The sequence below is a fragment of the Cibotium barometz genome, chromosome 27 (genome assembly GCF_041138505.1).
Source record: "Cibotium barometz isolate CiBa-2024 chromosome 27, ASM4113850v1, whole genome shotgun sequence".
Lineage (NCBI taxonomy): Eukaryota > Viridiplantae > Streptophyta > Polypodiopsida > Cyatheales > Cibotiaceae > Cibotium > Cibotium barometz.
Window position 1 is genome coordinate 10,036,523 of NC_141072.1, and position 136,957 is coordinate 10,173,479.

The following is a 136,957-nucleotide window of genomic DNA, read 5'->3' on the forward strand; positions in this document are numbered from 1 at the left end:
TCCGACTCTAACGGCTCGTCTTGGATTTTCCTTCTCAATTTCTTGTTTTTTTAGAGTTTCCTAAGTTTTCAATGTTTCTCCTAAGTGGTCATTAGTGGTGATTCTTTTCCTGATTCTTTACTGGAGACACTTCTTTTATATCTTGCTTCTAAGACCAAATTTGATGGTCTTTGTTTTAGGATCTTTGGTGGAAGCAAGGAGATTGGCCCAATAGGTCTTTTTATTTCTAGCTAGATTTTTTTGCTTGACTTCATCTGCCTTATTCAATCTTGTGATCTCGTCTCTTGGGTTTGGGTATTCTTGTAGTTTCTTTAGAAGGTCTTTGTCATACTTTGGTCTTGGTTGGTAATGTCCTTCGACTGCCTTCTTGGCCATTTCCAAGAGTTTATCCTTTCTATTCATTAGGATTGATCCAAGAGCTCATCCTTTCCATCCATTAGGATTGATTCATCACTACTTTTTGTCCCTCATTCTTTGTCCAAAGTGATTTGAATCGGAGGTTCCATAACATCTTCAATCTCAATGTACCCTAGATCATCCATAGGATTCCTGATTTGTCTGCGTCTCTCATCCCTATGGGCTTACCACACTCTCTAGGCTATATCCCTAAGTTCTTATATTTTGTATGTGCTCTTCTTCTAGGGTAATTGTTCTTCCACAGCTTTCTTGGCCATTTCTAGGAGCTCGTCCATCCTATTGGGATTGATTCATCATCGCTTTCCGTCCCTCATTCCTCATCCAAAGTGATTTGAATAGGAGATTTTGATCCCAATATATCATGGATCATCCCTTAGATTCTTGCGATACTCTTTGGGCTTTCTCCTTAAGTTCTTATGTTCTCTCCATGAGAATTAGCTTGTTGAGGTTTCCCACCTCCCGCTCTTCTTCTAAGGTAATTTGAGTGGAGGTATATATAACATCCTCAATTTCAAAATAACTTAGTAGGTGCCTAGGTTCTTTTTCTTTGGTTTCCTATTCCACCTTATAACTTTGGTAAGATCTTAGCTCAAGTTGTTATTTTTCTTTGGTTTCATGTTCCACCTTATAACTTTGGGAAGTTCTTGGCTCAAGTGGTTCTATTGTAAGCTCGTTTGGCACGTCTTGTGCCTTCCCTTTGTTACGGCATGTACTCTTTCTTTTCCCTTTTTTGCTTTTAGGGGTTTCTAATGTAGAAGAAGGTCTTGCAATTGCTTGCTTGGGTCCTTGTCACAATATTTCTAATGTGGAAGAAGTTGGCTACTTGATCTTCCCCAACAACTGCTTGGCTTGGGCCCTTGTCACAATCTCAATGATACTTTTATTTCATCGTCTGAAGATGATGTTGGGGACATGACATATTGACTATCTCCAACCCCGTGGTGGCAGGAGATGATGTACTCATCAAAGGATTTAGAGTTATTGGTTTAAGAGGGTAGTCTCACTGGTTAAGTGAACAATGCCACACTTTGTACCATTTGCTTCTAGGTTAGCTCTCATTGTGTAATCAGCTACTTAGGTATAAGTAAGCTAAGGAGCTTGCCTTGGTGTGTGATATCTCTTGGTCTGTAATCTCTTGATGCTATTTGCATTAAGGTGGTCTAGCATCAAATATCCATGTTGGGCCATGTGGTGTTCACCCCTTGGTGGGCTTCCAATCGCCATGTCTATTCAACATAGAATTCAGGTGCGGTAAGAGGTTCATCTATAATTCAGCTCAGTCTCACCTGGTCTCGTAGGAGTAGTTCCTAGTGGAGCTAGTTGAGGAGGTAATACTGGAGGTGAAATGTCCATGTTCTTCTAAGGACTCCTAACAATAATTGGGTTCCTAGTTGGGTAAGCTATGTCTCCACCATTGGAAGGTGGCGTTGGCAAAGCTAATGGTTATGGGGGTGCCATCAATGCTGGCACTCCAATCCTTCTCTTGTGTTGGGCATGGTAATACTCCTAACAATAATTGGGTTCCTACTTGGGTAAGCTATGTCTCCACCATTGGAAGGTTGCATTGGCAAAGTTAATGGTTATGGGGGTGCCATCAATGCTGGCACTCCAATCCTCCTCTTGTGTGTTGGACATGGTAATAGTTAGTTGATTCATGATTTTTGTATCTTCTATAATACCCACACCACTGGTTTGCTCTCGCTTTAAGGATTAGGCATTCATAAGCTATGTGGTTACTTCTATAAACAACACACCACATCAATTCTTATCTAGGATATAAATGAGAATGGCCTAACTCTCTCGGTCCACAGCTTTGAGTAATCCTCCGAGTCCTTTGATTGCATCATTTGCTATGTCTCGACACTCTTGGGGGTGCCTCAGCCTTCTTTGTATCTTGGCTTTCAATGCTGGGTTTCGTCTTAGTCCTAATTTTAACCTTCGACTATTTGTGGTTAGGATGCGAGTAACGTTATCATCAAAGTCTATGAAGCTGTGGGAATCTCCCATTCCATTAAAATTTAAAATCAGCTTGGCTATGAGAGAGGGTCTTATCCTAGGACATATTCCACTTCCTCCCCTTCAATCCCCTGGTAGGTCTGATTAATGCGAAACAACATCGATGTTTCTTCTTGTTCATGGGGTTATATGAGTTTTGAACTCGATCTCTATTAGTTCTATAACTGGCTCAAGAGCCATTATAGCCATGTGCGTGGGTTCCATTTTGGGAGGTACCTACATATAGGATGGTCCCACATATCGATATGTTGACACCCCAAACGATGCTTCCCTTAGTTATTCAGGGAGTAAAAAAGCCTAAATGAATCATCAAGATCCATATATCGGTGCTCCATGAGCTATTGGTACACTTGAGGCTCTATAGTCTTTGCTGTCAACTCTCGTGGTTCCCCATTATCATTGAATTAGCACTACTAGCTCAATTGCGGGTTTACCAACCTAGTTCTTTCGAAAGGCTCTTGCCTAACGGTCCTCATCCCCATGGCAGTTGAACATTTCCCCATATTGGTTCTAATGTGGAGGGAAGCCTCACCCCAACTTCAGGTATGCAGTTTGTTTCCCTTGCATAGTAAAAAGAAAACTCTTTGCTTACACGCTGCACTTCCTGGTCTCAAGGTGATTTCCTTAAAAGAGATACTCACTTCACTAGGCCACGAAGTCCTATGTTCTAGGTTTGTATTCAATTGGAAAACTCCCCCTTGCCTAGACCTTTCCATCCTTCTCACTTCCTCAGCCACTCTTAGGATGTATATGTTACTGTCCTCATCCGCGTACACTCGGCGGATGAGAACACTTGCTAACTAGAGGAACTTGTGGTTTCCCTCTACATCCCTTTGTACATTGGTGATGTTAAAAATGTTGCCATGGGCATCCTCCCATTGGCCTATATCGCCTTAATTTACTCTAACTCTCCTCAAAAAGAATCTATCACATTTGGAGGTTGAGACACAATTGGCTATGTGCGAGCTCTTGAACTCTCAAGACTCTATGATGTCCTTGTGCCCCTGTTGGCACACCAAATGGCCGAATACTAGAGGAGCCTTGCATAGGGATGTACATATCTCACTCTGGGTCATAGAACTCGTGTCCATCGACGTGAAGCGACTACAGCTTTTAGGTTATGCAAGATCTCTGAATCATGCCCTGGTATAGCGACGAGAAGTGATCATCGCTCTAAGGGCACCCCAATTATGGTCAATTTAGATGGGAACTTTTGCAGTTTCATGATATCCATAGCGCTGCATCACATAGGTATCACTTATCATTTGAATGCGAGCTTGTTCCTCAACATTCTCACTCATGGCACGTCTCTCTCTATAGTAGGACAAGCTACTTGAGATCTTTCAACCCTTCATGACAATTTATCGATGATTTCTTGATGCTCACCTAGCTCCATCCTCACTTTCAAAAGCTCTACAAAGTCCATCGTACTGATCGAGTCTCTTCTATTTGTGAAGGACTTGCTAGTTTGCTTCTTCCAAACTAGTGTCCAGCACAATGAGGGAGGTCAATTCTAAACATGGTCCAATACTACTCCCTAATGTTGGTGCTTACGTGAGATAAATTGAAAGCTTAGGCTAGAATAAGACTGGGCATAATGAGTTGACTTGATTGCAAATGCATAAGCACTTAATTCAGCATAATCTCTTGCAAGAATTCTTTTTATGATGATTTTTGGGTTTTTTAATGGTCGTTTTATAACGTTTTTGTGCTTTTCAAGATTTTTTATAAGAAAACAATGTTTTTTAATGGAATTTTTAATGGAATTTTTAATGCTCTTCATATAATGTTTTTATATTTTTCAATATTTTTTATAAGAAAACAATAAACTTACAGAAGCAAAGAAAAAACATACAAGAAAGTTTGTCTTTTCTTGTTTTTTTTTTCACTCTTTGGAATCTAGTCTAATCGACAACCGGGATGACAGATGGGCGGCTTGGATGTACAATCTAAACAGGCCGCGATCTAAACAAGCTATAATATGGACGTCCAGTGATCGGAATATCTTGACGATCCAAGGATTGGATCGACGATCTTAATATGGCTATGATCTAGATTGTCAACGATTTGGAGATAGGATCGACGATCGAGAAATATCCACGATCTAAGTTGAGAAAGCGTGATCCGAAATCGGTAACAATATGAAAGGTAGGTGATCCAAGCTCTAAGCGATCTGGTTCTAGGATGATCTAAGAATAAGATTGGTGACGATTGGGATTGAGGGTCGATGATCCGGATTTGGGATCGCATAATGATGGTAGCCAACACCGATTTCTATGTACGTGGTGGTACTACAGGGGACTTTACTAAACCTTATACCCTCTTACAAGAGAATATTTGATTAGTACCTCGATAGCCCCCATTCTTTATGCTTAGGTGTGTGGTTAAGAAGATCATTTACATATATAGTCCCTCATTAACCACTCTTAGACTTGGTCATCAGCAATCTAGATCTGGATGCAAATTTGATGATCATGATCCCAGACGATCCAAATCGTGGTCAACTATCCAAAAATTCAAAAGAAGAAAAAACATAGTTTCTTATAGATTTTTGATTTTTCATGGTTTTTCTTAATGTTTTGTTGGATTTTTTGACATGATAAGGTTGCTTAGTCACACTCTAATGTCACGATTTTTTCAACTCAATTTAACAAAAAATAACAACTACAAAGAATAATACCTTGATTAAGCTAATCTTGGTAAAAAATGCAAAAATGCTAATGTACACTCAAGGTTAATGCTCATAGTCATGATGAAGTCAACCAAGTGGAGAGTTATATTCTTTGTTCCATGGGAGTGGTGGAACGAAGAGCAAGCTCTCCCAGGTGTGATTGAGGCAGGTTATCTCTCTTATATTCTTTGTTCCATGGGAGTGGTGGAATGAAGAGCAAGCTCTCCCAGGTGTGATTGAGGTAGGTTATCTCTCCACTTGGTTGACTTCATTCCACCACTCCCATGGAACAAAAAATAGAATTCTTTGTTCCATCATTCATCCACACCAATCCACATCATCCATACATCCATCCACATCAATCCACATTATCCACACATCCATCCACATCTTCCATACAAGCAAGTCCTTAGCTTAAGGATTAACATCCATGTGTGGGCATAGGTGCTCAGTCTTATAAGTTGAAATGCCCTCCTTGTGTACTTTGCATAGCAGTTGCAGCCTCTTCTCCCACCCACTCTCCCTTGACAAGACATTGGGAATCCCCAAGATGACAGATTTGCTCCAGGTGTGATTGAGGTAGGTTATCTCTCCACTTGGTTGACTTCATCATGACTATGAGCATTAACCTTGATTAATTAAAACATTAGTGTACATTAGCATTTTTGCATTTTTTACCAAGATTAGCTTAATCAAGGTATTATTCTTTGTAGTTGTTATTTTTTGTTAAATTGAGTTGAAAAAATCGTGACATTAGAGTGTGACTAAGCAACCTTATCATGTCAAAAAATCCAACAAAACATTAAGAAAAACCATGAAAAATCAAAAATCTGTAAGAAACTATGTTTTTTCTTCTTTTGAATTTTTGTTGACCACCACGATCTGAATCGTCTGGGATCATGATCATTAAATTTGCGTCTAGATCTAGATTGCTGATGACCAAGTCTGAAAGTGGTTAAGGTTAGAAGTAAAGCCTACTCTAATCATACAAATCCACTCCTAATCACACCAATAGCACACATAATCAAATCCTACTCTAGAACACATTTCCTCAACACTCTACCAAGGAGAATAATAGAAGATTTTTACGTTAAAAAATAGCTCTACTTCCTTACCTCATCGAAGACTAGTTTGATCCTTGGCAATGACGCCAGTTATTCAAGTGAAGAACCTTCTTGCTCCCTAGCAAGGAACCATAGTTCTATGTGTCAACCCCTCTCCCTTCCTCTATTCTCTAATCAACCCCTCTTGTCTGAGCCCTTCCTCTACTCTCTAATCAACCAATTAATCCTTCCAAAAGGTAATGGCTAAGCTAGAAAGCTTGAACCACCTTCTTCTCCACATGCATCCTTAATCACACTCTCACTCAAGTAAGCAAGCATGCACACTCACTCAAACACACTCCATCCACACACACAAGCATGCATCCTACAATCAAGCAAGCAAGAAGGAAAGCTTTGCACTTAACAAAACTGAAGCAAAAAGATATTAAACTTTTTGAAGTTTGAGTGGCACATGAAGAAGGCAAATGGATCGTTAATCATGATAAAAATGCCCTAATTCAAAATTTTCCCATAATCTGAAACCTATGTTTCTCACATGGCACCTATTGTCAATGCAATCCCCTTCTAGTATTAAAAAACCCGAAATCTTGTAGTAATGTAAATGTTGCATATCCTAGTGACACACTAGCACTCTAGTTTTTTAATTTTTGTTTTATGTGTCTTTTATATGGACAATAGATTTGGCACAAGGCAAATGAGCACTTTCTTAGGATTGGAGTTCCCAAGCAATAGAAGAAATTGAATGTCACAAAACTATGGAAATCACAGGTGCTCACCTACCACAAGGAAAATAGAAAGGTAATGACCTTGCTAAAGTTTGATTAGCTAAGAAGGCAATTTTTCACGTGTTTTTTGAGCAAGAAAATATAAAAGTAAACCATTACATTGCCTCTTCATAAACCCACCATTTATAGGTACCTATGTAGGCCTATAAACCTTCATGGCTTGCCACGTGGATTTTAACGGTGTAGTTACCATGTGGCCGAGGATTGGCGGGACAACATTCTTTAACTTATAATTGATACTAAAAGTAATAAATATATATTTACCCTATTTATTTATTAGGATGGAGACATGGCCATTTCCAAAGGATTTTTTCTTTTCGTTTCAAACGAGTTGCTCGTGTTACGCAGATCTACTGGCCGTTAACCAGCTAGTTGGAAACCCTGCTTTGTAAAAAAGAAGGCATAAACCTTTGCATTTTAGCTTGCTAAGATGAAAACCATAATCTCCACGATGGTGGGTCGGAAACCCTAATCTGCACAACGATGGAACAAATCTCGTTCAGAAACCCTTCCCTGCGCAAGTGATGGAACGAGGATCCTCTATAAATCCCCTGCCTGCTCAGTAGGAAATTTTACTTATACACAGCATCATGGGATCTTCAGCGCACCTTGTTCCTCAGGTCGGGCCAGATGGCCTTGCCATGGATCCTCCTGTAATCGCTTATACCGAGAAGGTACATTTTTCTTGCCGTGGTTTATTATATTGTCATCATTGATTGGATTTCTTCATCTTAGCTATGGTATTTGCCTGCAATTTCATGAAAAAATTCACTGTTTTGACTTGCATTTCCAGCATTTCAGTTCTTTCTTGATCTTTTAGTTTTCCTGATTTTCCAGGTCCTTGAAGAGAAGGAACTGGAGCTTAAGAAGTGAGTGATATTCTCTCTCTGTTTGCCGTCTTTGTCTTCCTTTCCTGGTTATGATCAACCTTTCCATGCTGAAACATGAAGAATTTGACAAGTTTTTACAATACTTTGAACATCTTAGCATGCCTTGCCACTGCCCTTACGTCTTTTAAGGTAACGCCATGTGGCATATTGCCTCGTTCATTGCCTGGGTGAAGTGCCTACTTGTCCGTCTTTTATGGTTTGGCATTGCCCATGATTATTAATTATGCCTCATCATGTGGCATGCTAATATGGGCAACATTTGCCATCATTAGAAATATGCAACTGTTCCATGGCAAGAGTTGATCCATTGGCATGATGCTATAGTACGATCCATACAAAGCTACAGCAATGGCGCTAAGACTTTGCTCTGCCTTGTACAGTTTGAGCGCTTTGTCTATTCTTGTTTGCTGCAAGGAATTTGGAATAGCCAAGCCCTGGATGTTCCCGTTTTGAATGGGGCAGGCCAGTAGGTTCACCTATTTCATTTAGTCCTCCTCGTCAAGAATATGTTTCTTGGAAGGCTGTGCAATTGGATAAATTGTTGATGAAATTTTCTTGAACTAGTTTCCCGGCTGCTGAATGGAGAAGGGGTCTAGCTTGAATTTTCTGTGTAGAAGGCATTTGTGATGGATGGTTCAAATGTGTAGACTGCCTAGGTGTGCTTGATGGGATGATGGATTGTATTGACGTGTGGTCGGGTGGGAGAAGCGTTTTTGAAGAATGTGTCAGAAGCATCAGCTTCGAGTGCAAGCAACAACAATGGGGGCAACAACAGTGAACACGAACTGCAAGCTACATCATTTTCTAGGTTGTGGAGAGGGTTTGGTTGTTGAGTATTAACTGCTTCACTGAGCGCCTCGTATGTTTATTGAAGCAGAATATGCTCTTATTTGGGATGTTTTGCCAATAAGCAAGAGACTATGCTTTGATCATCATTCTTTCAATTCTCAAAACGGTGGGTGGCATTTTTAGGGAGTTAGAGAGCTTGTGGATTTGGTCCGTAGAGAACAAGAGTTTTTGGAATAACTTTGAAAATGTAAAAATGAGTCAGATAGGTTTTTGAGGAATAGAAGGTAGGCCAAAGAATGTGGGGTTCAGGGAGTAGTTTTAATTTTCAAGTCAATAGGCATATCCTATCATATTAAGGTGCAAAAAAAAAGTTATGGGCAGCTTCGTTTCAATCACAAATAGTGTTGCATCATGATTATTTTGTGATGTTCATTTGCTTGATTAGGTTTGGTAGAAAAGGCACTTAAGCAGATTGAGAGACCTTCAAAGAGCCGGTTCCAATTGTCTGTCTGTCTGTCACGTAGACTGAAAATTGCTTCATGTCTCATCTTATAGGCTTCAAGAGCAGGTTGCAATGTTGTTGATGGCAAGCTATTGAACAACATGCTTTGCCGACCCCTTTAATGTAAGTAGTAGGTGCGCCAAAACACCAAGGACTTTTGGCGCGGAATTCAAATGGAGCTCCTTCTGTGTGGGTTTTATGCGTTTGCTCATCTAGGTTTGAAGCAGCTTAAGAACAGTTAGTTTTGAGGTGATGGAGAGGACTCAGGAAAGGTATTTGCTGTAATAGCTAAAGAAATAAGATAGATGGTTTAGTATGACTTTTGTCTCATTGTTGGAATAAGAAGGAGAACTCAATTTCAAATTTCAATATAACAAGTGTTACTTTGTCTCAAGTATGAGTAAGCCTCTTCTTCAATCAATGTCTTGTGCTGATACTCGTGAGCACTCATCAAAGGAGGTATACGATCATTGTTTTTTTAAAGCTCTCAGATTGTGGCTTTTTCTGTGATGGAGATGATGCTTATTGCAAAGTGGCTTTGCCCTCCTTCAAAGGATGACTCTCCTGGTTTCCAAGAAGTGGATTGCAAGGAAACAACAGTGGAAGTGATAGGATTTATCCTAAAGAAGGATAGAGGGGGAGTGTGTTACATGTGGAGCACATTGCAACCGTTTGTATCAAGCAGTTCTTCTGCGTCTTGTTAGTGTATGGTTTACATGTTCCTTTTCGGTTGTTTAATAGATATATTTCAGACATCTATTCTAAAATTCAAAATTATGATCATTGCTTTTTTAAAGCTCTCAGATTGTGGCTTTTTCTGTGATGGAGAAGATGCTTATTGCAAAGTGGCTTTGTCCTTCAAAGGAGGACTCTCCTGTTTTCCAAGAAGTGGATTGAAAGGCTTTGTTGCAGGAAACGTGGGTTGGAGGCGGTGAAACGTCGTTTTCCCGTTTTCCGGCTGGTGTGCATGTTTCCCATGTTGGAAACGTGAGGGAAACGGCGTTTTTCGAAGGTTTGCCCTTCTTTAAAAAACCAACCTTACCTTTAAAAAAAGGGCCAAAAATTGGCCACATGGCAGAGATTTAGGAAAAAAAAAACTAAGCTACGTTTTTTTCCTTTGCAGCGCACGTTCTCTACGTTTTTTTGCTTCCCAGCACACCTGCACTCCTGCACTCTCCCATGCGCACCACTTGCACGCCTACAAGTTCATGCAGGAAGAGAAGATTGGTTCAACAAACCAAACCAAACCTCTCCCGTGCTTGTGCTTTCATTGTGCCCCGAGAACTGTGCTTTTTCTCATCTTGCAGACGCCCCCTTGACATCAAAAACTCTCTCACTACTTGATGCTATTCGAAAAAGAGCCCTAAATTGCAAATGCATTGAGATTGTGCTGGTTCCAGGGTGGCTTTCCACCAAGACTCTTGAGTCTGAGCGAAAAAACCCACCTCAAACAAGAAGAGCCCTTGCATTTAGGTGACTCCAACAATGTTTTCCTCACCATCGACTTCCGCAATGCCTCTTGTGAACCCATTCAAGCCCAAACCACCAGTCACCCCTGAGCCCCTTTGGAAGTATGTCACTCCTATAGCCGCATTCAGTAAAGGGGGAAGCAAGAAATGGAAGTGTAGCTTCTGCAAGATTGAGTTTGCTGGCTCCTATCTTCGAGTGCGAGCCCATTTGCTTGGCATAACAAGGGAAGGTATTCAGGTTTGTTGCAAGGTTACTCTTGAAGACCGGGCAAATATGGTTCGGGAGGACCATGAGAGTGCTCTCAAGAAGCAAAGCCAAGAAGACATTGGTGCCACAAGTTACACAACCCTCTTTGCAAGGCATGTTCAAGGAGCAGTCCAGAGAGGAGGTAGATGAGGCGGTGGCTCGTTTCTTCTACGCGTGTGGTCTTGCTTTTGCATTGGCTCCCTCCCCGTATTTCCATGCAATGTTGTCAGCGATAGCATCTTTTGGCAAAGGATACAAGCCTCCCAACCACGAGAAGCTGCGGACCACACTTCTAGACAATGAAAGATCAAGGGTATGTTCCCGTCTCTCCATCGTTGAGTCTACTTGGCCTCATTATGGTTGGTTGCTCCATAGTCTCTGATGGATGGACAGACACAACTAAGAGGCCACTCCTTAATTTTATGGTCTCAAGTGCAAGGGGTGTTGTATTTAAGAAATCTGTTGACACTAGCGGGAGTCAGAAAACAGGACAATTTATTGTAGCGGCTTTGAAGGATATCATCAGGGAAGTAGGCGTTGAGAATGTGATGCAAATTATCACGGACAATGGAGCAAATTGCAAGCTTGCAGGACACTTGGTGGGTAAGGAGTTCCCTCATATTTTTTGGACTCCTTGTGCAACTCACTGCTTGAATTTGTTGTTGAAGGATTTGGCCACTATCACTTGGATGGAGGAGGCAATCACAAGCGGCAAGGAGGTTCAACAATTTATTGCAAATCATGATGCCACAAGAGCCATGTTTGGTAAGCTCTCCAAACTCAAGCTAATCAGGCCAGGGGATACATTTGCCTCTAACTTCATTATGCTGCGTTGACTAGTGAAGGTAAAGAGTTCACTCAAGCATCTTGTTACAGGGATGCTTGGAGGTCCATAATGAGCCAGCCAAGGTAATTGAAAACAAGATCTTGTCAGATGCATTTTGGGCTAATGTGCAGCCAAGGTAATTGAAAACAAGATCTTGTCAGATGCATTTTGGGCTAATGTGGAGAACTATGTGAAGGTTTTGTGGCTAGTTATGGCCATGCTTCGCATGGTCGACAAAGATGAGCCATCCATGGGTGTTGTGTATGAAGGCATTGATCAAATGCTGGAGAAGATCAAGGAGCTATTGAAAGAAGAGATAGAGGGGGATTCTCATTATGAGGAGATATGAGCACTTGTGCAAGAAAGGTGGGAAATGCTGCATTCACCTCTTCATTCAATAGCTTTCCTTCTCAATCCAAGATGGTTTTCAAAGAACCCGCATACTGACAAGGATGTGATGAGAGGGTGGACGAAGATATTGGATAGGGTGGGCAAAGATCTTGCTGAGAAGTCAAAATACAAGAAGCAGTTGTCCGAATGCATTGGATTGAAGGGGGACTTTGGCGACGGTGCAGAAACTATTTAGACAATGCCTCCTGCATGGTGGGAGAATCATGGCACAGATGCTCCACATTTGCAAAGATTGGCCATCAGGTGTTGTCTAGGGTGTCTAGTGCCTCAGCTTGTGAGTGCAATTGGTCTACTTATGGGTTTATTCATTCGGTTAATCGCAATCGACTAGGTCATAAGAAAGCTGAGGACGTGGTGTATATGTGCATAGCAACCTCAGGTTAATATCTAGGAAGGAGGCTTCCTATGTCTCAGGGCCATGCCAGCAGTGGGATGTATTGGAAGAGGATGCTTTAGAAGCATGTATTGAGAATCTACTTGATGATGAAATTGTGGAATCTATGTAAACGTATTATGTCATTGATATGTCACCTATGTGTTTGTCACTCATGTATTTGTCTCCCAATGTTTGATTCATGAGAAACTCGGAGAAATTCTTTCTTTTAAATGTGTTTTTAATGTTTCGTTTATGTTTTGCACTGTATATTGGCTCTGAAACTCAACCTACCCTCGGTGTTTCCATCCACATAGGTTTGCCGTTTCCTCGCGTTTCCTGTCCTATGACGTTTCTCTAACAGAAACGTTTCATGCAACCTAGTTGCAAGGAAAAAACAGTGGAAGTGATGGGATTTATCCTAAAGAAGGATAGAGGGGGAGTGTGTTACATGTTGAGCACATTGCAACTGTTTTGTATCAAGCAGTTCTCCTGCTGCTTGTTGGTGTATGCTTTACATGTTCCTTTTTGGTTGTTTAACAGATATATTCAAGACAACTATTCTAAAATTCGAAATGTAGAACGAGAACTGGCTTCACTTGCTTTTGAAATCAAGCTTACTGCTGGACCAAAGAAGGCAGGTTGGTCTCTGAAGGAAAAGCACACAGTTGTTATGTCTTCATTGGATTTACTTAATACTTGCTTCATCTGTCCAGCCCTTGAGCACCTTCGAAAGAAGATAGAGCTTTCTGCAGAAAAGATTAAGGTTGCAAAGCAGAGGGAGGAGCAGGCTAAAAAGGTTAAGGTTTGGCTGTGTCTTCTTAGATGCTAATGAAATGTAATGAACTGGTCTTACTTCTGCTCACAAAAGTTTGGATTGGGTAAGGCTGCTTGATATTGACATTACGTCAGAACTTTTGGTAAAATTCTAGTTTCTAAGTATTTATAAAGCTATTGATTTTAGGCTTGGGAGGCTGCTGCCAAAGTATTGAAGGAAGAGGAGGAAAACAAACATAGGCTATGTGAAGACCTCAACCGACTGGTAGGCATGTTGTAGCCTCTGATATTTGCTCTGATTCTTTAGGATTGGCAAAGCTTTAGCAGTGAGTTTTAGGAATCAATTTTGATTGCATGAACCATAAACACTTGGTCTGTTTTCCAAAGTGGTGTTTTGTTGCTCTTTTTAGGTACAAGAGAGCGCTGCATCTCAATATTCACGCTTGGAGGAACTCAAAAATAAGCTAGAAGCATTGAATCCTGAATTAACAGGAGGTACATTTGGATTGAATATCAATGGAAGGGAGGCATCTGCAGGTCTGCCTAAGCCTGAGGATCAGCTGCAGCAGGCATTGCCAAAGGTTGGCTTCCCATCTCTTCTTATTTATCAAATCATGTTCTTATGTAAATAGATAAATAATATCGTTTTCTCAAACCTTATGGTTTTTCCAGGGGCCACGGAAAACCTCAAAAACCTTTAAAGGAAAGGAAGGTTGCAGTGTGTTTTCTGTGATTTTGCTCTGTTTTGATCATTGAATGTGATCTTTTCAATAAGTACATGTATGAAAATGGACATGTCATGTGGCATGTGTGTGACACACCTCTACTGTAGGAGTGCCACGTGGCAGCTGACCATTGGCTGAGGCTGGCGCACAGGTACGGCAGGGGCCTGGGCAAGATGGGCAGCATTATGGGCAGCTGGGCAGGGCCTGGGTAAGGCGGGCAGCCTCCTTAAGTGTAAACGTAGCATTTTATCTATAGTTGTGGGTTTATTTTACCTAGTTGTGGGTATTATAAACAGGCTGACCAGCATATTGACGTCTATATATACATACATTGGGAAATTGGGATAATCGTTTGCTTTCTCAATGTTGGACTTCACAGAACGTTTCTCTGTAGGCGAAGTGCTTGCTTGAAGTATACAGTAGGTCATTTTGCTGCAGTTGATGTTTTCACTCAGCCAGATCATTTGTACATGAATTCTTGTTGTAACAGTTATTTCCTGTACATAAATACAGAGTAGTAGTTAAGAATTCTTGTGTGCGCTGTATGTGTGATTCAGCTGCACTCTTTTCTATCTCTGAAATCCCTAGCACATAGGCACAAGTGTTCTAAAGTTGGTATCAGAGCCTAGTGAACCTACAAATTTTTTCTTTTTTGGTACCTGTGTGCGTTGACTTTTTGGTTAGGGTAGAGCCCCTAGGTCTAGGAGTGCACAAGTCCAAGTTTGGGAAAAGTCATTATTTGGGTCCTTTCTCGTGTATTGGTGCTCCCCTATCCCACCCACCCTTCCTCACTGTGAAGGGTTGCAACCCTTGCCAGCATCACGAGAGCATGTATCGAAGATCTCGAGACACAAAGTGATTGTGTCACGAGAGAAGGCATCGAAGATCTCGAGACGGTTGTCATTAGCACTACAAAGTTATGGACGGTTACACACGAGAAACCGGTTTGACCACTACAAGTAAGGCCCCTTCTAGTGGGAGAGTGACTTCAACCTTGTCAATTGTTGAGGAGTGGGCAGCCAGAGTCCAAAAGTACAACCAAGTGTATGAAGATTGGCCAAGGATTTCAAGGCACTATGGCAGATAAAGGCTAAGTAGCAAGCTCCCCAAGAGGCTTCTTCATAGCTGTTGTCAGACACCTGCGAGTATGCAGCGGAGAGCCAGACATCAGATAGCAACCGACGAGCCGAGTCCAACAATGTAAGTGACAAGTGACATATGGCAGTGATGACGTGGTGGTGGTGATGTGGCACTGATGATGTGGCATTGATGATGTGGCAATTGGGTATGGTTGGCCGACAACAATACTACTGGCCGACTAGGAGCATTGATGCGCATATATACGTTGGTAGCCAAATGGCATATTTATCTGCTCTCCTCAGTGTTGGACTTCATAGAGTATTTCTTTGTGGACGAAGTGCTAGCCAAGAGTGTATACCAGGTCACAGGGTTGTGATTTGACATCTTCATTCTCAGCCACATCTTGTACTTGAATTTTAGTCGTATTACTTCTTTCTTGTACATAATATAGAGAAGTAGTTTAGAACTTTTGTGTGTGTGTTGTATATGTGATTCCACCGCGCTCTTCTTTCTATATTCAAAAAACCCTAGCACACATAGGCACAAGTGTTCTACAGTTGGCTTTATTGACAAACTATTTGGAGGCTATGCAGCTTCTGTCAAGTTAAGCAAAAGGGGATGTCATGTGCATCCCGGACTTGGATGCCACGTGGACATATTTGAACAGAAGGTAGTGGAAACTGGTCCCATGTGAGCCCAATCCAAGACGAGTCAGCCAGGGTTCCACTCTAAGCGTCCAAGGTCAGGTGTACATTGTCCTGCACATGAAGCAATGCCAATCCATACTGTGAGTCTCCCTCTGGAATGATGACTGGTGACGTGAGTGTTTGGTTTGCAACTAGATGCCAGGCATCCGTAGGAAAATCATGTAGGATTGCATGTAGAAGGGGTCCAGCCCTTAGGGCTATCCCAGAAGAGAGATTTTATCTCTTGTGTGGGCATTGGGTAGGCTTGAGGCCACCCAAGAATGGCCAGGAAGGCCCTAGGCTTTGCTCACCAGCCCAATGAAGAGCTGGGCAGGCTGTCGGCCAGGGTCCAGTGGCAGCCAGGCGCAGCCAGGATGGTAGACCAAGTCGTGGGGTTTTCAGCAGCAGGCCGACCCCTGTAGAAAACAACCGACCAGCATTAGAAGTGGGTGTAAAAACCCCAAGATAAACCAATCTAGGCATCTAATAATTCACAAGGAGGTTGCTGAATTCCAAGGGAAACTCTCAGCCAAGGTGAAGAGTGCAGGTCAAGAACCAGATTTTATTTGCAGAATTTGCATCATTCTAATAAAACAAGTACATCATTCGTGGTGGGGGCCCTACAGAGGGTATTCGGGACCCGATACTGAGTCCAATTCTCTCTCTCTCTCTCTCTCTCTCTCTCTCTATATATATATATATATATATATATATATATATATATATATATATATATATATATATATATATATATATTTCTGCACATCTTTCCCTAGGTTGTGTGTTATCCTCGTTGCGAATGATTGCTCAATTGTGAACATTGAAGTTATCGATTCTTCCACCGAGCTTCTGCATGTTACACTAGCCCAAAGTGTAGGGTTCTCCTAACACTGATGCAATTCCTACATGCAACTACATGTTCTTCTACTCATATGCTTGGTATCTGGCTACAAACCAAACACTCAGAACACCTGTCATCATTCCAGAGGGTGACTCACAATACGGACTGGCATTGCTTCATGTGCAAGACTTGCACACTTGACCAAGACCATATATGGGACTTGTACACCTAACCAGTCTTTGTCGCTTAGATTGGAACCCTGGCTGACTCGTCTTGGATTGGGGCTCACAAGGAACTAGTTTCCACGCCGGGTCTTGCACTTGCTATACAGATATGTCCACGTGGCATCCAAGTGTGAGATGCACGTGACTTCATAGTTCCATCAGTCGGTGTGGAATGTTTGGTTGAACACGATGTGAACCAATACACTTAAATACACCAAGATTTTCATGGACAACATGTAATTTGTTGAATTGACAAGAGACGCACAATGAGCCGGAATGGCCGGCTCCTCCCTCAAATAGAGTATATTAATCTTGGGAGAATCAAGTACATAGTGTCATGGGCATTTCTGACTTCCCCTATGGTTCAACTTGAGAAAGAAAGATTGAAATTAGGGTTTTCAACCAAAAGACCAGAAATTGCCCCAAATATAAGGGCTGTTTTGCTGAATTTCAGTCATTGGGAGTGTGTAGGAGAGTGAATACCACGTGGGAACACTCTTGGAAAACACATTAACAAGCTTAGATATGGAGTTGGGAAGGAGCAAGTGCAGAAAATACAGCCAAGGAGGCTTATGCAGGAGGACACCAACGGTTCATGGGCGGGCATCTCCTTATCGTCGTGAACTACACATTAGTTAAGCAGGCATGAAAACAACATGCAAACTCAATTTGCAGGCAAGCACATAAAGATGCTATGCAATGTAGCATTGGTATGGACAATCCGCGTTCATGAGACCACCAAAATAGACGTGTTCCAGGCAAGTACAGGAGGTACCAGACCCAGTGGAATACCAATTCTCGAGGCATTTCCAAGCATGTACGCACAAGCACAAGCCCCAACGAAAAGCCAAGTCCACAATATCAAGTGGCATCAATCCTCGGCATATGCAACTGCCATAGACGTTAGTCCAGTGTGTATTTATAATGAGAAAGCATGAGTGGACCAGTTGGGTGACCAAACGGTGACATCCCTCTCTTCCCCCCTTCCCATCGGCTTCTAAAAAGTTGCCCGCAATTGAAAAGCATGCAAATAGGTCTGAAGCAAGTGTGGGCAATCTCTAAAGAACTCTTCATCTACCCATTTAGCTGCAATGGGAAGATGGTACTTGAACTTCACAAGGTAACGCTTGACAACTTTGCTTGCAGTAAGCTTGCATTCCTTGTGATACACAATCTGTTCTGGTTGCAAAATCTCCTCAAGCTCATCCACTTCTGGTGGATCCTCAATGACCGGTTCATTGGGCTCCGGCCCTACATACTTGCGAAGGAGACTCACATGAAAAGCGTTGTGTATACGCTAATGACTAGGTGATGCCAATTTGAAAGCCACTTCATTGATCTTCTCAATCACTCAAAAAGGCCCATAGTACCTAGTTGCAAGCTTAGGGTATGCACCCTCTTTGCCAGGCCTCTTTACAAGTCTTGCTTTCTCGAATTCACCAATCATTCTCTTTGACATCAAATTGCCTTCTATGCTTATCGGCACTGTCTCGTTGATGCATGCATCGTGTTGTTGTATACAAATTCCACAAGCGGTAAGTACTTCTCCCAAGAAGACTTCTAATCCGCCACATAACATTTTAAGAGATCCAACACGGCTGAATTTGTAGCCTTACTACTTTGCCCATCCATTTGAGGATGATAAGTTGATGAGAAGTCCAATTTGGTGCCCATATTATCAAATAAGGCCCGCCAAAAGAGACTTGTAGTCTTGGGATCTCTATCCCCTACAATGGACTTCGGCATTCCATGATGCTTGAATACTTGTGCAAGATATATTTTAACCATATGCTTAGCTTTAATGGTCTTCTTGACCAGCAAGAAGTGAGCTTGCTTACTAAACCTGTCCATAATTGTCCAAATAGCATCATTACCTTGTTGGGTTGTGGCAAGTGCATAATGAAATCCATTGTAATACTTTTTCATGGTTGCGTGGGAATAGGCAATGGCTGAAGCAAACATGGTGCCTTTTGTCTATCAAATTTCACCTTTTGACAGGTGATACATGCACGTACATGTGCCTCTATGTCCTTCCGCATACCCGGCCAAAAGAAATACTGTTCAATCATGTGCGTAGTAGGCATTATGCCTCTATGACCAGCATATGGAGGAACATGGCACTCATCCAAAATCTTTTTGTCTCATGTCAGACACTACTCATATGCAATTATCTTTCATAAGATAACCCGCTTTGATCACATATGAGGCATGTGCATGACCAGCCATCAAATCAGTCCAAATAGTGGCAAAATCTGCATCTGTATGATCCAAATCATGCATGGTAGACAAGTCTCCATGAGAGGCAATCGAGATAGCTGCTACATACGGCTTTCGTGACAATGCATCTGCCACTACATTCTTCTTTCCTGGAGTGTGCAAGATCTGAAAATGAAACATAGAGAGAAAATTGACCATCCTCATATGCTTCTCCGACAATTTAGTTTGGGTAAGAAAATACCTCAAAACTCTGGTGATATGTCTTTATAGTGAAATTAGTCCCAAGAACGTAATGTTTCCATATGGTTAGTGCATGAATTACAGCCAAGAGCTCTGCATCATGCAATCTACGGCTCTCATAAGCCACATCATGATGCAATTTCTAGATGCAACACATTCAACACTGAATGGCTTTTGCAAATCCGGAATGATTGACACTGGATCATGTGTCATGTGTAGTTGCATCTTTCAGTTTGAGGAATGCATCTCTCTTTGCATCACTCCATTTGAACATAGCCTTCTTCTTTGTCAAGTCATGCAAAGGAGAAGCAATCCATGCAAAGTGCCAAATGAACTTGTGGGAATAAGAGCATATTCAAAGAAAACTACGGATCTCATGCATCAATCTCTCAATTCAGGTCAATTCTGAATTGCATCGATCTTTGTAGGATCCATATGTACTCCATCTTTGGACACAATATGCCTAAGATAGTGTATATCTGACAAGAAGAACTCACTCTTCTTTGCATTTATGAAGAGTTTATGCTTTTACGGAGTTCTTCAAAAACAATAGCCAAATGAGCTCTATGCTCTTCTTTGATCTTTGAGAAGACTAGGATGTCATTAAAGAAGACACCTGTAAATTTCCTGTACCAACGAAACATGGGATCCATTGTTCTATTGAATGTAGCTGGGGCATTCATGCACCACACGCACTTGATGATACCCACTCTTGAGAACAATTCGGCTACAGCATGCTGATCCATCCAACTTGTCAAGGATGTTGTCCATGTATGGAATCGGAAACCGATTTGTGATGGTAAACTTATTCAAAGCTCTATAATTCACACACATACGAAAAGATCCATCCTTCTTTTGAACCAAGAGGACGGGTGAACAATATGGGGTTCGAGCTTGGTGTCAGTAAAGCTGGAAAGTCGTTGAAAAATTCTTTGTCAAGTCAAACCGCTTTGTTTTGAAACTTTGTGAGGAATTGTCTGTGTCTTCGGTTGGAACCGTGCTTGAAGCGGTGCTAAAGGATTTGCTCGGGAACCGTCACTTCAGCTTCGTCAATAATGTTTGGTTCTGCTTTGTCTTTAATCTCTCAAGGGATTGGATCGGCATATGTTTTGAGCCAATTGACATGGAACACATCGTCCATGGTTCAGCTCGAAGGTAACTTCAACTTCATTGACACCTTGTTGATCTTTCTCTGGATAGGAAATGGTCCGAAGCTTCTGAAAGATAACTTTGGGCATCGCTTGCGCATCTGTTTCAGTCGTTGCTTCACTATCCGATGATATATCCAATCTCCTTCTAAGGATTTCACATCCCTTCTATCTTTATTGGCATGTCGAGTGTAGGCCTCTTGCGCTTTAGCCATCTTGTTTGTGACTTATTCCAAGATTTCTTAGGAAGACTTCGTCAATCTGTTCGCTTCAGGGACTGAAGACAAGGTTCTGGTCAATAGTGATTGGAATGGTCTTCCAAACCATAGTTGCTATGAAACGCGTTTCAAACTTTAGTAGACCCGTTTGAAACGTTTCAAACGTCTGGGAGTTTGAAACGCGTTTCAAACTTGGCTTTTTATTTTTTAATGTTATTTAAGACGGGTCATATCAGTCGATTCAGTCGCTTTCCAGAGAGCAAAAAAAACACGCCGTGCATAGTACAGAGGAGAAAGTTGACTGTCCTTCCCCACGCTTGCCTTCGTTCGTGTGATTTCTCCGCCACCCGCCCCCTCGGGACCTGTGCACCGTGCTAGCAAGGTTGGTACTTGTCTGTTTTCATATTTTTGCTTGATTTTTGCACCAATTTCAAAACTTGAAATTTGGGCAACATCCTTCCAGGCTTCCATTATGCCTCGTGCTAGAGATTCAATGTGGACTCATGTCATTCCCATGGGCAAGCATGGGGGTTCAGGCACTGAAAAATGGAAGTGCAAGTATTGTGATAAGGTCTGAGGTGGATCTGCAAACAGGATAAAGGCTCATTTTTCAGGTCTAAAAGGCAAAGGCATTGGTGCTTGTGATAAAGTGCCCCAGGATATCAAAGCCTCTCTTCTACAATGGATGAGGGAGCAAGAAGCAGCCATGAAAGGATTTGGAAGCAGCCATGATGACATGCAGGAAGAGGAGGAGGATGTCACCAAAAGAGCTAGAGTGGGTGATGAACAAGAGATGCAGAGTCAAACGGCTGTAGGTTCTACCTCTGCTCCTTGTGCCCACAGGTCTTCCTTGCCCATTAGGCCTTCTTTGAAGAGTGCAAGCATTAAAGCTCGTTTTCAGAAAGCAGCAGTTGCTGAGGCCACCCGTGAATTGACAAGGTTGTTTATTCAGTGTGCTTTGTCATTTCACATTGTGCGCACTCCAAGATGGAAGAAGACCATGAGAGCCATTAGCCGCATTGGGTATGAGTGGGAGGGTCCCAAATATGACTCCTTACGCAAGAAGCACTTGAGAGATGAGAAAGATCTTGTACAGCTTGAGATGGAGCCTTTGAAGGCAACATGGCATAAATATGGATGCACCATATTATGTGATGGTTGGACAGATATGCGGAAAAGGAATGTTTATAACATTTTGGTGTCCTCCTGCAAGGGCGTAATGTTTATGCGTGCCATTGATGCTTTAGTTACAGGGACGGTGGTGACAGGAGCCTTTATATGGCAACACATACGCCAGACAATGTTAGAGATTGGTGCTCAGCATGTGGTGCAGGTGATTACTGACAATGGCTCTAATTGTGTGTCCATGGGCAAAATGTTAGGATGAGTTCCCAGAGATAGTGTGGACTCCTTGTGCAGCACATAGTCTTGACCTCATGATAGAGGATGTTGCTAAAATCCCTTGGATTTCTGAGATCTTTGCTATAGCTCGGAGCATGGTGAGGTTTGTTACCAAGAGGCTAAAAGTCCTCTACATGTACCGTGCCCATAGTGATCTAGAGTTGCTCAAGCCCTCAAAGACCAGGTTTGCGTACATGTTCATCGTGATTGAGAGGCTAGTGAGAGTCCAGCAAGGGCTACTCCGCACAGTTGTGTCACGAGAGTGGATGGCATGGGAGGATCGAGAGCAGCCCAAGGCAGTGGCATTTGTGCGTGCTGTGATGCGAGAGAGTTGGTGGGATGATGTCAAAGCACTTGTGAAGGCCACTCAGCCTCTTTACAGTGTCCTTCGCATCACAGACATGGAGGGCAGCACTCTTGGTCTCCTTTACGAGTTCATGGACCGTATTGGAGAAGCCCTGAATCGGTGCACCGTTCTATCAGCAGAGAGGTATGTAATATGCAATATGCATGTCTTTCCAGTTTTGTACTTGTCGGGTTTATTTGGCTTTGGTTGTTGGTGAATCGTTATTCGTGACTTGGTCTATGAATAGGGTCCAGGACATCAGGGAGGTTTGGAACCATAGATGGAATTGGTTTCATAGACCAATCCATTCGGTTGCCCATATACTGCATCCTCTATGGCGTAATGAGGAGCAGTTCAACAACGAGGAGTTGGAAGAAGGGTGGCAACAGTACATCCAGAGGTGGACAGGAGGTAATATTAATCTCTTGAGAAAATTGGAGGATGAGCTCTTGGTATATTGCAATGGGAGCCGTGTGTTTGGAAGATCCACCGCACTACTAAGAGAGACACAGCTACAGCCAGTCTCATGGTGGGAGAAATATGGGATTGGTACTCCATTACTGGTAAGTGTTTAGTATTCAAATGTTACATCAATAATAGCCATGAATCATGATGCAATGGGAGGTTAGTGCTTTATCATGACTACTTACAAAGTTTTATGTCCTTTCTATGACAGAAACGCCTTGCATTGCGAGTCCTCTCACAAGATTGCAGCTCTGGGCCTTGTGAGAGGAACTGGAGCACATGGGCTCTCTTCCACACAAAGAAGAGGAACAAATTGAGCAGTGCTCAATTAGAACGGTTGGTTTATTGTCATTGCAACCTCCGTCTAATTGAGCAACAAGGCAATCCAATCGAGCCGCGCCAAGTGAATGTCAACAAGATTGACATAGAGTTGGTGAAGGATGTACCGGATATTCCTCAGGAGGAGCGTGACATCTATGCTATGCTTTACGAGGAGTTGATGGCACCAGCTCGTATCACACGAGTGCATGCATCTAGAGATGGAGCTTCTACGAGTGCTACGGCTACAGAACCTGAGATTTATGGAGCTGAGGCAGAGTCTTCTTCCGGCACAGAGTCAGAGACATCAGAGGATGGAGATGACCATGAGGAGGAGTCGTCGTCTCCGTCTGAGGAGGATGACTCCTGAGTCCTGACTCCTGATTCTATTTTCTACTTTATTTTGTACTATGTACTGTGTGTCACATGTGACACGGATTGTGTTTGACTATTTACTATTGACTCTTGAGCTTACTTATGATGAGCATTTACCATTGAGACTCTGTGTCATGTGATTTGTCTATTTAGTATTATCTATGATTGTTGATTCATGAATCATGATTGAAACCTGCAGGCTGCAGCCTGCAACCTTTGAAGTTAAAGTTTGGCATTTGAACTTTGTAGTTTGTACATATTCAGCATACACCATGGCTCATTTCTTTCTTGCATTGTTTTTATCTAGGATTGAAGTTTGAAACTTTGAGTTTGAAGTTTGAACATGGATGACTGCCTTGGCATATTTGGCATTTGCTATCCCATGGGCCATGGGCCCATTATGCATAGATGATAGTACATACTTATTACTAAATCCTGATACATCATACAAGCATGCATATATTCAACATATTATCATTTTATCAATGCTATCAATGATCCCATATATTCTGGCATATAAATATCATATATGGTATTGATTTTTCACATGCCAAGATGGGAAAGTTTGAAACGCGTTTCAAACTTCTGGGAAAGGTTTGAAACGTTTCCAAAACGTTTCAAACGCGTTTTTTGAAACGTGTCGCTACTATGTTCCAAACGTTGCATCATAAGGAGTCCTGCCACCAATAGTTGAAGAAAATGAATCATTCAAGACTGCTTGGACTAAAAGAAAATAAGATTCCCACTTACCTTGCTGATCGTGGACATAACATTTCAACACATCAAAGGCCAACTGATTGTAAATTTTTGTACGGTTGTCTATGTGTGGGTGAACCGCATTGGAAAAGTTCAATTTAGTACCAGACAATGCCCTCCAAAAATGGCTCGTCCGTAAACCTGGAAAGTCGTTGAAAAATTCTTTGTTAAGTCAAACTGCTTTGTCTTGAAACTTTGTGAGGAATTGTCTTTGTCTTCAGTTGGAACCGTGCTTGAAGCGGTGCTAAAGGATCTGCTCGGGAACCGTCACTTCAGTTTCGTCAATAATGTTTGGTTCTGCTTTGTCTTTAATCTCTGAAGGGATTGGATCGGCATATGGTTTGAGCCAATTGACATGGAACACATCGTCCATGGTCCAGCTCGAAGGTAACTTCAACTTCATCGACACCTTGTTGATCTTTCTTTGGATAGGAAATGGTCCGAAGCTTCTGAAAGATAACTTTGGGCATCGCTTGTGCACCTGATTTAGCCGTTGCTTCATTATCCGATGATATACCAAATCTCCTTCTGAGGATTTCACATCCCTTCTATCTTTATTGGCATGTCGAGTGTAGGCTTCCTGCGCTTTAGCCATCCTGTCTTTGACTGATTCCAAGATTTCTTGGTAAGATTTCATTAATTTGTTCGTTTCAGGGAGGACTGAAGACGAGGTTTTGGTCGATAGTGATTGGAATGGTCTTTCAAACGTTGCATCATAAGGAGTCCTGCCACCAATAGTTGAAGAAAATGAATCATTCAAGACTAATAAGATTTCCACTTACCTTGCTGATCGTGGACATAACATTTCAACACATCAAAGGCCAATTGATTGTAAATTTTTGTATGGTTGTCTATGTGTGGGTGAAGTTCAATTTAGTACCAAACAATGCCCTCCAGAAATGGCTCGTCAGTAAAGCTGGAAAGTCGTTGAAAAATTCTTTGTCAAGTCAAACCGCTTTGTCTCCTGAGAAACAGGATCGGGGTGGCAAATGGCGACACACTAGAGCATATGAAGCCAGCTTGCAACAACTCTTGGAGTTGGCGGTCCAACTCAGTTTCCATTGCCTTGGATAGGGGGATCCGAGGCTGGGAGGACATCAATCTTGTGGTGCTCCGGTTGAGACCGGGGGGGGGGGGGGGGGGGGATTGTCCCGAAGAAAGATCTTCTCAAACTTGTCATGGAGAGCTTGGTACTTTTCGGAAGCATTGGCTACCATTTGGGCAGTGTGATATAAATCACTGCACATTGTGCGCCTTTCCGTATCTCTCGTTTTAGCTTGCATGTGGCTTATGAGAGGGAAGTTCCAAATCAGGGCTCACTCACACTTGATGATTACTGGGCTTTGGACACATTTGAGGTAATCCGGAATCAATGTCTGGCTGGAACTCCTGAAACCACTCAATTTCCAAAATTATGTTTGCTCCTACAAGAGGGGCAACCATAAAATCTCGCACCTCCAAGATGCCTCCCACGGCAATGAAAGCCTTTTTCGCACCTCCAAGATGTCTCCCACGGCAGCGAAAGGCTTGACCGAGCTTTGATACTCTTGAAGCCAAAAACTGTGACTTGTATATTATTGCCCTTATATACAATCTTAAAAAGTGTGCTTTTTACAAAATACCACTACCAACAAAAACTATTTAACCGAAGAGTTTGGTCACATGCTTCACACAACATCTTCTACTTGAGCTTGCCTACTTTCAACATACACCTCCAAAGCAGTGTTCTCTATTGACGCACAAAGTAAGCAATAGTCCATGCACACCATTCAGGGCTTGGATCTTTGCCAATTATTGTGAAGATCACTCATTCATTTAGTAATATAGAGGAGTAGGTTAGATAAAAAGTCTCTCTGTATCTTTCTCTCTACTTCTTTGTGTCATTATTGCACATGTGATTAGCATTTATCTTTGTAGCTTAGTGTCAATCATCATCAATTACACTTCTGCTTAGTTGGCATGTTACATCATGCATTTATATATGTATGTACCATGTGTGCTCCTGCTAGTGAAATGTATGTGTTTTGAGCTCTTATGTGCAGGCTGATCTTGCAGGAAGAATCAAAGCCCAACATGGTGACCTTAGAGAAAACATCTAAGGCTGCTGATGCTGCTAGAGCTTCTAAATCTGTGCCTGAAAGAGAAAATCAAAAAGTGTTCACCAAGTCTGCAGTTCCTGAGGAGGAAAAAGTTCACAGTTCTCAGCAAGTTAGTCCTGGGGAATCTCGCAGCCGTAACAGCACCATTCGACCGGCAAACAACACAAGAGGCCGTGGCAGTCTTGTGAAGGGAGGTTTGAGCCAGAAGCCTAAAGCTAATAGCTGGACAGGAGCTGGATTTGATGTGGATGATAATACCATTAATGGTTAAAAACCATAGCTGGTCAGTGTCCACTACTATTAAGCATCAATTGAGGATATCCAGATGTTTCATGCTGTAGGAGAAACGCTGTGAGGCAACATCTAGAAGTATGGTGACATTAATGGGAACTTGAACAAGATAACCATAACAGGCTTTCACAACAAGTGTGGGCATCACTTATGACTCCATGAAGCTTGTGCCTTGTGGGATGGATGTTGGTGTGTCCTGTGTTGCCTGTGCCTAGGCTGGAATTTAGCCCTGTGTGGTTTATCAGTAAGGACAGCTTACACGATCCAAATCATTGGGTCAGATCATTTTTTTACCTTTGTATTAAACTCTCATATCAAAGATATTGTTGTGCTGAACAGCTAGTCTTCTGTGCTGTGTTGTGGGGCTCTACAAACTACACACTGTGATCACAGTGGTAGCACTTGCAGTACACACCCTTCATGTGACTATTTGTGAGGCCTTTCTTTTCAGTGTTAGTGTCATACGCTTAACAGCAACGAAGAAGAAAAGCAGAGGATAATGGCAACATGGGCTTGTGAGATTGGCTAATTTGTGCGTCCATTAGCAAACACAGCATACAAGATATGTACTGTGTATAGGATGCTGTGATAAAGGGGATGCACAACCAATGGTTAGGCACTTTATGAATCTCTATCTCTCTCTCTCTCTCTCTCTCTCTCTCTCTCTCTCGTTTACATATTGTCGCTTCTAATTTATCCCCTTGCTGGTAGCCAGCAGTGCTCCACTAAAAAGAAATGTGTGTCAGGCCTTAATCTCATCGCGCTAGTCTCCATGTCCGCTACATTTAATTTAAATTTTTAATCGCAACCATGGGCATCCACCCTTCTTTTGACATGTGCAATTAGTAGTCCATCGACGTTCGTGGGCATTGCTAAACGTTACAAGAACACTAACCGGTATATGAGGTTAAGGTACATAAAATCAATATTACTTGAAGTCCTTGGGCGTCTCACTTCCTAGAAAGCTCTCATATCACTGTTGTGAAGAGTGCTTTTAAAAAAGATGTATTTTACATGTTTCGTCTCTTGTTGGCATACATACCAATGAAATAATATTGGATACCCTTGTAAGTGAAATATATAGTGGGACAATTTAAAAATATGTTCAATGCATTATCAAGATAACATGCATTTTTTTTCAATGATGCCCTCTGATAAGTTGCAGAAAATATATAAACTTTTACCCCTCAAGATTTGTATATAGAGAGTAAACTTTAATGTTGTGAAAGGAAAAAAGGAGGATGTAGTGGCATGGTGACACATAAAAAGGCTAGGAGCATGGCTTGGTGACACATTAGAAAGGAAAGAAATGAGGATTCGGTGGCACCTTGTACATGATGGCCTTCATTCCAGTTACCAATTGAGACGAACATTTGTTGCCAATGCATTGTGCTCAGAGGTTGACAAAGTGGAAGCTAGATGGAGAGTAGCTAATGATGCCCTCCATTGGTGTAGAACCCTTACCCCCCAAGATTCATAGTCTTGTAGACAAAAGTAAACTTAGTCACTCCATTGGGTCCAATTTTACATTTGTGGTCTTCTAGAAGAGAAATATACTCCATTTGGTTCCAAGCTTTACCGCTCAAGGATTTCATATAGAGTAAACCTCTATGTTGTATCTTATCTTTAAAAGGGAAGAAAAGAGAATCTATTGATGTGATGACACGATAAACATGGTGTGGTAACACATCGAAATAGAAAGTAATAAGGATCGAATGATGCAGAGACAACATGCCTTCATTTTTGTCCACCAAGTGAGACGAACATGTTGTGTTGTCAAAAGCATTACCAGTGCCTTGTGCTCAAAGAGGTTGACAAGGTGGTAGCTAGCTCTAGTGATATGCCCTGTAGAAGAGAAATATACTCCACTATGTTCTAACTTTTTCTCCTCAAGACTTGTACTTAGAGTAAACCTCTATGTTGTAAGTATCTTCTTTTTGAAAGGAAAGAAAAGAGGTTTAACGATATGGTGATGACACATTAAAAGGACATAAACACGACATGGTGACACATCAAACAAGAAAGAAATGAGAGATGCTATTTTCCATGATAGGTAGTTTGGCCTTTATTTGGGTCCGCCCATTGAGGTGAACATGTTGTGTTGCCAAAAGCATTATCAATGCTTTGTGCTCATAGAGGTTGACAAGGTGGTAGTTAGTTTGATAATATGGCCATGACAAGCTGTCGTTGTTTTGCATTGGTCATTAGAAAGAGCTCAAGATACTTAAACGAATGATCCATAACAATTTCAATCAGTCACATAAGTGCAACAAATAAGTGGATTTAAAATATTAACTCATGTTTGCATTAGACTCATCTCATGCTAATTGTGAGTGCAAGTACATCATTAGAACCAACAAAGGCTTGATCACAGTGTGAACCTAGAGGACTTTTGTTTCATACAAAGTCTTTCCATATGGAATTTTCTAGCATTAGTCAAAATTTGGACTCACAAAGGGACCCTCCAAGGAATGAATAAAATAAAGAGTAGGACTTTTGGATTGTCCAATGCGAGAGTAAGGTGTTATCTTTGTAACACATAATGTTTTCACTCAAGACCTTACATATTTCTCAAAATATAGGGATGGGAATTAAAAACACTATGTTCTTGGTTTGTTGTCGGACACTCTATGGCTCATGAATGTAGTCAATTAACCCAGGCATCCTAGCAGAGCATCAAGTCCACATAAGCTATCTCGTAACTATCTGGCCAGATTTGGCCCACCACCATATCCACTGTCTAGACTAGGAACTATCATCAAGCTACTCCTCATCATAAAGGGGGCCTTACAAAATAGAGCGTATCCACCACTTGTAATAACAACACGAGTGTGGAGCATTGAGCAAATGCTTTTCCAACATAGGTCTAGGAAGTCAATTCAAATGAAACATGTATATATTTTTGGTTAAAAATAGAAGAGTACTTTTAGATTTTGGTGAGATTGGGTTTTTGTTCTATAAAACTACTTGAGAATACTTCGTTAGCATGAATTTTAAAGAAATGAAAATACAAATTAACTTAGAATTCCATAAAAGTACTTGAGAACTTGGTTAAAAGTACTTGAGAACTTGGTTAGATAGATACAAGCTTGGTTAGCATGTATCTACATATGGTTAAATAGATACATACTTGGTTAGCACATATCTCTCCATGGTTAAATAGATGCATACTTGGTTAGTTGTATCTATCTATGATAGAAGTTTTAAAAGAAAATCACGTATCTATTAAATTCACGATTTTTAAAATTTCTAAGAATAGCACAAAATTGTTGTAATAGCCTTATATTCAAGGAGAAATAGATAAAAGAAGTGCTTCTTTAGTTGATAGAAAATACATGTTAGTGCCCTCACATATAAAATTCATGTCAATGTCTCTAGTTGATAGAAAATACATGGCAATGTCCTCACATACAAAATATTTTTCATATTGTATGCCCAACTTCGGCCTCCAATACCACCGCAGCTTGCAAAAGGCCTTCTACGCGCCACCCTATAAATAACCCATGCCATCACTAATATAGTGACATCTACACCATAACTAAAAAGGTATATAAAAGTAGAATTTAAATTTTAGACTTATTTGCAAGCAGAATCAAATCTTGGTGATGGTGAGTGATTCTTGATCAACATTTCATTAATCTTGGTTATTTTTTGCAAGATTCTAGTTTCTTTAAGAGAAATTATTACAAAGTTTTAAAAAACAATAAATATTGCTGAAAGTTTATGCAAGAAAGCAAGATTCTTGAATCTTAATGGCAACAGTGCAATTTTATGCCAATAGTTTGTTGATTTAGTGCCATTAAGATAATTTCATGATCAATGGCTAACAATAAAGATTAATACTAATCTTGTGATTAGTAAGTAATCTTGATGAAACTTGACAAATTAAAAGCAGTCTGGACAATTTATTGATCAAGAAAGTGATTAAGGATAAATCTTGTAAAGCTTTGATGAAAAGCTACAAAAGATTGAAGAGACAACATAATACAAACAGTTTAAAAAGCTTTTAGCAATCATTTTAGTGTACAGCCATGTTTGGAATTGAACCCAGTCCACTGGAATTGAACCCAGTCCACTGGTATAAGCCATTGTGCTCCATACACCATTGGGCCTCCTAACCTGCATACAAGGCTTTAGGAGTGGGAAGGTCTCATACAAAATCGATGTGTCCTAAAGTATCACTGAGCTTGCAAAAGCTCTTAGCAAATCACACAAGATAAGTGTGTAGAATTCAGTATTGGCACAACCGGTGTAAAACTTCACTAAGGACATCACTACTTCAGTGGTAAACAACTAAAAGACACTGTGCAAGCGAGTTAAACAAACATACATTCTAGCAGCATAGCTATTCAAAGGGTTGTCATTGTTGGGCTCTCCCAAAAGACTTTGGATTGACAAAAGTACAGTTCTAACATCATAGGTAGAAGACCAGTTGTCCTGCAAAATGTCAAGGTAAATGTTTCCAAATTGATCCACATTAGGATGAAAACACGGAGATGTTTTTGTTTCCTTACAGAATAGTGAAAAACTAGATGAATAATTAGTAGAGGGCAAAGAATATGTCTTCATAGCGGGATAAGCTAGGGGTGATATTAGACTTGAAAAATTCTAAAACACCTTCTGAAAAAAAACAAGCAAAGACAAAAGTAGGCCACTCAATATTTATTATCCAAAAGTAACAAGACCTCCAAAGAACTGCAGGCAGATAACTCCATAGACCGCTTCTGAATTTGGTTACGTGACACGTCAAGACTCAGAAGGTTCTCTGTTTCCAAGACTACAATAGGAATGCTTTCTGGATCCATTGGATACCATCACTAATGCGCTTCTCAATGCGTAGAGGATTACCTGACAACAAAAGTTTATGTAAAGTTGTCATGGATCCTAGCTCTGCAGGCAACCCTGCCACATTATTATTGGACAAATCTAGTACATAAAGTGGGAGGGAGTAGGCTTCTATAGGGAACTCTCTTATCTAGTTAGTTTGAATATCTAGCATCCCCAGGGCTGTTAGGGACAGAAGAGAGACCAAGAGAAAGCTTTGCCAAATAGGTGAAGCCTATAATTGACATCCCACTGTCTCTGGAAGTTAACTAACTGTGTTCTTGGCTGCATTCACCTCAGTAAGATTCACAAGTGAGCTAAAACATTCCGTGGGATCTGGTTTAGCTTGTTGCCCTCAACATCTAGAACCAGCAGCACTCGAGTGCAGTTCTATAGTTCATAGAGAAGTGCTAGCAGACTACTTAGAGATGGAATGACTATAAAGCACAATGCTTAGCAGTTGGTGCTTTTTTGGTGAAGGAAAGCAAAATAGTTGTGTTAGATGCATCACAGTGAGCTTCTAAAGAAGTTCACATTGAAGCAAGCTCAAACAAGGAAGGCCGCTAGTGTGTGAGAAAAAAGAGAGAGGAAAAGTTTTTTTTATATAACTTTTGGAAACCTAGGTTTTTTTTAAAATCTTTCACACATCTTGTCCACCCTAACCCTCTCTATCTAAACCCTCTCCACACTACACACTTGGACCTTGGACCTTGCCCATTTACACTTCCCATTTACTTTGCCTATTTACCTTGGGGTGTTCACATGCTTGAGTGTGATTGTGAGTTCGTTCACGCGTGATTACATTTTGTGTGTTATGGGTGGGGCTTGTGTTAATTTTTGGATGGTGTTGTTCACATGCATTGGCGCTTTATTGGGGCTTATTCACACGGCTTGTGTTGTGTGGGGTGTTCACGTGCTTTGGCATTTGTTCATGCTCATTGGAGCATTGTTGGCCTTGTTTGCATGCTTTGTGGGCTTATTCGTATTAATTTACACGCTTTGGTGCATTGTGGGTTTGATCACGCACTTTGGTGCATTATTTGGGCTTCTTCACACGTCATGGTTCACATGCCCTATATGCCTTGTGTTTTGAGAGGTGTGTTCACGTGTGTTGTGCATTGTGTTTTGGGGCGTACACTTTGGGTAGTGTTTACATGAGACCATGGGTTATTCTTACTACTTTTACCCTTCATTCGATTGCCATGGTGCGATCTCACATCATCATCGATATCATTTTGATAGAATTTTTTATTGTGATGTAGGAGAGCTGCTTATGCACTATCATTGTGGCTCTACGATTGCTATTTTGATTTGCCTTCTCATGTCATGTATTGCATATCTTTTGCTACTTTCGCCCATGCCTTTGGCACTTTGAGGCTTAGACCTCTACATCCTCAATCATTAACTTCTTGCTATCATGAGGCTACATATTCATGCCAGTATTGGATATTTGATTTGCCTTCTCGTGTCATGTATTGCATATCTTTTGCTACATTCACCCATGCCTTTGGCACTTTGAGGCTTAGACCTCTACATCCTCAATTGTTGATTTCTTGCTATCATGAGGCTACATATTCATGCCAGTATTGGATGTTTGAGCTTCAGAGTTTGATGCCTAGTCATTTTGGGCATTTGTTTGATAAGGGGGAGATATGTACCATATGGTCTAGGTAGTCCACACACAATGACTTCATCAGGTTATTGCTTGGCTACATTGACATGGATGGTTTGGTATTGTTTACATGGGATGAGTTTTCTTTTGGTGAGTTGATTGAGTATCCCACATGACATGGATGGTTCAGTATTGTTTGCATGGGATGATTTTTCTTTTAATGAGTTGATTGAATATCCCACATTCTTGGATCATCATGATTGTGTTCTTGAGGATGCCGACTACACCGACACGGTTTCGGATGATCATGATGATGTATTAACCCATATTCACATGATGATGTATCACACACACACATATGATGACATTGATGTATCACACACACATGCACACATGATGATACTGTACATGCACATGATGATAGTGATATATGTGCACATGTTGACATGGACACATGCGCGTGATGATGATATATGCAATGGTGTTGTGTGTGAGCTAGATCATGTGAGCATGATCTCAAGAGCAGGGATGGCATTGAGCACATTAAGCATCGTAGATGATGATACGTCTAGTATATCTACACACTTATCCAAAGATCATAGTGAGGACCTAGAGGATCTTGATTATTCATACATTGCACACGAGGTTAGAGATACTCCTAGGATACCCATGAGGATACGATAGACAGTGAGGAGCTTAGGCACTAGGTTCTTATGTTAGATGTGCTGGGCTATTCCTCTAGAGAGTTCACATGTGGGGATATCTACGAGTTGACCACTACTCCTAGCTTTCATAGTGTACATAGTAGTATTCATTTGGGTATAGTTTATGTGTTTAAGCAATCGGGTATAGTGCATGAGGGTAGTGATGATTTCATTCAAGTGAGGCCATGTAGGTGAGACATGAGTATGCATATAGATCACATGGATCTTGAGAGATTTTATTTGATTTAGGCATTTCAATAGATCTAGTGATTATGGACACCTTTGACATAGGCATACCATACCTATGATGATACATTAGTTTTTGGTACAGGTCTTAACTTGGGTTATGAGGCATTTTATTGTGATGCTCGTGCATTCTTATGCATTGATGTGGATTTAGTTTATTGGGCATTCACTTTTGGTCATACTAGAGATCATCTTGAGAGCCTTGTGCTTATTGACAGAGTACGTCATCATGGCACATTTGTCTTTGACCTTGATGGATATTTAGACCATGACCTTGGTGGCATATCTTGCGACTCAGGCTTCCTTGATGACCACCTTTCGATGGTAGGACAGTGTCACTTCGTATTCGATCCAGGTGGCTATCGTATGCTTGTGACTTGGGGTGATATGACTTCCCCCTTTTGATCCACATGACACAAGATCGATGGTTATGATCAGGTAGGTAACTCCTTGGATTCACATTCAACTCTGGAGGGCATATTCTCAGCCTCATCATCGACATTGCATTACATTCCTTTCCATTTGATCTAGAAGGGGTAATGTGCCCTTGATGATGATATTGACATTCAGTTTATGGATGTGATTTTTGGCTTTTGTATATATCCTTCTATATGTGTCTTTGTGCATGACCACCCTTCGATTTTGAGGACGAAATCATTATAAGAGGGGATAGTTTATAATGAAGCAACAACTTTATAGATTAGGTCTAGGACCATGGTCATGAGCTTAAGTATATAAGGGGCTCATGGGCCATCATTTGTATCTTTTGAACATCTGATACATGATACCTGCTTTCTGGTATGTTCTTGGAACCTTTGGCTACTATAGGCCTATGGAAAGCTATTTCCATCCTCTTGGTGTGAGGTTAAACCACTTGTCATCATGGCTTTTGTAAGAGACTATCTCCTTAAGCTTGCATTGATCCATGATGATTTCCCATATCTCAACTTTGGTCTCACTCTATTACGGTTCACAATAGAATCAAAAACACCTTTCTTAGGAAAGAAAATTGATCTTTCAATCATGAATGGACACAATGATCATTTATGAAAATCGCAAGCCATATATGAAGGTAATATTTGTGCATTGATTAAGCCAAAAGGGATAACCATGCATACATTCCCCATTCTATTATGAGTGTTATTTTATGTTCGTCTTCACGGGCTATGGATTTTTTCTTTTATCTTGAGAATCCATCTAAGAAGCTACACGCTTCTTTTTATACCACTCTTTCTGGCACATATAGTGTATGGAAGTGGATAATTGTCTCCGTGGCGTTGACTTTCTTCAAATGCAAACACTCTTTTAGTTTTCCTTTATTTTTTGGGCATAACAACAATAAGTGATACCCAATCAGTATACTCAATTTTGTACATGAATCTTGCAAATTTGAGTTTATTATCTTAGGGGTGTTTGGGAGAGGAATGAACCTGAGGACGATCCTGAGGTAGTGATGGGAGTTTCTTTTCTGTGGGCAAGACCTTCTTTTTGGCAGGAGGTTGAATGTGAAGGAGTTGAATATTAGGATAGAGGCCCTACGAAACAATGAGCTTAATGCAGTTAAGTGTGTAGGCAACATCGTGGTGTTTCCTAATTACGTGAGAAGCTACGATCATTAGATAAGAAGATTGACGTGCCCAGGAAGACCGTAAAATACTTCAAGCTCCACAAAAACACTGTACATCACCCATAAGAAATCCCTGTAATTACTTGAAGCCATACCAGGAAAGCTGCCTAGCAGAGTCCATAACCTCGCTGAACCCAAGAGAAATCTTGCCGCAAGCAGAGCAGTTGCTTTTGCTCCTAACAAGATCAACAAGGATGCTCGCTTGCGTATGGCCAGGTCTTCAGAATCCTCTGTAAGCACAACCTGCTTGAAATGCTTAGCAACATATCTCTTGTATCTTCTAAAGAGGGTCTCATCATACATGTCTGCATACCCCAAAACCGTAAGGCAGTTGCTCTGTGTCAACATGTCAGCGAGGGCAACTGCACAAATGGAGGAAGCTCATAGCGAGATGGCTAACGGCAAGGATCTTTAGGACGTTCTCCCAAGTGATGCTGTCAAGATCGAATTCTCCCACGTACAGGATCCGCAATGTCCTTTAACTTCAATGTCTACAGTAGCTTCTTCTCTTCCTTCTCCTCCTCCGCTTCTTTGCCCCGAGCATCGCTTTGAAGATCGATGACATGGTCGCTAGCACAGAGCCGTGCGTATATCGCTCTGTGACTCAATCTTGAGCCCTTCGTGCAGCATGCTCGCCATCATTGCGTGGATGCTCTTCAACGCTGCAGATGCCATCTCGTTCGCTCCTTCTTCGCCAGCGATGAAGATCTTAGCAAGGCTTTGAGCTCGAACGAAGCAGGCTTTAGAGTTATGGCGGAATGGAAGTTGCTAGGATTTTGAGCGCTGGCAGGGCAAGATTTGAGCTTCCCAGGATTGTGAGCTGTGACCAAAAGCTAGGTTGCTATGCAGATTGTTAGGGTTTGAAGCGCCGGCAAAACGAAGGACTTCCGCACATATAAACCAGTGCATTGCCAACAACAAGATCAAATGCACTATACATGCATGTATAGTGCATGTATATCTATGCCCTTGTCTTTGGTTGTAATATGGTGCCATGGCATATCTTACGTGCAAAATTGACACCTTAGTTAATTGATTGTACTCCATATGAGCTATGGTTTTGTAGTAAGCTGGACCTTTGTGCCTCTAAATGTTTGGAGCCAATCTTATAAAGATTTTTGATAGGGCTCCCCAAATGTTGCATCTATTTAGAACACTTAAGTTCTAAGAAGAATACAAGGATTGCATAAGCGAGTGGCCAAGTGTGTGTCTGTGAGTGGGGTTTGTGGGCTGTATCGATATTTACTCCACACGTGGCGGGTGCATGCGCCCGTACATCGACGGGAGGTTGACAAGGTTGGGGTTGCATGCTTGGAATGGCCTGTTTGTGGCAGTAAGTGGTGGTAGAAACGCCATGCGAATAGGGAGATTGGGAGGTTAACAGATTGGGAGGTTAACAACCTAGGAGAGATGAAGTCGATGGCTCTTCAATTAATACTTGGTTGATTTTAGTATGTGGTGATAGAACAGGTGACGGTAGAGGTGAAGTGTCATGTACGAGAAACATCCCCCTATGTAAATAGGAAGAGTTTGGCTATCATGCAGCTGCAGTGATGTGCACAGGTTGTGCCGGTAAGACCAATGGAGCTCTAGGTGCCAGTAGCTATGCTACTGTTTGGAACCTTGGATATTTGCACATGGAGGTGTCATGATTCCCTAATTTTACACAGTGTGCACAATAGGGTAGTGGCCTTGCTCTTAACTGTGGGCATTCAGTGGTAGTGTGATTCAATTTGCACATAGAGCACAACACCAATTCTCTACGGGAGTAAAGATGGGTATGCCCATGCCCAGATGTTTCTCTTCCCTCCTTTTACCTTCAATTTTTCCAGTATTCCATTACTGAGTTCATCCACAGTCATGTTTTCGACTTGCTTGCTTCGAGTTCCAATCTCTTGGTGACTCGAAACACGTGAAGTCGTTTGCTACCGAAGATATTCTGACATCTTTCGGCTGTGGCAATTCCACCATATTATCTTTATATTCAATTGCCAGTTTACAACATGCATCCAGAGTAGCCAGTCGGACTAATACCAGATAATCATGCATCTTGTGGTCTCTAACTCCTCTCCGGAAGCAAGGTAATAACTGATCATCAGTATAACTGATCATCAGTTAGCCTTTCTCGTAGTTTGCACCTTGAATTTAAGTGCTTTAGCCGAGACACATAGTCTCGCAACATCGACTCCATTTCCTTTTGTTTGATATTGTGCAGCTGTGCCACACGACTCCATCTGTTGCCACTTATGGCAAAGCTGGGCACAGACACATAGTCTCGCATCATCGACTCCATTTCCTTTTGTTTGATATTGTGCAGCTGTGCCACACGACTCCATCTGTTACCACTTATGGTGGCAAAGCTGGGCACAAACACATTCTTGAGTCATGTAAAATAACCTTGTCCTTGGGTTTGAGGGTTCGAAACCATTGATGCGCTTTTCCTTCTAGGGTTAGTGAGAAAGCATGAATCATTGTTACATCACTGACTGGTCCGCAAGTTTCACATATGTGGACTCAAAGATCTCTATATGTTGAATAGGATCCCCATCCCCAGAGAATTTTTGAATGAGCTTTAAAATGATGTGTGGCTTCATTTGAGATAGTCGGGATTCTAGAGCAGTGCCTAGTTCCCTGACCTTTCCTCGGCCCATTTCTGCAACCATATTTAACAAATCCGTCCTTGTAGCCGCATTAAGATCTATGGTTGGATCCGCCCTTGGTCTTTAAGGAACTGCTCTCCCCCTACTACCTAGACCTTGTCCTCTTCCTATGTTGGCTCTTCTAGGCATTTTCGGTCTATGGGATGCTCGGAGTCTCCTCTGTATGCCTTTGCAGAATTAAGAGTTCCATGTCCTGTAGGAACGTGGGATGATTGATCATATGCTTGATGTCCTTTTTGGTGTACAAGTGGTCTTCCACTTCACCCCCTTCTTTTGGTAGATTATCCCCTTCATCTAGGGCTACAAACCCTTCCTCCGCTCTGGGCTCTTCATTAATGGGTTCTAAGTTTGGAATTTCTCCCTCGCTCCTGTCCATGACTATTTTCGACTCTTTACCCCATGATTGAAGTAAGTTTACACTTCCCATCTCCTTTTGTTCGGCTCTAGCCCTTGGAGTATCGATTTTGTTTCCTTAAGCTCAATTCTCGTAGCTGCCGTTCTACCTTAATCCTTTTCACATCTAATTCTACTTCCTCTGAGGTTAGGAAGAATACTTGACCAGTCCTGGAGGCTGCACTTTCCATGTCGCTTCTCATTCAGGGGGTGCCAGTGTTTGACAACCTCGAATTTGAAGTTTGGATAGGTACTTCTTGCCTTGGACCAAGTCCAGCCGCGCTGGTTGACAACCCATGCCCGTAGATTGCGCCTCTTCATCATGTTGGTTTGGAGACCAAAAAATCCCCAAGTTATATCAATGATACCACTGGATCAGGTAGGGAGGGTGGTTTCTTCTCTTCCCTAAACCTAGAGTATCGCAGCCCTTCTTCCATGGATTCTTCACTACTACTTTTGACGGTGGTCAGATTCCTTAAGACACTCAATTAAGTGCTTACTGAGTGGCCTGAACCCACACTCTTTTAATAGGAAGATCATGGGTGATTTGATGCACGATCGTCATAGGAGTGAGGTCATCTCCGATGAGCTTTTCAGAACTCAAGTGAATATGATTTGATAAGCTATTTTGCTGTCCCAATTAAATTTTGGTCATATACTAATGACTCATTTCTGAGGCCATGAGATTGCAGAGATTTTTGCTTTGGACTCAGAATTCCACGTTACCTTATTATGATTTTCAATGGTCTCAAGAACTTCCTTAGCCTTAATCCAACAATACCAGGTTTGTGAGTTGGATTTGATTAAGGAGTGAAATTGCACGTCGTGAAGGGAAAAGGTTTAATGTTGTGAAAGGCAAATGGTTCATATCGTGAACAGAAAATGGTTCACGCCATGAAAGGTTCTAAAATGGTTTACGTCGTGAAATGAAAATGTTTCACACCATGAAATGCAATCAATTCACGTTGTGACCGTATTCTGCTAATTCATGATTCTTAATTTTGTCAGATCCCCATGGTGTTAGGATAAAGCTACCTATTTTTAGCAAGGTAATCCCGTGAATTACGATGCTAATCAGGCGACGTTGATGCCAAGAGCGTTTCACGGTGTGAAGTTACAAAAAATGGTTCATGTCGTGAACGATTTTCCTGCAGTTTCATGTGGGAAATTCCCGCGTGATTTTGGGTGCAAAATCCTTATCCAACTGCTTCCAAGATGATTGTGCAAAATCCTTATCCAACTGCTTCCAAGATGATTGTGCCACGCCTAAGGAATGTAATGCGAGTTCAAGGCACAATCAATGGCTCCTTATTTTTACGATTTTTATAAATTTTTGAAAAGAAAGAAAAAGACAACACCACCCTGCTTGTTCAAGTTGACAATTTCGATGATACAAACATCAAAATTGAGTAGAAAAAATAGTGGAGTCCTCTTCCAAGACCACTCCACCACACAAGTACACAATAAACACAACCAACTTCTGATAAATTTTCACTTCCACTCAAATCTTATCCATTCATTTGGCTCCTTATTTTTACGATTTTTATAAATTTTTGAAAAGAAAGAAAAAGACACCACCACCCTGCTTGTTCAAGTTGACAATTTTGATGATACAAACATCAAAATTGAGTAGAAAAAATAGTGGAGTCCTCTTCCAAGACCGCTCCACCACACAAGTACATGATAAACACAACCAACTTCTGACAAATTTTCACTTCCACTCAAATCTTATCCATTCATTTCTACACAATGCACTACTAGAATGTAAAGGCAATGATGAATCTAATGTAATGAGAGTTGAAACTCAAAGAGGATGGAAGAAACAAAGGTGTTTCCCCAATAGCGATGCCAAAAATGTTATGGGCTACCACACACCCAAGAGGGAACTCAATGCATTTACCTTAGGGAAGAGTAATAAAACACAACTGTCATCGGGCACTTACCAATGCTTCGAACTTGTGTCCCTTCAGGTCTCCAAGCTCACTTGAGAAGCTCTACCTCCATGTTGTCACTGTAGAGTCGCTCGCACCACCACATAAGGCAATCACTCTCTCTCACTTCTCAACACAAGCATGCAACATACAAGTATAGAAGAGGCACAAGTGCTAGAATGCTCTCTCTCAATCTCTCTCTCAAGACACAAACAAGAGCTCTCAATAGCACAAAGGGAGATTATGTTCATTCATTATAAGAAAATACCTTATATACAATTGGCCCTTATTCACACTTGGGCGCCCAAAACTTATTTCGTAACAACTCTTCTATGTAAGAACTTCAATCAACATCTTGCATGTCGTCATGTGTGTCCTTTAATGGCTAGTAGCTTGTATAACTCAGCCTTTTGTGGTCACTTGCACTCTACTTTGCATGCTACTCTTAAACATTATGCATGGAAAACTAGAATCCCTTGGTGTAATGGAAGCACATTGGTCTAACCATAGTTCTCAGTTTGAATCTGAGAGGGATTGTACCAAATTTTTTTTTTCATGTATTACAGCTTTAACATGTGTAGAAACATTAAACCTTTCACCATGTCAACATGCATGTTGCATTTTTAGTATGATAGATGAATCTTTTTGATCAATAGCCTTGAAAATGCTTGCAGAACAACAACAGAGCTCAAGCTTAATGACTTTCCTGGTTTTGTTATTGAACTATTGGTGATGTATGTTGATCTTGGCCAAGAATGTTGAAATTGGGACCAAGATTTGCTTGAAATTATAGAAATTCTTTAATGTTAACGAAATTATTGATGATGTGTTGTCCTTTCTTCTCAAGATTTGATTTCTACACTGTGTCTTTGTAATCTCTTGAAAAATCTGCACAACTCTGCATTGTACTCTACATTGTTCTTGAAAATCGACACCAATCCTTGAAAAAATTGTACCAACTCCACATTAAATCTTGAAATCTGCACCAAGATTCTTCACACTTTCTTGAAACTATATCAAATTTTTGCACACTTTCTTGAAACTATATCAAATTTCTTCACACTTTCTTGAAACTATATCAAATTTCTCCACAACAATCTCAAAATCTACAGAGCAATCTGAAAACTCTGCACAACAACCTTGATTTTCTGCACCACAATCTTCTTCTTGCAATCATTCTCCAAGAACTCAAAGACTTAGCAATCCAGGGTTTGATCTTGAAGAAATAAGGGCTTTAGGGATTGATATTTGAAACTGTAGGCTCTCTAATCAAGATAATGCAAGAAATCATTCAAAATTGGTTGCTAAAATCTATGCAAACCCATAATTTCAAAAATCAAGATCAAGAAGTTCAAGAAATCAAATAGTAAAGTGGATTAGGGTTCTGAAAATAGTGATTAATACAAATTCAAAAATTATTAACACAAATTTTATTGCTAATCTTGTCAAAGCAAGAAATTAGCAAATCTGAGACTCTGTAAAATGATTAACACTAATTATGATCAAGATAAAGCATTCTAAAAATTTAGATTAACAGTAATTTGAAAATGATTATCACTAATCAAGACCAAGAAAATGCATTTTAAAAATTAGATTAAGCATAATCTAAAAATGATTATCACTAAATGAGTACTCCCTAAGTAAGGATCTAAGCCAAGGGCTCTGATACCAATGCAATGAAGGAAACCTAGGGGATTGCACTCATTAGCATATGGAGTTCACACATGACCCACTCATCATAGGGAGCAGCACCTATTGCACTCATAATGGAGTACACACATAGCTTCTCAAGAGGGAGAAGTTCACCATGGAAGCTTAGAGCTCCAAAAGAGTAAGAGTACTCATGAAAGTATATAATGATAAAAAAGGTCCAATGTCCATGTGCCCTATACCTAATATAGCCCAAGGCCCCCAAAAGTACATATGTAAATGTCCCTAAGCCCAAGTGCCTAGGCCCCATTCCCCATGTGCATGTGCAATGAAATCTACTTCATTACAGAAATGGAGTTGGGCTGCCACTGAGGGGGAGGAGCTTGAACTAACTCAGTTTCCTACTAGGAAGTTGAAAGTCAATAACCTTCTTCTCAGGGATGATTTATTTGTTGAATACACAGAGGAAGCCATTGGGAGGCTGAAAAGGAGAGGTATGTCAGATAGATCATGGAGGCAATTTGCCAATGAAATGTAAAGCATCATCAAAGGTGTTGGCAAATCGAGAGTTGAGGAAATGAGGAGTGAAAGAAAGATGTGGGCAATACAACTAGAGAGGCTTCAAATTAAAAGACAGATTGGGAAACTCACTCTATTGAGGAGACCAATATTTACTTCAGATGCTAATCGGATTAAAACACGAGGATGATAAATGTGCTAGAGAGGAGGAAAACTAGGCTAAATGGAAATCCTTCAATAATAAAAGGAAACTAGAGAGATGTCTTTTTAAACTTGTCAAAGGGAGGAATAGTAGAGAAGTGGTGGGGAGTATTTTGGATGAGAATTGACAACCTTTGTGTTGAACAAATGGCTAGAAAATGGGTAGAGTTCTTGGGGTCTACCCTTAGCTTGAAGGAGGATTGTTCTTAGAGGAGGTTTCAAGCAAAAGATAAATTGCTAGGGTTAATTAAACATAGTGTGTACCTTGACAAGGCTAAATGGCTAGAGAGGGATGTTGATGTTGAGGAGTGTTGGGTTGCTCTCTTGAAATTGGGAAGGGACAAAGCTCCTGGATGGGATGGTATATCTGTGGAATTCTTCATTGCCTTTTCGCCATCCCTGAAGGATATTGTTGGGGAAATATGTAGAAAGGCCTTCAACTCTGGTAGCATGGATAGGGACTTCAAAAGAAGGGCTTGTGAAGTTAATCCCAAAGCAAAACTGCTTGTAATAGGTTTGGACACTGGATGCCCATCATTATGTTGACTGTTGTTTATAAGATTTTGGCTAAGGTGATTGCTCTCAAAATCACCCCTGTTTAACAAGAAGTCATTTCTACGAAAAAACATGGGTTCCCCTCCCTCTCCTCCTGTGCAGGTGGTTGTTTCTAGGCTTCAGGGGTTTCTAATTTATTCGGCAAGCTTCAAATCATTCTGGTCGTCACCCTCAGGAGGAACATTAATATATGACAATATCTTTGCAGCCATGTTAGGGAGAGATGTGTTGCCCTTAAAACACAACAAAAATGTATCATGTTGTAGCTGGAGCGGGAAAAGGCTTATGATAGGGTGCACTTGTCTTTTCTTGCAAGAGTGATGGAAGAGTTTTGGGTTTGGAACCAAAATGACAACATGCATATACACCTTGACTTGGGGAGGGAACTCTAATGTTTTGTTAAATGAGAGGGTGGTTGGGGGGTTTGAGGTAAATAGATATGTAAGGCACGGTTGCCTCCTTGCTCCCCTCTTGTTTGCTATTGCTTCCCACCCCTTGGTGGTGTCTCTAGAAGATGCATGTAGAGGTGGAAGTGTTAGTGGGTTGAAACTGAGATACGGTGAGCAATTGATTATATAGTGCTTTGCTGATGATTCTTTGCTGTTCTTGGAAGCTGAGAATAACAATATAAGACTTGCTTTGGCCATTATACAAGACTTTGCTGTTGCATTTGGTTCCAAATGTAACATTCAAAAATCCAAAATTATAAGCTTGGCTAAGGACAATGAGTTTGACTTGCAAAGGTGGGGGTGTGAGGTGGTTGAGAAAGGACAAATTATCTGATTGTTGGGAATCCCTTTTGGAGATGATGTTACAAATAAACAGATGACTGACTGGGCAGTCAGTAGGTTTTTAGAAAAGCTGGTAAATGGCAAAACTAGAGACCTGTACATTGAGTTGAGGAAAGGAGAGAGCAACGTGGAATATTGCAATTGATAAGATTTGGAGAGTGAGCTGGAGGTCTGGTAGCTGGAAAAAGAGATGGAAGTTAATGCGGGACAGTCAGATACCTAGTAAATTTCAGGTTTTTCTATGGAGGGTTGGGCTTTACCTATTGGATCTAAACTGCTACACAAAAACTTCACTAATGGATGTTGTCCCAGGTGTAAATCTGCATTGGAAGATGGCAAACATGCATTTTGGGATTGCCCAACCATCAGAGGTGCATGGGGTAAGATTGGAAAGTGGGTTGAGCAATGCTTAGGAATCTAGGGCCACTAGGGTGATTGGACCCTTGGGAAATGTGCTTTCAATAATGAAGCTGCAGAGATACTGCTTAATAATATCAGAGCCTGCTACTTGTGGGAAATCTGGACCATTAGGAATGTATCTCTTGTTGGTATTGATGTGATAGATGTAATGCATAAACGTGTATGTATGTGCTAGTTTGTAATTAGTGTGAATAAGTTGAGAAAAGAGGGGATGGATCAGTTAATGCTGAAATTGCAAATGAGCATCTCTTGATTCATGCCTCTACTTGGGGAATCTTCAAGCATACGAGGGTAACCTAACCCATGGCTCATATTTTGTAGGTAAGTTTTATTGAATGTTGGAAGACCAGGTTCCCCAGGTTTGGGCCCAAAACCAGAAGATGGTACCTTAAAGAAAAACAAGTGGATTACACCTTTGTTGCTTTCATAGAGAATCCTATGGGGGCTAGACCTATAGTTAAAATCTGGTCTAAAAGAGGGGACATTTTTAAAAAACAAACCCTCAGGGGGTGTACCACTGAGGCTATGATGGAGGCTTGCATTATGCTAGGTTATCAAATATCTTGGGAGAATTCTAGCTTTCTTTTGGAGGAGGAGAGATGGACTTTATTGTGTAATTTATTAAATGAAGTGAAGTGTGAGAAGTAGGGGGCTAGTTTGAGATAGTTTTGGATGTAATTGGTTCAGTGGTGTACTTAACTTTCAGTTAATACATATACTTATTATTGATTTTTAAAAAAAGAACACAGTCTATCCTAAGATAAGTGCACTGCTACTATGAGACTATGTTTTGAATTCGAAGCTTGTCAAACACTTCTTGTGCCATGGCAAGTGTTTTATGTTGTAGCTAGCATATATTTATCTCAATGATTTCAAGTTTAAATTCTACAAGGAGTTGGAGGACCGAAGGATGGTTTATGTTCTTCAAGGACTTGAGAGGGTTTTGTTTTTTTTTTTGGGGTCATATTTCCACGATGATAGTCTGTTGGGACAACAACTTCAGTTTGGTTCATGGATACATGGCTATGTGGATTTGGTATAAACATGATTTTGGAGACAGTTGATGCAAGTAGCTAGGTTCTCCTTTACTTATTTCCAAGACTGGAAATGTCCTAAGTGGGGAGGAATGTTATGTACCTAGCACTAACCCTTGGAGTTAGGAACTAATCCAATAGGATTAAGGGAGCCATGAGATGAAGGAAAGCAGGCGGATTTAGGTGGCTAAGGTTCATATTTAATAAAACCAAAGTTATTGACTATTTATGTCTAGAATGTTATTTATAGCAACAATAAGTACTAGCAATGATAAGCACTATATTTGGGTTTTGTTGATTCATTGTGGTCTGTCTTGGTCCCTGGACCAAGAGGCTCTCCTGCCATGGACATGGCAGATAACAGGAAGTCTTGCTGACTGGTGGTATGGGACACTATGATTGATTTGGCATGCACTCGTGGGAGTGGAACCTTCGCCCCTAGCTCGGGGGCGTTTGTAGTCACAAACCTACAATTGGGTGGGGAGCTTGCCTACTAATCTTGTTTTGGCCTGTGTTGTGTATTAGGGACACTTGGCTTGCCAGTTTTGTAGGCAATGCCTTTTCTAATTATAGACTCTAAAATTAGGTAGATGTTTTGGGGTAATGTAAAAAAAAACTGTTCTTTGATGTAAATTTTAAGGCTTAAATTTAAAGATTCAAAATTTCAATTAAAAAACCAGTGAAGCCATAAAAAATTTCAATAAAAACAATGGTTAAATAAGTTAATTTGTGACGGCTTCCTTAATATTTTTGAAGTGAGCATAGGTTTCTTGCGTCATGGCTCTCCTCTCTGTCAACATGGACTGCGAGGCGCCCTCGCACATGTGTACAGAGGAAGAAATGAATCTCTTCTCGGTGGAGGTTTCTGGCGATGGCTACACTCTGGGCGGCGTTGCAGGTGAGAAGGCGAGGGCGGGGCGGCACCCTCGCTGGTCCCGCACTGAAACCCTAATTCTCATCGAGGGCAAGAAGGCAGAAGAGGCCAAGTGGTCCAGAGTGAAGGAGGAGCGCGAGAAGGGCATCGAAATCGGCCGCGCCGCCAACAGCGACTCCAAGTGGCTCTCCATATCCCAGTTCTGCGAGCGCCTGGGTGTCTCCAGATCTTCTTCACAGTGCCGAAAGCGCTGGTGTAACCTCTCCGCCGACTACAAGCGCATCCGCGACTGGCAGAGCCTCCGGGGCAAACAGTCTTTCTGGCTCATGGGCAATGATGTACGGAAAGACAACAAACTGCCTAGTTCCTTTGATAGAGAGGTCTACGAGTCTATGGATAAGTCTATGGGCATGATGTCGTGCTCGGCCGCAGGCGTGGCTGCGCAGTCAGATATTATCTTTGACAGTGGCAGACAAGGGCTTGATGAGGGCCTCTTCTCTGACATCGAGCACCCCCTCGCCCCTGAAGAAGATCAAGCTGTAAGTCCTGACAAGGAGGTTGAAAGCCCCGCAATCGAGAGCCTCACCCCAATGCAAGGTATGATTCATGCTTTTCTTGACATTTTGATCAGTTTCTATTACTTTGCTGCAATCTGTAACGGTCAAAAGAACTTGAAAACTTAGATTGCCCGTAGAAAGAATTCAAAAAATTGATCGCAATGGGGTACTCCTTCCGTTGTAGCTACATTGAAGTCCACCTTTCTTAATGGGATTTCTGGCCATTGGCCACCTCAGAGACAACCCTTGAGCTGATTGTGTTGTCTAGCACAGATATCTACTCGGTTGGGGCTATGTTTGGATGAATTTGACTTTAAAGCAATTATCTTTAGCGATGCCTCTTTGCATTGTACAGCTCTACAACTTACTTCCTTGGAGCACACCATCCTTTTTCCAAGGAAGCAGAAAGCTTAGGCCAACAACCAAAGAGCTTGAGGCGCAAGCCCCAAGGCCCTGAAAAGGTTGAAGGACCGGAACCAAATGTCCAAATAAAGAAAACCTTAAAGAGAACAATGCAAGATCAATTGTCAAGGGCAACAACGTCGTGACCATTGAAAGGGGTTTGGACAATAGCTCCAAAGCTGCGTCCCTCGCAGAGACCATAAGCGATGTGAAATCCATTGGCTACGCAAACCTTCCAAAGAAAATCAAAGAGTATCTCTACCCCGCATTGGAGAAGGAGCAAATGAAACAAGCCCAAGTTCTTGTAAGGAACTAGAGCCAATACTTGAACAGGTGGACAAGTACAAAATACTGACCCCGCTTGAGAGGATCCTTGACCCCATTTAAGAGTCAATCATAGAAGTAGTGTGGGAACCTCAGAGTGTGCCAAAGGCCGTACCTCAATCCTTGACCATTCTTAAGAAGCCGCAAAAAGACCAATTCAAGAGCTTTTGCCTCTGGAACCAATCCAACCAGATTGCACATTGTTAGATGCAGTGAAGGAGGACTCAGTGGGAGGTGAAAGTTGGTCAACATTCTTCATGTCCACCAAATGCTTAGATCCTTCAAATTCCTTTGTTGAGAAACTAACAAATGGCACAAGCAATAGTTGACACAAAGCTTGCTTGGAAAATAACCAAAAAAGGAAAATAATCCAAATGCACTTTTTCTGTTCGCCCACAAGGTATAAGAAGTGAAATTTTCGGGAAGTCTTCAACATCAACTTGAAATCAATTCAAAGAGTAGAAAATGGTTCGGAAATATTCCCTATTACAAAGAATCACGTGGAAATAGACGTTTCATAACAGAACCACTATGCATTATCTCCATCACCCTTACGTCTGTGTTTGTATATAGTTTGTATGATCATACATACATTATTTGTATAACCGTAGGGATGTCCATATTGTGTCTTAGCTCTTTCATTCAGCAATGGGTGGCATGCGTCAAAGATTAGATGAAGAAGGGGGTCAATTTGCTTAAATGGAGGTTCTTGTGTTAAATCCCCACACTTTTTCTTCTGGTTTATTTTTGGGCTTTGCTTTTGTTTTAACCTTAGTACTTGTAAAACTAAAATTAGAATAATAAAATATTAACTAATTAAGGTTTGGGCTTATACTTACTACTTGCAAAATCCTTAGGAACCAATCTTTAGAGTATAGACTTAACCATAATTTGCATGTCCACACACACACGTTCTTTGCATTTCAGGTGTTATTGAAATCAGCATGTAATCATACACAAGAAATCAAGCGATATCTAACATGAAAAACAGTTTATATTCACATGTTTATTTTCTAGGAAATACACAAACATGACATAAATCATGCCAAACAAGAAACTCTCCCATATTCTAGAGCTTAGTACCAAATGTCTCAAGTGAGAGGTGTACAATCCTCTTGTTGCAATGTAGGAAGAAGCCTTGGCCTTTTCAAATCAAACTTAGGATTAGGCATCTTCTGTTTCAATTAGAAATAGTAGACGCAATCTGAATGAAGAGTTAACTGGCACTATGCTTCTTTTTGCGATGCTTTGTATGTTAATTTGTTTTTTTTTTTTCCGAGAAAAGATCCTTTCATTAGTTATGTAAAAAAAAAAACGCCCGTAGGGCTACAAAGGAGATCTCTCCTGCTCCTAACAGAGAGAAGAGCAGTGAATACATCATGGCAGCCCGGGAGACTCTCCCTAGGTGCTGCAAAATACAAACATCAGTCTAGAGGACTGAACGGCTAAATCATACAATGGGGGGGGGAAAGAGCCAAACAGGTGGCCTGTAGTGCCAACGGGGGGATCCCGCGTGTAGGGTGTAGAACGGGCCGTAGCGCCAAGTGGTATGAAAGGCCTGGCGCCGTAAGATCGCCTCATCCGAGTCTCCCCGGATGCGGTCGTACTGTCCTCGCAGGGTGTGGATCAACTCCTGCCAAATCCCTCGAACAGTCTCTGCTGGTGGCTCCAATCTCCCCTCAAAGGCCGTGAAGCACCGGGCCCTCCAGGTGAACCAGATGGTGAGGCTGCTGAGGAGCTCCCATCATAAATCCCTCTCCTGTGTCCAGTTGGCGGACGAGTAATCCGGTGCCGGAACCAGGCGAGGCTGGCCCCTAATAAATCTGATGGCCTGACTGCCCTGCTCCATCTCATAGCCCATAGCAAGCCCTGACGAAGTCGACCAAGCAGCGGCACCCCACGTAAACATACCCTCTGGAGAGAGGGGGGCCAGAATACGCAGCATCCGCAGCCAAATCTGCTGAGCCTGAGGGCAGTCCCAAAGGCAATGTCTCTGTGTCTCCATAGGGTGGCCGCATCGGACGCAGGCCGCCGGAAGACCGCTGTAAACAAGCCAAGTGCCAACTGCTGAGCCCCTGTGGGCGACCAGCCACTGAAAAGCTGAGATCCTGCGGGCCTGTCGACTAGCCCAGAGCCGAGCCCAGAAATCCTCCAGGAACTCCTGTGATAGTCCCTGCAATCGCCAATGCCCCGCTGCCGCTGGAGAGACCGTCCTCCTCGCCGTCAAGATATGCCGTCCCAGCCGAACAGTATACTGGAAAAATGTGATCTCTGTGGCCTCAAGGGATGCATAAGGATCATGCCACTCGTACTCTCCGGGGTCCCACTGCAGCCGGGCCAAGGGGCGCGCTGCATATGCCCATATGCGCCAATCCGGGAGCACGTCAGCAGGGTCGGGGTCAATATGCCACTTCCGAGAAGCGGCAGCCACTACCCGAATCCTCTGAAAGGTGCACTCTGCAACCAAAGGCGACTCCACCTCCACTCTCTGGAGTCGGCCCTCATCCTGAATCTCATAATAGAGGCATCTGCCATCCTCAGTGCTAGCTCTGACAGCAATCAGGATCTCCAACTGTGTGAAGGCACCCATCCACCGTGGGGCCACTGGCTCAAGAGGTGTGAACCACTCCTCTGTAAGTGCCTCCTGAATATCATCTCTCATAATCAACCCCCCACTGAAGTGACTCAGCCTCTCCACCTGGGTCTCCTCTGGTAGACTGCAGAAAGCCTGCCAGTCTCCAAAACTACGAGCTGGGCCTGCCGCTAAAGGTCCCCAGGCTAGACGAGGCCGAGAACCCAGCATATGACCCTGCTCTGTACGAACCGCTGGGCTCCAGATGAGCGGCTGCCTGGCCCGCTCCTCAACACAAGACGGAGGCCGCTGAGAGAGCCCCGGTCTCAGTAGCTCCCAAGCTCGCAGGATACTCAAAGCAAATCTGTCCTCCCATCCTCTACTGAGGCCTGTCCTCCTCATCTCTATGAATATCCAGCGAATCTCTGGTGCCCAAGTACCCCCTGCAGGAGGCGCCCGGGCCTGCAGTCGCTGCAAGAGGAGCTCTTTCCAAGGCTCAGCGCCTGGAAGCAACCCCCGAACAATAAGCTTCCCCAATAAGGCTCTACTCTGATCGACTGGATCTATAATGCCCAAACCGCCCTGAGCCAGCGGAAGTGTAATAACTGCCCATGCAACCTTTGCCCGGGCTGGCTGACCGTCCCGCCCAGACCACAGAAAGTTCCTGATCAGCCTCTGTACCTGGCTGATGCAAGAGCTCGAGAAAATCCAGCAAGACGTAATGTACCACATAGTCGCTAACAGCACCTGATTTGCCACCACCACCCTCCCAGCCAAGGATAGTCGAGCTGTACTCCAATACAATAGCTTCTTCCGAATGCTCAGAAGAAGCGGGGCAATCTGCTGCTCAGGTGACAAATCGAGGCCAATCTGGCATCCCAAATACCGCACTGCTGTGCCGGAAGGAATCCATCTAAAACCGGGGTCCGGACTCCATGCCGGAGTGGGAGCACTACTGATCCAAAAGGCCACTGTCTTGCGCCAATTGATCAATGCTCCCGAAGCTGCACTAAAAACCTGGAGCGACTGCTCTGCCCGAATAAGATTGGCCTCTTGGCCATGCAAAAATAAGCCCGTGTCGTCTGCAAACTCTGCATCAAGCAAATCCTCCCCCCGGACTGGGAGCTGAAGTCCTCTCAAACCAACCTCCTCTGCCGTCAAATACATACTCATAGCCTCCGCAAAGAAGAGAAAAAGGAAAGGGGCGAGAGGACAGCCCTGACGGACTGATCTGGTCAGCTCAAAACTCGACCCCCGACCTCCTGTGTATGTTAATTTGTTACTTTGTTATATTGATTATATTTCTTTGTTGTTGTCAAGTCGTCTTTTTCGATTGCATTTTGTGGACTCGTGGTTTCTTGTAGACCGAAAATGACGCTTGATGTGCATGCATAAAGTGATTTGCGGAAACATGAACCTTGATAGTGTGGACAAATAGCTAGAGTTGGGTTGTAGTGCTTAAAATTTGGAAGCCAGTGGTTCCAATTGTTCACTTATTAATACGGATGCAATGGTGTCAAATTCTTGATTCTCTCTCTCTTGGATTTTGAGAATTGTCTATGAGGTACTTGCTGAATTTTTAGATATGTCTCTTGAGGAGTTACCCTATGCATTACTACCATCTAGGAGTCTTGGTCATAAGATAGAACTTGTTCCTAGAGCCCAACATGCATTTAAGAATCCATATCGGTTGAGTTTGAAGGAGGAAGATGAGATTGTATATATCTTCGGATGGGGTATGTTCGGCCAAGTAAATCTACATGGGTTGCACCGGTGATTTTGGTGGGTAAGGATGTGACCATGCGTTTATGCATGTACTATAAGGACCTTAGCAAGGTCATTGTTAAGAACGAGTAGCCTTTGTCTAGGATGGATGACCTCGTAGATCGTCTTTATGGTGTTAAGTACTCACCAACATTGATCTAAGATTGAGATATCATCAAATCAAGATAGGAAAGAGTAAAACAACGTTTTGTATGAGGTATGGATAGTATGAGTTCTATTGTTCTTGTTATGACCTTTCGATCTCACCAATGTCCATCTACTTTCTAACAGACAAGTCAATATTGTCCATATTTTGGGAAGGTTATTATTGTCTTTTTAGCCAATATTCTTGTATATAGTTAGACTCTTTGAGAGCATCATGAGTATTTGAGAAGCACTTTGGAGATGAAGTACTCTTTGTGAAATTTAGTAAGTGCAAGTTCTTTGAGTAAGAGCTTTTCTATTGTGCCTAGTTCTGCTTATTTTAGCTGGTTGTGCCGCCTTCAATCGCCAATGTAGCGCTGTCTGTAAACGGAAGGGCAACTGAACACGGAAAATCTAATCAATCATGAAATCTGAAAATACACATAAGCATGCCAGATAAAACAAGATGACAAATCTGCACAGTACACCACACTAGGGGCCAGAAGATGGGCTGACTCTCCCCCTCCCCTCCCTTATGGTTAGATTACCAAAAAGGAGTCTCCTTCCAATACAACTTTGCGGGTGCCCAGGGTTCACCACTAGCTGCATCTGTTTCTTCCAATACAATATGAAAACAAGAAAACATAACATAAACTAAATTTTCTCACAATTCTCAGCACAAGTGAACATTCGTGGCATCAAGCACATGCAAGACAATAGAGGACGGCTCTCGAAGATGGCACAGAGTCCACGACAAAAGCAATACAGTGGAGCTTCTTCATGTAAACTATGCTTTGATGTGTTGTATTAAGAGAGAGAGAGAGGGGGGGGAAATGAGAGAGAGAGAGAGAGAGTAGAACAAATTTTTTGTTTGTCCGAAGCCAGTACATCCATAACTAACTGTCAGGTCCCCACAACCCTAAAAACATAACTAACTGTCAGATCCCGAAATTGTGGGGACCCCAAAAATTATTATTTTTTAATTTTTCTCATTAATATAATTTATTGATGAAAAACTCCATGTTAGTATATTTGTATATCAAAAAGATCATTTTCTACTTAGAAAAATGGAACAACAAAGTTTTAACAGTCTCTCTCACTCACTCCCTCCCTCTCTCTCTCTCTCTCTCTCTTTCTCTGATTAGCTATAAAGCCTTTGCAAGCTATGTGTATAGCTCCTTGTGAAGCTAGAAAACAGAAGGTTGATTTACACATTCGCTATATGGTAAGTTGTATAGTAAAAAAATAAACTGGTGTTTTAACCTTGACTTTTTCTAATTAAATTCTATTGTCATGTGTACAGCACATAGTTTATGTGCATGGTGCGTATTTCATGAACAAGTATGGATCACATTATAAAGCAAGAGGGGTTTATTTCAAAAATACAAGACATGGAGGTGGAGCTTCTGTAGGAGGAACATGTACAAACTATCTACAAGAGATATTCAATTGGTTTTATCGCACAGCCTTTTGAAGGGTATTGGTTAGGGAGCGGGTCCAAAAATCTAAGCTTGGGCAAGAGGCACGTACGGCTGCAAAAAGTCATGCTTGGCTTGAATGGTTGCAGACCAATGCTCCCCATAGGCATGGTGCTTGGGGTGCACGAATGAGGAGACAAGGAAGGCGTTGGGTTGTGCACGCACCAGCATAAATCTAGATGTAATAAGGCTAAGAAAATAAGTTTAGTTAGGCTTTTTTTTCCCCCTTAAAAAAACTATTAATAGTTCCTTCTCGCACTTCATTTTATCGAGAAGAACAACACACGGGAGTTGATACCGAAGCCGTCGAAACGGTCAGTCATTGGTGTCAAATGGGTCTTTAAGACCAAATATGCGTTCGATGGGTCGGTGGACAAACACAAAGCTCGACTCATGGCTAAAGGTTATGCTTAGCGGCCAGGCATCGACTACGAGGATACCTTTGCACCGACAACAAGGATGACCACGATTCGGACCGTTCTTGCCCTTGCTTCTTCTCAGAGGTGGCATGTGTATCAAATGGATGTAAAATGTGTGTTCCTTAATGGTGACCTGCAGGAGGAGGTGTATGTTGAGTAGTCTCCCGGCTTTGTTGTTCCAGGATCAGAAGGGATGGTTTACAGGTTACGTAAGGCCTTGTATGGTCTTAAACAGGCTCCCCGGGCTTGGAATCAGAAGATTGATTCCTTCTTTGTTCGGACTGGTTTTCAGAGATCGGTTGCAGATCCCAACCTATATCTCTTTTGGGAACGCGGCATGGTTACGATTATCATCCTTTATGTGGATGATCTCATTCTCACCGGCGGTCATGTGGAGCACATTGGTGTGACGAAGGCTGCCTTGTCAAAGGAGTTTTGAGACGACGGACCTAGGCTTACTCCACTTCTTTTTGGGATTGGAGATCTGGTAGACCCAGAGGGGGTTTTTTGTCTCTCAGTAGCGGTATGTTCATGAGTTGCTTGACGCCTTTGGGATGGAGAACTGCAAGCCTATTACTTCGCCGATGGACCCAAATACAAAGTGTTCATTGATCTGGTTGCTGAACACCAGATTGGACTTGAGCTTCTCCGTGGGGCTGTTGAGCTCTTTTATGCAAACACCATTGAAGTCTCATTGGGACGCAGGATTGCGGATCTTGAGGTATCTACAGAGTACGAAGGATCTAGGACTCTTCTACACAGGAGGGGATGGAGTCAGACTCCAAGGTTGGAGTGACTCAGATTGGGGGGGAGATCTAGACACGAGGAGATTTACTTCAGGTTACAGTTTTACCCTCGGCTTAGGAGCAGTAAGAGGTAGCCAACTATTGCCCTATCTTTGACAGAGGTAGAGTACTAGGCTGCTTGTGGTGCTGCTTGCGAGGTTGTGTGGCTGCGGAGGCTGCTAGGCGAGATTGGTTTTCCACAGAAGGAGCCCACAGTCATCCAGTGGGATAACCAGAGTTGTATAGCTATTGCTCGGAACCCGGTCTTCCATGCGCGGACCAAGCGCATAGAGATAAAGTATCACTTTGTACGTGAGAAGATCTTGGCTGGTGACATCTTTCTACTTTATTGTTCGACGGAGGACAATGCGGCGGACCTCTTCACGAAGTCTCTACCTCAGGCTATGCTCAGGTGGCACTTTAGCTCCCTAGAGTTGGTTTCACAGCCAAGCTCAGAGGGGGTGTTAGAAGTCATCTCCTGTCTTTACTAGACACCAGGGCCTCTGTTGTGGGTGTGCCCGCCCTTTGTAGGTGTTTTCTCATTTTTCCTCACTCCCTGTATTTTTTTCCCATTTTTTACTATTTTCTTGGCTTGGGTGTTTGCCCTGTGTTGGCAAGAGGGCCCTTGAGCTGGCCGATTGATCATTCAGGTCCACGACCTCTCACAGCTGCTGGCCAACTTGATACAGCTGGCCGACTGGTGCATTTTGCTGGTCGTGGAGAATTCAGTCCCTGTCGGCTGCCTTTCTACAGGCCGACTACTTGTTTGGGGCCATATAAAATGGCCCCATAGCCCCTTGCCATTGTGCAATCTACTTGCTCTTGTGGTCTCAGATTTGGTTGTGATCTCCGTTGCGTATTTTGACAGAAACCAACCCCATAAGGGCAAGGAAGGCCCTGGCTGAACCCACCAGCCGTGGAGGGGCTGTAGGACAGCCCTAGGGGCATGCCAGGGGCAGCCGACAGTACATGAAGCAATTATATGGTTGTGGGGCAGATATGGGGCAGCCCATACAGGCTGCCTAGCCCCAGGGTACTTGCAAAATCAATGCCCAGCCTCTTGGAATTTAGGTGTATGATGGCCAGCCATCTAGGGAAAGAAGCGCAGGTTTTTATGTGAATTATCCAGCATTTAATGCTGATTTATAGTCGGTGGCAGAAAAGTGAACTGGCTAATTGGATTTAATGTTGGCCGACTGCTCATTTGGAGTAGTATAAATAGGAGAGCCACAATCCCATTGTGTTATCTTATATTTCACCAAGAGCTCAAGCATACAAGGGCTAGGACAGCCAAGACGTTGCTAAGCAAAGGGGTGGAGGACGGGCAGAGATTTCTCAGCCAAGAAAGGTCAAGATTTCTGTATTTTCTTTTCAGATTCACATCATTCTAATAAAGCAAATACACCATCCGTGGTGGGGGCCCTACAGAGGGTATTTGGGACCGAATACTGTGTCCTCTCCATCTCTCCCTCGCTCTCACTATTTTTTGCACATCTTCATTCAGTTTTGTGCGTTAATTCTGTCGTGAAAAGTGTGCTGATTTCTGAGCATTGAAGTTACCGATCTTCTCCGAAGCTTCCGCATGTTACACTTCTCAGGTTGCAATAACTCCTCAAGTTCATCCACTTCTGGTGAATCTTCTAAAACTGGTTCCATAGGAGGTGGTCCCACATAAGGCCTCAGCAAACTGACATGAAAGGCATTGTGTATTTTCCAGTGATCGGGCAATACCAATCTATATGCCACTTCATTTATTTTCTGCAAAATTTGGAATGGCTCGTAATACTTGTTTGAAAGCTTAGGAAACCGGCCTTCCTTACCTGGCGCTTCTGAAGACGTGCTTTCTCAAACTTAAGTAATACCCAATCACCTTCCTTGAAAACCACCTCTTGCCTGTGTTTGTAAGCTGTCTTTTTTTGCTTAGCTTAAGATCTTTCTATGGCTGTCCGAACTTGTGCAAACACAGTATCCATATCACGTACATACTCATCTGCTGCAAAGATTTCATCTTTTGTTCGTAAGATAGGTGGAAGCACCACCTTGCCATAGACTATCTCAAATGGAGCCTTATTAGTTGAAGAATGCACTGTGTTATTGTATGCAAACTCAACTAATGGTAAATACTTTTCCCAATCTGACTTCTGCTCAGATACATAACACTTGAGCAAGTCAAGCACAGCTGAATTTGCTATTTCACTCTGACCGTCCGTCTGAGGATGATAGGCTGATGAAAAACTCAACTTTGTGCCCATATTATCAAACAATGTCCGCCAAAATAAACTGGTAGTCCGAAGATCTCTATCCCCCACAATAGACTTAGGCATGCCATGATGTTTGAAAATCTGAGCTAAGAACAACTTTGCCATGTGCTTTGGTTTGATTGTTTTCCTCACAGGAATAAAGTGTGCTTGTTTGCTAAAACGATCTATAATTTTGGCAAATCCATAGCAATGCTTTCCCATGGTTCCTGTGGAATGGGTAAGGGCTGAAGCAAACCAGGTGTCTTATGTCTGTCAAACTTGACTTTCTGACACACTATGCACTCTCGCACATAAGCTTCAATATCCCTGTGTAGAGTTGGCCAAAAGAAATATCTTTCCAAAGCTTGTGTAGTAGCCAGAATACCACGATGACCAGCATATGGTGGAGCATGACACTCTTCCATAACCTTTTGGCGTAATTCACACACTACACAAATACAATTCTGCATCATCAAAAATCCATCTCTAATCGAATAAGATGGGACAGCAATACTGTCAAATCCCTACGGATCTTCCCTCGTGATCAATCTTGGTTCGAAACTCGAATCCTGCAAACAAACGAACAACAAACAAGCAAGGGGGTGCAGGCCTGACTCACCTCCCAACCATGACAGCCGTGGGCGAGCCCACAGTCTTGGCTGTCCCCACCGAGCCACGAGCTGAGCTAACTAGGATGACGTACCGACCAATCTCCTCCTCGCGACGTCCCATACCGCCACGAAGCTGCCCTCGCAGGCCTCGAGATTGCTGCCGGCCTCGGCTGCGTAAAGCAGGTGCACGTCTGCACTAGATCCAGGCTCCAAGACCATAGAGCTCTCACAAACTTGCGAGACTCTCTATCATACAACAACTAACCTTGGCCACCCTTTTATAGGCTCTTGGCCGGTCATCGGGCGTCCACACTTGGCCGCCCGCCCGTCCATACTTGGGTGCCCGCCCGTTAGTATATCCCTAACTCAGCTCGTCAATCAGCCTGCCTAGTTCCAAGCTTCCCCAAGCCTCGAAACTAGTCTTGCATGCGTATAGCACACGGTAGATACCCACTGTGCACATGACATACTGAGCTCTTAGAGGAAGGGGAGTATGTCATGTGCACAGTGGGTATCTACCGTGTGCTATACGCATGCAAGACTAGTTTCGAGGCTTGGGGAAGCTTGGAACTAGGCAGGCTGATTGACGAGCTGAGTTAGGGATATACTAACGGGCGGGCACCCAAGTATGGACGGGCGGGCGGCCAAGTGTGGACGCCCGATGACCGGCCAAGAGCCTATAAAAGGGTGGCCAAGGTTAGTTGTTGTATGATGCGAGTTTGTGAGAGCTCTATGGTCTTGGAGCCTGGATCTAGTGCAGACGTGGACCTGCTTTACGCAGCCGAGGCCGGCAGCAATCTCGAGGCCCGTGAGGGCAGCTTCGTGGCGGTATGGGACGTCGCGAGGAGGAGATTGGTCGGTACGTCATCCTAGTTAGCTCAGCTCGTGGCTCGGTGGGGACAGCCAAGACTGTGGGCTCGCCCACGGCTGTCATGGTTGGGAGGTGAGTCAGGCCACCCCCTTGCTTGTTTGTTGTTCGTTTGTTTGCAGGATTCGAGTTTCGAACCAAGATTGATCGGCCGGTCATCGGGCGTCCACACTTGGCCGCCCGCCCGTCCATACTTGGGTGCCCGCCCGTTAGTATATCCCTAACTCAGCTCGTCAATCAGCCTGCCTAGTTCCAAGCTTCCCCAAGCCTCGAAACTAGTCTTGCATGCGTATAGCACACGGTAGATACCCACTGTGCACATGACAAGTACCATGATTCAAATCAGCCTAAATACGCTGAAAATCTGTGTCCAAAGCATACATATCTCGCATCCCTGATAAGTCCCGATGGTAGGCGGTAGTTACGGCATGCACTTGTGGCTTGTGTGACAAAGCATCCGCCACCAAATTCTTCTTGCCCTGGGTATGCAAAATCTAAAAATGGAACATGGACAAGAAGTTTGCCCATCTTAGTTGCTTTTCCGAGAGTTTAGGTTGTGTAAGGAAGTGCTGTAAACTCTGGTGGTCTGTTTTTAGCCCACAAAAGATAATGCTTCCATGTTTGAAGGGCATGAATAAGAGCTAACAACTCCTACTCATATACCTGCAAATACAATTCCGCATGTTGTAGGCGGCGGCTTTCAAAAGCCACTGCATGTCCCTCTTGGTTCAAAACAACCCCCAAACAATCTCCACATGCATCACACTAGACCACAAAAGGTCTATGCAAATTTGGAATAATAAGAACTGGCCTTGATATGATGGCATCCTTTAACTTCTGAAAAGCTGTCTTTTGAGGTTCCGACCAATGGTATGCTACTTTCTTTTGGGTTAGATCACGTAACGGTGAACCTAAGAAAGCAAAGTGTCGAATAAATCGACGATAATAAGAGCATAAACCAATAAAGCTCCTAACCTGATGCACATTCTGCAGTTCTGGCCAATCCTTGATTGCTTGAATCTTTGCAGGATCCATGCGTACTCCATCCTTGTAAACAATTTGCCCTAAATAGTGAATTTCTGACAAGAAGAATTCACTCTTCTTCCCATTGATGAAAAGCTTATGTTTCCTTAGCTCTTCAGAAACAATGGCAAGATGCTCTTATGTTCAGCCTCACTCTTTGAAAAAATGATAATATTATCAAAGAAAGTTCCTGTGAACTTGCGGTGAGGTCTAAAAATTATGTCCATCATTCTGTTGAAAGTGGTGGGAGCATTTGTAAGTTCAAATGGCACAACCAAATACTCATATAATCCAAATGATGTTCGAAAAGCCGTTTTGTGCACATCTTGAGGTACCACTCGAATTTGATGATAACCACTCTTAAGATCAATACGACAGAAACAAGCAGCTGCCTCAAGTTTATCAAGAATATCATCGACTCGAGGAATCGGAAACTTGTTCTTGATAGTAATCTTGTTAAGGGCCCTATAATCAACACACATTCTGTATGTCCCATCCTTTTTCTGCACAAGTAAAACTGGAGAACAATAAGGCGAAGAACTTGGCCTTATCAACCCCTTCTTAAGTAAATCATTTACTTGATTCGTGATTTCCTCTTGTTGGGCAGCACTCACCCATAAGGAGGTCGGTTAGGAGGAGAGCTCCCAGGGATTGTATCAATACAATGATCCTTTGGCCTCTCTTTGGGTAATTGTCCTGGTAGTGAATCAACAAAACAATCAGCATATTCACTTAAGAAATCAATCTTATCTTGATCTACGGGAGTTACAGCATCATGCTCAACATTATCACGTACAAAGACCAAGTAAGAACAAGCTAATTTCTTTATTGTCTTTGAAATAGATATATGGCTTACAACGGGTATGGTACACCGAGTAGTACCCGCATCAATACAAACTTCCTTACTCTTATGAGTAAACATAACTTTATTTTCTTTGTGCAAAATCTTGGGATCCAAACGATAATGCCAAGGCATGCCAAGTATCAGATCACACATCACATCCTGTAAGTGGTGCCACGAGGAAATCTTCATGATCCAAATATCCCTGTATTTGTATGCGAAGCTTCCCAATGATGGGAGTCACCTTAACTTCCTTGCCCTCAAAGACAGCATCTGCATGAAATTCCATGCCCAATTTCTCGGGCTTTAACCCAAGAGCAGTAGCCATTTGTATGGATACGAAGTTATCTGTTGAGGCATTATCAAAAAGGAATAAAGCAGCTTTTGTTGGGGTAAAGGCATTATGCCCACCCTTATAGTGTGTACAAGCCCATAAGTTATAGTACATAGTACACTTAGTACTTTTAATGTACTAAGTGCACTATGTGTACTAGTGCAATATACATGTGTGATAGGGGAGTCACACACTCATCTTGGTGAGTTGACTTATCCCCACAACTCTCTCTCTCTCTCCCTTGCTTCTCTCTGTGTATGTCTCCCACACATGAACTCTAACCCCAATTAACTCTCCCATTCGACTGGTATCAGAGCTTAGGTAGCTGTCTTGATCCTCACCCTTTGCCCTAGAGCTTGCAGTTTTCCGGTGCAGCACACTCTGCTCGCGTTCTTTGTGCATCTCTGCTGATGTACAAGCCTAAAGCCTGCGCGTTGCTGTACCTGCGTGACCTGAAGCTCTGCAGCAGCGCAAGGATGTGACTGCTATCAGCTGGCTTAAGCAATGCTGCCCTCAGATCTCCCAGGCGCAGGTGGAGAAGAAGGCGAAGGCAGGGGTGGCAGCGTTGGGCAGCACACGTCCATACATTGGGCGGATAAGCGCATGCGAGGCGAAGGCGAGCTAGTGCGACTGGTGGCGTTGAGGCGTTTGGTCGCTAATCGGCTGGCTGCAAGGCGTGTAGCGCCACAAGGCGAAGGCGGCGGCAACCGACGTTGGAGTGCTGCGAGACGGCCACTAGGCGGAGGCGGCATCGCATCAGGTGTTTACGAGAAGGTGAAGGGGAGAAAACAGCAATTAGGGTTTAGAGTTCATTCATGGGAGACATACACAGAGAAGCAAGGGAGAGAGAGAGAGAGAGAGTTGTGGGGATAAGTCAACTCATGAGGCATGAGTGTGTGACTCCCCTATCACACATGTATATTGCACTAGTACACATAGTGCACTTAGTACATTAAAAGTACTAAGTGTACTATGTACTATAACTTATGGGCTTGTACACACTATAAGGGTGGGCATAACGCCTTTACCCCAACAACCTCCCACTTAAAGGCAAAGTGCCCTTAAGTAAAGGAAAAGAAAAAATCAGCATGTACATGATAATATACAAGGCCATATCAAGGCTGAAAATGGCCTCATCCAATGCCCATCAAGTGTCTGCAATGAGCAAACCGCTCCGGAGGCAAACTCTTTGTCAACAGATCAGCCGGGTTGTCATCCGTGTGAATCTTAACAAGCTGAATTTGCTTGTTCTCTATCACCTCTCTGATGAAGTGATACTTCACATCCACATGCTTCGTCTTTGCATGAAAGACAGGGTTCTTTGCCAACTGGATGGCACTCTGACTGTCACAATGCAACAATGGAATATCCCCTGTATATCCCAAATCAACCACTAACCGAGATAGCCATAATGCCTCCTTGCAAGCCTCTGTGGCTGCAATATACTCGGCCTCTGTAGTAGATAAGGCTGTGCACTTCTGCATCCTGGATATCCATGACACAGCACCTCCTGTGAATGTAAACACATAACCGGTAGTAGACTTCCGGTTATCTGGATGACCGGCATAATCCGAATCCGTGTAACCATGCACTAATGCATCCTGTTTGCCAAAGCAAATGCACATATCCTGTGTGCCCTTCAGGTATCTCATGACACCTTTCACTGCTTCCCAATGCTTCTTGCCAGGGTTGGCCATGTATCTAGAAACCACTCCCACTGCAAATGCAATGTCCGGCCTAGTAGCAACCATGGCATACATGAGACTGCCACAAGCTGAAGCATACGGAATCTTGGCCATATCAGCCCTGTCTCTATCTGACTGTGGGCTGTCCATAGCACTGAGTTTCACATATGGAGGCAAAGGAGTACTAGCTTTCTTCCCCCCGTCCATATTGAACCTCTGCAAGACTTTGCCAATGTATTCCTTCTGAGACAAATACAACACATGCTGATTTCTGTCCCGAAGTATCCGCATACCCAAGATGTGATTTGCATCACCCAAATCCTTCATATCAAAGGTTTGATGCAGCCTCTGCTTCAAAGCATCCATCTCTTTACGAGATTTCCCGGAAATCAACATATCATCAACATACAAAATGAGAATCAAGAGACTGCCATCCAAAGCTTTCTTGGTGTACAAGCAGTGATCTATGTCACTTCTCCTGAAATTCTGAGATTTCATGAATGTATCAAATTTATGATACCATTCTCTTGGTGCCTGTTTGAGCCCATAAAGACTCTTTTTCAGCTTGCATACAAGCTTCTCCTTTCCACTTACTGCATAACCCTCTGGCTGCTGCATATATATCTCCTCATGGAGATCACCGTGAAGAAAAGCAGTCTTCACATCCATCTGAATCAAGTCCAGATCATCATGTGCAACCAAAGCTAATACAGCTCTAAGTGTGGTCATTTTGACCACTGGAGAGAAGATCTCCTCAAAGTCCACACCATATTCCTGCTTAAAGCCCTTAGCCACTAACCTGGCTTTGTATCTTGGCTTTGCATCTGGTGCAACTTTGAGCCTGTAAACCCACTTGCATGGCAAAACCTTCTTGCCTGCAGGCAAATGCACCAACTTCCATGTTTCATTTTTATGCAGAGAATCCATCTCTGACTTCATGGCACGCTCCCATAGAGCCTTGTCTGCCCTCTGTAAAGCCTCTTTGTAACATGAGGGCTCCCCACAGTCAGTGAGCATCAAGTAGTCAACCCCTGGAACAAACCTGTCAGGGACTCTGGAGGGTCTAGTGGACCTCCGTACCCAATGACCATCATTTGCAGGTTGCTGTCCAGCCTGCATATCACCCATTGGTGGCTCCTGTTCCATGCCATAAGGCTGAAATATAATGCCCGGTATCTCCTCTAACTGTGGTATATCCATAGGGATATCTTTTGCCATCTCTGGCTGTCCATTTGGACCATTTTCAGCACCATTTAAGGGCTGGTTTTCCTGCTGTAATGGCTGATTTACAGCCCTTGGTTGTTGTCCATGATGTCCATCATCATCAAAGATGACTCTGCCAGGCTCCTGTTGCCTTGCAGGCTCCTTATACATGCATGTTTCATAAAAAATGACATCATTGCTGCGTATGATCTTTCTATTCATGGGATCCCAAAGTCTATACCCCATTTCACCTCTGTCACCATATCCTAGGAATATGCATTTGTGAGACTTAGGATCAAGTTTGGTGGGCATTTCCCTGCGTATGTGCACGTACGCAACGCAACCAAACACTCTCAAGTGCTTGTATGACGGAGGCTTCCCTGTCCATACTTCTTCTGGCACTTTCCCACCAAGCCTCGTGTTAGGTGACCTGTTTATAAGATGAACGGCTGTCATAACAGCTTCAGCCCAAAAACCATGAGGTAATGCAGCATTTGACAACATAGAACGGACCTTCTCCTGTATGGTCCTGTTCATCCTCTCTACTGTCCCGTTTTGTGGAGGATCATAAGGAGTAGAGAGCTCCCTCTTGATGCCTTTAGCATCACAAAAGTCCTGAAACTGTTTGGACATGTACTCTCCACCATTGTCGGAACGCAAAGCCTTCAGTGTTTTGCCAGTTTGATTCTCAACAAGAGCAACAAACTTCTGAAACACTGAGAATGTATCACTCTTCAAACGAAGAGGATAGACCCACACCTTGCGTGTGGCATCATCAATAAAAGACACAAAGTATTTTGCCCCTCCCAAAGAAAGCTGAGGCATCTCACATACATCTGTATGCACAAGCTCTAACTGAGCATCTTTTTGTCCAAGAGCTTTCTTGTGGGGGCACTGTAGTTGCCTACCATATATACAATGCTCACAAAACTGAAAACTTGAAAACTTTAGAGAAGGCAAGTAACCCAAACGAGACAATTGCTCCATTCCTTTGACACTCATGTGTCCCAACCGGCTATGCCACAGAGAGATTTCCGGCAGCTTGGTTGCATTTACATTAGCATGGTGACAAACACTTGCATGCATGAAGTAAAGAGTGTCCACCTTAGAGCCCCTGGCAACAACCAGTGAGCCCTTACTAATCTTCCACTTTCCACTACCAAATGTGGTAACATAATCAGCATCATCCAGCTGTCCAGTAGAAAGCAGATTCTTCTTGATCTCAGGCACATGCCTGACATCATGGAGCATAAGCTGTGAGCCATCTGAAAATACAAGCCTCACATCACCTCTGCCAAGAATCTTGCATGCATGGTTATCACCCAAATAAACAACTCCTTCATTGCCAGCAGTGTACCTGACAAACAAGTCTCTGCAACCTCTGACATGAAAGGAGGCACCTGAATCGATGATCCATGAGTGCATACCATGACCACCTGTAAGAAGTGAATGGGCATCAAGTGAAGATGTAAAGAGGACCTCATCCTCACTGCCACCTGCATGTGACACATTGATTTCTTCAATCTTGACTCCACTTTTGCCCTTTGGCTTTACATCTTTGGCTTCATCTTTCTCTTTGTCTTTGCCTTTTCCCTTTTCCTTTTGATCATTTTTCCATTTGTAGCATTGCTTTTTAATGTGTCCCTTCTTGCCACAATAATGGCATTCCAAATCCTTTTTGGAGCGAGATTTGCTCCTTCCCCTTTCTTGGCTTTTACCCCTTTGCTGGGATCTCCCACGTGCATTCATTGCATTGGACTTTCCAACAGAGTTGTTTTTCCTGTTCATCTCTTCTTGAAGAAGAGCACCCTCAACATCTGCATATGACAGCATAGCATTCGAATTGCTAGTGGCTGTCCTGAATGTGTCCCAACTCTCTGGCAAAGTGCATAACAGAAAAGTGGCTTTGAACTCATCGTCCATTGCCAGCTTTTGATTGATAACTTGGCTGACAATACCATTAAACTCATTGAGATGGGCTGTCATAGATGCCCCTTCCTTCATCTGAAGGCCTATGAGTTTCTTCAACCAATACACTTTGCTTGAGGCACTTTGTTGGGCATACAAGTCCTGCAATCTCTGCCACATTCCCCAAGCTGTCTTCTCTTCACGAATGCTGAAAAGTAATGAGTCTGACACAGACAACATGATAGTAGATCTTGCCAGCTCATCCATATCTTCCCAACAAGCATACAAACTTGAAAAGCCCCTTGATTTGAGATCAATTTCTGATCATGCATGGTACATTGGCGCACATGAAGGCATCCAGAGTGTTCACGATGCTTCCCCCTGGCCACATATACATCAAATACATGAAAGCCCCTTGATTTACAGGCACATTGAGTGCTTGTAAGGCATCAACACATTATCCACAGCATCAAATGCGATCGCCTGCATGCAAATCAACCAAATCGGCACAAAAGCCCCTTGATTTGCACTGCAATTTGCTGCAATTTGCTGCAATTTTGCCCAAATGTGCGATTTTTCACATCATACAGCATGTATGAGTGCTTAATTGCACAATTACATTAAAAGCCCCAAATTTCGACATCCAATTTCCTGCAAATTGATCCTGATTGTGACCAATTTCCTGCAAATTTATCCTGATTGTGACCAATGTCACCCAATTTTGCCAATTTTGCTCAAAAATTGAGCAATTGGGCACCTGTACCTGCTCAATTGATAATTGTACCTGCTGAATTGCAAGTCCCAAAAAAAAATTGAAGCAAAATACCTTTCAAATTTCTGATTTTTCTCTGATTTGCAGGTGGGTTGATGAATTTGGTGCTGATGCTCCTGTTGTTCTGTGTAGGCATTGACAGGTTGCAGGTTAAGGCTTCTCCCACACAGTTGTGTGGGATGATGATGCTGCTGCTGATTAGTAGTTGGGGGCTTGGGCTGGCCGACTACATGCTCCACGAAAGCCCTGCTCAGCAGCCCCCTCTCCAAGCTCCAGCACCTGCAAGCTTTTACGCTGGAAGCTATTCGTGAGGAAGCCTGCTCCGCCTGAGTATGGACGTGTGCTGCCTCAGCCACGCTACAGGTCGCCTAGGGCTGCTGCCTTCGCCCGCCTAGTGCCTTCGCTCGCTATGTGGACTAGCTTCGCTTAGTAGCGCTACGGTGACCAGCGGTTGTTGGCTACGCGAGTTGACGGGCGCCGGGGCCTACTAGCCTTCGCTGCCAGTGCTCCACGCTCGACGTTCGCCTATCTTCTTCGCTCACGTCGGATCCAGCGCTACAGATACTCGCTCACGCCCAGCAGATGCCTTCGCCTATCGTTTCACTACGATGCGCTGACCTCCTCGCTCGACGCCTGGCTGCTGCCTTCGCCGTCTCCGCCTAGCAGCGCTACACGATTAGCGCTGCTATTGATGCCCGTCTGCCTTGGCTGCTGTTCGCTCAGATGTTGCTGCTTCTTCGCTTGATTGGCTGCGCCTGAGTGGATGGGCAGCCCACGCTACTGGCTGGATGGCCTTGACTTGGGTGATGGGGCAGCACTATCTGGCCACAGTGCAGCCTATGCAGCAGAGAGATTCAAAGGGCACCGGCTCTGATACCAGTTGAAGGGGAGAAAACAGCAATTAGGGTTTAGAGTTCATTCATGGGAGACATACACAGAGAAGCAAGGGAGAGAGAGAGAGAGAGAGTTGTGGGGATAAGTCAACTCATGAGGCATGAGTGTGTGACTCCCCTATCACACATGTATATTGCACTAGTACACATAGTGCACTTAGTACATTAAAAGTACTAAGTGTACTATGTACTATAACTTATGGGCTTGTACACACTATAAGGGTGGGCATAACGCCTTTACCCCAACAGAAGGCGTAGACATTGCGGCCCTCTCTCTCTCCACGCCGGTGATCTTCAGCACCGCATGTAAACGAGAAGATCCACAACCGTCGCTACACCATCTCCTTCGATTCCCAAGCTGTCTTCTCTTCACGAATGCTGAAAAGTAAAGAGTCTGACACAGACAACATGATAGTAGATCTTGCCAGCTTTTCCATATCTTCCCACTCTTCAGCAGTAAGAGAAGCGGGCTTTACACCCTTTCTTTGATAGGCTTGTGCTGCTTCTTCTGGAGCAACACATTATAGCACTGGGTTTGCCAAATATCATAGTTATGTGAGCCTTCAAGCTTCTTGATGTGAAGCAATGAAGAGCTCTCACCTGTGGTTGCCATAGCAATATGCAACCTGTCAATGCCTGACTCCCTGCAAGTGTGCAAACACTGCACCAAAAGCACACAAAGTGCTCACAGTTGTTCTCCCAAAGTTTATCTCCCACTGCGGAAGCACAAATGCAACTTTTCTCCCACTGTATGTGATGAAATCACCAAAATCTGGTTGCTGCAGATTTAGGACAGCACCTGAAATGTGCTCTGTTCCCCTTCCAAAGTACTGTACAGCAGTACTAAGTGCTCACCAATGATGTACCAAACCTGTACCGGCAAGTACAGCAGCTGAAATTGAACCTTTTCCTCACTCAAATCAGTGTACAGCCATGCCAAAACTTGCACAAAGCTGTGCCAAATCTGTACTGGCAGGTACAGTAGCAATAAATGCTCTCCTGGCTGTCCAAATGAGTGAAAATCAGACTTTTACAGTCCCGAACACTGCATACAACAGTCTTGAATAGAAATTTGGGCAAAAGCCCCTTGACTGCAAGCTGATTTCTGAGGATTCAAGGCATAAAAGTCTTGCCTGCTGCTTTGCCAAGCTCAACAAGCATACGATCTTGAAAAGCCCCTTGATTTAAGATCAATTGCTGATCATACATGGTACATTGACGCACATGAAGGCATACAGAGTCTTCACAGTGCTTCCCCCTGGCCACATATACATCCAATACATGAAAGCCCCTTGATTTACAGGCACATTGAGTGCTTGACAGGCATCAACACATTGCCCAAAGCATCAAATACGAGTGCCTGCATGCAAATCAACTTAATCGGCACAAAAGCCCCTTGATTTGCACTGCAATTTGCTGCAATTTTGCCCGAATGTGCGATTTCTCACATCATACAACATGTATGAATGCTTAATTGCACAATTACATCAAAAGCCCCAAATTTCGACATCCAATTTCCTGCAAATTGATACTGATTGTGACCAATGTCACCCAATTTTACCAATTTTGAATGTGGCAGAGATTGCAGGACTTGTATGCCCAGCAAAGTGCCTCAAGCAAAGTTTATTGGTTGAAGAAACTCATAGGTCTTCAGATGAAGGAAGGGGCGTCTATGGCAGCCCACCTCAATGAGTTTAATGGTATTGTCAGCCAAGTTATAAATCAAAAGTTGGCAATGGACGATGAGTTCAAAGCCACTTTTCTCTTATGCACTTTGCCATAGAGTTGGGACACATTCAGGACAGCCACTAGCAATTCGAATGCTATGCTGTCATATGCAGATGTTGAGGGTGCTCTTCTCCAAGAGGAGATGAATAGGAAAAACAACTCTGTTGGAAAGTCCAATGCAATGAATGCACGTGGGAGATCCCAGCAAAGGGGTAAAAGCCAAGAACGGGGAAGGAGCAAGTCTCGCTCCAAAAAGGACTTGGAATGCCATTATTGTGGCAAGAAGGGACACATCAAAAAACAATGCTACAAATGGAAAAATGATCAAAAGGAAAAGGGAAAAGGCAAAGACAAAGACAAAGATGAAGCCAAAGATGTAAAGCCAAAGGGCAAAAGTGGAGTCAAGATTGAAGAAATCAATGTGTCACATGCAGGTGACAGTGAGGATGAGGTCCTATTCACGTCTTCACTTGATGCCCATTCACTTCTTACAGGAGATGGTCATGGTATGCACTCATGGATCATTGATTCAAGTGCCTCCTTTCATGTCACAGGTTGCAGAGACTTGTTTGTCAGGTATACTGCTGGCAATGAAGGAGTAGTTTATTTGGGTGATAACCATGCATGCAAGATTCTTGGCAGAGGTGATGTGAGGCTTGTGTTTTCAGATGGCTCACAGCTTATGCTCCATGATGTTAGGCATGTGCCTGAGATCAAGAAGAACCTGCTTTCTACTGGACAGCTTGATGATGCTGATTATGTTAACACATTTGGTCGTGGAAAGTGGAAGATTTGTAAGGGCTCACTGGTTGTTGCCAGAGGCTCTAAGGTGGACACTCTTTACTTCATGCATGCAGGTGTTTATCACCATGCTAATGTAAATGCAACTGAGCTGCCGGAAATTTCTGTGTGGCATAGCCGGTTGGGACACATGAGTGTCAAAGGAATGGAGCAATTGTCTCGTTTGGGTTACTTGCCTTCTCTAAAGTTTTCAAGTTTTCAGTTTTGTGAGCATTGTATATATGGCAGGCAACTCCAGTGCCCCCACAAGAAAGCTCTTGGACAGAAAGATGCTCAGTTAGAGCTTGTGCATACAGATGTATGTGAGATGCCTCAGCTTTCTTTGGGAGGGGCCAAATATTTTGTCTTTTATAGATGATGCCACACGCAAGGTGTGGGTTTATCCTCTTCGTCTGAAGAGTGATACATTCTCAGTGTTTGAGAAGTTTGTTGCTCTTGTTGAGAATCAAACTGGCAAAACACTGAAGGCTTTGCGTTCCGATAATGGTGGAGAGTATATGTCCAAACAGTTTCAGGACTTTTGTGATGCTAAAGGCATCAAGAGGGAGCTCTCTACTCCTTATGATCCTCCACAAAACGGGACAGCAGAGAGGATGAACAGGACCATTCAGGAGAAGGTCCGTTCTATGTTGTCACATGCTGCATTACCTCATGGTTTTTGGGCTGAAGCTGTTATGACAGCCGTTCATCTTATAAACAGGTCACCTAACACGAGGCTTGGTGGGAAAGTGGCAGAGGAAGTATGGACAGGGAAGCCTCCGTCATACAAGCACTTGAGAGTGTTTGGTTGCGTTGCGTACGTGCACATACGCAGGGAAATGCGCACCAAACTTGATCCTAAGTCTCACAAATGCATATTCCTAGGATATGGTGACAGAGGTGAAATGGGGTATAGACTTTGGGATCCCGTGAATAGAAAGATTATACGCAGCAATGATGTCATTTTTGATGAAACATGCAGTATAAGGAGCCTGCAAGGCAACAGGAGCTTGGTAGAGTCATCTTTGATGATGATGGACATCATGGACAACAACCAAGGACAGCAGCAAAACCAGCCCTTAAATGGTGCTGAAAATGGTCCAAATGGACAGCCAGAGATGGCAGAAGATATCCCTATGGATATACCACAGTTAGAGGAGATACCGGGCATGATTTTTCAGCCTTATGGCATGGAATAGGAGCCACCAATGGGTGATATGCAGGCTGGACAGCAACCTGCAAATGATGGTCATTGGGTACGGAGGTCCACAAGACCCTCCAGAGCCCCTGACAGGTTTGTTCCAGGGGTTGACTACTTGATGCTCACTGACTGTGGGGAGCCCTCATGTTATAAGGAGGCTTTACAGAGGGCAGACAAGGCTCTATGGGAGCGTGCCATGAAGTCAGAGATGGATTCTCTGCACAAAAATGGAACATGGAAGTTGGTGCATTTGCCTGCAGGCAAGAAGGTTTTGCCATGCAAATGGGTTTACAGGCTCAAAGTTGCACTTGATGCAAAGCCAAGATACAAAGCCAGGTTAGTGGCTAAGGGCTTCAAGCAGGAATATGGTGTGGACTTTGAGGAGATCTTCTCTCCAGTGGTCAAAATGACCACACTTAGAGCTGTATTAGCTTTGGTTGCTCATGATGATCTGGATTTGATTCAGATGGATGTGAAGACTGCTTTTCTTCACGGTGATCTCCATGAGGAGATATATATGCAACAGTCCGAGGGTTATGCAGTAAATGGAAAGAAGAAGCTTGTATGCAAGCTGAAAAAGAGTCTTTATGGGCTCAAACAGGCACCAAGGGAATGGTATCATAAATTTGATACATTCATGAAATCCCAGAAATTGAGGAGAAGTGACATAGATCACTGCTTATACACCAAGAAAGCTTTGGATGGCAGTCTATTGATCCTCATCTTGTATGTTGATGATATGTTGATTGCCGGGAAATCTCGTAAGGAGATGGATGCCTTGAAGAAGAGGCTGCATCAAACCTTTGATATGAAGGATTTGGGTGATGCAAATCACATTTTGGGTATGCGGATACTTCGGGATAGAAATCAGCATGTGTTGTATTTGTCTCAGAAGGAATACATTGGCCAAGTTTTGCAGAGGTTCAATATGGATGGGGGGAAGAAGACTAGTACTCCTTTGCCTCCATATGTGAAACTCAGTGCTATGGACAGCCCACAGTCGGATAGTGGTAGGGCTGATATGGCCAAGATTCCATATGCTTCAGCTTGTGGCAGTCTCATGTATGCCATGGTTGCTACTAGGCCGGACATTGCATTTGCAGTGGGAGTGGTTTCTAGATACATGGCCAACCCTGGCAAGAAGCATTGGGAAGCAGTGAAAGGTGTCATGAGATACCTGAAGGGCACACAGGATATGTGCATATGCTTTGGCAAACAGGATGCATTAGTGCATGGTTATACGGATTCGGATTATGCCGGTCATCCAGATAACCGGAAGTCTACCACCAGTTATGTGTTTACATTCACAGGAGGTGCCTTGTCATGGATATCCAGGATGCAGAAGTGCACTGCCTTATCTACTACAGAGGCCGAGTATATTGCAGCCACAGAGGCTTGCAAGGAGGCATTATGGCTATCTCGGTTAGTGGTTGATTTGGGTTATACAGGGGATATTCCATTGTTGCATTGTGACAGTCAGAGTGCCATCCAGTTGGCAAAGAACCCTGTCTTTCATGCAAAGATGAAGCATGTGGATGTGAAGTATCACTTCATCAGAGAGGTGATAGAGAACAAGCAAATTTAGCTTGTTAAGATTCATACGGATGACAACCCGGCTGATCTGTTGACAAAGAGTTTGCCTCCGGAGCGGTTTGCTCATTGCAGACACTTGATGGGCATTGGATGAGGCCAATTTTAGCCTTGATATGGCCTTGTATATTATCATGTACATGCTGATTTTTCTTTTCTTTCATTTAAGGGCACTTTGCCTTTAAGTGGGAGGTTGTTGGGGTAAAGGCATTATGCCCACCCTTACAGTGTGTACAAGTCCAGAAGTTATAGTACATAGTACACTTAGTACTTTTAATGTACTAAGTGCACTTTTAATGTACTAAGTGCACTATGTGTACTAATGCAATATACATGTGTGATAGGGGAGTCACACACTCATCTTGGTGAGTTGACTTATCCCCACAACTCTCTCTCTCTCTCTCCCTTGCTTCTCTCTGTGTATTCTCCCACACATGAACTCTAACCCCAATTAACTCTCCCATTCAGCTTTGCATAAAATTCTGCTCTTTGGTTTATGTGTAGTGTTACTCTGAACATCGGGTATAACATTCACACTCGGTTTGGCATCTTGCACATTATTCTTTTTGAGATTTTGGGGGCATTGAGCTTTCATGTGATCTTTGCTCCCACATGTGAAGCACTTCCCTTCTCTCATGCAATCAAAGATAAGTTGTCTGGACAGCTTAGGATTATCCTTCTTATCCCTCAGCTTCTTTTTTGAGCCCCCTTTTGCATCCTTGGACTCATTAGGCAGAAACTTAGGTGGCTATCCACTCTTTTTCTGCTTATTTCCAGCTCTGAATTTTCCCTTCTATGAGCGTCTTTTTGACGCTCCCTTGCCATGCAACTCTGTTGAGTATATGAGCTCCTATAAGGTGTTGTGGGGATACACTGCAAGGCTCTTTTGAATGATTCGTTTTTGCAGCCTTGACTCAAACTTTCTTTTCTTCTCGTCCTCACTAATCGTCATGAAAGGTGTGACTTTGAGAAGAATCCGCCAAAACTTTGAAACATAAGAGGAAACGGATTCGCCTTCATCGTGTGTTAGCCAATCCCATTCCTTTCATACATCCTTCTCAAAGTGAGGAGGAAGGAACTGATCATAAAATTGCTCTTTGAAAGCACTCCATGTACGGGCAGCTCTCCTATCCAAAAGCTTTGCCATCCACCAATCACTTGTAGTCTCTTTAAGATGCATACCCACATGCCTGAGCATAGATTTCTCGGTAAATTCCTCAGTGCAAAAGACTATTTCAAATTGCCTTATGAAAGCAAGTGCCTTGGTAGTATCCAACTTCCCATTATAGCTCTCGAATTTGATGTCCGTGTCCCCTGACTTGAACTCTTTGGCCTTTTTGCTATGACGAGTATCCCGACGCTCTAATAAGCATCCACCTTGTCATGTCTACGATGGCGACGGTGCCCAGATCTAGGGCTGATTTCCCGTGTAACACCTTCCACTCTGGATGGAACTTTAGGAGTAGGAACATACCTAGAAGGTGGAGACACCACCGACAATGCATGAAGATCTTCTGCATCTCTCAAATGGGCTGGAAACCCCTCATCATCCCCACGAGCTGCATGTCGATGTACATCATCTCCTTGGGCTGCGTGCTCCCTCATATCTGTTGCATGGGCTGCAAGCCCCCTCAAAACACTTGCTCGGGCTGCATGCCCACTTACATCACTGGTGCGGTTTGCATGCCCTCTCACATCACTGGTGTGGGCTCCATGCCCTCTCACAACATCATCGGAGTTCCCTTCACTCACGGGATAGCTTGCGAGGCTGCCGTGTGAAGACCCACTTGCCCTCATCATCGAAAACAATATCGCCACGGCTTTTTAAATAGGCAACAGCCAACTCTCGAGGTTTGTCGATTTCCATCTGTTGGGCAATTGCATCAAAAGTGACCACATCAGCCTTGGCATGAGACTTTGATTCTATGACCCTCTGTACATTAGGATCTCTTTGCAAGGCACGGAGCTCTTCAAGCTCATTCATCAAGGCATCAATATCTTGCTGATCCTCAGCCCTGGTTGACAACGGTGGATCGTTATCTGCCAAAGCCCCAACATGATCCCTGTCTCTATCTTCTTCCCGCATGCGGCGAATACGGGTGATAGTGTCCTCCACAGTATGATCAAATTGGCTGGCCATAATGTATCTTCCAGTTTTTCAGAAAGAGAAGAATTTTCTGGGATCCGGAATCGCTCTATACCAGTTCCCCAAGTATGATACCGAATAGACTACAAGGGTGCAACAGTGCTCCTACGCAGACAAGAGGGCCACGAAGTTTTTCCACACGCTCACTGCTGCTCAAACCAAAGGTAACCTCTTTCGAGGCGCGACAATAAGACGAGGGTTACCTCAGAATCCCAACCTTCTCTCACGGATAATGACTCCTTACAGCCATATCCAACATCATATTAGGCACAACTGTGTAGAAAGCCAGGCTCTGATACCAATGTAAACGGAAGGGCAATTGAACACGGAAAATCTAATCAATCATGAAATCTGAAAATACACATAAGCATGCCAGATAAAACAAGATGACAAATCTGCAAACTTATGTGTAAATTGAGTGGCTGCGCCATGTATGTTACTTCGGGGGCAGTTGCTTGGCTTTCCCAGTCTGGTCCACAACTTTTCTACAAGGGCAATGATACAAACACTCCTATTTCATTCGTAGAGGTATTGCCGAGCGTCGTTTGTTGCACGATGTTCCTCACTCATATTATACACGATGTTCCTCACTCATATTATACACCCCCTAGTCAGAGGATTGGCACCAGTTTGCAGTATTACAGCATGGCAGATTTGGAGAGCTAGATGCACAGAAGCTATTGAGGGTGTCTAGATTTTTGAGTCTTAGTGCATTAGCACTATACTTTCAATTTTTTCTATGTCTTTGGAATAAGAGTTTGGAAAAGGAATGCAAGTTTGTGACATGAGTGTATAAGTGGAGAGAGCACACCAAATGCTAGTGCCCCCTCTGGCAATAGAGAGCCACAACACACTACCCTTGAGGATGAGGATGGGGATAGGTAGCACACGATGAAGCGGAGGCAGCGCGGACACCCGGCCAAACAACACGCCACCACTAGGCAAGACAGCCTGAAGGGACCAAGACACAAACGATCGTGTCAGAGAATGGTTTCAAGCATTCAACTCAACATCATCCGTCTGGAGTTGAGGGCCCACCTGCCCCCCAATGGGTCCAAGCGTCACATCCAGCCAGGAGTCTGCTCTGCTAAAGTGGTTTGGTGCCAGTCTTCCCAATTTTTCTGAACCACTGCCCTCCCCTAGAAGGATGTGATCCCCAGCAAGAGGTGCCCTCTCAAGAGCAGGAGGAGATGTCTTTCCCCTCTCCCGAGGATCCTCTCCCTCTTCCTCCCATTCCTCCTCCCCCTAGGCCTCCTCCATCAAATCCCCCCCTCCCCCACACTTCCTCCCCTAGTGCTTCCCTCCTTGGATCCCCCCCCTCCACCCTCTCCCTCAGCCTCCCCCATCCTACATTCATATGCTTACTTCTGCTTTTCTGATTCCTGCATTTTGGGCTTATGTCTGTGTTTTAGGGTTTCTATCTGCATTTTAGGGTTTACTGCTGATCGACCATCTTCTACCAATCTGTGTCCCCACCTATGTGCACACTGACCACCTTCATCCTGAGTTTTCTGAAGTGAACCGTCATCATGGCTACGTTTTGATGCGGCCATCATCAGCATCATCAAGGCTATGTTTTTTTGATGTTGTTTCCACCATCATCACCAGCACCACAACCTCTCCATCTGTCTACTCCTCAGCACGTAGCCGCCATCTACAGTTGTTGTCGCCAACAATTGACCTCAGCCACCGTCAACCATTGTTGTCCATCTCCATCAAGCACCCCATGTCTTTGTCTTCACATGCATCAGTTCATTTGTGCCACATCAATGCCTTGGCATTTGCAGAAATTTGGGGATTCTACAGACATTGAAAAATGCAAGCTTCTGCAACTTGCAAATTTGGGGCTTCTCTCAAATATGGAGAATTTCTTCAAATTGGAGATCTAGCACCCATAGATTTTTGGGGCTTTTCCAGTCTTTGCATCAACAAAAATTTGGGGTTTTTCCTCTACAGCTTCCAATTAAAAAGATAGCCCAAGGGTCAATCGCTTGGCAACAACGTCCAAAAGAAGATCTTCACTAACGTTGCACCAGCATGGGGAGTTTTTGTAAACTACCAAAAGTTCTTTTAATTCCTACAATGTTTGAGTCAAGGTTCTCTGCCTGGGATGCCCCAAAAATCTGAGTACTTTGTAGTCATGGGTTCTCTGCCTAGAAAGTCCCCCAAATTTGAATATTTTGGGTTCTTTTTTGTAATGCTCCAGCATTCCCTCTTTACCCTACTTAGAGCAAGGGGGGGTTGTTTTGGTGTGCTAATGTGGCTGTCTTTGTCTCCCAAGGAAAGACTTTCCCTCTCAATCTTTCGCAAATATGCATTGTTGAATGTGTTGCTTGTTACTGTTCGTGCTATCCCACCCACCCTGCTTAGGCCCCCAAGGCAGCAACTAGAGGGAAATAGCGAAGATGAACCATGGAGATGGTGAAGAAGCACAAAACCCCACAAAGCATTATACATGAGACTCTCGAGGAGGAGAAAGGTAGGAAGGATAGTGTCACCATTTGGCCGCCCAAGTGGTCCTCCTCTATTTTTGGCCAAGGTATAGGAGTCTAGGGAGCTTTGTGTCGCCCATACTGAGGCCAGGACTCGCGTCACCTACGGGAGGCCAGGCCTCACGTCATGTGTAGTGTGGCCAAGACGTGGAACCTACTGTCAGGGATCCCAGTTTAGGCTTCCCACTGAGCTAGTTCCGTGCTCGAGAAGACCTGCTATTTACAGGCTCCAGGAACGGTAGATATTTCCAATGCATAATGCATATGCATGCATCTTTGCTTGCTTGAAATTGTTTTTGCGTGACACATTTTCATGTGAATGCCTGCTATGACGTGTCCAATTCATGGGAGGGGACGCCCACCCATGAGTTGTGTGAATGCCCTGTATTCTGACATAAATTTCTATTCTGCAATCTGTTCCAAAACATCTTTGAAATCCTCTTTGGTAGCATAAGGATCCTTCATCAAAGTGAAATCCATATGGTAACCCATAGAAACTGCACGGCTCAAGGGTCTCCGAGATAATGCATCTGCTTCCTTGTTGGCTTTGACATTCATCGGCCACAACATGGCCTGCTTGGTTCAAGACTGCTCCAATGCAATCTCATCATGTTCAACCACAAAAAAAGGTCTAGAATATCCAACACTGGTCCTTTGCTAGCATAAAGTCTCAATGCTTCAGAAGGATTATGTTTCAGCTTTGGTCCACAAAGATCCCATGACTTTATTTGTCGAAACATGCAATGGGCTAAGCAACACTGAAAACCATTTGTCGAACTTCCTGGCATGATGTCAATTTGATGATCTTCCAATCTCTTTGGCTTCTTTGCCTTTCTTTCCTTTACCTGTCCTGAAAGAGTAGGCCTAGGAGTAGCTTCCTTGTCTTCTCCATGATAAATAGAGCGGGTAGCTCTAGATCCTTCTGCAATGGTGACTCGAAAATAGGCTTTAGCAGCTTCAACTCCTTTGGCTTCAGTGTCTCAATCCTTGATGAAATCTGTAAACACTTGAGCCCTTCTTTGCTCGTGTTCTCTTTTGGTTCTCCAAGAAATAAATTCTTCGTCTCGGAGAGGTTGTCTGAACTGTTGAAAGTCATGGTACTATTTTGATGTCATGGCGGCGGTTCCCATCAAGAATTTCTGTAACAACCTCATGGTTGTTCCCTTCACGAGGCCCATGGTCTCCCTCTGCTCTCGACATGGCTCTGTCACCCCAAGAAAGTTTCTTCAAGAGAAATCATGCTCTGATACCACTGTAAGCCAAGCGGGGCGTGCAGTGACAGACTCAACCACGTGTCCAAGAGATAAAAATATATAGAGAGAGAGAGGGGAGAGAGAAAAGGGAATGGGGATCTTGCACAGTACACCACGTTGAGCGGGGAACAGGCCCCGCTCCCTTTCAAGAATTTATTCAGGAACAATCCACGGACACGCTCGCCAGGATCAATACAATCAATGAATACAAAACAAACAAATATGCCGATGTAGGATATCCAAGTCGATGTCGATGTCGACGTACAAGATCTCTGATGTCGAGCACACCATAGGGATGACCCACAAGTATCTCTCACCGGGCTAGCACCACATCCAAATATCCAAATCTAAATCTAATGAATCCAAGTCCAATGAATCCAAATCCAAATCCAATCTAGATCCAACTCCAAGTCCAAGTTCCATAACCAAGTTTCATGTTCATGTCCAAGCTTCATGCCCAACTTATATGTCCAAGTTCCATGTTTATGTCCAAGCTTCATGTTCCATGTCCAAGCTCTATGCTCAAGTTCTCCATGTCCAAGCTATATGTCCAACTCCAAGAAACACTCGCTCATCCCATGAGTAATCTCCACGACTCCTATAGCCTTGTCCATGAAGAAAACCATGGCAAAGCTCTTTCTCGCAAGAAAATTGATATAAACCTGTTTTAATTGTTTTTGGGCAATAAAAAGATCCAAAAGGCAGTTTTAAGGGTTTTTGGAGCAATTTTTTATGGTTTTTGAAATTTTTGTCCGTACAGTTCCGTACGTGGACGTACATGTGTCCGTACTGCCCATGCATATGCCCATACAAGTCTAGGGCTAACCGTACATTTGAAAAGCAAGTTGGAGAAGGTGTTGATGACGAAGAAGCAGCTCTCCATGATCGTAATGATGCCCACACATACACTCCACGATCTCCTTCATGATGCTACAAGAGAGGTTCAAGTCTTTTTATACTTGAAGAGGGCTCTGCTTTTTGCCAAAAGCTTAACCAAGCTTTTGTTTTTGTCTTTTTTTCCTTTTGCTTCCACTTTATAATAAAATATTACTCACTTTTGTCAAAGTTCTTAAACTTTGCTTTTCTAACTTTAGGGCCTTGCTTTTTGGCCCTCGAGTTGCTTTTTTGAGAAAGCGCCTTGTAGCTTTTTGGTCTGACTCAGTCTCCTCTTTCCAATGGTGCCTGTGCCCTTGGCTCACGGTCAACCCTGTTTGACTTTTTGCTTTTTCTTGCTTTTTGACCAAGAATGGTGCTTTTTCTTAATCAAACCTTGTGGACCTTGTCCCCATGCCTTCTTCCACCTGTCTGGTGTCCGGGCATGGATTTCATCATGTGAAATAGAGCTAGGAGGACCAAATAGTTACAGCACCTATTGTACCTGCCATGAAACCCGAACTGTGCTTGCAAGTACAAACTGAAACCCTAACTGTACCAGCTGTACTTGCTGAAATCAGAACTGTACTCAGTGTTGTACCTACTGAATCCCTAGCGGTACCGGTTGTACTTGGTGAAATCAGAACTGTACTCACTGTTGTACCTGCTGAAACCCTAACTCTAGTCTACCTGCTGACTGTATCGACTGTACCTGCTGACTGCACCAGTTGTACCAGTTGTACTTGCAGTACTTTCTGTACCGACCACATCATGTATACCTACTGGTTGATTCTGAAAACCAGGTGTACCGGTCTCATTGGTGAGTACCTGTTCGCGTACCTTCTTCTACATATCTTCTACAAGTACTTGTTCGTGTACTTGTAGAGTGTGAGCCCTTGTTTGTGTGCCTACACTTGGGAGGACCAAGCCCATTCCTCTGCTAGTTGTGAGTCAGGCTCTAGTACGAGAGCGCACGTTCGTGCGTGGTCTAGGAACGACAGTTTCATGTTTACACAACTCCAAGTGTATAGTATTCGGGGCTGGTTGTATTGACTCATTCGACGAGTCCAGCTTCGACATTCTTCACCGGTAAATACTTGTTTGGGTAATATGTCTTCATATTATGCATTGCATGGATTGTCCGGCTGGCAAGCCCTTGGAACTTTGTACACAAATAAAATACTCCAATGATATACTTCAGTATTGAGGAGGGGATCGCCCATTTGCGGCCTCAGTGGTGGTGTACTATGCAGTGCTTCTCTTTTGCAGATTGTCTTGAGCAATGATGTATCTTTCAATGATTATGTGTATTGGGGCTAGTTCATTTCAATGTTGACGAGCGAATTGTTCACGAGACGGTGCCCAGGGACGTTCACACCTAGTCGGTGTAGTTTTAGATAGGGCCCTCCATGTGTGTGTGTGCAGGGGCTACATGGGGGGGCTTCTCCCAAGGCAAATGCCATGACGCCTTGCCAAATGGTAGGAGTGGACCCCCCACGCCCCCCCCTCCCCCCTTCCCTTTGCAAATACACGGAGGGTAAGGAAGGATATGACACAAGAGTGGCCCTCATCATCAGATTCCCCAATGCCACTAGTAGACATGCTTTCTTAGACAGACCGCTTGCCCTCAAGGGCACGCAATTGTACAAGGGGGATGATCTCACCCCAGCACCGGTGGCACACCGGCGTGAGGCGATGGTGACAGTTCATGAGGCATGTAGAGCGGGCAAGTCGGCTATCTACAGAGATGGTGGGGTCGTTATCACTGAGAGTCGTCCCAAATAGGGACGCGGGCGGGGTCTATGAGACGAAACACTTGAGATTAGCAATATGGAATTGCAATGGCACCCTGTGGTAAAATCCAAGAGGTTTGAGCGACATTCTCAGAGGCAAGGACGCCATTTTCTATATGAGAGAGATTTACCATACATACCCGGGTATGAGTGCGAGTTAGTTTTCTGAGGCAAAACCCACACATCACGAGGAGTACGTGGCTCAAGAGGGGTAACTTCTTTTTTAAACCCCATCTCCCAGCATCATCCAGAAGGACGAGGATGCATGGTATCTTTGGGTGCAACTACAGCCTAGTGGTGACAAAATCATCCACATTGTTGTGTTACTTTGCACCGAGCCACTCCCCTTAAGCCGCAGAGCATGGCCAGTCATCGTTCTTACCATTATATGGGGATATTATGGAGTTCTCACAAGTGTGGGAAGTTCTCTTGCTTGGAGAATTCACCGTTGGGACAGGGAGTGAGCATATCCCACTACTCCATATAGACGACACTATCAAACTACAAGAGCTGGACAGCACTAACACGGGGTTAGAGAGAGCATCACATGACCGTGAAGAGGTCATGGTGTATGGTCTTGCTATCTATAACGGGATGTCTCAATGGCTCTCCTCCGATGCCCTCACCTTCTTCCCTTACTCAGGAGATACCAGCACCGTGGACTACTTGATGGGATCTCTGCCTTTGGCACACCTTCTCCCCGACCCCCTTTGAAGCTGAGCATGCCTACCTCTTTCACTTTTACTTGCACCCCACCCCCCATGTTACATTACATCCAAATCCATTTTGATCACGAGCTTGATCTTGTTTACTCCGACCACATCTACCGCCAACTCCAAAATGCTAGTCCTGAAGAGGCAACACCTTGCATTTCTCTTTAGAGCAGAGCGGTTGGCAGAAATCAATGCATCACCTAAGCCTTTCGTTTTTCCCCTTCTCAATTATGATCTCACATTTGATGTGTTTCTATTCATCTTGATGTCCTTTAAAAAAAATCCACATCTTGTTTCTAGGGGAGGTTGATCCTCCAAGGGGTGGAGTGAGAGTGCCAGACTCATTTCTCAGGAAAGAAGACCAAAGACTGTTCAGGGACAAGGCAGGAACGGAATGGGGACTGGATGGAATAGATGCATAGATCTTCATCAGAGCTAGAGTGGATTTGGAGACCGGGCCGGGTGTTCGGAGAAAAGGTTGCCAAAGTAGGAAGGATGGCAGAGGGGACTCCGGGAATAGAATGGGATGATGACAATCATGCAAGAAACAGGTTGGAAACCTGTCATTAAGTTTAGAAAAGGGGGATATCATGTGCAAGACATGCACAGGCATATCTCAAAGCTAGTCCTGAAGAGGTGACAAGATAAAGATAGAGCAGAAACAGATGTTTAGAAACCCATCTCTAATCGAATAAGATGGGACAGTAGTACCATGATTCAAATCAGCCCAATTAAGCTGAAAATCTGTGTCTCCAACATATATATCTTGCATCCTTGATAAGTCATGATGGTAGGCGGTAGTCACAGCATGCACCTGTGACCTACGTGACAAAGCATCTGCCACCAAATTCTTTTAGCTGCCCAAGAGTCGGCCAATCCATATGGTTATTCCCAAGCCTATAAAAGGCATTGTTGCTCATCGTTTTCAATATTCAGCCCTAGCTTGGGGCTGGGTCTAGACATAGGCTTAGAGTAGGTTTACACCTTTTCATTGAAGGCACCCAAGGGCTGTAGAGCAGATGTACCTTTTTGTACATATATGGAATACTCAGCTTTCTCTCTCTCTCTCTCTCTCTTCAATATGCGTTTTTGCATCAGCATGTTCCCAGATGGTGTTTAGGGCTGAAAGAAGGTTCCCAGAGCTTCTGCATGTGACACCTATCCTCACATCACAACTCACCAGCATACTCCACGCATCTATCACCACTTCTTTCATCTGCATGCAGTGGTCTACCACCAAGCTGCCTTGCCATTCAATGCCGAGCCACACACTCGCGTCTTAAGCATGAGATACGGATTGGACAAATCACGAAACGCCAAGCACAACGGATTTCTCAATGCCTCACCCAAAGAAAGAAACGGGAGTTCTACGCTTGGAAAAACGATCGGCCAAACTGCAAAAAGGCCTGGAGGAAACTCCGAGAACATCACCCCGCCCCACACCTATCACCTGTCCGGACGGCGGACACATGGCACTCCTATGCACGCTTCCTCTTATCATATTCCCCCATCAACCACCTCTACTCCTGTCAACCACCAGATTCCCTCCAACCACCAGATCCCCTCCCCACCACCTCCACCTTCTTCACAAAGACTACATAATGGGTGAGCCCAAGATCACGAGGGACTCACTACTCACATGCCGATGAAACTAGAGCACCCCTACTAGCCTACATGGTTTTCCGTATTCACATGCCCACCTGTGACATTGGTATCAGAGCAAAGGTTTCTTTCTTTGCTTGAGAAAGGACGATTTTTGTGCATACGGAATTTTTGGCTAAGCATATAGAAGAGATAACATGAGCACTCAATCAGATAATGCAACCTTTGAGGCCATGGCAGCAAAGATAGGATATAACGATCCTCGTGAATTAGGCAAGTCTTATCTGAGAAGACAAAAGGATGTATCAGAGGACTTCATTGGAAGAAGGGCTTCCCACATGCAGATCGTGATGATTCAAAAGAGGCTATATCTCATCCTCATCATACTGTTCCACACCAAGAGCGTTGCTATCATGCTTATTCCACTCGATCTACGAGTACCGCTCTAGACAGTGGAAAGAGAGCTCGACATGAGTCTCCTAATGCTAAAACTGATGGGCATGGCAGATCTCATTCAAAGAAGAAAGCCAAAGAGTCTAGTCAGGAGGATAAGGACATCAAGTTTGAGAACTTCTTTGGGAAGATGGAAATTACCAAAGCTCTTGCTTTTATTCGGCAATTTGAGATTGCTTTTTTCAATGAAGACTTCTCGGAGAAGTCTAAACTGATGCATGTGGGTATGCATCTAAGAGAAACAGCTAGTGATTGGTGGATGGCCAAACTTTTGGATGATAGTGCTGCCCGCACATGGGCTGAATTTAAAACTCAATTTTAAGATCAATTCTTACCACCAAACTTTGCTAAAAGTGTGCGAAAAGAATGGGATTGGCTGAAACAAGAAGAAGAGTAGCCAGTGTAAACTTACATCGCCAAATATTGGAAGGTACTGCTGAAAGTTACTCCTTTCATGACACTCTTTGATGAAGAGAAGAAAAGGAAGTTTGAGTCTGGGTATCATTCAAGAGAGTCTTGAAGTGTACCCAAATAAAACTCTTCAGCAGTTAACGCATTCGGCTACTGTAGCTAAGAATCTAAGCTTATTTCCGATTCTTCAAAGGCCAAGAAGAGGGCTGGATATGACCGGAAAAAGGGTGGACAACCCTTAAAAAGTGACCAGAAAGATGTTGAGGATACAAAGGAACGTTCATTCAAGAAGCCGTGGATCAAACGTAATGATCATGGACTGTCAAAACAATAGAGGATTGAGTATGCACATGATGGAAAATGTTTTGGATGTGGTTGTAAAGATCACATGTATTTTAGGTGCCCACCAAACCCGAAAAATGCAGATAGTGGCACTGAAAAGCTTCATGTAAATGATGTGCCAAATGTATTGGGAAACACTGGCCATACCTCAACCGAGAGACTTATTATGTAAAGCATGGGGATAGTTAAAAGATCAACCTGCACTATTTCTTTTTGATGACAAACAATTTCATTTCTGTGCAGATGGCTACCGCCATAGGGTTGGATGTATCAGATTATGGTGCAGATGCAGCTTTTGAGGATAAAGGAGTGAATGTAACGCCAATCATTGGCAAGCTCTGCATTCACATATAGGGTTATCTTGATCATGAGAGCTTTATGTTGCTCCTCTCACTAGTTGTGATGTTTTGTTGGGAATGCCTTGGCATGCTCGTATGGAGCCAAAGAAATCATACAAAACAAAGATAGCAGTACTCCAAGATGTACCATCCCTATTGTCAATCATGTACAGGTCCATAAGGTAATAAAGAAATTAGCTTGTCCTTAAGGCTTACTTGGTTTTTGTGAGAGAGAGTATTGAGTATGAAAGAGTGAATGTTGATCAACTAACTTGAGAGCAAGTAGATTTCCTACATCGCTATAGTGATTGTTTTTGAGATGCGTTGCGTGGTGAGTTACCACCTAAGCGTCCCGAAGATCACCCTACTAATGTGATACCTGGTAGCACACCGCCCAATCGGCCTCCATATAGGGTAAGGCTAGTGTCAGCAAGAAGAGAAAGAATTGATACAACCCAACTCTTCTCCTTATTGTTCACGTGTGTTATTGGTGCAAAAGAAGGATGGTACATATAAAATGTGCATCGATTATTGTGCCCTTAACAAGGTAACGATAAAGAATAGATTACCAATTCCTCACATAGATGACATTCTGGACAAGCTGGAAGGTGCAGCTTGCTTTAGCCTAATAGATCCCAAGAGCGACTACCATCAAATATGAGTGGCACTCCAGGATATACATAAAACTGCTTTTCGTACACAGTTTGGACGCTCTGAATTTTTGGTAGTGCTGTTTGGACTTACTAAACGCATCGGCCACGTTCAATCGGATGATGTGGATACGATTTTCAAAAAACACACACACTTTACCCGTACCTTCTTTCATGATATCATTGTGTTTTCCAAAGATGAGGAACAACACCGAGAGCACTTGACTATTGTGTTCGAAGAGCTTCGTAGTCGCAAGCTCTACATTGACAGTTAGAAGAGTGAATTCTTTCTATCATAAATTCACTATCTTGGGCACATTGTATCAAAGGAAGGGGTATCCATGGATCCGGCCAAATTGCAAGCAATCAAGGATTGGCCAGTGTTGCGAATGGTTCATGAAATCTGAAGTTTTCTAGGATTATGCTCGTATTATTGTCGATTTATTAAACAGTTTGCTGAAATTGTTTCGCCATTAAATGATTCCCCAAGAAAAAGGATGTATTTCAGTGGGGTGATATACAAAAGAAGGCTTTTCATGGTTTAAAGCAAGCCATCATGTCTTGACCGGTTTTGACTGTGCCAGACTTACTTAAACCGTTCTCCGTTGAATGTGCTGCATGTGGAGATTGTATTTGGTGCAGTATTAAACCAAGAAGGACATGTTGTAGCATACAAAAGCCGCCGCTTACAACACACGGAACTTCATTTGCAGGTTTATGAGAAAGAGCTTTTGGTGTGATTCATGCTCTCACAATGTGGAAGCATTATTTGTTGGGAGCTGAATTTACCATTAAGACGGATCATCAAAGTCTTCGGTACTTTCTTACACAAACGAAGTTGTCTGAAAAGCATATGAGATAGACAAATTTTCTGTGTTTCATTTTCAGATTCTACACACTCCCAAAAAGAAGAATGTAGTGGTTGATGCGCTTTCCCAAAGGCCTCAAGTTCATGCCATTACCGTTGCTTACCATCAAGATCTCTCAGACATGCATGACGCTTATCACAACGATGATGATTTTCAACATATATGGGCTGATTTACAGCAGGGTAATTCAGCCCCCAATCATTCCATACGTGATGGGTATTTGATGATGCACAACCGCCTTTATGGCAAAGGTGTTGGAGGAATGGAATATACCGCCTTTTGCAGCACATAGAGGAATTCTTGCCACTACGCAGGTTTTGGAGAAGTATTTGTTTTGGCCTCAGATCAGTAAAGACATTGATGATTATGTATGCCAATGTTTGGTTCAGGTTTACTTCAACCTTTGCCTATCCCCGACGGACCTTTCATTGACATATATCTATGGACTTTGTAGGGCCTCTACCAGCATCCACTGGATCCCGTAACACTCAGTGTTTTACCATTGTGGATCGCTTTAGTAAATTCTGCATGCTCATCCCATGCAAGCATACGGCCACAGTTGAGGACGTAGCACGTCTGTTTCTCAAGCATTGGTATCCAATTTGTGGTTTGCCTAGCACCATAACATCAGACAGAGATTCCAAGTTTACCTCGCATTTCTGGAGGGCATTATTTGAAAACTTCGGAACTAAGTTGCAGTTGTCTAGTGCATTCCATCCCCAGACAGAAATTTATAACCAGTTGGCCTTTGATGTCCTCAAGTCATACTGTCATGACCAGCAGTCCAAATGGGAGCACTATCTTCCATTGGTCCAAGCTATCTTGAACGACACTCATTCATCCAGTGTCGGACGGACTCCATATGAAGCAGCCTTTGGTCGCCGTTTTTCTTCTCTTTTGACGAGAATGGTGTCTCCATCTTTAGAAGCTAATAAAACCACGGAAAAATTTTTCGAGATCATTGAGTCAGTCAAGGACCGCTTGACCAAAGCTCAGGAAGCATATAGTAGACAGGCAAATAAGTCTAGACGAGATGTCCACTTCAAGGAAGGGGATTGGGTCTATTTGCGTATCATGAAGCAGAGATTGAAACAAGTGGGCAAACATTGTCCCAAGCTTTCATTCCGTAGTTTTGGCCCTTTTCCAATAGTTAAGAAGTTAAGTGATGTCTCCATGAAATTAAAGTTGCGTGCCAGTTGGATAATGCATGATGTTTTCCATGTTTCTTGGCTAAAACCATATGTTGGTCCAGAAGTGTTTGATGTTTAAGATGAACAGCAGCCAGACGTGGTAGACGAGGCAGAAGTGATTGAGCCTGAGCAGATCCTTCTTCATGGATGGAAGCATGGTTCCGGTCGACGGATTCGTCATTTCTATACGAAATTCCAAGATCGAGGCACCCATGAAGCCGTATGGCTCGACGAGGAGTTCTTCCAGGAGTACCCCCAGTTATTGGCGGACTACTTGGAAGCCATGAACCTGCCGCCAAGCTAATCAGGAGGGAATGTCACATGCACTCTGCACTCAGTGCATGGTGACAAGATGGCTCATCATCAGAAGTGCAGCAGTTGTACAGTTTTAGAACCCAATATAATGATAATTGTCGTACGCCGTGACCCCATTGTACATCCTCAGTCCAGGATAAGTCAGGCACGAGCTACGTAGGTCATTCCTTAGCCTTAGCGGGTCAGTCAGTCAGTCAAGTCCCTTAACCCACTTGGAGAGAATCATTCATGCATGTAGAGTCAGTAGAAGCCTTAGGGTTTGCATCAGAAAGCACACTGCATCCTGCATAATATGCATTCATATGCTTGTGCATCATTTAGAACATCCCAGAAGCCTTAGGGAATTTACTAGGATTTATTTGGTATTTTTTTCATATTTAATAGTATTTATTTAGCATTATTTGCATTATTGGGCATTTATAAATATAAACTTTATTAAATGACCAACCTCCAGTTAGTATAAATAGGCTTGCATAGCCTCAGCCCTAGGAGCATCCTTGCCTTCAGCCCTAGACTAGTCCAGCCCTTGGAGCTCATAAGCTTGCTTCTCCAGCCCTTGAGAACCCCTTGCTTCAGTCAGCCTAGGCGCCTGTCTTCAGCATCAAAGCAGCCCTGATTCAGCATCAAATCAGCCTTGATTCAGCATACTGACAAGCCTCAGTTCAACGCCAGCAATCAGTCCAGCAGACCTGCGTTTTTATCCAGTCGTACAGCAGACCCTCTGCGGTTCTGTCCAGCCGTACAGCAGCCATCTGCAGCCTCAGATTACTCATGCGTTTCAGTTCAGCAGCTTCCCTACAGGCCTGCGTTTCTGTCCACAGCAGTTTTGAGCCTAGAATCCACAGTTTGCAGTAGTGTCCAGCCTTCTGTGCATCATCCATAGATGCAGCAGTCATCTGGTGAAGGTAACACAGCATTCATAAGTGTTTTCAGCATTCTAACATAGTGTAGAACAGTCCACCTTCTTCTTCTCTCAGCCTCAGGTGTGCAGCCCTTCCTCATGCCCTGCATAGGCTCGAGATCAGGTCATCGAGGTGTTTCTACAGCAGTGTATAGATCAGCCACTCTCCGATCCTCCGAGATCTTGCGTTTGGCTTATCTACAGTCCACAGTCATTCTCTCTAAAGAAATAAAGCATATACTATCTCGTTATCGGGATAGGGGGCCCTTCAGTGGGTAATTCAGGACCCAATCTGGTGTACAGTTCTCATCTATCTCTCTCTCATCTCTTTAAAGTTTGAAGTATTGAAATGGATTGCTAAACTCACGAAACTCAGGATACAGAAGACGGTGTGAGCATTTGTGTGACAGGATCTCCCAATACAAAGACTTCCGCTGCATATCACAATAATTAAGGAGAGTTTAAGAGAGTTAGTCACAATCGTGACACATGTTGCAAGAACCAATGGTTCAATACGTAAGTTGCCATGTGATTGGCCTTTTCTATGATAGGATCAACCCATGCCAACCTTCCAATGTCCTTTAACAAATTGTTCAAGCAATGAGCCATGCAAAATGTTACAGTGACATTTGGATACATGCCTTGAATTATGGCAGCTGCCGCCCTGTTGGAAGCCTCACCATCCACAACAAATCCCACAACAAGGTCACAGCCAACAAACTCTATACCCTCTGTCCACTCTGATGCAAGCATATCAGCACTTTTTCTAGTCCTTGAAGCATTATGAGAGGAAATGAAATACATCTCACCACGATAGTAGGCCACAATGCCATGGATAGATCTCCTCCGTGTGTCACTCCATCCATCAATGATGAGAGAGATCCCATTCTTTGCCCACATACGCTTTGTGTTCTCTACAGCCTGCTCTACAGCACGTCTCTCCTTATCTTATCTAGGAGAGTGGTACGCAATGCCTCAGAAGATGGGGGAGTGTATGATGGCCATACTCCCCAATCTTCTTACACATGACCTTGAAATACTCGGACCTAGCAGCATGAAAAGCGATATGATCATGGAAGAAAAATCTAGCCACTGCCATATCCACATCCTCTTTTCTTTTTGCATCCCAATGAGCATCAAGCGTGCTCTGTTTGCCACGTGTCGATGCCGAAGAGGTAGATGGCATGCTAAAGATCGAGGTGTGGACGATGCCTCTGATGCTCCATGTGCTGCAGTTGCTGCCGCGTATGCTGCGGGATCAATTGCCACTCGGCATGTTGCTCCTCTGAGCACTCAATGCATCTCGGTTTGCAACTCGCTCTTGAAGCTCTCTCCTCTTTTCCTCACTCAAGTTACTGCAAAATTGCACTTGATGCCCTTGCTCACCCAAAAAGTGAGCCCTCACTTTGTGTGCCCCCCCTGATTGTTCATAGCCACATAGCCTACGTTTCCAATGTCACGATCCCCCCCCCCCCCCCCCCCCCCCCCCGCGGGTCTCTCTACATCCACTTGCAGCCACCATGACCATGTATCTGACCTTCTCCCCCTACGTCCGGCTCGGCCTCCCCTTAGGGGAACTCGGGATGACGAAGCCACGTGTAACCCCGGCTGAAAATTTAAGCTCCAAACACTGGACAGTAGCAACACACTGAAACAGACCACAAATTCCACAATTCATGCTTATACATGCACGATCTCGGGGACCGGGGCTGAAGTCTGAAGCCTGACGAGGAGCACTATGTAGTATGAAGTTATGAACGCGTCTGATAAATTATAATAGCCTGTGTGCAACCAGAAGGCTGGCCTGCATGTTTGAAACTTTGATGCACAAGACAGCAAGGCAACACGGCAGCTTGTGTGCAGACGCAAGGTTGGGGCAACAGGTCACAGGTGGCACCATGGCAGACTGGAGTCGCGACTCTGTGATTGGGCCCTTGGAGGCTTGGGCCTTGGCCCCTTGGCATCTGCTGGCCCTGAAGGCTGATCGGTGATCGCGTTTGTGTGTCGTGAGAAGATGCACGAGGCACAAAGAGAAGAAATTGCAGATCGGCGGATCGTGTTTGTGTGTCGTGGCGCAGAAAGTGCTGAAAGCGTGCATTTCAGGGTGACATTTGGGGTTGTTTTTTAAAACATCCCCTTATTTTGGGGACCCGTCCATGCAGGAGACGCGACTCGGGACGGCGTTCCCCCGTTCCGGGCCCCCGTCCCCCCCTTTTCCTGTTACTAGGATGGAAATATAGCAGAAATAACCATAAACAATATCAAAAGGAACACAACACCAAGGCAGAACAGCCAGCCCCCCGTAGGAACTACTTTATTCCAATGAATAAACAGATACAGATAAACCAAGGTGTGGGTGCAGTCCTGCACCGGACTTTCCACAAAGCTCACATGAGATGGTGTCCAAGATTGCTTCACAAAGCTAAAGAGCCTCAGCCTTCTGCTATCTGCTCAAGCCTAATCTGCTCCTTAGAAACAATCCATGAGGTTCCCAAATAGCCTCAAACACCAAACCAAATCAGTCCCACAAAACTGCCCTGAAACTTCCCTAAGATCTGGTCTCAGAGCCGACCACTGCTCACAGTCAACTCGGAGAGAGAGAGAGAGTCACAAGATAGTTACTGATGGCATGGGCTGTAAGCGAGGGGAGAGAAGAAGCTCCCTGGCCTGCTGTACCACTGTACGGGCAGCGCAAGGGAGAGAGGAGAAAACTGCTGAGCCTGCTGTCCACTTTACGTGCGACGCAAGGGGGAGAAGAGAATCTGCCCAGCCTGCTGTCCACAGTACGGGCAGCACCAGGGAAAGAGGAGCCCGAGAGAGAACAAGGTAAGTCGGCCTGCTGCCACTGCACGGCCAGCACTCCAAGGAGAGAAAAACGTGTTGTTACCTCCCAGTCCAAGCCCGTACGATCAGCCCTGTAGGTAGGTGCGCATAATTCCTGCACGAAGGCCTTTCCAAGCTTTAATAAAGTCGACTTGCCCTATTTTTGACATGCTTTTTTCCCTTTTATGGCCAAAAGTAACTAAAGTGCCAAAAATATCAGTTTTATGCTTTTCCCAAGCGTTTTAGCCAATTTTTGCTATAGGCCCCTCCTCCTGTCCACATTTACATGTCGAAAATAACAAGCCCGGCCACACTTAAATGATATGTGAACACACCATCTTATAAATGTTATAAGTCTCTTTATATGCTAAAGATCCCATGTTGCTTCCGCTCAGAAGCCATTTTTCGGGCCAAACTTTGCCAGTAAATGCTCTAGCTTTCTTTTGTGGAAAATCCCCGTTCACACCTCGGTTCCAGAGAGTGTGTGAAACACTGTTCAAGATTGGTGAGGGGACCAAATTGGTGACAAAGGCACCCTTTGAAATTGTTTATGGCAAAGTTGTTTTGCCTCCTATCCTACACACAAAGGATGAAATATTCGCAGCAGATGAGTATGTCAAGGATCTGGATACTGCCTTTTCACAGGTCAAGACAGCTATACAATCCCAAGAAAAGCATAAGAAAGTTGCAGATAAACATCAGAAACAATTGCAATTCAAGGAGGGTGATTAGGCTTTATTGAAATTCCAAAAAACTTGCCTCCGTACGAAGACAGGCAAAGAGAAAATATATCCCAAGCTATCTTGCAGGTATTATGGAGCATTTCAGATCTTAGAGAAGATCAATGAGGTAGCTTTTCAATTGGCGTTACCAGATCATTGGCGGATACATAATGCCTTTCATGTCAGTCTTTTGAAACCGTATGTCGGTCCTACTCCTAGTGGACGACCAACCTGAGATTGATGAATCGGAAGAAATCTCGTAGCCTAAGTGGATTGTCTTTCACAAAGAACGAAAAGCGCTCCGTGGCAAGCTTGCTCATAGATACTTGGTTGAATTCAAAAACTACACAGCACTTGATGTAAAGTGGGTTGATGAAGAGTATTCTAAGGAGTATCCGGATCCCCTTGGTGGTGTTGGACTCACACACACACACACACACACAAACCTACACATTAGGGTTGGGTGCAGGATGGAGAAGCTCACACAGAAATGAGAGAGAGAGAGAGAGAGCCAAAAGTGTGGTAGCCACAAAATGCAAGTCAACCCTTGCATGTGTGTCACATCCATATAATATAGAAGTACAAAATATTATATGTAGAGTGTCCTTTCACACTTGATATCCAAGGAGAAAAACCACATGGGAAAAAGTGCCCTTGGTTAAGCCCTGTTCACACATAGCACTACCATAAGTGAGCATATGCCTAGAAAGCTCCCCTATAGTGAAAGTGTGAACCTGTACAAGGTAGCAGATCACTCTTTGTATGAGAGTAAGCCCAAAGCTTTGCGGAAAGCTTCAAACTGTTCTCGAGGTGAAGCCTTTGTGAATAGATCTGCAACATTATCCTGTGTAGGGCAGTAAGATAAACTGATCTCCCCTGCATGTAACCTCTCTTTGACATAGTGATAATGAATCTCAATGTGCTTGGTACGTGCATGAAATACTGGTTTTCGTGCCATGGCCATAGCACTCTGGCTATCAGTGAGAATGGTGGTGGGTGTCTGCTGACACTCACGAAGATCAGCCAATAATCTCCTCAACCATACACAATCTACTGTAGGTTCGAAGACTGCAATGTACTCAGCCTCACAAGTAGATGTGGCAACAGTGGGTTGCTTTTTGCTTAACCAAGATATGCATGAACTGCCAAGAAAAAAACAATTCCCACTGGTGGATTGCCTGGTATCATAATCACCAGCCCAATTTGAATCACTGTATGCATAAAGCTGCAAGCTGCCCCCCTTGGGATAGAACAAACCAAGATCCAAGGTACCCTGAAGATAACGAAAAATGAGTTTGACTGCTTGCCAATGCTTTGTGCCTAGGCTGTGCATGAATTTGCTCAACAAAGACACCCCAAAAGATATGTCTGGCCTTGTGTTACACAAGTAAATGAGACATCCCACTGCCTGGCTGTAAATGCCGGCCTCAAAAGGCTCTCCAATATCATGCATAGTAAGCCGTACACCTGGTTCTACTGGAGTAGAAATGGGCTTACATTCATCCATGTGAAACCTTTTTAGCAAACTTTTTATGTTGCTGCATAACAATGCCATCATCTGTATGCATAAACTGTATGCCGAGATAGTAGTGTAAAGGTCCCAAATCTGACATATCAAATTCAGCTTTCAAATCAGCTTTGAAATCTGAAATTTGTGCTTTACTAGTACCTGTAATGAGCATGTCATCTACATACAAGATGACTATGAGAATATCGGCACCGGTTTTCTTCACATACAATGTGCTTTCAGCTGGCCTATTCACATAACCTTGTCTGGTTAGATGAGCATGTATTTTATCATACCAAGCTCTTGGAGCTTGCTGTTGGGTTTTATGCTGTGTATGCACCCAGAGGAGTGCTAGTGATCATCAGTAGATTACTGGGGCACTTTTTACTTCAGTTAGTGGAGGTTTTTTCCCCCAGTTTATCTTAGTTTCACTTCTAACAGTTTATAAGTGTTTTGGTCCACCTGGCACACTTTATGGCCGGACATGTGAAGACATCTTTTAGGTCACTTCATTATGTGGCTATTGTACTTCACTTTCATTACAACTGAGTACAAGAAGAGTCGTGTTCTCTCTCTCTGCTCTCTACGTTTCTGTTTGCAGTACCTCCAAACCCTAACCCTAACTGCTGAAAGCCTTCATTTGGTATCAGAGCCATCCATACAGGCCATCTTCTCCAACTGCCCTCGCCGTCAATTGTCCGTACACACCTGCGCATCCAGCCAACTGTTTCCGTACAGACAGCGCTGCCTTCAGTCGTACATTCAATACGGGCACCTGTCTTCTTCCGTACTCTGCGTCGTACAGTACCAGTCAACTGCATACAGTCGACTGAATACTGTACCCGCTTCCATACTGTACTTGCTTCCGTACTGTACCTGCTACGTACAGTACCACGACTGCAGCTGATGTGTACTTGCTCGCTCTGCTCAGTACTGTGATCCGTATAGTACCACGACTGTAGCTGCTGTGTACCTGCTCGCTCTGCTCAGTACAGTGCTTCGTACAGTACCAAGATTGCAGCTGTGTACATCCGCCGTACAGTCATCGTACCTGCAGACTGCTCCGTACAGTCATCCGTACCTGCACAGTACAACAGTCCAGTCATCCGTACCTGCACAGTACAGTCGACTTGTACCTGCAAAATCACAGTTGTGGTAAGCTTTACAAGTTTTGAATTTTGGGCATTTTTCTCAGTGAAAATTTTCTGGCAGATACAGGCAGATTTTCTTGCAAAGAAATCTCTACAGGTTTCTTGCAAGGTTTTGGGTGCAGTAACCTTGGGCATTTTTTGGGCATTTTGGCACTGTGTAAGCCATTTTGCTGCTCTACTCAGTCAGTGGTGCATTGTGTTGCACATTCAGAGGATTGAGAGTGCAGGCATATTTGGGTTAGCTGTATTCAGTGGAGTACAGTTGCTTTCAGGGTTGTTGCTTGGTTTTTTGATACACAGGTACAACATTGTGCATTGGCATAATGGCATACATCCGTGACATAATGGTATACATCCATGACATAATGGCTAATGCTTTGACCTTGATGCTTACTGGTACATTATGTCATGGACTTTATCAGTTGGATGCATTTCAGCTAGTGGATCAGTCTGCTTATAATGCTTTCACTCTTACTCCAGCTATGGTTGATGCGGAGTTATGGCATGCTCGCATGGGGCATGTAAATTTTGGTAGTCTTATGCTTATGCAGTGACATAACATGTTGACAGATCTACCTCTTATGGAGAAGCCTCCAGATCACATATGTGAAGGATGTATTTTGGGAAAAATGCATCGGTTTTCCTTCCCACATGATCAGGCTCTACGAGCAACTTCAAAGTTGCAGCTTATTCATTGATCTTTGTGGTCCCATGCAGACGAAGTCATTAGGAGGTTGCTTCTATTTTGCTACATTTATTGATGACTTCTCTCGTATATGCGGGGTCTATCCATTGACACAGAAATCACAGGTATATGATGCATTTTTGGCCTTTGTAGCACTTGCTGAAACAGAGTCAGGATGCAAGGTTAAGACTCTCCGTTCTGACTGAGGGGGGGAATATATGTCACACATGTTGAATTCCTTTCTTGAGAGTAGAGGTATCAAACATCAGTATACTGCCCCTTATACTCCACAACAGAATGGAGTTGCAGAAAGGAAGAATCGGTCACTCATGGAGATGGCCAGATGTATGTTAAAGGCAAAGAAGCTACCACATATCTTTTGGGTGGAAGCTGTCATGTGTGCTTGTCATACTTTGAATCGATGTCCCACAAAGGCATTGGTTTCCATTACTCCTTTTGAGGCTTGGCATGGCCGCAAGCCTTCGGTATCACATTTTCGTACTTTTGGGTGTCTTGCATATGCACACATACCCAAAGAGTTGAGGAGGAAGTTGGATGATAAAGCCACAAAATGCATTTTTGTTGGGTATAGCCGTGAGAGCAAGGGCTACCGGTTATATGACCCACTATCCAAGAGGATATTCACTAGTCGGGATGTGATTTTTGATGAAAAATCAGAAATATCCATGGCTGGTTATGATGCAAATCAGGCTGAAAATGATGTGTTTGAAGGTCTACTACCTATGGAGTTTCATTCCACAGTTGGTGATCCAACTCATGAGGGTACAGGACAGCCAGCAAATCATGAAGGTGGTGCAGAAATTCAGCAGCAAATTGAGCCAGAAGCTGAACCAAATATGGGGCAGCAGGCACCACAGGTCAGACACATACCTAGATGGTATTTGAGGACATTACAGGACAGGCATCTAGAGGGTCCTCTTGCTGGTCGTACTCGTAGGGAGACACGGACCAATGAACATGCACACATCATGGACTTGAATATGGTTATGGCAGCCAATTTACAGGATGATGATGAGCCTGATTCATTTGTGGATGCACGAGACAATGTGCATTGGAATAAAGCCATGCAGGATGAGCTTGATTCTATTAAAAGGAATCAAACATGGGATTTGGTTGATTTGCCCAAAGGCAAGAAAGCCATTGGTACTAAGTGGGTCTATAAGTTGAAAAGACATGCCGATGGATCCATTGACAGGTACAAAGCCCGTCTAGTTGCAAAGGGCTATGCACAGAAGAAGGTCATTGATTATGAGGAGACATTTGCTCCTACATCCCGTATGTCGACACTTAGGTGTGTCATTGCATTGGCTGCACATCGTGGTTGGGTTGTTCACCAGTTGGACATCAAGACTGCTTTCCTACATGGGGACCTCGAGGAGGAAGTTTATGTACATCAGCCCATAGGTTTTGCAGAACATGGTCATGAAGGGAAAGTATGCAAGCTGAAAAAGGCCTTGTATGGTTTGAAACAAGCTATGCAAAGATAGATGCTTTTCTACTCACTCAAGGATTTGTGAACAGTCCATCAGAAGCCACTTTGTATGTAAAGAAAGAAGAGAAAGATCTGCTGGTCATCAGTCTTTATGTAGATGATCTTTTGCTCATGGGATCAAATGATGACAAAATTGCAGCTTTTAAAGAGATACTGCAACAGACATTTGACATGTATGATTTGGGGCTCGTACACTACTATTTGGGCATACAGTTTGTACAGGATAACAGAGGCATTGGGTTGTTGCAATCTCGGTATGTTGCTAAACTTCTGGAGAAGTTTAAATTTCAGGATTGCAAGCCTATTAGCACTCCTATGGAGCCTGGGTTGAAACTGTCACTACAAGATGACAGTATTTCTTTTGATGCCACTACATATGCTCAGGCTGTTGGGTGCCTTATTTATTTGTGTACTACACGGCCAGATATTCAATATGCCGTATCTCAGTTGAGCAGATTCATGCACAGCCCGCGATTGTCACATTGGCAAGCTGTGAAGCGTGTATTCCGGTATTTGCAGGGTACCTTGTCTCTTGGATTGCTTTATCCTGAGGGGGGTGACATGCAGTTATACGCTTACAGTGATTCAGATTGGGCTGGTGATTTTGATACCAGACATTCCACTAGTGGAAATTGTTTCTTTCTTGGCTCTTCATGCATTTCTTAGCTAAGCAAGAAACAAACCACAATGGCCACTTCGTCTTGTGAGGCAGAGTACAGAGCAGCCTACACTACTACTGTTGAGTGTGTTTGGCTGCGTCGTCTCATGACTAATATGGATATTTCAGTGGAGGAGCCTACACCTATCTATACTGATAGTAGTCAGAGTGCCATTGCTGTGGCCAGGAATCTTGTGTTTCATGCTCGCACGAAACACATTGAGATTCACTATCATTTTGTTCGGGAGAGACTCCAGGCAGGTGATATCAGTCTGATCTACTGTCCTACAGATCAGAATGTGGCAGACATCTTCACCAAGGCATTACCACGTCCGAAATTCGAAGCATTCCGCACTGCTTTAAATTTGTTTCCTTTTGGTGGATGATGTACAATGATCACATATCACTCCAGGGGGGGTTTGTTGGGTTTTATGCTGTGTATGCACCCAGAGGAGTGCTAGTGATCATCAGTAGATTACTGGGGCACTTTTTACTTCAGTTAGTGGAGTTCCCCCCCCCCCCCCCCCCCCCCCCCCCCCCCCCCCCCCCCAGTTTAGCTTAGTTTCACTTATAACAGTTTATAAGTGTTTTGGTCCACCTGGCACACTTTATGGCCGGACATGTGAACACATCTTTTAGGTCACTTCATTATGTGGCTGTTGTACTTCACTTTCATTACAACTGAGTACAAGAAGAGTCGTGTTCTCTCTCTCTGCTCTCTACGTTTCTGTTTGCAGTACCTCCAAACCCTAACCCTAACTGCTGAAAGCCTTCACTTGCTTTAACCCATACAATGCTTTGTGTAACCTGCATACTTTATGTTCCTCACCAGGAACTACAAAACCAATGGGCCGATTTACATATACTTCCTCCTGTAAATCCCCATTTAAGAATGCAGTTTTGATGTCCAATTGACACACTTTCCATCCTTTATGTGCAGCCAATGCAATCACTGATCTTATTGTGGTCATTCTCGAAGTAGGAGCGAAAGTCTCATCATAGTCTATTCCCTTTTTCTGGGAGTAGCCTTTAGCCACAAGTCTTGCTTTGTACTTGTCAATAGTACCATGAGACTTCCTTTTGACTTTGTACACCCACATCAAACATGTCCTGTATGCTTGTATCATTGCGTTTATACATATGCCTGTATCATTGCTTTTATACAAGCTGTACATGGATTGGTCTGAATTTTCAGCAAATACCACATCTCTACTGACAAAAATCCTTCGTGTTGTTGGATTATAAAGACGGTATCCTTTGCTGTCATTTCTGTAGCCTACAAAAATGCATTTGATTGCTTTGTCATCTAGTTTTGTTCGGAGTTGTTCTGGCACATGTGCATATGCCAAACACCCAAATGTACGTGTGATAAAAGTTGCTAATATCACAGAGTAGTGGCCAGGCTTTGCGAGGCCTGTAAGCCCAGCGGGGCGTGCCGTGACAGACTCAACCATGTGTCCAAGAGAAAAAGATATATAGAGAGAGAGAGGGGAGAGATGGAAGGGAACAGGGATCTTGCACAGTACACCACATTGAGCGGGGAATAGGCCTTGACCCCTTTTAGGAATTTATTCAGGAACAATCCACGAGCACGTTGGCCAGGATCAATACAATCAATGAATACAAAACAAACAGATATGACGATGTAGGATATCCAAATCGATGTCGAGGCAGGAGATTTTTGATGCTGTGCATACCACGGGGATGACCCACAAGTATCTCTCACCGGGCTAGTACCAAATCCAAATCCAACGAATCCAAGTCCAAGTTCCAAGTCCAAATCAAATCCAAAACCTAGTCCAGATCCATGTCCAAGTTATATGTCTAAGTTCCATGCTCAAGCTCTATGTCCAAGTTCTCCATGTCTATGCTCCATGTCCCATATCCAAGTTCAAGTAGTCCAAGTTCCCATGAGTAAACCTCCACAACTCCTACAACCTTGTCGATGAAGAAAACCATGGAAAAGCTCTTTTTGGCAAGAAAACTAATATAAAACTTGTCTTAATAGTTTTTGGGCGATAAAAACATCCAAAAAGTAGTTTTTAGGGTTTTCGGAGCAATTTTAGGGTTTTTGAAATTTTTAGGGTTTTTGAAATTTCTGTCCGCACAGCTCCGTACACACGTCCATATCGCCCATGCATATGCCCAGAGAAGTATAGGGCTAACCGTACATTGGAAAAGCAAGTTGGAGAAGGTGTTGATTAGCTCTCCATGATCATAATGACGTCTCTCCACGATCTCCTTCATGATGCTACAAGAGAGGTTCAAGCCTTTTTATACTTGAAAAGGGCTCTGCTTTTTGCCAAAAGCTTGTCCATGCTTTTGCTTTGCCTTTTTATGCTTTGCTTTTGCTCTTTTTACTTTTATTAATAAAATATTACTCAACTTTTGGTGCTTTGCTTTTTTGGCTTTAAGGCCTTGCTTTTTGAGAAAGCGCCTTTTAGCTTTTTGGTCCAGCTCAGTCTCCACTTTCTAATGGAGCCCTTGGCTCGTAATCAACCTTGTTTGACTTTTTGCTTTTTCTTGCTTTTTGACCAAAGATGGTGCTTTTTCTTAATCAATCCTTATGGACCCTGTCCCCATGTCTTCTTCCACTTGTCTGGTGTCCGGGCACGGGTTTCATCATGTGAAATAGAGCTAGGAGGACCAAATAGTTACATTCCCTCCCTCTTATATCACAGTTGTTCTCAACTGCGAACCGCAAGTGTTCCAAGCATGTCCATATCTTCCAATTACATCCGTATGTCCTTGGTACATCAAGTACATCCATATGTGTCAAGGTACATCAAGTACATCCATATATTTCAAGGTACTAGTCCCATCTGGTGAGCTTGTGCATTTGGTCTTTTCCCATATCCATGGTGTCATCTGCTCATCTGGCAACATCTCAATGTCTTTTCTTTGACCGATGTCCTTGTTCTTGATGGTACATCTTCATGGACTGTGATATGTGTTAGATATAATAAATGCGTACTTACCTCTTGCAAAAACTAGACACAAGCTAGTCAACAAACAAGTATGCATCATTCACGCCTACTGGGTATTCCAGGTACTGGCCAGGTAGTCTAGAGTCCAATGGACTATCACATTCCATAAATCCAAGCTCTGTCCATGCATCCAGAACAGCACACAAAGTAGAAATTCAGACATACATCAGTATACAATGCATAAGTAATGATCCTTCTATTCATGGATTGTCCTCTCTGGTTTCATCGAAGCTGTGCTGAGCCATTTGGTCACTAGGATCGCTCAGACTTTTCCTCAAGGCCATCTGGTCCCTGGGACCGCCCAAGAGTTCATCAATAGTCATCTGGGTCATCTGGTCGCAATGACCGCCCGACTGCGAAATCCAATACAGTCATCTGGGCCATCTGGTCACAATGACTGCCCGACTACGAAATCCAATACAGTCATCTGGGCCATCTGGTTGCATTGACCACCCGACTGCGAAATCCAATACAGTCATCTGGGCCATCTGGTTGCAATGACCGCTCGACTGCGAAATCCAATACAGTCATCTGGGCCATCTGGTTGCAATGACCGCTCGACTGCGAAATCCAATACAGTCATCTGGGCCATCTGGTTGCAATGACCGCTCGACTATGAAATCCAATACAGTCATCTGGGCCATTTGGTCGCAATGACCGCCTGACTGCGAAGTCCAATATATCTGGCATTGTTGCCATCCATCCAATTCAGTCATCTGGGCCATTTGGTCGCAATGACCGCCCGACTGCGAAGTCCAATATATCTGGCATCGTTGCCATCCAATGGGTCATCTGGCATCGTTGCCTCTCATCTACTCATCTGGCAACATCTCAATGTCTTTTCTTTGACCGATGTCCTTGTTCTTGATGGTATATCTTCATGGCCTGTCATATGTGCTAGATATAATAACTACGTACATACCTCCTACAAAAACTAGACACAAGCTAGTCAACAAACAAGTATGCATCATTCGCGTCGACTGGGTATTCCAGGTGCTGGCTAGGTAGTCTGGATCCTTTACATGCCATAAATACAAGCATTGTCCATGCATCCAAAACAGCACACAAAGTCAAAGAAATTCAGACATACATCACACAAAGTAATGATCCTTCTGTTCATGGATTGTCTTGTCTGGTTTCATCAAAACCGTGCTGAGCCATCTAGTCACTAGGACTGCTCAGACTTTTCCTCAAGGCCATTTGGTCATTGGGACCGCCCAAGAGTTCATCAATAGTCATCTGGACCATCTGGTCGCAATGACCGTCCGACTGCGAAATCCAATACAGTCATCTGGGCCATCTGGTCGCAATGACTGCCCGATTGCGAAATCCAATATAGTCATCTGGGCCATTTGGTCGCAATGACTGCCCGACTATGAAATCCAATACAGTCATCATCTGGACCATCTGGTCGCATTGACCGCCCGATTATGAAATCCAATACAGTCATCTGGACCATCTGGTCGCAATAACCGCCCGACTGTGAAGTCCAATATATTTGGCATCATTGCTGTCCAATGGGTCATCTGGCATCATTGCCTTCCATATACAAATCTGGTTCTGGCATCGTTGCCTTCCATATACAAATATGGCTCCTTCTGGCATCGTTGCCACCCACTAGAGCATGTCCAAGTAACCATTATAAGCAGAATAATGATCAATTCTAGTCCAATATATTTACAATGAAAAGGGATAGAGGCACAATCCCTCTCTCGTGAATTTGTCTTGATCACAAGACATCCATATCTATACTTCAAATACATCCTGGACCAACCAGTTTCTCATAAGCTTGAAGTATATCTCGATAGTCCTTGAAGTACTTCCCTGGTATCCATTTCGCATCCAATAGCGAATAATTCTCGAAGTCCAAGAGACTTTTTGACTTTTGTCTTTCGTCTTTTTCTCATAGAAAGAAACATCTATTCTGGCTTTTCCATCCCTGATGGATCCTTCAATATAAGCTCCTCTGGGGGTAACCGTGTACATAGTTTTTATCAACTGTCGTGGAAGGCATTGTGTCTTGCAATGATCTGAAAGGTCCAACCGACGATCTTCTTGGTAATCTGAAAGGTCCATATATCATTCCTTGACTTTGGCAATCCAAAGATAAAATCCATAGCAATACTCTCCCATAGAACATTCAATGGGTGCAATAATCCTGCTAGCTTTTGTTGGTCAAACTTGTCCTTTTGATAAACCAAACATTCTCGAACATATAACTAAATGTTCTCTCATACAAGGCCAATAAAAGTAGCTTTCCAAAGCTTGAGTTGTAGTCAGTATGCTTCTTTGTCTTCCTTTCTCTTACCTGTCCTGAGGAAATTGCATCTGAAAGAGTAGGCCTAGGAGTAGCTTCCTTGTCTTCTCCATGATAAATAGAACGGGTAGCTCTAGATCCTCCTACAATGGTGACTCCTTTGGCCCGAAGATAGGCTTTAGCAACTTCACCTCCTTTGGCTTCAGCGACTCGATCCTTTATGAAATCTTCAAACATTTGAGTCCTTTGGTCCTTTGCTTTCCTAGCTCTCCAAGCTAGGAATTATTCATCTTGGAGAAACTGTTTGAACTGCCGAAAGTCATGATACTCTTCTTATGACCCTGGTTTCCGTCCTAAAGTCCTGCAATCGCCTCATAGTTATTCCCTTCATGCCCTTGGTCTCCCTCTGCTCTGGACATGGCTCTGTCACCCCAAGAAAGTTTCTTCACGAGAAATCCAGATCCATGTCCAAGTTATATGTCTAAGTTCCATGTTTATGTCCAAGTTCCATGCTCAAGCTCTATGTCCAAGTTCTCCATGTCTATGCTCCATGTCCAAGCTCTATGTTCCATATCCAAGTTCAAGTAGTCCAGGTTCCCATGAGTAATCTCCACAAGTCCTACAATCTTGTCGATGAAGAAAAAAAATGGAAAAGCTCTTTCTGGCAAGAAAACTGATATAAAACCTGTTTTAATGGTTTTTGGGCGATAATAACATCCAAAAAGCAATTTTTAGGGTTTTTTTGAGCAATTTTAGGGTTTTTGAAAAAAAATTTAGGGTTTTTGAAATTTCTGTCCGTACATGTGTCCATATCGCCCATGCATATGCCTATACTAGTGTAGGGCTAACCGTACATCAGAAAAGCGAGTTGGAGAAGGTGTTGATGGCGAAGAAGAAGCTCTCCATGATGATAATGATGCGCACACACACTCCACGATCTCCTTCATGATGCTACAAGAGAGGTTCAAGCCTTTTTATACTTGAAAAGGACAGCCTGTCCATGCTTTTGCTTTGCGTTTTTATGCTTTCTCTTTTTTTTCTTTTTGCCTTTGCTTTTGCTCTTTTTACTTTTATTAATAAAATATTACTCAACTTTTGGTGCTTTGCTTTTCTGGCTTTAAGGCATTGCTTTTTGAGAAAGCGCCATTTAGCTTTTTGGTCCGGCTCAGTCTCTTTCCAATGGTGCCCTTGGCTCGTGGTCAACCTTGTTTGACTTTTAACTTTTTCCTGCTTTTTGACCAAGAATGGTGCCTTTTCTTAATCAAACCTTATGGACCCTGTCCCCATGTCTTCTTCCACCGGTCTCGTGTCCGGGCACGGGTTTCATCATGTGAAATAGAGCTAGGAGAACCAAATAGTTACAAGGCGCGTGAGAAATCATGAGATCTCCAAATATCAAGTATATGACGTGATAGTTCTACATCTGAGAACAAATGATCAAGGATGCGTACATGAGGTCCTGATCCATGGCGACTTGGATCTCTAATGCATAAAACCATTGGGGGAAATGATTCGATTTTGAAGTGCCTACAGCAATAAAAGTAACGTATATTACAAATTTGAAATATTTTCAAAGCGTCTTACTTGATCTATCCCTGGCCATCTAGCCGAGTGGTCGGGAGTTTGAAGTGCCAACGCTGGGGGCAACGCGTTGAATAGAGTGACAGGCTAAATAATCCGTTGCGAAAAACCCTCTCAAAACAAAGAAAGATCTATTGAAAACTAAACTTTTCTTTAAAACGGAGGGGTGCTATAAAGCCTTGAATTGCTTAATCTGCTACTCTTCTTGACGTGATCTTCTCTCTCTCTCTCTCTCTCTCTCTCTCTCATATGCTTCCAGAATGTTAGGCTCTCTCATACGGGGTCCTACCAAAAAGCTTCTGCTTAACTATCTAAATAAGAAATTGAAAAAGAGTTTCAAATATATGGCATTGTGGAGAGTATCAAAAACATGCCTAACATTATTTGAAGACTGACTAGTACAAATTCATGAATCGAGATAATAAGAGGTCAAATTTAAGAAAACTATTATTTTTCTCCAACAACTACTGTGGAGAGTATCAAAAACATGCCTAACATTATTTGAAGACTGACTAGTACATTTCAATTCATGAATCGAGATAATAAGAGGTCAAATTTAAGAAAACTATTATTTTTCTCCAACAAAAAAAGAACAACTCCTGTTAAGAACAACTCCTGTTCTGAAGTACGATAAAAAGTATTTAAAATAAATATCTAGAATAAAACAACTGTGTGATGCTTCTGTTCATGGGCCTGGCCTAGCCCGGTTATGCAGGCTATACACACGTTCGAAGCGACTCATGGCCAAAGTGACCTCCCAGAACACAGTAGCCCACCGGCCAAGCTACCCAAGGCTTCGCTACATAAAATAATAAGAGCAGAATGTAGAACTCAAGATGCATAGATTGATGCACGTTACGGTGGCACCTATGCAAGGACCTGACATAACTCCAGGCATCAAATCCATGCATCAGTGTTACCGAGTCGCCTGAGAGAGAGAGAGAGAGAGAGAGAGAGAGAGAGAGTGAGAGAGATTTTGAATTTCGGGTGTTTTCTTTGTGTAGGTGTATATGAGGAGAAGTTTGATGATGGAACGTTTGGGATGGATGCTTGTGAGAAGCCTGCGCTATTACCAGGCACACGAAAGAGGAGGAAGCGTCCTTCCCCTGAGGAAACGGATGATTTCAAGACTGAACTGTTTACTTTGCTTGAAAAGAACTTCAAGATTTTGACCACCCATATGGAGAGTCAGAGTTACAATTCCCATCTTGATAGAATCCAACGAAAAGAGCATGCTGACAGTGTGGTGCATGTTCTAGGAAAAGTTACGGAGGCGTTAGGAAAGATTGCAAACAAGCTATAGGAGGATACCATAAGTTGTGGTGTGGCCTTGCAAATAAAACTTTCAAACACTAAGGGTACCACCTGTCACACTATTCACATGGAGTATATTTGCAGAGAATGGCAAACTGTAGGGATGCATATGGCTATATGAGGTCTACTTTCAGCAATTCATGAGATGCATAGTGCTGCAGACATCCAAAATTTTTGATAAGCAGAGATTTCAGTACTTTGTGCAACGCTCTATTTGGCTGGACAAGATACACTGCAACCTCAAAGGACAGTGTATATCTTGGCGTGTGATTATTGAGCTTGTTTACAAGATGAGGGTGTTGTAGAACACCAGTTAATGCATGAGCTGCAATGGTAACAGTTACAATAATTTCCAACCATTTTATGCTCCTGAACTCTCTCTACAAATGCTGCAGTATATACAAGTGATGTGTGAGTATTGCTACCATGTACGGACTCTGGAGACAGAACATAAATGCCATCTTAAAGCTGCTGCTTGTAATTTGGGACTTCAAGAAATACGCTAGTATTATTAAGTTGAAAAGGATATGCTTAAAGCTAAATCTTTTCTTTGTTTTGGTTTTCCTTCTCCTTGTTCTCAGTAGTGCTCTGCATTATGTGTTTGAAAGGCAAATGTGAATGTAACATTTGATAGGAGCATCTAGAGGCCACGAAGGCAATTACCTCTTTTTGAGGAATTATGTGGGAAGGAAGAAAAGCTAAGTCTTTTCTTTGTGTCCATTCTCCTTGTTCTCAGTAGTGCTCTGCATCATGTATTTGAAAGGCACTCTCTAAATGTGAATGTAACATTTGATAGGAGCATCTAGAGCCCACCAAGGCAATTACCTCTTTTTGAGGAATTATGTGGGAAGGATGCCTATCTGTATATGCGAGTGGAGTCTTCTTGACACATTGATTTGAGTGTTGAAGCACTACCGACTGCCACATCTACGTCCCACATGTGACGCAATATACTACATACCTTTGCACTCTCTCTCTCTCTCTCTCTCTCTCTCTCTCTCTCTCTCACACACACACACACACACACACACACACAATTTTTGTGAAGGTGACTACTTGATGCTTGTTGGCATCACAAATCTGTTAATTGATGAGTAGGATGTTTATGTGTGCTAGACCACTTATTAAGCTCAGAACCAGCATGGTCTTTATGATTTGTTTTGGTCTCTTAGGTTGATCTAACCTTCTGTAGAAGTTACTACGATTCTCTCTCTCTCTCTCTCTCTCTCTCTCTCACACACACACACACACACACACACACTACATGGGAGCTTGTGGTTGTATGTGTTAATTCTAGTCGCATGGGCCTAGGGGACATGGAAAGTTGATGGTGAGAGAGAGAGAAGAGAGAGAGATGAGGTGAACGGAGGAGCAGTGTTAATGTCATAGCTAAGCTAGTGGACCGTGTATGATCCATAATATATATATATATATATATATATATATATAGAGAGAGAGAGAGAGAGAGAGAGAGAGAGAGAGAGAGAGAGACCCAATGGGCCTATGAGACCAAAGTGATACAATAATAACCATGGCATATCTCATCATGGAATGGAAAATAAAGTGACAAAAAATTGTCCATGGAAACTCATCATGGAGAGAGAGAGAGTGGGTTTCAAATTTCAGCTCAATTAAAGAAAGGGAAGTGTGAGGCAATTGCATGGACAGAGAGAGAGTGGGTTTCAAATTTCAGCTCCCTTAAAGAAAGGGAAGTGTGAGGCAATTGCATGTATGAGCTAGCAGTGCACATTTGGCATGCTATCTATATATCAAATCAATGCCAATTCAGATGGCGTTAAAAGAAATTTTCTCCTTGCAGAGTAATGGTTAGTTTTTGTTGTCAAACCGAAAAATGCCCAATATTACAATGCTTGATTATTTGATCAGTAATTACACTTACACATTTATCATTAAGGAGTGGCAAGCTTGAGAATTCACATTCTTGATTGCAATCAAATCTAGAAGGCCTAGAATTGTCATTACTTGGCACAATCTATTATGTTGCCAGATATGTTGTTGTTGAGTGATTTAGTGGATGTAAAAGCTACCATGCATAATCCAAGCAATGCTACCAAGCCTGATCAAAGCAATGAAGCTTTGAAACAATTGTCATTTTTTCTTTCAAAATTGTGCACTTCAATAAATGACCTTTTTAAATTGATTACACCCTCTGTGTGTGTGTGTGTGTGAGAGAGAGAGAGAGAGAGAGAGAGAGAGAGATGAAATAACCAAAGAGTCTCTGAAACCAAAAATAGCACGTGATCTATGATATGTAAAGCATGAAAGGGGAAAAAATTGTGAGACAACTGTGGAGCCAAAGGCTTGCATGATCAAAGCAATGAAATCTTTGAAATTATTGTCATTTTTTCATTTACAATTGTGGGGCGATTCAAAATTTGAATGGATTTTTCAATTAATTGTATGAGAGAGAGAGAGAGAGAGAGAGCGCCTTGAATGCACAAAGTCCCGCTCTTATCTGAGGTGGTTTTAATCGTACATATGAAACTCCTATGGTCTATATCCTAACAACGTGAAGGCCCATCCTCTTCTGTAGCAGAGAACTGGGTGTTATCCAAAAACAAAGAAAGAAAGAACAATGCTTGTTCAATCCAATCTGCTCAAAAAATAAGCTAAGGAATATCTATAATGAGAAGGTTTACAAAAAATAATCAATAGGTTGATGAAATTAATGGTGTCAGGGTAGGCCTAGGAGGACAAGGAGGCCTGCCAACACAAGCCAAATCATGTGGATGAGAAGAAGAGATTGGGCTGCTAGCACCCCTCTTCCTTTGCTTGCAATGTTGCAATAACCCACAAAATCAACTTCCACCTCTGCACACTTTGCATCTGCCTCACCACACCAATATGTTATCCCATTCACCCCACACACTGGGTTGGGCCTAAAACAGCTTGTAGGGCATGCCCTTACTTCCTTTGCCCCAACCACCCCACCACCACCATCATTCCTGACCTCCAATGTCTCATTGTTTATAGACCAATAATAATCAATTACTGTCTTAATCCTGCCTTTTTTGCCAGCCAATTGGCTTGATATGAAGTTAGAAAAGCTTGGAAAAATGGAAATGGAGGGGTGTAGAGGGGTGGTTTGTTGGGTGAAGACATGAAGGAAGGCATCACAGGAGAGAATGAGGGCCAGTAAGAGAAAAGAAAGGCGGCAAAAGCAACCCATTTTCTCTAACACAATGAGAGACCCTCTTTTGGTTAGGGTGGGGTGAGCAATGCTACAAGAGAAAAACGAAGGTCAATGCAATGCAGCTTAAGGGTCATAGAAAGAGAGATATAGATCGAGGTGAGAAATGCAGTCAAGAGATGAATTGGGTGGAGCTGTGGGGTTCTTTTATGGCGCTAATGGGACGCACAAAACAGTGGTTTCATAGCCTCGTTGCATGCCCCCCTCCCCATCTTGGGTTTGACGTCCCTAGCCGGCTGCCTTCATACCCCCACTTAACTGCCCTTTATACATGTACTTAGCAACCTTAGGTTTAATTGTAGATTATTGAATGTTTGTGTTTACTCCTAATGACCTCCTTTATGTAAAGGACCAATTTATTCCATCAATTTCGATGATTCTTAGATTTACATTGTGACTAATTCAATGCAAGCTTTCTCTCCCACATCTAAAAGCAATTTGGATTAAAATAATGTGCTAAGGACCGAGAAGTACATCTTTTGAAGCCTTCTTGAATATCTTCAAAAACATTGTAGACTAAAGATTGGTTGTACTTTCTTTGAATATCTTGCTGTCCTTTACTAGCTCAGAAGTCTCTCTCTCTAGACTTTCAATAATTATGTACCTAGTTTAGCTCAAATTACATGTAAAGGTATCATGAAATGATTGTTTGGGTCAGTACACAAGCTTAATTATGTTCATATGTTATTCAATACCTCATGTAATAACGATTAGTCTTATCAACACAAACAATGTCTTTTATGGAACATAAATGATACCAAACACAAACCATTTACTATGAGTTCTAAAATATTCTAACGAGACATATAAGCTCACAAGTTTTTCAAATCACTAATACAATTTATTAATACAACAAAGAAGACCTTAGATGAGTTTTAATGTAGTAACTTTGAACTCCATTGTACATGTTATAGCTTGGAACTAGAAAATTCTATTAAATAGCCAAAGCACATTAAAACTAAACTTTCTCAAGATAAATAAAACCAAACTAGAAAATAATCACAAAAAAGTAAATGAAATGTGAAAAAATAAAAATTAAACATATTCTTGTAATATCTAACTTACAGCCTTTTCATTACATGATTGAAATCCCCCACATTGAGCCACATGCCCAATTCAACCCAATTTGACCTTCACATTAAATTAATCCAATGGCACCCAACGATTTAGACTTTTTACTTTAGAAAGCTTGGTTTTTTTCATCCTTAAAGCTAATGCAAGAATTTGCCTATATTATCTTTAAATACTCTCTTGACTTAGAGCCTATATAGATATATTATGTATTCAATTCCTCTATTTATGACATTGCCTTATTTTGAGCTTTGCGAAGGTTTCATGTCTAATTACAAAAACTTCAAATCTTTTTTATATATGAAGGTCTTTGTTAAAAAATCATTTTATACCACTTATTGTTGGTGAAAAACGTGCTCTAAGGAGGTTCTTATTTACTTTGCCATTTTTGGGCAAAGCTTCTTGTGTACTCCAAAATAAAATTGTTGTTTTTCCATGCTACTAAGTAGGTTCATATGATATCCCAATTTTAGGGATAGATTCTTATGGCTACTTATTGAAATTTTACTTGTGCTGTGGTAGCCAGGTTGACATTGCAATAAGGTTTTTTCACTTCTTGCCTTTGTAGTTTACTAGATGTAGAGGAGGATGCAAGAAAAAAATGACTATGGCATATGGGATGCCCCATGATGCTTTTAATTTATAGAAAGTTTATATAGTTGGGTCTAGCTACCCTTAAAAGAAGCTTTCCATGTTGTGCCTATTGGTTAGTATGTAAGACTTTAAATTTGAAACACATAGAAGATTTTGAGAGCCTCTCTTAAATAGGTCACTTTTTGACTTGGGTTCTTATTATCGAGAGGTTGAAGGGGGAAAACAAGCAAATTCTTGTAGTGCTACTCCTTTTTGTTGGTACTACCTCTTGTTTCCCTTGTTTTGCTAGTGTCTGCAAAAGTAGGTTCTTGTGATGATCCTACTTTTAGATATAGTTGCTTATATTATACTTACTTGGGTTTCCAAATCATTTAAACTTTTAGAGAATACATTCATGCTTGGGAGTTGATGGTACTCTGTTTAAGTTTTGATACTTGGGGACCCAAATAATCAAATCCTTCATAGAAGAATTTCACTTCTAAAATCACTTTGGGTTCCTAGCACTATTATACTTATAACTTGTTAAGTGTACAAGGTGGACTTATTCATACATTTCCCCCTTAATATCATCACAAGCCTCCAAACCAAGTTGAAGGCAATTGCCAAGGAAACATCCAAGGCAACGAAGAAGTAGAAAGCTCAAGCTTTGACCTTGAAGCTAACGAGCCCAAAAGGCTACATTAGCTTCTATAAAGGCTACTGAACAAGAATCAAAGGTTCAGAAGAAGAAAAATTCGAAGAGCATGTGAAAACGCAACGCATGATCACTTGTCACACTAGGCACAACAACAAGGGTAATGATGAGATGTGACCATTGAAAGTGGTTTAGAGACGATAGCTCATAAGCTACCTCCCTCACAAAGACAACAAGTTGTCTCTCCCTCGCAGAGACAACAAGTGATCTCCTGTTCAAACCAGCTCTTCTCAGAGAAAACGAACCCATTAACTACGCAAACCTTCCAAAGAAACTCCAGGAGTACCCCAACTTCATGTTGGAGATACAATGAATGAAATGAGCTTGTAAGGAAGGTGCAGGCTGAACTAGAATTAGTACTTGAGCAAGTAGTTGAGTATGAATCATTGAGCCTGCTCGAGCTAATCTATGACCCCATCCCAAAGCCAATCATATAATTAATGATGGGACCTTAGTGCCTACCAAAGGCCTTGACCCGAGACCATAACCTTTATAAGGGGTCACAAAAAGAGCTAGTTCCAGAGCGTCTACCTTTAGAACTAAGCCGACTAGATTCCACATTGCTAGATGCAGTGAAGGAGGAGGACTCAGTGGGGAGGTGAAAGTTGGCCTTCCATACGGGTCATCATAGTCACCACAATATTTTCTTTGATGTGATAGGTAATGGCTTCATTTTGACCCCTTCAGAAGCACTGCCTCTTAGGGAAGGAATAGTGCACATCCCCTACACTTTGGTATGTCCAAGCCCACCTCCAAGTGAATACGAGCTAAGTGAGCGTGAATATCACACGACGGACATAGCAGGCCTCACAATCTTCTCATCCTCGGAAGTCTGAGTCTCGACGATGAGTTTTCTTTTACAAGGAAATTCTCTACTTTGGAGAGAGTTATCCAACTTGATGAATGGGAATTTAAGAGCCCACATGGCTCAACCCAAACTTGAAGAGGAGGAGGAGGGTGAGTCGTGCCACAGTGTGAGTGCTCTCCTTCTATAACAAAGATAAAGGGACATCCAAAAGTACGCGTGAACAAGCTCAGATAGTTCTTCGAGAGCGATAAAATGAATACCATGTTACCTGTCATTTATAAAGGAGCAATGGTCTCCACAATCTTGGATAGTGGTGGACGGCTTGCTAGCGATAGCCTGAATCATGTGTTCCATCACATAACTGACACCCATGTCGCCCATCCTTTCTACCATGCAACAAGGGAAACGTAAGCAATAAAGCCCATTTTGGGCAATTGCTATCGGTTTGATAGTTTGGTACCAAAAGCCCTCTCAAGAGAGTTCAAGGGGTGCGTGATTGTGGCAACAAATTCTCCTCAGGAAGATGTTAATTCATTGTTATAAAACCCAATTGGGTTTGGATTAAGAGGGAATGTGGTCTGGATGTGTACGACTTACTTCAAGAGATTGAGTTAGATTGGGGTTGTGGGCCTTTTACATCAGAGCATATGGTGATGTCTTAGCTTGCTTGAACCAACTAAGAGTGGTTAAGAGCAAAAAGAGCCTAAAGGGGTGTGCATGAGCTTGATTCTCAAGGTGAAAAGTGAAAGCGAGGTTTATCCCTTATGAGAGAGAGCTTATGTTAATGTTCGGTGTTGCTTTCGTGTATGTGTGTGTGTGTGTGTGTGTGTAGCACCATGTAAATTGATGTTAGAGAATTTCACCTTTCGCCCTTGGAAATTAGGCTTGTGAATTGAGGTTAGTGTGAATGTTTATATATGATGTAAGAGAGAGCTAGTATGTGGCTGAGAGCTTGGTAGAAGGGAAGAGCGAGTAAGATCTATCCTACGGCCGCACCAACAAAAACCTTACCTTTTCACCAACCCTTTCCCATACGTCCAGCAAACATCATCATCACACTGGCATCTTGACCACGCCATCAGCATGCCCGCATAGCACCTAACCATGCACCTTGTTGACTATTTCAAAGCATCGACAAACCCAACAATCGGTGTCCTCAATTCCCCCACCAATGCTCCAAGCGCTCAGGTAAGAAGATCGACGTGCCGACACACCAACCCCAAAGTCGACACCATTGCAAGGCACCGTTTGGTATATCAACACCCACAACAAGATGATACCATGGTCGACACGAAGCAACCGATGAGAAAACACCCTCATCTAGCCTTTGCCAAGAATGACGATAAATGCAATGCCAATGTCCATGTCTTCCCTACAAATTGGTAACCACAAGTAACCACTTCACCCTCCTTTTACGGCTTATTTTGGCTCCTAGTTAGTGGATAAAGCGCTCCCCATGGAGAGGGGTAGAGCTGGTTTACCTAGGTTGTTTGTAGGTACTCTCTCAGAGAGTCCAAAGCATCTTCCCACATAGTCCAAAACCCTTTTCGAACATGTAATCATGGCACCATGTCACATACACTTGGCACTCACACGACACTGGGCACAATAATTGTGCACTTCCAAAAAACCTAAGGACTTAACCCATTGTGCACAAGGAACCTTTGTGCACACATCACGTCGAATGATGCCATATCCTTTTACCACAGGCACATAGGCACATATGCCTTGCAAGATGATGGTTTTTACTGTTTGCTTAATGATAAACCCCATGTGTTCATCCTATCTCACCTTGTTAGGGCGATATAGTTGTCTTGTGGCATCCTGTCTTCTTCATTAAGTCTTGTTCGTGCTCCATTCAACCCTCTTTCCCTCCATGAATCACAATTTCAACATCTGCACACTCACAAGGGCTACAAGCCTTCGTTCTATGCATGGCATGGTTGGATTTCGTGGAGATGCACACACCAAATAACAAGCCACCCATAGTGTGCGGCCCAATGTACTGCGGCCCAATTAGGTGTCCTAAAATTCTTCCATTCTCATGGACAGCCCAACCTCATTCACATTGGCCAACTTTGTTACACATCAACGACGAATTCCCATCTCAAATCGTGTGTAAGAGTCAAAGAAAGTAGATAAATAAGTGTCCAACAAAGTAGAGTGTTGGAGTTTTTCAACAGAAGGAGCTTCTAAACGAGCCCACCTTTTGCCCAAGCCCATGCACTCCACTTGCAATATCTACATGGGCTTTGCATACAATTAACTATTCTTTCATATCCGTGCATTGATCCTCATCATCGATAGTCATCCAGGTACATTTCTAGATGGGGGGACCATGGCGGGTGCGCAAGCCTTGCCTATGGTACGACCCATCACATTCTCCAAATTAGCAGGAACCTTTTGTGGCCTCAGCTTTGACCATACCACCCATTGATCCACTCTTACCTCTATTCCAAGTACATGATAATGCCAGATCCCTCAGCTTTGACCATACCACCCATTGATCCACTCTTACCTCTATTCCAAGTACATGATAATGCCAGATCCCTCAAGCCATATAGGTTGCCTAGAGCTCAATTGCATAGTTGTGGGCATAGTCATGTGCAAGTCTGTTGCCTTGCCTCAAACCATGTCATGATCTTAACTCCCCATGAAAAGGGATGTCAATTAAATCTCAAAGAAAGCAGTAACCAGAGTCAAAGAAACTAGTTGAGATGGAGAATTTTTCATATTGGAGGTGTACACATACATGCACACCTTCTGATATACCTTTCACCCATTGCCATCACAATGCTTTCTACTTCTTCCATCTCACAATGCACACAAACACATGCACTTGCAACTAGACTCGTCATCATTGCCAACCCTCCAAGTACATGTCTGGATGGGGGAAACCATGGCGGCGGTGGGCGCAAGCCTGGCCCATGGTATGACCCATTGCCTAGAGAACCTCCCGACCTTGCAGGTACCACCCTTATGCATGTATCCTCTGCTTTGACTCTAATTAAACACCAACAAAACCTCGCTCTTACCGACGTATTTGCTAGAGCAAGCCCCATCTCTAAGCATCATGCTGAGATTCGGGCATAATATCATGGCATCGTGCTGCCAAGACATCTCGGACCGCCGTCTACCCATGCCAATCATTCCATGGTGGTACTCATTCCACCAATCACAAGGTGTGGACCACTTCTGCCAACTACCTAATGTTGAATATTCCATGCCGGTTCCACAACCAAGGGAGGCCTAGCACATGAAGTACCTCTCTATCACTTTTTGTGCCGCCTCGACATGCTACCATTGGGCTACCCAATGCTTCTCATCACTTTGCTTTGCATCCGATTGGTGTATCCAACCATGCACACCTTTCTGCTCTGGGATCAACTTCATCACTAACTTGGGCACGACGGTGAGGATGGGATCACCATTAGGAGAATTGGGGTATGTTAACCACTCCATAGGTTAACATGATTTTACCCGCCGCTCGACCGATCGTAAGGTGCTTTGTCATCTTGGGCATTTATCTATTGTAAGATGATGCTATTGTAAGATGATGCTAGAACATATAAAGCAGTCTTACCATGTACTTAATGTCAAATAGGGAAAGTCTAAGGACTTCGTGTACATAGTTGCTTAAGACTAGTAATAGAGGCTAGAGCATTTTTAAGTTTAGCCGGCCTAGTGTAAAAACTAGTCATTTATATCTAAGTCATTTTTTGACAATAACTTAATACTATATCATTCCCTTGCAATAGTTTACTTGTGAGCTCTTCTTCTTCCCTCTTCTTGCTCGCTTGTATGCTTTTGAATTCATGCTTGTTAGATGGATGCTTACTTGAATAGGTCTGATTGTAGGTTTCTCTCTTCCATTAGCTTCTTCTTCCACTATTTTTGTGAGAGAGAACCATCGTGAAGGACCATCTCTTCTGACCTCCATCTAGGCATTGAGAGCTCTCCCTTGACCCCTTTGGGCAAGGAGAATTCCGGTGTGACAATGGAGTGAGGACGCGATCAAGAAATTAGCATGCCCATAATGGAAAGTTGCATCCAATGATACATGCTTCAGCAAGGCTAACTCTTGATTTGAACAAATGTGTATCTCCTTGGGGAATAGTATGGAGTCAAAGAGTTGCCGACTATGCAACCTGGGGGCAAAGAAGATACTTGTCAGCCATAATGTGGTGTCCAAGGAACACCCTCATCAGGGGTACATTATGGAGTCAAAGACTTACCAACTATATGACCTAGGGGAAAAGAAAATTGTCAGCCATGATGTCGTGTTCAAGGAACAACCTCATCAAGGGGAAATACTTCTCTCCATTGTGCGCCCACTCTCTCTCTCTCTCTCTCTCGCTCTTTGAAGCAATATGTAATCTCAACATGGTATCAAAGCTAGCCTATCCACCTCTCACCCATGTTTTCCATCCCACCATGATCATGCTTGGCTAATCCTTTTTTCCATGCCATCACGCTATCTACTTATTTGCATCTTATCTGTTGATCATGACATAACAATGTTTTCAACTCTATCTAGCCCTTCTCTTCATTGCTAATCCTTTTCTCCATGCCATCATGCTATCTACTTCTTTAAATGATCATGACATAACAATGTTTTCAGCTCTATCTATCCCTTCTCTTCATCAAATTTTTAGGTTTTTATATTTTAGGGTTTCTACATTTTTAAGGTTTTTACATTTTTAAAGGTTTCTACGTTTTTAGAGTTTCATTTTTTCAGCCCTATAGTCAATGTTTTTCTCTTTTTCATCACTGCCACATTTTATGTGTTTCCCTAGCAAAAGCATCATGAATCGCCTTCTGTGTCACCAGTTCGCTGCGTTTTTGCCCAATCAGTGACCACTCTGTGAGCAGCACCAATGCTCTAGCCTTCTAAAGAGTTTGCATTTTCATCTTTGAACACCACCAGCGACAACAATGTTTTCACCTCTGAACTCTATATTCGTCGCCTCCACCCATCTGTTCTCGGGGCATCTCTTCCGGGCAGCTCTGTGATTATCGTCGGCTAGACAAGTTCTATGACCACTGTGATTCTGTGTACCTACTCCTCTGTGGCACCTCCGGTCTGGTGCTCTACCTCGATAAATAGCCGCCTTTTATCCTCACCTAGCAGCTTTGTCATCGTAACATGGTTCTCTGGTATGCAGGCTAATGGATCATAAGTTTTATCTATGTCTTCCTTCCTTCAAGGAGGAGACACAAGTTGCACAAAGAGGTGCTTCACTCAATGTTGCTGAAATCTTCAATGATATCTCTCAGCTATATGATGGCTTGGTCATATAAGATATTAAATTCTATGCATTAACCGCTATGTTTGACTTAGCCATGAGTATGTTTGATGTGATAAAAAAGTTTGCTACTTAATCATGACATTCAAAAAGACCAAGAAAATTGTTTGGTCTTTGTTGTTGGGATAACCACATGGGCTATATCCTATGCTTCCTTCATGGAGTTGTTCATATGGTCTTCATCAAACACATCTACCTCAAAAACCATGCATGGACCTCAAGTCACACTGGTATGGAAACATCAAAGCAAGAAAACGACATCAGATCATCATTGACGTTCTCTGCCATGGGGAGTTACTAAAACTTCCAAAAATCATTTTCTAGTTTTATTAGTAGGGTTCTTTGCCTAGGGTCACCCTGGATTTGATTATTTTTATGTCTTTTGGATATGTTGTAAAGCCTTGATGATATAGAAGGCAAAGATGTATTCTTATCCTAGTTAGGAGTCGAGAGGGTGACGAAGCAATAATCTCAGCTTCGATGTAAAGCCTTGATCCTATAAAAGGCAAAGATGTATTCTTATGTCGGTTAGGATTCAAGGGGGTGACTAAGCAATAATCTTAGCTTTGGTCATAGGTTTATTGAGGGAATAGCATGGCACGTGAGGTGCGCATAGTTAAGTCGCCTCTCTGCAGTGATGTGATGGAGTTGGAGGTTGGTTACTTCTTTTGTGTTTGGGTCTCACCATCTTCAGTCCGAGGGGGGGGGTAGTTGGGATAGTCAGAGTCTCAGTGGTATGAAAGGTTATTTAGGTCTTTTGGTGTGAACCACCTCTTATTAAGGGACAAAAGATAGGGCCCTAGCGCCTATAAAAGCATTGTACATGGTGGAAGGCTTAGCATGCATATAATTCGTTCATTATCATGTTATGCAATCTCTCTCTCTCTCTCTCTCTCTCTCTCTCTCTCTCTCTCTCTTTGAAGCACTATGTAATCTCAACAATCCCTCACACAGTCGTTGGAGAATTTGATTCAAGTTGGAGCAACAAATGAGTCCATCTCAACACCTAAGCAATTGCCTACTACACGTTACTCCTCTCTCACCACAAATTTAGGCAAGCACAACAAAATGTGGCATAATAAATCATGGAAAAAGAATAGAAGGGACACTCATGATTTTTACAATAGCTCCACTTCTACTAAACACAAGTAAGATATGCAAGCACACTAGCACGAGGGAAGTAGTGTGAAGGGAAAAACAATGAGCAGAGGTCAACTAGCAAGCATACTAGCAAGAGGGAAAACGTGTGAAGAGGCCTACTACCAAGGAGGAGAGCTTTAACCTCATCAAAGTGACAAATAACACTTGAGTTGCATAGATCTAAGAGGCATTTAGGTGGGCACAATAGCAACTTGCTTTGAAGAAACTATGAGACCCTAGCTTACTCTCTCTCTTTACTAAGAAATAGATAACTTGGAGGAGATCAAGGGGATTGTTTGCACATAGTAGGTGGTTCCTATCTATTTGCATCTGGATACCATCCTAGTAACTTGGAATCCAAGCGAGAACAACAAGCTAGAGCATTTTCCATTTCAAAAACTAGTTACCAAACTTGAAACCGTGCAATTGGTCCCTAGCCTTTGTCTATAGCCTACACTTGTTATTTCTTGGAAGATGCTTTTGGAATAAATAATGTGAAGTGAAAAAGGGTAAGTGATTCCTAATGAGTTGAAACTCCAAGCTATGTGTGAAAGGCCCAAGGAGGTGTATCTTATGAAGGCACTCAACGTGGAGAGGGAAGGCGATCATTGTGTAAACGATAATTATTAGTTGAAGGAGTCTTAGGGTTTGATGAATACATTCACACCCATCCCTAATAATTTATCCCTCAAATTTTCTATTCACATTTCATTTCTCTTACTCCATTTCACATTGCATAGCTCCTCTTGTCATATTCACACATTTATAGTGTAGCCATGTTGTTATGGCTCACCCTAACCCTCCTTGAAACACATCTAAAAAGAGATTACCTGGTGAGCCGCAATGTCATGAGGATCTTTCCATTGACCGAGCTCATAACCCTTGAGGTCTCCAAGCTCTACAACTCCTTATGAAGCAATTCCACCATCTCTCCCATGAGCGTTGTCACACTGTCGTGTTGCACTATGGGTCCTCGTCTTTCCTCTCACTTCACTTCACTCACACACTCACTAGCATACATTAGGAAGAGAGATTAGCAAGAGCAAGACTCAATTGGGAGAGTATGTTGTATTATGAGAGAAATGCACTTATATACATGGCCATAAGTGTTCACACTCACTTAAACTATGGCCGACCGAGCACTTTAGGCTCATAAGAGGCCTAATGCTATTACAATGACTACTCTCATAATATATCCATGAAGTACATCACTTAGGACTTCATCCTAACTTACTACCACACGCTCTTAAAGCGGGAATCACCATAAATACTCCGTCACACCATTACAGGTAGCTTGAACACTATTGCTTGGTATCTTGAATGTATGACCCTTTGGCGTATCTACCATGACTCCTTGATGTAAGATAATGGCGGTAGCTCTTGTTAATCCCAGAATTGGATTAACACATGTCCAACTCTTATTTCTATGTAGTAAGCAAAGAGTTACCGTATTTCTCATAAGCCCCTATTTACATTCTACTAGCATCAAAGCACAGAGTTAGCATCTTTCTCATAAGCCCCTATTCATATGCTACCAATATCAAAGGTGTGGAGAAATGAGAATTGCACTTGTATTTTTTTGTGGAAGAGATAGGACATCTTAGCCCACATGTGTATATATCAGATCATATAATGCGAGGAAGAAGGAGGGAAGATCAAGGAATTGCCACATAACTTGCTTGATTTCATTGAAAAATCCCTTCAATGGTATAGATGTAGACCATTCCCAATCCCACGGAGGAGAGAGTGATTGTTACATTTACAAAAGAGATGGGCACGCTTTTAGTAACTTGCAAAGAATTGCCACATAACTTGCCTCATTTCATTGAAAAATCCCTTCAATGGTATATATGTAGACTATTCCCAAACCCACGGAGGAGAAAGTGATTGTTACATTTACATAAGAGATAGGCATGCTTTTATAATTACAATAAGATGATTATATCGGCAAGATTACAAGTATTGAAAAAAATAAGAACCTATTATTGAGAGAAGAATCCAAAGATTACAAAGAGGGAGGATGCAATAAATAAAAGGAGATTGGGCCTATTATTGAGGGAAGAATCCAAAGAATGCAAAGAGGGAGATTGCAATAAATAAAAGGAGATTGAAATCTATGGGAAGTGTAAGGAGTATGGTGAGAAGGACCATTGATCCATGTAGGATTCACCCAATTTTTTTCTAAGAGTGGAAGACCATTGTGAGAAAAGAAGGATGGACTGAGAAAGAGACCATTAACTTATCTAGAGATTGTAAAAGATTCAACACAAGAGAGAGTTGAAATGAAATAGATGGAAGGGGTTAATGTAAGCATTTGCTTTGAAGAAACTATGTGACCCTAGCTCACTCTCTCTCTTTACTAAGAAATAGACAACCTAGAGGAGAGCAAAACAACCTAGAGGAGAGCAAGGGGATTGTTTGCACATTAGTGGTTCTTATCTAATCACATCTGGATATACCATCCTAGTAACCTAGAATCCAAGCGAGCATAACAAGCTAGAGCGTTTCCCATTTCAAAAACTAGTTGCCAAATTTGAAACTGTGTAATTAGTCCTAGCCTTTGTCTATAGCCTACACTAGTTATTTCTTGGAAGACACTGTTGGAATAAATAAGTGTGAAGTGAAAAAGGGGAATTGATTCCTAGCCAATTGAAACTCCAAGCTATGTATGAAAAGGCCCAAGGAGGTGTATCTTATGGAGGCACTCATTGTGGAGAGGGAAGACGACCATTATGCAAAAGATAATTATTAGTTGAAGGAATCTTAGGGTTTTATGAATACATTCACGCCCATACCTAATCATATATCCTCAAATTCCCTATTCACATTTCTTTTCTCTTACTCCACTTGCCATATTCACACATTTATGCTTGTTTAGAGTGCAGCCATGTCCAACTCTTGTTTTTATGTAGTAAGTAAAGAGTTAGCATATTTCTCATAAGCCCCTATTCATAGTCTACCAGCATCAAAGCATAGAGCTAGCATATTTATCATAAGCCCATGTTCATATGCTACCAACATTAAAGGTGTGGAGAAATGAGAATTCCACTTGTATTTTTTTGTGGAAGAAGGAACATCTTAGCTACACGTGTATATATCAGATCATATGATATGAGGAAGAAGTAGAAAAGATCAAAGAATTACCTTATAACTTGCTTAATTTCATTGAAAAATCCCTTCAATGGTATATATGTAGACCATTCCCAACCCCATCAAGGAGAGAGTGATTGTTACATTTACAAAATAGATGGGCATGCTTTTAGTAATTGCAATAACATGATTATATAAGCAAGATTACAAGTATTGAAAAAATAAGAGCCTATTTATTAAGAGAATAATCCAAAGATTACAAAGAGAAGAGGATGCAATAAATAAAAGGAGATTGAGCCTATTATTGAGGGAAGAATCTAAAGATTGCAAAGAGGGAGAATGCAATAAATAAAAGGAGATTCAACTCTATAGGAAGAGCAAGAAGTGTGGTGATAAGGATCATTGATCCATGGAGGATTCACGCAACTTTTTTTAAAGAATGGAAGACCATTATGAGAAAAGAAGGATGGACCACGAAAGAGATCATTAAGCTTATCTAGAGATTGCAAAAGATTGAACACAAGAGAGAGTTCAAAATGAAATAGATGGAAGGGGTTAATGTGAGCATTGTGTGGCCATTGGTGGGCACTCTCTACCAAGCTATTATCATGATGGTAGCATGTAAAAACCTCTGTGGCCACTAAAAGGAAGAGTCTATGTTAGAGATTTTAGTTCCATCTAGAGTTAGTAACACTCAGCTAGATATGAGAAGGGAAGAAGAAGAAAAGAGAAGCAAAGAAGAAATATAATAGAAGAACAAAAAAATGAAGAAGAAAAAGTATAAGGGAAAGAAAAGAAAGAAGAAGAAGAAAGAGGAGAAAGGAGAAATAAGAAAGAAGAAAAGAAGAAAAAGGAGAAATAAAAGAAAGAAGAAAAAGGAGAAAAAAAAGAAAAAGAAAGAGGAGAAAGGAGGAAGAAAGAAGAGAAATGAGGAAGAAAGAAGAAAGAGGAGAAAGGAAGAAGAAAGAGGAGAAAGGAGCAAGAAAGAAAAAAGAAAGAGGAAAAAGGAGAAAGAAAGAAGAAAGAAGATAATAAGAGGAAGTGGAAGAAGAAAAATAAGGAGAAGAAAAGAAGAACAGAAGGAAGAGAAAAGAAGGTAGAAAGAAAATAAAGAGAAGAGGTAAAAGGACAACAAGAAAGAAGAGAAAGAAAGAGAAGAGGAATAGATAGGAGGGATGAATGATGAAGACGAAGGAAGAAAAACAAAAAGAAAGGATAAGAGGAAGGAATCATTAGGCAAAATTTGGACTCAAAAAAGGGGCTCTCTAAAAAATGCCATGTCAGCTTTTGGACTCAAAAAGGGTTGATGGCTTTTTTTTTTTTGCAAATCAAATCAAAATTTGTCGTAGATTGTAGATTGGGAATCTACTCTTTGAGATCTTTCCAATGATATATAGCATGATGGGCGATTTTGCATATTCAAGAACTTTCCAAATTTGTGATGATGTTACATGATGGGTAATTTTGCATGCACGTGCAAACACATACGCACATATGCACACACGCACGTATTCTTCCTCTTCCCTAAACATAAGCCCTCAAACTTTTGTTACCCATCAAAGGAGTTTTTATTCTTGGACAAAAGTACCATTCAAAACAAAAGAACACTCTCATTAATTCTACTAGCATTTAGGATTACATATTTTCTTTGAAAAAAATAAAATAAAATAACATAGGTTTACCTAAAATCTCAATATTTCTATCTCCCTTCCTCTCATCTCTCTAACATGTCCAACTCTACATTCTCATGGCATGTGCCATATCTCTAAGTACATGGCCCAAAGAAAACCAAAGAAAAAAGAAAGGGATGCTAAGCTCAAATAGGGGCCATATGATCTCCACCATTAATGACTCTCCCCTGGATATTAGCGAGGTTGCCTTTTGACAAGCACCCTTGCCCTTCAAAAATGATAGGAAGGAATACAAAAACAACCTTTTTTATGTACTTTTTAATGAGGATGTAATAAATTTGCAAGCCATTTGATGGCAAGAAGGCCCAAAAAAAAATGGCATCATTGCCGTCAAGCTTGTCCTTTGAGGTGTAGGAAAAGGCTTCCCCAAGGCCTTTCCTTGGAAGAGAGGGGGCTGCTGGTCTCCCCCTTTCCTCCAGAGAAAGGCCAAACCTCAACCTTTCCTGATCATCATGGACTCTAGGAGGGGATCAAATAGCGATGGTAGAAAATGACATCCATCAAAAAAGGGATTAGATAGGCGAGGGAGCTTTGTTTTTTGCCAACTTACCATTTTGAATGCCTTCTCAGATGGAATCTAACAAATGATGGAAGGAAAGTTCCTTTTTTGCCAACTAAGGCATGCATTTTGAGGTGCTGACTTGTCTTGATTTGCTGTGCATTCGGTAAAAGAATGCCTCCTATAATTAAATGTCCTAATTGGATAACCGGAGAGACCATGACGTGTTGGGATGGACAATGCTGAACGAAGGCTTTCAAAAGCACTTTTACAAGGTAGGCAACACAAAAATGAGCTGAGAAGGGAGATGGTGATGTGTAATGAGCCTTAGAGACCATTCGAAAAATGCCAATCATGCACTCTAGGGCAGTGACAGTTGGCCATTCTAATCATATGTGCAAACTTCAAAAGGACAACCAATGCTGGCAACTAGTGGTAGAAGGAGACAATAGTTTGAGCAACTCCCCGTGGCCATTGGAGTGTTGAGCTGTGTACATTGAAAATTGGTTCATTATCTTTAGTTGCCAACCACTGCGCTTACACTTGTGCAAATCATACAATTCATTCACTGCGCTTACACTTGTGCAAATCATACAATTCATTTAAATGGATAGTGAGCAACTCTATTCTATTACGCACATGTTTTCCCCTGCCATGTGTCACTCTCTGTAGCATCTCCTCTAATCTCCTTTAAATGGATAGTGAGCAACTCTATTCTATTACGCACTTGTGCAAATCATACAATTCATTTAAATGGATAGTGAGCAACTCTATACTATTACGCACAGGTTTTCCCCTGCCATGTGTCACTCTCTCTAGCGTCTCCTCTAATCTCCTTTAAAACTATCTCCTCTGCCTTTCCTCTAGCCACGTGGCAATAGTGTTCAAAGGGGCAAACTGTGCATGGGTGAGGGCAGTGCTACAAACAGTGCGCAAGTGCAGAACTAGTAGCTCTTAATGAAGGTTGAAAACAAAAAAGAGTGGCAGCTCCAAGCTAGCCACTTACATACCTCAAGTTGCCCACGCAAATCGGCCACTATGTGAACGACCTCTTAGTTACGAGTCTACATGTAGACTCTAGATGCTAGAGTAGTGTTCACGAGAAAACATTTTTCTCTTTCTATGAAGAGTGTACATAGAATCCCATGACCCAAAGTGACCGTTGAGCTAACGGTCATCTTGCTGTTTCACGCCGGCATGAAACACTTCAGTCAAACAGAGTGTCCTCATGCCGAGCTCACTCTCCAACAGACAACTCGTCCTGCCCTCCTTAGAAGGAGGTGGGAGAGAGGGAGAGGGCAGCCTTGTGTTCTAACAATCCAGAACAACCATGCTCAACTTGCTTCCTGGCAATCGGAGATGGCAGAGAGTGATGGACGTCGGATGCGAGAAGAGGCGACGAGAGGAGGAAGAAGAAAACATCACAGACAGAACTCGTCTTCTCTCAGCAGGAAACCCCATCTCTGAATCGATTTTTCGTCCTAATCCTATTTCTAGTCTGTACTCTATCCTGCATCCTAACCCTAACCCTAACCCTAGCGATTCTGTTGATTTCCTCATTCTTGCCTCCACCAGACATGGCCAGGAAGATGCCACTTCGCCATCGCTATGGAAGCGTGACGAGGCCCGTGACGGCCGTAATCCGGAGCCATGGTTTTCCTGTGCAGAAGTCGATGAATACGAATACCTCAGCAGTAGCAGGGAGAAGGAGCTTGCTGTTGTGGCCTCTTCCTCTTTCGTTAAGGGGAGAAGCTGCAGCAACTCATCTTGGAGAGGGTTCAAGCAGCTCGTCAGGAAACAGTTCATGCCTTCTTTCCCATTTGGGAAAGAAGCCCCCGAAGAGATGCAGCATCTCAGGCAGAAGAGGATCGAAGGGGCCAACGCCATCAATAGAACCTCGAGGGTTTTGGGGGCCAGCACCAATGTAAGCTTGTCTCCCAGCATCTGCTTATTGCTTACATTGGATTAGGGTTTCTCTTCAACCGATTGCCGTATTAGGGTTTTTGTGAATTAGGGTTTCTATACATCGGATAAGGATTTCTATGCAATTAGGTTCTTGCTAATTAGAGTTTCAAGTCAATTTTATGAATTTGGAGGTCTCTCTCCTTGCTGTATCAAGGTTTTTTGTGAATAAGGGTTTTCATACATTGATTAGGGTTTCCCTCCAGAGTATTAGGGTTTCAAGTCAATGTTGTTAGGGTTTGGTTTTGACGCTAGGCTTCTTTTTTCTCACAGGTGGTAGAGCTCAGGAGAATGGATGCGAAGATCCAAGATGGCATAAACAAGTCTGCCTTCCTTACAAGCACAAAGAAAGCAAAATCTAAAGAAAACCTAGATGTCAATCATTCAAGAAACTCGTGAGTACATGTGTCTTTGCCGGCAAATGCAGGTGTAAATGATAACTCTGTATGCCAATCCTAAAGTGTTCTTTATTGTGAACTCTAGTATGCTCACCAACCACTTTTATTGTTTGTGCTAATCCTAAACTGTTCTTTATTCTCTATGGATAAGCAACATCTTAATCAGGATGGTAAAACTGCTCTTGAACACTATGGTAAAGCATACTAAAGCATTTCAATCACTATGTTCAGCAGGGAAATTTCCAAGGCAGCGCAGACAAGTTTACAACCAAAAGGTCCACTGAAAGTGGAGGGCCAGTTAATCAAGAACCGCATACTCCCGCCGAGTCAGTTGAAGGAGAATGTCATCTTTAGAAAGGTAAACACACACTCAGATATGTGGCATTAGCAGTTTTTTAATCATGAGCAGCAAAAACTGGTGGCAATGGGTGTCTTCCATCATGTCAGGCTTTCTTTTTCTTTGTGGGTGTTCCAAAGAATGGGATAATTGAAGAGTAGGAAATGGGTGACAGGGATCCTGCTGTGTATGGCTTTCTTTGGGCGATAATGATGTGAGAGAAAGGGGTCACAGTGGTGGGCATTGTTTTTCAATGTCTTTCTCCCTTGTAGAGATGGAGTGAATAGGAGGTAGGGAATGAATGCCTTGGGGATGGCTGGCATTGCCGAGAACTGGAGGGCATTGTTTTGTGATGTGTAGAAGTGAGTGGAGGAATGAGTCTTTCTCTGTGCAGAGATGGAGAAGGGAGTGCCATGGGAACATTGCCTCCGGCTGGCATTGCTGAAGACAGGAGGCAATGGGAGATGGAACTCTGGTTCTTGGCAATCAGCCTTGGGAATGGCTGGCATTGCCCGCCCAGAACCGGAGCGCCCCCCAACTTGTCCCTGCCCCCCCAGTGGTGGGGTGGGGGCAGTGTTTTGTGATGTGTATGTAGAAGCGAGTGGAGAAAATGGGGGGCAGTATCGTGTGAATTTGCTTGCTTGCTTGCTTTTGCTTTTGCTTTTGCTTTTGCTTTGCTCTCTCTGCTTTTTTGTAGTATACATGAAAAGGAGGTCATGATGATGTACGAACGTTTCATATTGGCAGCTGAAGCAACGGACAAAAAAGGACCAGGCACTGCTACTGGCAAACTAACTCTCAATGGACGGACTGAAGGCATCCATGAGAGAGTGGTAAATTTGGATCATCAACAGGGCAAAGCTACACTTGTATTGTACCCTTGCATTTTTGAGACTAATTGTGTCACACCTCTAGAAAAGGTGCGGTGCTTTTAAAAAATTTATTGAAATAAAAAGTGTGCTTCTTTACATTTTTTGTGGCCCTTTTGTAAAAGATTAATTAATCAGTCTGTTTACCCATAAAATCAAAAGCACATATTCTCCCAAATACCAACTATATAACGTACCCCTATTTATGCAAGTCTATTAATTCAAGTAAAAGTATTATGTAAATCTATTTATACAAGTCATGAATCCTGTCCCTAATGAGAGATACCCCCTTTATATCAATTCTGGTGATGGTAAAATTGGTATTAACAACGCATCCCTAGTAGTGCAAATTTATTAATTTTAATTAAACAAAGAAATATCTATAAATTCAAAATTTTACATATTCACGTGTTTCCCAGTGAAGTCTACCATTGCTTGAGTATAGTATGGCACAGTACGAAAGATGTTCAAATTTGGAGGTTGTGTTTGCTTATTTTTCATGTTGATTTTTGTGTTGGTTTTGGTATCTTTGCTTTTAATTTTGTGCTTAGCGCTGTTTTAGAGTAGAAAAAAGCTGACCAACTTGAGTGGGTTGATGCGCACATTATTTGACTTGGGTTTTCTTCAATCATCATTGATTTTTACTTCCTAGATTAGGCTCAAAATCTCATAATCTAGTTAGATTAGAGTAGCATTTTGTTCCGACAAAGTAGAAAATAGGCTTGGAATAGGATATACAGTAATAAAATATAGTAATAGAAAATGTACTTAATTGGGGCCTTTAATCAAGGAATAGGATATAATAATAGAAAATGTACTTAATTGGGATTAATCTGAAAACAAAGCTCAAAAACAAGGAGAATTTGACTAATCAAGGAGATCTTAGAAGAGAGTAGAATTTTAGGGTTATTTGGAACCCAAATTAGAGCAAATTGGTACTCTATTTAGGTGCTAATCAAGACCTTAGTCATTTGGGTGCAAGCAAGCAAGTCACATCGATCAAATCTCCTAGTTCTTCCAAGTGATTTAACCTTTGTTGGATCTGCGCACCCGAGCCTCCCTCTGAGCCCTCTGAGTTGTAATGTACATGCACCAGTTGTTGTCCTTCATAATTGCCTGCAACCAACCACATGCTAATCATCCAGACATTTTCTAGTTATACGTATCGGCTCGCCCCGAACATTTCTTGTCAGCGCACACATAATTTCATTTTGTTCGTTGAACTTTTTCTATTAGCACGCCGAACATTTCCTGTTAGTACGCATATAATTTCATTTTGATGTAATTCTATGCTTTGCTCCTTTTGATGTATGTATAAGTGAATTCTTCAAGAAGTACATGATGTCCCTTTATAGTGGTATTAGAGCTATGGATACTTTAAGGCAAAACTCACAAAAATCTAGAGGTTAAAGAAGACAAAAGCTTAAGGACTCTTGGACGAAGGTTGGGTTTATGAGAATTTTTTGAGCCAGAGAATGAACTACCAATTTATGTCACCTTGTCTCCCAAAACCATTTCTGAGAAGCTAAGAACCACCCTTCTTAATAAAAAATAGTTTTCCTCAATTCTTGTTGATCTGTTTGTATGGATGAAATCGGCATCATACAAGGGAGGAATTGGCTCATGACAGTAATCTATAATGGAGGTGGAACTGCCCATAAATCAATTTGAGTGAAATCACTTATTGGCTTTTATAGTAGATTTAGCCCATAAATCAATTTGAGCGAAATCACTTATTGGCTTTTATAGTAGATTAATCATGGATAAAGAAGCTTAACCAAGAGAGAACCCCAAGTTTAAAAGCACACTCAAGAATTACTTTTTTATCTTTCCTCTCCACCTAATCAGAAGTGAACATATTTCGACTGCACTCTCTTAGCTCGACTATTTCCTTCGCCGTTAATTGTGAAAAGAAAAATGACATTCCCAAGGTAGCAATGACACCCCAAACCTAGACATCAAAGTTTTTGAAGCCTAGACCTTTCCAAAATCATTGGATAAATCCCTCAATGGCAATAACACAGATATTGATACCAAGGTTGATGATTTTCAACACGATAATAGCAATGATTCAAAGAAGTGGTTCAGGTGCAAAGAGATTAGACATATTGCATTGAATTGTCCACGGAAGTCAAAGACTATTTCACTTGGAATAAATATGATCGATGATGATGAAGAAGAAGAATACCCCTACTACAACAAGCATTCCAACACCTAAGGTAACATACTCATTTCATTTGATTATTTTTACAATACATTTTATTCAAAAGTTTTTGTAAATTTCAACACACAGATGTTGATAAGTTTCTTGGCCAGGGATAAAGCCAACCCCTGTACTATTCTGGTTCTATTTCTTGATGAAGGAATGGCCACCATATTGAATCTTCTTTGCTGATACTTGTAGAATCCCTGAAGTTAGGGTTTGGAGAGAGCTTACCTTTAATTCGATTCCATGCTTTCCACATGCTTTTTACCAAGGGAGAGCCAACATGCTTGATCTAATGTTTGCTGAAGAAGAGAGTTGTGGCTGGAAGTTTTTTCCATCTAGGGAGGCTTTGTAATGCAAAATCCTTTAGATTTTTGAGTGATAACTAAGACTAGTCCTCTTCAGGATAGAACAAGCTTCTGACTATCCATTTTGAGGTTAGTCTATCAACCATATCATTAAAGTTGATGATTCCAAGCCCTCCCTTTTTTTTGGTAGGATATGAATTTCCCACTTGACTTTAGGAATCCTATACTGCATAGGATCCTCCCCTACCCACCACAAAAAATTCCTACATAGGGAGTTTATTTCATTTATGGCTTTTTGTGAGGGTCTCCAACAAGAGAGAGAATAAACAAGTTGGAATTAGAAATGTGTTGAGCAGCATGATCCTACCTGCCAGAGACAACTGATAGTTTCTCCACTTATTAAAATTTCTCTTTAGCCTTTCTTTAATCCATTGCCATCTCTGATGGATGGTAACCCCAAAGCCCATCAGGATACCTAGTAACCTGGACACTCTCCCATTAGGAATTTTTCGACAACCTTCTTGTAGGAGCCAATTGGGAGGGGGGGCTATAAGAGTTCTAATCCTATCTTGGCATGGTTTATCATAGAGCCTGAAGCAGTACAGTAAGCCATCTGCTACAATAGTAAAGAGAAAGGGGGCCAAAAAGCACCCTTGTCTAACATACCTATTCAGAGGAAATGAAGGAGAGAGATCCCGATTAATGCTTACCCTAGATTTTGCAATCCCAAATAGAGATGAAATAGCTTGAATAAATGTGGGCCTAATCCCATACTATTCAGAGAGTCCACAGTAAAATCCCACTCAAGCCTCATAGGCTTTATCAAAGTCTATCTTGAAGAAGAGGAAGTCCCGGTGGCTCTGTTTTGCAGCTATTATAGCATCTAGGATGTACCTGCCCTTAACAAAACCTTTCTGTTCACTTCTAATCCAAGAAGTAAGATTGTTGGCTGGCCTATTTGCCAGAGCCTTGGCATAAATCTTTTAGGCAGTGCTGAGCATAGTGATAGGGCTCAAGTTGGAGAGCTCATCCTTATCCCCCCTCTTATGGATTAGCTTAATCACCCCTTTATAGAGGAAGGCCTCATTCCAAACTTTCATCAAAGAGACTATGAGAAGATCTTTGAATTTTTGAAAAAATTATAAGGGGAGACCATCAAGACCTCGGCTCTTCTTGGGCTTGAGAATGTCTATAGCATCCTTAAGCTCATATTCAACTAGCTCTTTTTCTAGTTGCATACAGAGGGAGTGGGGGACCACCTTATGCCTAGCATCTGCAACCTTTTGCATATAGAGGGAGTGGGGGACCACCTTATGCATAGCATCTGCAACCTTTTGTATACATTCCTTTTTGTAATTAGAAAAAACTAGGTTTGGAGAGAAGATTCAAGCAAAATGCTCCTAAGCAATTTGTAAAATTTCCTCCTAAGCATGGGTACCCTGTGAATTCTTTAGCATAGGGATGACTTCCTTTGCAGCTTTCTTTTTAAGGATCTGACACATCTCTGTAGTGGCCCTATCCATCTTACCAACCCACCAGTCTCTCATAAACAATTTGAGATGGGATTAACTGATTTGTTCTTCCCTCCTGAGGTTTGAGAGCAAGAAGAGGCTGAGCCTCAAAATTCCTTCATTTACCTCCTTCTCTAAAAGTGAGACAAGACTTGGTACTTGAGTTCTCTCCTATTCTGTCTAATCTTTGAAACTTTTTTCCTGATAGAGACCAAGTAGGTTTGGGACTCTTTAACTACTGCTGACCATTTTCTAGTTGGAAAGTCAACCTCTCTAAAGTTGGACTCCCAAATCTTTGTAATACCATCTTGAATAGATGGCAGCTCAAAGAGTTGGGGGTTACCTTTGAGCTCTCTTTGTTAAAGCTAATGATAACCGGGTAGTGGTTTGACAGGACTAGGGACCTGATGACTCTGTATATGATGTTGAGGAAGGAATTACATGTGTGAGTATAGACATAGACCCTTTCCAGTCTCGCTTTCTTGAGATCTTCACATGTTCTACCATTAGACTAGGTATAATCCTTACTTACCTATGGGTCAAACAAGTCTTGGGCCAACATTAGAGACTCCCACCTTCTTCTTTCCCTGCCTTGAAAGCAGTGCCCTAGTCCTTTAAACCTATCTGATATATTTTCCACCATATTGAAATCTCCTACAATTAAGAGGACACCTTGTAACCTTGTCTTGTAACCCTGTTAGAGACTTCCATAGAGCTGGTCTGGAAGCAGCACAATCAGAAGCATATAGAGACATTATTGTCATAGGGGAATCCCCACCTACTGTGATGGCCACCCATCTATGACACGTGCTTAATTATATATCCTGAACTAGGGGAAGCCATTTTTCATGGATACCCAAGGAGAACCTGTTAAAATTACAACAATGTGATGAGCTATGGTGGATCAAATGCTAGAATCAACATCGTTAACAAAGAGATTAGATGATAATTAACATGTGATTAGTGAGCAATTAATTGATAGCTTAATGTAGGCATGGATAATCAAAAACCAGCAAATTCTCATTAGGCCAATGCCTCAATTTATACAGTTTACATCCAAGCATCTAATCCCATTGATTTCTCCTTGATTCACTCCACCTCTTTTGCTTGATTCTCTCCACCTCTCCCAGAATATCTCCACACCTCCTAAATCTCCTCATGCTACCCTTTATTCTCTCCCAGTAGATTCTTCTCACCTTTTCACAGGTTCTCTCACATTTACAAATTCTCTTTTACAGCCTCTTGCCAAGGGCTTGTTCCCGCACACACCCTATTCACTTGTATATTTCAACACCTCCCCTCAAGTGAATACTCCTAGCATACCTGGACCCTATACCAAGTTTCCCTCTTACTTGATAGCCCGCGACTAGTTCCTCAAGTCCCTAAACTCATAGTCCTTGAGACTCTCTCTCTCTATGTGTCCAAGGCTACTACAAGTGCCCGTGACCTTGACTAAAGTGCTCACACATACATCTACCACATGGCCTATATCATCGATGGCTCAGAGGTGGTTTTACTTTGTTGGGGTAGGTTACATTGGGTTGTGGGGTTTCTCTCTCTCTCTCTCTCTCTCTCTCTCTCTCTCTCATAGAGATTTTCACATGGCTCCTCACTTCTTGGAGCCTCACATCTTCTCTTGTCTTCAGTCTTCTTGTCGTGGCAGCTTCTCTTCACGCGTCCATGTCTTCCTCTTCTTTCAGTCTTCTTGTTGTGGCAGCTTCTCTTCACACGTCCATGTCTTCCTTCAATGCTTCGTCTAGCTCGTCTTCTCGGTGTGGATCCTCCTCTTAGAAAGAGATCTTCTTCTTCTTTCATGGTGGCTGGGGCCATGAGCTTGTCCGTCAGTTCTTGCTCCATGTGAGCAACATGTTTTAATGTATTGTTGACAGTTCTTTTGGGCTTTTGATGTTTATCTTGTGTCATTATGCAATGCAAACCCAAATCTATGCGGGAGGCCTTGCCTCTTGCCTTATTCGGACAAGGGTAGTGTCTGATCCCATTTTTACAATGATGTAATGTGCATAATGCATATAGCATTCATTCTTATGCACATTCCCAAATGCAACTCTGGCTGTGAATAACTTGAATTTGAGTGTGATTTGCAGGCATTAACCAAGGGTTAAATGCAAAATGATGATTACCACAAATTTATCAACATAATTTTACCAAAAATTACATTAAATCAAGGGTAACCAATTTGTACGGAATGGTTGGAGTATCAAACCATCTCTGAATTACAATCTGAAGTTATAGGGATCTATATCAGATACCTAATGGTTAATTTGAACCCTCAATTGCACCAAAATACAATGATTAGCACTGATTAATCTCACTGATTAGCAAATTAATCCTCTATTTTGTGTGCAAAAAACAAAGTATGCGGGGAGCCCAGATCTGAGGCCGTAGAGTTCAAATGAGCTCAAATCCTTTCAAGGCCATCAATAGCAATTAGTCTAGTAGAGGATTAAGCTAAGAAACACAAGATTTGACAAAACATTGAATGCTTAATCTTTGTTTTACCAAAGTCACCCTGTAGATTTGATAAAGAGCTTGGATCTCACTGTAGACTTGATCAAATCAAATTCTATCTTCACCAGCTTGTAGAGCACCCTTGAAAACCCCTAGTGCCAAGAGGAATTGGAACCATTGCAACTAGAGAAGAACAGATATCATTTTTCCTCAGAAAAAATGGCGCCTGCAGATTAGCAAAAAACGTGAGCTTTTCTTGGCGGTTTGCTGCGCTGATTCGCTTGGCTGTAGCACAAGTGAGATAGCTATGTATGGCTACAAGGGCTTGAGCTAATGTTGCTCCTAGAGGGAGATCAAACCCCTCCATTGGCTACGGGTACAGTGGGCTAGTTGAAAAGAGGGTAAAAATACTAATTATCTACTAATCCTAATTAGCCAGGTGATTAGCAAGATAATGGGCTCACAAATTGATGCATTCTAGGCTAGGCTCTGATACCATGTTAAAATTACAGCAATGTGATGAGCTATGGTGGATCAAATGCTAGAATCAACATCATTAACAAAGAGATTAGATGATAATTAACATGTGATTAGTGAGCAATTAACTGATAGATTTATGTAGGCATGGATAATAAAAAACCAGCAAATTCTCATTAGGCCAATGCCTCAATTTATAGAGTTTACATCCAAGCATTTAATCCCACTCATTTCTCCTTGATTCACTCCACCTCTTTTGCTTGATTCTCTCCACCTCTCCCATAATATCTCCACACCTCCTAAATCTCCTCAACCCTTTATTCTCTCCCAGTAGATTCTTCTCACCTTTTCACAGGTTCTCTCACATTTATAGATTCTCTTTTACAGCCTCTTGCAAAGGGCTTGTTCCCGCATACAGCCTATTCACTTGTATATTTCAACAGAACCCCCCATTACTAGCCTGGTGGTTAGTGAAGTGCCACTTGTACTTGCTTGAAATTTTGGAAAGCCTAGTACAGAGCTCTTCCCCAGCCACTTTGAGTTCTTGCAAAAAGATGAAGTCAGGAGATGACTAAGAGTCATACATCCAGCTTTTGATGATATCTGACCTAGAGGCGTCAGTACGCCCTTTGACATTTAAGGTCATGAGCTTCATATAAAACCTTTTATTTTCTTTTTTCCCTAGTTACCAGGAGTCATGGGTGCCTTGGAGTCTAGCCTTTTTCTTCAGACTTTCTCTTTGTGATTGTTTAGAATGGCTTCCCTCTGGAGGGAGGGAGGGGGAAGGGTTAAAGGTCAAGTTAGTAGAGGAAAAGTGGATTCCATGGGGAGATTTTCCCTTTTCGATATCTTCCATAACATCCATTCGGGCTACTTCTTCATCTAGAGAAGGCTTGGCTTGAGAGTCGTTTACAGTTTCTTCATCATCAGAATCACTTGAGTCCTCCTCTGATGAGCTAAGGATCACATCCTGAAGAGGGTTTGTGGCATGCTGCAAATTTGTTTAGAGATTGGACTGAAGGTTTAGGCTTTGGCTTAGGTTGGGGTTTACCTCTCTTGTCTACAGTAGTAAAACCATCCTCCTGTGCCTTTGAGGTCCTAGGGGTTTCTTTAGGTAGGGAGTTAGGGGTGGAGGAAAATTCAATGGGGCAATTCTTGATGCAGTGGCCATGAGTGCCACGGTGAAAACATGAGTTGGGAAGGTTTTTGTATAAAACCACTTGAGTGATGGAGACACCTTCTCCTACATTGATGATTAGGGACTCCGGGAATTCCATCTTGAGGTCAATTTCAGCCAGAATCTGAGGGTGCCATCGAGGGTTGAGCTATAGGGAGGGCCTTTGCCCTAGCACTTTGCCAAGAGGGGAAATTAATCTTTGCGTTAGGGGGTATAAGTGGAAGGGCAGATTAGGGACACAAGCATTTTGCTAGGTTTTGAATCCATTCGAGAAAACTTTGGAAACCACTTGAACAGAATGAGGGGGGAGTTTTTTTATCATCCACTCCAACAGTGAGGGCCTCTAAAGCCATCTTCGCTTCCTTAAAGAGGAAGATGAAGAAATTGTTTAGGTAAGTATTGTGTGGTAGCCAGCTTAAGACCCCTTGGGGTTCACTCTCTTCGAAACTATGCTTTAAGGATTTCTGCAGGGGGTCTAGGGACAAACACTTGTCCTATAACTGCCCTACTATGGTAATCCAACACTATGTCCCTTATGACATTTTCGAGAAGATTAACTATGAGGGAGTTACCTTGAAGTCGTTTCCCTCGAGCTGTTTTGTAGGAGACTCTTAGCCTTGTCCACCTCCACTCACTTTGACAGCCTCGTTTTCTCCAAGTCTTTGTCTCTGGTAGAGCAGATCTCTAAGTGCTCTTTTTTGGTCTGCCTCCAAAAATTGTGTTTCTTTTTCTCCCCTTTCTTGAGAGGGTCCATGTTGAGAGTTAATGGC

General features: G+C 42.7%; 5 protein-coding genes and 1 pseudogene across 11 annotated transcripts; 5 read left to right on the top strand and 1 right to left on the bottom strand.

Annotated features, from left to right (window-relative positions):
• The first annotated feature begins 7,227 nt into the window (after positions 1-7,227).
• LOC147623058 (uncharacterized) lies at positions 7,228-27,000 on the top strand. 4 transcript variants are annotated; one of them, XM_086821093.1, is made up of 7 exons: positions 7,228-7,627; positions 7,791-7,822; positions 13,004-13,101; positions 13,177-13,259; positions 13,425-13,502; positions 13,648-13,818; positions 26,333-27,000. In XM_086821093.1, exons 1-7 carry the CDS (start codon positions 7,544-7,546, stop codon positions 26,645-26,647), a joined length of 861 nt encoding a protein of 286 aa, XP_086677219.1. In that variant the 5' UTR covers positions 7,228-7,543; the 3' UTR covers positions 26,648-27,000. The 4 variants fall into 4 exon arrangements, with proteins under 4 accessions (XP_086677219.1, XP_086677218.1, XP_086677221.1 ...); XM_086821092.1 differs by having other exon boundaries at positions 7,237-7,627; positions 13,177-13,265; XM_086821095.1 differs by having other exon boundaries at positions 7,237-7,627; positions 13,177-13,265; positions 26,320-26,525.
• On the top strand, positions 9,240-12,629 carry LOC147623059 (uncharacterized). Of its 2 annotated transcripts, XM_086821097.1 has the most exons (4): positions 9,240-10,146; positions 10,258-11,615; positions 11,727-11,759; positions 11,813-12,629. In XM_086821097.1, exons 2-4 carry the CDS (start codon positions 11,592-11,594, stop codon positions 12,023-12,025), a joined length of 270 nt encoding a protein of 89 aa, XP_086677223.1. In that variant the 5' UTR covers positions 9,240-10,146; positions 10,258-11,591; the 3' UTR covers positions 12,026-12,629. The 2 variants fall into 2 exon arrangements, with proteins under 2 accessions (XP_086677223.1, XP_086677222.1); XM_086821096.1 differs by having other exon boundaries at positions 11,727-12,629.
• LOC147623060 (uncharacterized) lies at positions 22,053-23,640 on the top strand. The gene is made up of 3 exons (XM_086821091.1): positions 22,053-22,507; positions 22,611-22,926; positions 23,040-23,640. Exons 1-3 carry the CDS (start codon positions 22,053-22,055, stop codon positions 23,514-23,516), a joined length of 1,248 nt encoding a protein of 415 aa, XP_086677217.1. The 3' UTR covers positions 23,517-23,640.
• An 8,697-nt stretch (positions 27,001-35,697) lies between the features above and the next one.
• On the bottom strand, positions 35,698-36,605 carry LOC147623061 (uncharacterized; annotated as a pseudogene).
• A 9,978-nt stretch (positions 36,606-46,583) lies between these two features.
• LOC147623062 (trihelix transcription factor ASR3-like) lies at positions 46,584-106,931 on the top strand. Its single transcript, XM_086821098.1, has 2 exons — positions 46,584-47,305; positions 106,060-106,931. Exons 1-2 carry the CDS (start codon positions 46,612-46,614, stop codon positions 106,356-106,358), a joined length of 993 nt encoding a protein of 330 aa, XP_086677224.1. The 5' UTR covers positions 46,584-46,611; the 3' UTR covers positions 106,359-106,931.
• An 18,749-nt stretch (positions 106,932-125,680) lies between these two features.
• On the top strand, positions 125,681-128,138 carry LOC147623063 (uncharacterized). Of its 3 annotated transcripts, none has more exons than XM_086821101.1 (4): positions 125,684-126,397; positions 126,709-126,830; positions 127,068-127,191; positions 127,918-128,138. In XM_086821101.1, exons 1-4 carry the CDS (start codon positions 125,804-125,806, stop codon positions 127,963-127,965), a joined length of 888 nt encoding a protein of 295 aa, XP_086677227.1. In that variant the 5' UTR covers positions 125,684-125,803; the 3' UTR covers positions 127,966-128,138. The 3 variants fall into 3 exon arrangements, with proteins under 3 accessions (XP_086677228.1, XP_086677227.1, XP_086677226.1); XM_086821100.1 differs by having other exon boundaries at positions 125,685-126,397; positions 127,065-127,191; XM_086821102.1 differs by lacking the exon at positions 127,918-128,138 and having other exon boundaries at positions 125,681-126,397; positions 126,709-126,862; positions 127,068-127,173.
• Positions 128,139-136,957: the final 8,819 nt, after the last annotated feature.

Excerpts from the sequence above, each read along its gene's own strand:
- LOC147623058 (XM_086821092.1), top strand. The coding sequence starts at position 7,544 with ATGGGATCTTCAGCGCACCTTGTTCCTCAGGTCGGGCCAGATGGCCTT. Across the intron at positions 13,503-13,647 it reads GTGAAGACCTCAACCGACTG|GTACAAGAGAGCGCTGCATC; the intron begins GTAGGCATGTTG and ends TGCTCTTTTTAG. Across the intron at positions 13,819-26,332 it reads TGCAGCAGGCATTGCCAAAG|GAAGAATCAAAGCCCAACAT; the intron begins GTTGGCTTCCCA and ends CTGATCTTGCAG.
- LOC147623063 (XM_086821100.1), top strand. The coding sequence starts at position 125,804 with ATGCTCAACTTGCTTCCTGGCAATCGGAGATGGCAGAGAGTGATGGAC. Across the intron at positions 126,398-126,708 it reads TTTTGGGGGCCAGCACCAAT|GTGGTAGAGCTCAGGAGAAT; the intron begins GTAAGCTTGTCT and ends TTTTTCTCACAG. Across the intron at positions 127,192-127,917 it reads AGAATGTCATCTTTAGAAAG|CTGAAGCAACGGACAAAAAA; the intron begins GTAAACACACAC and ends TCATATTGGCAG.
- LOC147623059 (XM_086821096.1), top strand. The coding sequence starts at position 11,150 with ATGAAAGATCAAGGGTATGTTCCCGTCTCTCCATCGTTGAGTCTACTT. Across the intron at positions 11,616-11,726 it reads TGCCACAAGAGCCATGTTTG|GGATGCTTGGAGGTCCATAA; the intron begins GTAAGCTCTCCA and ends ATCTTGTTACAG.
- LOC147623060 (XM_086821091.1), top strand. The coding sequence starts at position 22,053 with ATGATAGAGGATGTTGCTAAAATCCCTTGGATTTCTGAGATCTTTGCT. Across the intron at positions 22,508-22,610 it reads ACCGTTCTATCAGCAGAGAG|GGTCCAGGACATCAGGGAGG; the intron begins GTATGTAATATG and ends GTCTATGAATAG. Across the intron at positions 22,927-23,039 it reads GGATTGGTACTCCATTACTG|AAACGCCTTGCATTGCGAGT; the intron begins GTAAGTGTTTAG and ends TTTCTATGACAG.
- LOC147623062 (XM_086821098.1), top strand. The coding sequence starts at position 46,612 with ATGGCTCTCCTCTCTGTCAACATGGACTGCGAGGCGCCCTCGCACATG. Across the intron at positions 47,306-106,059 it reads GAGCCTCACCCCAATGCAAG|GTGTATATGAGGAGAAGTTT; the intron begins GTATGATTCATG and ends TTCTTTGTGTAG.